We start from the raw sequence: 129909 nt of genomic DNA, 5'->3' as shown, positions 1-129909 counted from the left end.
TTATCTTATAATACATATTTACTTTACGTGAAGAGATTTTTGGGCATGTGGGATTGTCTTTTTGTAAGGTAAATTAAAATAAAAAACACGGTAGCAACATGTAATTTTTTTGACAGAAGTATCTACTTTTGTTGTTTTTGTAGAATTGACTTCACCTTATAAGTGCACCCTGAGTGGTATGTTAAATAGATATCACAAAGTATACAGAGGTGTCACTTTTGACATTTAAAAAAGTCTAAAATCAGTGCCTCGTTTCTGTAACTCTCGCATCGAGAAGTTTCTCGCATGAAACAGTGGAATTGAAGAAAAAACAATGTGAATTGAAACAAAATATCATTTCTCACATGCAAGTGTTTCTGTAAGAAAATTTTGTGAGAACTATCTGTCATTTATGTTTTTTGACTTAAGTTATTGGAAATTTGTGAGTAAAAGTGTTTCTGTAAGAAAATTTTGTGAGAAGTTTCTCACATGAACTGTCAAAAATACTCACATTTTAAAACGGTGCGGAAAGGAAATTTTTAAGTAAATAAAATTTAATTTAAACATGAATTATATGAAACAATGAAAAAGTAATGTTATATTTATAATTATTTAAGATTAAAATAAATATTGTTCACTAATTTTTAGAAAATAGGAGGAATTTCGGATATACAGAAGCAAATGCTAAAAAAGTACGTGGACACAAACTTAGAATTTGCCAAGGGCAAATTTAGTGGCATAATTTTTCGAACAATTTTCATTTAATTTCTATATTTTTTGTTTATTTATTCTTCGTTTATAAATTTGTTCGGCAATTTTTGTTTTCTTCTTTTAATTTTTATGTTTTTGACAGCTGTTTTATTGGAAATTTCCAATAAAAACGTAATTCGTGCAGCCTCTTCTCACTTTAAGTTACAGAAACACTTTTTACTCACAAATCGAGAAACGATGGAATTTTTTGTTTCACACTTCTCGATGTGAGAACTTCTCACTCAAAGTTACAGAAACGGGGTACAGCTTTTGTTTGATTTTGAAATTGTTTGGTGAGAAGAGGTATATAAAATACAGCTAAAAAAATCATTGAAATCGTTTTGTGCGAAAGAGAGGCAAATAGTTTTTTGCTCGTGACGCCTCTGTATACCCTGTGTAGATATTTCGAGACAGAAGAAGCAGAAACAACACATACACAAAATTTTTTTAATTATTTTATTTATTTATTTAACAATATTCAATAACCTAGCCTATATGCCATAAGCGGTTACAAATTTCTACTTTACAATAATTCTTCCAACACAAAATACATAATTATATAAAAAAAATTAAAACTAAATTTTTTAAAAAGATAATAAACTACATAAAATAACGATAGGACAATTAAATTGTACTGCATTGATCATAAATAAATTCCTACATAATTTGCAATCAATCAAATATAATTCAAAGAAGCAAAACAGGTTAAAATAAAGAAAAGAACATGTAGAAAGAAGTCATAAACAATCCCAAAAATTAACTCACAGAACCAATCAATATGTCATACAGCAACTATATGGCAAATAATACTCCAGACTGTAAAGGACATACATATGTATGTGTGTTTTCAGTGCCTGTGTTCTGTAACTCTCGCATCGAGAAATTTCTCGCATGAAACAAACACAAAACTCTATACACACAATATCAGTCACAATTCATCTTCCACCAAAACAGTCACAAAGTAAATTCATCCAAATCAGCAATATTGACTAAGCAATCACAACATCCTTAAACCACACAGCATTCCCCCATTTAATAGATTTCAAAATTAAGCCATAACGTAGAAGTCAGCTGCCGCCAGCCGGGTAAATACTTCATATGCGTTTCTTAATATTAAGTGTTCCGGAAGAGATTTTTTTAGTTAATTACGTTATCTACACAATATAAAATATAAAACAATATTGTGTAATATGTTAACATTTAATAGAAAAAAAAAAATCTTAAATAACATATTTGTATACATTCCAATTATGCCATTATTTAAATAAAATGATATTTGTTTACGAGATGCTTGGTATTTTCAGATTTTTTACATAAATAATTCAAAATATTAACGAAGTTTTTCTCCGTTTAACGGACATTTTTAAAAATAAAAATGTAAACATAACAAACTTTTATCAGCTACGTAAAGCAGGCGAATTAAGAAAAAATTATCAGCTGATTGAATAACACCACCTTACATGAATTTTTATAAAGAAACACACATAACATATATAAAGAAACACATACGAAGAATTTAGCCGAACAGCGGCAGCTTACTTTTACATATGGCTTAATTTTGAAATCTATTAAATGTTAACATATTAAATAATATTGTTTATATATACACTATGTAGATAAAGTGATTAACTAAAAAAAGTCTGTTCCGGAACGCTTTATATAACAAAACCCATATCAGGTATCTGCTACGGCCGGCGTCTGCTACATTATGGTCAAATATTGAAAATTACTCCGCCGGAGTAGAATTATCCATTCGCAACAAAGATTCATTCATTCGTTATATATATTTTTTCGTGAATATGTACTTTTTTATGTTTATTTTTCACAAAAAATTAAGTTTTACTTTAGGCACTCACTTAAATTTTGCAAATTAATCTGCCGAAATAGAATTTTTCGTTTGAAACAAACATTATTCAATTCAGAATATATTTTCTTCACAAATTTTAATATCTTTATCTTTATTATTAATAAAATATAAAAATTTTAAAAAAATTTTTCATGAAATGAATTCGCCGTACTTATGTTTTTTGACATCTACGTAAACCAAATGCAAAAACAAAATACATGTAAAATGTTGTTGTTGCAGAACTGCAACCACCTTATCTGAATTCGCCTTGATGTTGTTGTTGCAGAACTGCCACCACCTTATCTGAATCCGCCTTGATCGTAAGGTTCAATTCAGGGTGCACTTATAAGGTGAAGTCAATTGAACACCGTGTTTTTTTAATTTACCTTACAAAAAGACAATCCCACATGCCCAAAAATCTCTTCAAGTAAAGTAAATATGTATTATAAGGTAAAATTTATTAAAAATTATACATGAATTGAAAAATAAGGGTAAGCCCCCTTATTCGCAAACAAAATTTTTATTTTATAAACGGTATTTTGTATGGAAATTTAGTTTTATAAACCTTTAATAAAATAAAAATGTTGTTTGTGAATAAGGGGGTAGAATATTATTTATTATTTACTTATTAAAAAAGTAAATAAATTATCAATTAAAATAACAAAAAATTAATATTAAAATTGTAAGTATGTAGTAGCAAAACTACAAATTATATACATATTATTTTTTATCAGTCAATATTGGGAACTTATAATACCGTGTAGGTCTCTACTATTGTCGTATAAGAAATGTAGGATGTACACTCGACCCACTGTAACATAACAGGACACTAATACTATGACATACATTCTGAACTCATCATATTTTTATAAGAACAGAACTTTAATCTTTTGTCAAAGAGATCAGTATCAAATTGAACACGAAAGTGAAACAACAGGCGCTGCGGTGGTGGCTCTCGTGTAATTTTTATAAAAACGTTATAATTTAAGATTTAATTATAAATAAATGAATATTTGAACTTTGAATTAATTAAATTAAAGTGTTTGATTTGGTACCCCTACATTTGGGGGCTCAACCGGGATGCAGCCAAAAACAAAAAGTGATTTGTGAATTTTAGAAACTTTGAAACAAATGTAAAAACATTTTTTTTTCCTACAAAAAAAAGCGAGCAGAGGAATGAACAAAAACTAAATATAAAAAAAATTTTGAACGCAAAGTAAATGACATGAAAAAAAAAAGTTTCTTTTGTGGCTACATATCATGTCCACATTTATATAAATTAACAGTTATAATTGTTCGCTAAAACAAATAAATGAAAAATAGAAGGACAAAAAGACAAAGTGTGGGAAAAGAAAGAACCTGTTTTTAAATAATATTGAGACGGTGTAAAGGAAAAAGCATTGTATGCATCAACATACACATGTGTGGAGAAACGGTTCATAATTTTTATATGTGAAGAAAATGGACTAAAAGGAGAATCAACTATCTTAGAGTGCCGAGTGTAAAGGGATTAAAGCTAACGCAGAGAGAATTAAGCCAGTGTATATTTGAGTTGCTGAATGCTTGATGAACAGAGAGAGCTGAGTGAGGAGAAACGTTTTGCAATAAGGAATTATTAGTATACCTATGTGTGGTGTTAAGAGTGAGTGAAACCTATTGCATATAAAGTTCATACAGAGGTGAACAGTTGGTGATACTTAATAACAACTTTTGAGTTATTTTAATGAGTGTGAATAAGAGCGCAGAGTGAACGGGTGTAACGATAATTAATGTTAATTTGAAGTTATATAAAATAAATTAGAGTTTAATATTGAATTTTTAAATTTAAAGTAATATTTTTTGGCAAAAGATTTTAAATAATAATTGAAATATTTTAAGTATTCTTGAAGTTTGTATTGTTAGTGAGTAGATTACACACTTCTATTATATTTATATACATTTTGTTACCTTTATTATCGCTATATTTTATAATTTTATTTTGATCATTTTGTAAGAGAGTCCCCACTGATCGTCTAGAATGGAGTTGAGGGATATACTTGTGTTGACGGTAGAGGAATTGAGAACGAACGCAATCGAACTAGGACTGGACGCTACTGGTACAAAGACCGACCTACAAGAGAGACTTATTCGACATTTTGGTTGCCGTACTGATGCTGGGGGAAGCTCGGTGTTGGGCGAAGCGGCTTCAGGAGGGGAAGAAGAACCTAGAATATATTCGCACTTCACCCTGAGAGACGTCGAAGATTCAGTGACTAAATTTTCGGGCGAAGACTCTCACAGTGTAGAATGTTGGATTCACGAATTAGAAGACTGCGCTCATGTTCTAAAATGGAATCCGCTACAAAATTTTATCTATGCTAAGCAGTCGTGACAGGTGCGGCCAAGACCTTCATCAGAAGTCAATCCGGTGTAAGAGATTGGGGTGCCTTGAAAACCATCCTGCGTAGAGAATTTGGAGTACAACCGTCGGCAGTATCAATCCATAAAAAAATGAAGGCCAGGAAAAAGCGAACTGACGAAACACTACGTCAATATTTGTATTCATTGATGGAGATTGGTAGTACCATCAGCTTAGACCATTCGAGCATAATCGAATATTTTATAGAGGGTATCCAAGGCAGCCTGACCAGCAAAGCTATATTATATCAAGCAAAAACTCTAGATGAGTTAAAAGAGAAGCTAGATGTTTATGAGAAAATTGCATCTGCAGAAAAGTCGTCAAACTATAAAAGCGGAAAGCTAAAAGGGGACAAGCCCACTTCAGATTTACGTGGCGAAAATCGTAAATGCTATAAGTGCGGAGAAGAGGGGCACTTGGCTCGGAACTGCAAATCCACAAACATAAGGTGCTTCAAATGTAAAATGTTTGGGCATAAATCTTACGAGTGTACTTCCATTAAGACAGACAACGCGCTAAAGGATGTTAAACCAAACGTACATACCCTAACCGAGGAAGCGCTGTCAACGTCAAGAAGAATTTTTAAGGAAATAACAGTTTTAGGCAAAACCATTTCGGCGATTATTGACACCGGCAGTGATATCAGCATTTTGAGATACGATACTCTTCTATCATTGACTGATATGGCGCTCGAACCAGTCGAGAAAACTTTGAACGGTATAGGCGGAAGGAGTATTAGAACGATGGGTTGTTTAAAAGTTCGTGCCAAAATAGATGCAAATGAGCTAGATATGGTATTTCACATAGTTAGAGAAGGCGACATAGTATATTCTGCAGTTATCGGTAACGAAATTTTGGACAGAGTAGACTTGGTGATTGACTCAATGGGTGCCAAATTCAGAAATAAAATCCCTAGTGTAAATTTATTTGAGAGAGAGGTAAAGGGTGTTGCAGACAATGAGTCGTTAGACAAATCATTTCTTTTCGTAGAAGAAGTCGACGCTAACTCTAAATCGGCATTGGAAGCTAAGCCAATTGCTGAATTGGGGAAAGAATTTGAAGCCATAGTACAGTCTATGACGTTCGATACCAATAGAATTGGGTTGGAACTAGAACACTTAAATAAGATTTACGCTGAAGAGATTCGATCAACTGTAGACCGTTACAGACCACAAAAACCAACAACGTACGCTGTGGAAATGAAAATCATATTGTCCGACGACATTCCAGTGGCCAGTAGACCCCGCAGAACATCATATGCTGATCAGAAGGCCATAGAAAATCAAGTAAGTGAATGGTTGAAAGAGGGTGTCATTAAGCCAAGCTATTCCGAGTACTCTTCACCAGTAGTCTTAGTAACGAAGAAAGACGGATCGAAAAGACTTTGTTGTGACTACAGACGTTTAAACGAGAAGATCATCCAGGATAACTTTCCCATGGCTCTGGTCGATGACGTAATTCAAAGATTGCAGGAGGCTAAAGTGTTTACTACACTCGACCTAAAGAACGGATTTTTGCACGTGCCAATAGAAAAAGACTCGAGAAAATACACAGCTTTCGTTACGCCAAGTGGACAGTACGAGTTCCAATTTGTTCCCTTCGGTATAAGTAATTCGCCAGCCGTGTTTTGTCGCTACATTTCAGCCGTTTTCCGCGATCTGGTTAAAGACGGAACGATTGTCGTGTATATGGACGACATAGTTATATTATCCCGTGATGAGAAGGAAGGCATCCATAAACTGCACCGAGTTTTAGAAGTTGCATCGTCAAATGGGCTTCAATTTAAGTGGAGTAAGTGCCAATTTCTGCGCCGTAAGATCAAGTTTTTAGGATATATAATTGAAAACTCGTCCATATCGCCCTCGGAAGAAAAGATCGCAGCTATCAAGATATTCCCGATACCCAATAACGTGAAGGCTGTACAGCGATTTTTGGGGTTGACGTCTTTTTTCCGTCGCTTTATACCGGAGTATGCAATGATCGCCAAACCATTGTCTGACTTGCTTAAAAAGGGTGCAAACTTCAAGATGGGTGATGAGGAGTTACTAGCCGTACAACAATTAAAAACAGCTTTGTCGAGCGATTCGGTTTTGAAACTGTATAATCCGAAAGCCGAAACAGAGATTCATACCGATGCTAGTAAGCATGGATACGGGGCTGTGCTCCTCCAGAAAGACTCTGAAGATTCCGCGTTCCACCCGATAGAGTATATGAGCAGAAAAACAACTTCTTCAGAAGAGAAATACCATTCGTACGAGCTAGAAGTGTTAGCAATAGTCGAAGCCTTAAAGAAGTGGAGAGTATACGTGTTAGGACTAAAATTCAAAATAGTAACCGATTGTAACGCGTTTGCCATGACCATGCGGAAAGACGATGTTCCGGTTAGAGTATCAAGATGGGCCCTATTCCTTCAAGAATTTGACTACACCATTGAACACCGCTCTGGAACACGAATGAAGCACGTTGATGCCCTAAGTCGAGTTTCATGTCTTATGATTCAAGATGCACTCCAACATCGTATAAAAGAGGCTCAGCAGAACGATGATTGGATAAAAGCAGTTTGCAAAGTACTCGAAAAAAGTTCTTATGATGATTACTTCATAAAGTATGGAATTTTATACAAGGACCAAGCTAAAGAACTAATCGTCATACCCGTTAGTATGGAAAAGGAGATTATCGAGATGGCTCACCGCCAAGGACACTTTGCGAGTCGTAAGACCAAAGATTTAGTGGAGAAACAGTTTTATATTCCCAAATTAGAAGAGAAAACGGAGGCAGTGGTAAAGAGCTGTGTAGAGTGCATTATAGTTGATGCAAAGTCTGGAAAGAAAGAGGGAAGGCTTAACCCGATCGACAAATCGGACAGACCTTTCGTGACCTACCATTTGGATCACGTCGGTCCAATGGAAGCTACTCACAAAATGTATAATCATATCCTCGTTGTGGTCGATGCGTTCACAAAATTTGTCTGGTTATACCCGACCAAGAGTACTGGCAGTAAAGAAGTGGTTGAGAAGATGAAAAAACAGTCCGCCATCTTTGGTAACCCGCAACGAATAATAACCGACAGGGGTACTGCCTTCACAGCCAATGAATTTGAAGAATATTGTAGGGGCGAAGGGATACAGCATCTGCTAATCGCCACGGGAGTTCCGAGAGGTAATGGACAGGTAGAAAGAATCAACCGAATAATCGTGCCCATGTTAGCCAAAATGTGTGCCGAAAAACCAAATAATTGGTATAAATACGTTGAAAGAGTTCAGCAAGTAATAAACAACACCCCCTCGAGAAGTACTCAGAACACCCCTTTCCAGTTGATGACAGGCATTAGTATGCGAACCAAGGAAGATCCACAATTAAATCAGTTAGTACAAGAGTTTTCGATAACTGAACTACAGCAAGAAAGAGACGAAATAAGAGATGAAGCAAGAAAAAATATTTCAAAAATACAGGCTGAAAACAAGAAGACGTTTGACAGTAAGAGAGTACCAGCTACCAACTATAAAGTGGGCGTCCTCGTCGCTATTAAACGAACTCAATATGGAGTAGGAATGAAACTACGTCCGAAGTTCTTGGGTCCATATAAAATTGTGTCCAAATTAAATCACGACAGATATGAAGTCGTAAAAGTGGATGAAGGCGAAGGTTCCAAAAAATGCACTACCGTCGCCGAACACATGAAGCCGTGGAATCTAGCTTCGGGACGAAGCCAGCATCAGGACGGCCGAATGTAGGATATACACTCGACCCACTGTAACATAACAGGACACTAATACTATGACATACACTCTGAACTCATCATATTTTTATAAGAACAGAACTTTAATCTTTTGTCAAAGAGATCAGTATCAAATTGAACACGAAAGTGAAACAACAGGCGCTGCGGTGGTGGCTCTCGTGTAATTTTTATAAAAACGTTATAATTTAAGATTTAATTATAAATAAATGAATATTTGAACTTTGAATTAATTAAATTAAAGTGTTTGATTTGGTACCCCTACAGAAATATATAATGATCTTTATAGAAATGTGACCAAACCACTACCATGGAAAGTTGTTAAAAATTAAGATATCTATGATAAAATCGAGTTTTAATAATTTTATTTACAATTGTGGGATGTTTGTACTCTCAATTGATTAGTAAAAAGTTCCCTATAATTGATAAAATAGATGCATATTTAAGACAAATAGTTTGTGCAATTTTTGAGTATTTCGCATAAATTTACTACGGTTTAAAATGAATATAAAATTTATTTATTAATTTTTTGTCCTAAAAATATAATGAATCCCTAGATAGATGTACATACTTTTTCGGATTGTAGCAACTCTAAATGGTGTACTTTGACAGTTGTATCTACCTCAAATAAAAAAAATGAGTGATCAGCTGTTGAATTGACCTCACCTTATGAGTGCACCCTGGTTCAATTGACAGTTTTCATACAAACCGGCAGAATATCAAAGTATATTAATAAAGTAGCATCACTTGAACAGCTGACTATTTTTTTAAACTAGATAAATGAAGCAAGTTGTCAAAGTTTGTTTTGAAAATTGTTAACATTGTTTACGTCGCCATTTTTAAATTGTGTTTTGCTATTTGTTAAAATTTGTGAAAAGTAGAAAAAGTGAATTAAAAGTGGTTTTAAAGTAGTTTAAAAGTGTAATAATATGTATAATATATAATAATATAATTAAATAGTTAATATTTTTAACTTAAAAGTAATATTTTTTATTTATGTTTTGTTCATATTGTTGTTCCAGGAAATTTTATTTTGACACAATCTTAAATTATTCCAAAAACAAAATACATGTGGTTGTTGTAGATGTTGTTGTACAACAAGAGATTTCGCTACTTTATTAATATATACCGCGGTAGATATTCTACAAGAAATGTATGACCGAAACTAACACATACAAAATGATTTCACTAACACTCTTGCAACTTTTTTTGTATAAAATTGCTAAAAAAATAGTTAATGGATAATTCCATCAATAATGACAGTCAAATGACCGGTAAAATGACTGTTGATGTACCCAATGTGTGGTAAAGGGTTTCATTTGCATATGAAAGAATGAAACTACTACATTTGACTGTTACTGTGTTTTAGAGTTATATTTTTCGACGTTATAAATTAATTATTTCTGTAAAAGCCAAAGATAAAGAAGCGAAAAATTTAAAAATTTACAAAGACTATAAATTATTAAAAATAAAGAGAATTATTATAAACAGAATTTAAAAATAGTGCAGGAAGTGGAGCTGAAGATAAACACTTCGGAGTTTAATCAATCTATGGTAACATAATTACTTACTTTTAATTTTTATATTTTAATATTTATATGTATTTCTTACAGACAACTTATTTCCACAAATTAAAAGGAGCATCAGCGGATTTAAGATCTTGCGAGGTATGTAAAATGGTGAAATTATTGTTAATTTATGTACATGCTTATTATATTAATAAAATTAACATATATATATTTTAAAATATTAATAAATTGTGTTTTATTATAAATTAGTATAGCCGTCACATTTGACGGATATATTCATCAAATATGATTAGTCAACAATGATCGATAAATACATCATTTTTAATTTGTTAACTGTGATAGATATAACCATCAAGCATGATCAGTCAATCCTGACTAATATCTATGTCATCCATGGTTAGTAAACAACAAAAGAGTGAGGAGCTCAAATATATGTTTTAAAGTCGATAGAATTCATAAGTGCAAGGGAGAAGAAAAATCACATGTACACAAATGTTTCCATCACTTTTGTCCATTTGCCTTAAGAAACTGATAGAAACATCAGTAGAGTAGTGCCAGTCAAATGACCGATCAAATGACTGTCACTGTTCATGTAGGGCGGTTAAACGATAACCGGAGTTGGTGTTAACGGGGGTTAATAAATAAAAATTAATTAGAATTTGTCAGTCGAAAAGTCAAATATGTCCGAAAAATAGAGATCAGTCAGAATTCAGATGTGTCAATTTTGACATTTAATAAGTCTAAAAGCTGCTTTTGTCAAATTTTACAGCAAAAAAATAAGACCAAACTTTTGGTGCGAAAATCGGTATTAAAAAATTATTGAAAATCTGACATTTTTTTATTTTTTATATGTTTGTTTGTGAATGATATTAGTTTATGAATTTGATTTTTGCACAGTGTATCGACGTGTCAAATGTTTCAATTTCATTTATTACGTGCAGTTGTGTGTAAACAAATAAAGAAGTTGATTAAATTAATGCAGACGAAAAAATATTTATTTTACTTTAAATTATTATAAACAAAATGGATTTAAAAGGATTTTTTGGCGACGTAGATATAGGAAATAGTTTAAATGTAGATAATGTGCTAAATCTAATAAAAAATAATGAGGTTCGATAACTTTTATTTGCAATTTCTTAGCGAAAAAAAAAAACTAATTATTTGTAACTTAAATTAGGATGAAATCGAACTAGATCTGGAGAATCTACTAAGCAAACAGTGTCAAATAGAGTCAAAAATGCGAGGTATAACAAGAGCAATGCTGATGCTTAACGACGTAAGCAGGGATTCTAATAAATTAGATACTCAAATTGTGAGGACAGCTCAACTGGCAGAATCTGTAAGTGCAAAGGTTAGGCGACTGGATCTCGCACGAAGCCGTGTTTCTGAGTGTCAGCAACGTGTGCACGATCTTATTGATTTACAATTGTGCAGTCAAGGTGTTATGACTGCCATTGCTGATGAAGATTTTGAAATTGGTGCTGGTCATATTAATCGATTTTTGGCGATGGATTTACAACTACTTAAAAGAACTGCGGACGATGTCCAGGGGTCGGTAAGTTCTGTCAGCGAAGCTATAAGGACCCTGGAAACTGCTACTGTCGAAATGCGCGATTTGATAGTGCGTAGATTTAACGAGGCTGTAAAGAAGGATGATTTAGCATCGGTGGAAAGATTTTTTAAAATATTTCCTCTTCTTGGACGACATGAGGAAGGTATTGAAAAGTTCTCCAACTATATTTGTATAAAATTATCGATTAAAGCTCAGAAAGAACTGCGTAATTCAATGGACATAGCAAAAGCTGAAAAACGTTTACAGTTGGCATTTGCGGATACATTGACATCGCTGTTGGAGAATTTTGCACGAGTAATCGAAGTCAATCAGCCGATAGTCGAGGCATGCTATGGCGCTGGTTATTTGTTAGATATGCTACAAGTTCTACAACGTCAATGTGATACAGACGTAAAGAGCTTATTACTTGAATTCAATAAAAATCGCAAAATCGGACTTAGAACGCAACAAGTTAAAGAGGGCTGTTCTCGAAGTACTAATACTAATACAACATCGGCGGTAACTTTAGGCCATTATCGAAAACCATCGGGAGGATCTATTGATAAGCTTAATCCCAAAGATATCGATGCGATTATTGCAGAGATAACAGTTATGCATTCAAGAGCAGAACTATATTTTCGATTTATGAAGAGGCGAGTAACGGTAAGATAATCATAAAATTTTTATCATCACCCCTCTTCTGCATTTCAGTTTAGGATCTTTGGTATTCTGCATTTCGATTCGAAGCTCCGTCACTAAAATAACAGCTTACAAAAACGTAGTTACTAGAGATGAGCAATATTTTTCACGACTGTGATTAATAATTCACTGGTAGCTACTGTGACTGAAATGAATACTGAAAGATATAAGACCCAATAAAATACGTTGTTATTGTAAAAAAATTGCTTTTAACCAAAATAATCGAAAAAAATATTAATATTGTTTTGCTTTATAAGTGAAAACCGTGATCACAGTCACTGTTTTAAAGAACAGTGATTTACAAATCACGTTCACTAAGAACGACGTTCTTTAGAAATCACTGGATCGCTCATCTCTAGTAGTTACGATCGCAATACAGAATACACACAATCTTAAAACATTGAAATAAAATGAAATTGCTTCTACTTTTCCCTATGATTCCGTATTTTGTTGGAATACCAATTTTCGATCGTGGCTGAATGCGGAAACGTAATCGAAATGCAGAATAGGGGTGAATCATATTGGTTTCAAACTATATTGCATTATTTTTCCATTGCGTTGATGTTTTCAAATCTCGGATAACAAATTTGTCATAATTACGTTATCCATAAGCTATTAATACATATATCGCTCATTTACTACAATTCTGGTATAATCCAAAAAAGTCGTTTCGAGAAAATGGCTTCGAATTTTTATGACATTTAATTATTTTTTAAATATATTTTAAACGAATCAAGGGTTTTTGAAATTTAAATCAAATTCATATAGTAGACGTTAATATCATCTGAAACGCAAACGGCCCTAACTAACAAAAAATTCAAAATTATTTTATTGTTGATGTTGATGTCGACACAAAAAATTGGACTCCTCCGACCAAAATTAGCGATTTTATTTACAAAAATCAAAAGGCCCTATCTACAAAAACATTTAAATATTAAAGGTAAAAAGTCTAATTTATCCATTTTTATATAAGCCATTGTCAACTATCATAACAACTGATAGGTTTCTCTATTAAAGCTGGCTACACCATGATAAAAATATGAAGGTAGTGTCATTTCTCTCTCTCAAAAAATTTTTTGAAGTTTACTGGCAAAGAATATAAAGAAATTGGGGCTTGTCAATTGGTACGTAAAGGAGTTGTCATTCGGTACCTAACTCTAAATATGTATTGGTAGAATTTTTGTATTAGTATTGGAGCTCCAACCACTTTCACCACACTTTCCAAACATACATACTTGCATTAAATCGTACATAAAAATTTTAGGAAAAATAAATAACATTTAAATTTCTACATTCGCAGATTTTCTAATTTATTTTGCCCACATCAAGGTATATTAATTATAAGGTAGTGTTAACAGAGCAGCTGATTATTTTTTGCTAATACACTTTTGATTTTTTTTATATGTAGTTTGACAGTGTGCTGGCACTTTGAAGTGTAGGCATGCTGTCAAACTCCATATATAAAAATAAAATGAATTCGCTCCGTATTTCTGAATTCGCCGACGACACTACCTTATAATTAGGGTTCTATAGTTGAAACGAAAAGTCGACTTTTCGACTTTTTGCATTTAGTTAAAAGTCGACCTTTCGACTTTTTCCATTTTATGAAAAGTCGATTTTTTGACTTTTCGACCTTTTCCATTTATTTAAAAGTCGACTTTTCGACTTTTTCCGACTTTTTTCGACTTCTTGACTTTTTTCGACTTTTTCCGACTTTTTTCAACTTTTCGACTTTTCGATTTTTTACGACTTTTTGACTATTTTCGACTTTTTTTCGACTTTTTTCGACTATTTTTTACTTTTTTTGAGTTTTTCCGACTATTTTAGAGTTTTTGACCTCTTTTCCACTTTTTTAAAATATTCGACTATTTTTGACTTTTCGACTTTTTCCGACTTTACGACTTTTCGACTTTCTTCGACTTATCGACTTTTTTCGACTTTTCGACTTTTTTCGACTTTCCGACTTTTATTTACAAAGTCGACTTTTCGACATTTTTCATAGACGATAGTCGAGTTATCGACTTTTTTGGAACAAAATAGTCGACTTCGACTTTTTTCGACAAAAAGTCGATTGTTCGATTATTCGAAAGTCGATTTATAGAACCCTACTTATAGTTAATATATCTTGGCCCACATCAAGGTATATTAATTATAAGGTAGTGTTAACAGAGCAGCTGATTATTTTTTGCTAATACACTTGATTTTTTTATATGTAGTTTGACAGTGTGCTTGCACTTTGAAGTGTAGGCATGCTGTCAAACTCCATATATAAAAAATAAAATGAATTCGCTCCGTATTTCTGAATTCGCCGACGACACTACCTTATAATTAATATCACCCAATTTACACGATGATTTTTTTTCATGTTTGCCCAGACGTCTGTTTTCATGTTTGTCGATGATTGGTGGTGAGCGGGGTAGAGAAGAATGGGGGGTAAGAAAACAAATATGATTTGGGATTTTCATGATTGTTTTTGACATTCCTCTTTAAACTCATTCGTACTGTTGATATTATGCTCATGTAAAAAAATAATTGTCTTTTTTTACATGAAAACATTAAAATTTGCATTAAAAAAATACTATAGCGTGTAATTAAATTTTTTTAAATCAAATTAAATGGTTTTTATGTTAAAAATTTCATTTTATTTTTATTACGAATAAGTAATTAAAAAGGATTATACAATTAAACATCAAAAAAAGACATGCATAGTTGCATGTAAAAAATCACCGTATAAATGTTCATGATTTTTTGGAAGATTCTCAAAGGAGAATTGGAAAAAACAGACGTCTGAAAAGTCTTCATGTAAATTGCGCCTATATCTTGGCCCATGTCTAATCAGCAAACATTTAATAAATATATTTTTCGGACTTAAAATCTCTTTTTTTGCAAAAAAATAAGTTTATTTTAAATAATTTTTTCATTTTCAATACCAAAATATACAACTTTGTTTTGTCAATTTTAATTTCAACACACAAAAATTAATTGTCAAAAAAATTAAAAAAATATTTTTTTAGTTTGTGAAAAATAAAAATATTTCGGATTGTTAAATGCTATAAAATTGTGTAAAAAATTAAAAAAATAGTTATGTGTTTGGGAAAAAACGTCGTTCAAGTCCTATTATCCCGGTATTTTCGCGAAAAAGTTTTGAAGTATTGTGAGAGAATTGAGTTCTCACAAGTATGTTGAATTTACACAGAACTCGTCTGTGAAGAGAAGGAAATGTTATTGTTGTAAAACAATGTCATAGTCCAACTTATTATTATTCTTTGTTTAAAACAAAGAATAAACAAGAAGTGAAACGCTGTCATTTTTTTACAACAGTAACATTTCGCTCTTCTCACAGACGAGTGCTGTGTAAATCCAACACATATGTAAAAATTTTATTCTCTCTCCAAACTTCAAAACTTTTTCGCGAAAATTTGAGGATAATAGCACTTTGAAATATTTTTTATCACTTAACATTATATTTTATAATTTTTTTGCACAATTTAAACACATTTAATAGCCCGAAAATAATATATTTTTTACAAACGAAAAAAAAAAAAATATTTTTTATTTTTTGACATTGAATTTTTGTTGGTTGAAATTAAAACTAAAAAAACAATGTTGTAAACAAAGAATAATAAGAAGTTGGACTATGACATTGTTTTACAACAATAACATTTCCTTCTCTTCACAGACGAGTTCTGTGTGAATTCAACACACTTGTGAGAACTCAATTCTCTCACAATACTTCAAAACTTTTTCGCGAAAATACCGGGATAATAGGACTTGAACGACGTTTTTTCACAAACACATAACTATTTTTTATTTTTTTACACAATTTTATCGCATTTAACAATCCGAAATATTTTTATTTTTCACAAACTAAAAAAATATTTTTTAAAATTTTTTTGACAATTAATTTTTGTGTGTTGAAATTAAAATTGACAAAACAAAGTTGTATATTTTGGTATTGAAAATGAAAAAATTATTTAAAATAAACTTATTTTTTTGCAAAAAAAGAGATTTTAAGTCCGAAAAATATATTTATTAAATGTTTACTGATTAGATGTGGGCAAAATAAATTAAAAAATCTGCGAATGTAGAAATTTAAATGCTATTTATTTTTCCTAAAATTTTTATGTACGATTTTATGCAAGTATGTATGTTTGGAAAGTGTGGTGAAAGTGGTTGGAGCTCCAATACTAATACAAAAATTCTACCAATACATACTTAGAGTTAGGTACCGAATGACAACTCCTTTACGTACCAACCAAAGAATAAACAAGAAGTGAAACGCTGTCATTTTTTTACAACAATAACATTACGCTCTTCTCACAGACGAGTGCTGTGTAAATCCAACACATATGTAAAAATGTTATTCTCTCTCCAAACTTCAAAACTTTTTCGCGAAAATTTGAGGATAATAGCACTTTGAAATATTTTTTATCACTTAACATTATATTTTATATTTTTTTTTGCACAATTTAAACACATTTAACAGCCCGAAAATTATATATTTTTTACAAACGAAAAAACAAAATTTTATTTTTTGACATTGAATTTTTGTTGGTTGAAATTAAAACTAAAAAAAAACAATGTTGTAAATTTTCGTATGGTAAACGAAAAAGATATTTCAAATAAATAATTTATTTTTTTCAATATTATAGATTAAAAAACAAATAGACGTGTTTATAAAATGTTTGTAGATAAAATATGTGGAAAATATCTTAAGAAACCTTTCAAAGTATAAATTGAAATGTAATATTTTTTTTTTCAATACGATTTTTTGCAACTATGTTGACTTGAGAATTCTACTAATATATTCTTAGAGTTAGGTACCGGATGACAGTAGACTTAGGTACTTTTGACAACAGTTTCATTTCTTATTTATTCTTTGGTACCAACTGACAAGCCCCAATTTCTTTATATTCTTTGGTACCGAATGACAACTCCTTTGCGTACCAACTGACAAGCCCCAATTTCTTTATATTCTTTGGTTGTAAATTTTCGTATGGTAAACGAAAAAGATATTTCAAATAAATAATTTATTTTTTTTTTTGTTAATGCAATATTTTTACATTTTTTGTTAATGCAATATTTTTACATAGACATTTGATATGCCAGTCTTGGAGTAAATGAGCGATATGCTTATACATATATAGTTATGTATATGATTCCTTTCAAAATGATCAGCCCAATTTAAAATTTAATAAATGTAAAAAGATCAGAGTATTAGTTTTTTATTTTTATAAAGTTTGTGTTTTCGCTGAAGCCTTTTTAATAATAGATATTAGTATTTTTTACTCAATTCATCCCTAAGGCGATTTTTGTGACACGTTTTTTTTAGCTATTTTTCATATTTTACATTCTATGAAATTATATTGTTTTTTTTTTTTCATTACTATTTGTGATAAGATATCGGCCTATAATTTTCCCCTTTTATTAACTCTTATTTGGTATATAATTCTAATAACAACATAGCGTCATAATTAGCTATCAGTTCAATTTACCGGTGTTCAAAAAATTTCAACTAACGTTTTTTTATATTATTATTTCTTTAATAATATATTATTTCTTTTTTATTCTTATTTCTTTTATATTCTTATTTCTTTAAGTTACTGATATCTTTGTATATCGTCACCTGAAATGCAAAGGCGTACCAAAGAATTGGTACACCTTTGAACAATTTATGCATTGTAGGTAACGATTTATAAAATCCTTTGCAATATTGTCAATGAGGGCTGTAACAATTGATAACATTATACAAATACCTGGATTGATATTTTCAGGATTATACAGAATACAAAACCTATTATTTTTTAAAAACTTTAGCTTATACAAATCATATGTTATTTATTTTTTTAGGCTGACATTGAATCTAGTTATTTGGATAAAACATCACAGGATGGTAAATTGGAAAAAATGAATCAAGTTTTAAATAAATCTGATTTAAGCAGACAAATGCAGGAGTTGCTTGGAACTTATCTCTTATTTGAACGGTAAATTATATTATTCCTTTTTCTTAGTATATGAGCTAATAGGATTTTTAATGTTTTACAGCTACTTTATGGAGGAAAGTGTAATTAAGGCTATTGCCTTGGATACTTACGAGAGCGGTCAATTGTCTTCTTCAATGGTTGACGATGTATTCTTTATTCTAAGAAAGTCAATAAGGCGCTCTTTGTCTAGTCAATCTGTAAACGGAACATGCGCTGTTATAAACAATGCTGCAACATGTTTGGATAGTGACTTTGTCAATGCATTGCGAGCGCCTTTAAAACAGGGTTATCCCTCTGGTTATATTGATTTGGCCCAAGCCTATAATGCTATACAAAACACATTGCAGCAGGGTAGAATCCAATCGAGTGACATTGAGAAATCCAGGGTACATTTCTTAGTCCAACTAAACAATGCCGACATGTCAACAGAGTATATTGAAACTTTGTGGCAAACTATGGAACAAGAGATAAAAGGGGCCTTTCCAGCCATAACAAATGTAGAGAAACAACTAATAGATAGTTGTCTTGCAGAGCTTAAAACTGTTCGGGATACTTTAAAAGCATGTGTAGATTTTGGCATGCAGCAGTTGCGTTCAAGCGCAATCAAACCACGACTACATCCATGGGTCGATCAGTTTCTTAATTATAAACATCATTTTACAGAAGTACGCAGAACATATTTTAAAATTTGGTAGTTGTTAAATTATGTTTGTATAATTTAGGATGAATTGGCATCATACGAGGCTGGCGAAACGTTTGTTCAATTTTTGATTGTACAAATTGAAGGCTTATTAAATACTTTTAAGCAAATGTTAACTCCACGCAACACGGACGCTCTTATTAGTATTGTGGCAACAGAATTGACATTGCGTTTAGAAAGAGCGATCAAGAAATGTACATTTAATCGTGTATGTAAGATTATTTTCGTTTAGATTAAAAAAAAAAAAAAAAAAACTAAAGTAGCCATATTTAATTTTACGTAGTTGGGAGGCTTAGTACTAGATCAGGAAGTGCGAGTTTTAGGTGCCTATTTGGCCAGTGCAACCTCGTGGTCAATTCGTGATAAAATGACCCGACTCACACAAATTGCTACCATCTTGAACCTTGAAAAGGTGTCTGAGCTAAATGATTACTGGAATCCGGATAACAGTTCAGAGTTGTCTTCGTGGCGTATAACACCCAACGAAGTTCGGACAATACTGACATTACGGTAAGAATCAACATCAAAACTATTGTTGAAATTATATTTTAAGGCTTAAATTATAATTGGAATTATTTTTATAGAACCGATTTCCGCATGGAGGACATAAAGCGAATTAGATTCTAATATTTAAAGATATTAATGAACTATATAAACATTTCGTTGTTATTGCTAAAATCTGATTACAATATCATATCCATATGTACGTAATGTATTAATTTTAAGCTCATTTATTCATTATCAGATATTTCAAAATAACAATAAATAAAAATAAATATTTAAAGAGAAGTTATTCATATTCGTTAGGCTTTCTTGATGCTAAACCAGTGGTTGAAATCCAATCGTAGTAAAAGCTGAGATAATGGTGTTGTACTTGGAGCCGTTTTTAAACCAACCAACAAATTTATAAGTTGTTGTATTAAACTGCCAAATCTTAAAATAAAAATAATATTTATATCATTAAATAACATATTCTAAAAATTGTTGTAGTTTTATTTAATGATAATGCAATTAATATCATTATGTTTAATTTCGCTTAAATTTGCGAAAAATATATTACAAAAGGTTTTCGTACTTTCGTCAAATTAATAATATTTCGCATTATACACGAAATTTTCGTAAATATTACTAAAAAGGGTAGTTACGAAATTGTTTTTTAGTAAAGTTATGCATGTATTATTTTCAGTGTACATACATACTTAACAAATTTAACTTACCGTTCATCGAGTTGGTCAATTTTAGCATTTAACATTTCATCTAATTTGTGAGACTCAACTAAAGTACAGAAATCTTCGCATATATGAAAAATTTCATTGATTATTAAATAAACTGGATTATTTGAATGAAGCGATGAAGTCTGTAACATGCTTACTTTCATAGCATCCTCCTAAAATAAATAAATAAATAAAAAATTAAACTTAAAGATATCAATCTATGTAGTGTGCATAGTAAATGAAAACTTACATCAGTTAGAAGAAAGCATAATGATAATATATTAGCTTGAAATATGCTATGAGATCTTTGAATTTGTTCAAAATCTGCCTTGTTTAGTATTGTATTCAATAAAATACTAAATTGACCTAGAAATTAATAAGACGTTAAACAATATTAATGAGCAATATTATAAATATTAGAAATATACATACATACATGCATACATACAAACATATCGATCATTTACTACAAGACCGGCTTAATAATAAAAAGTCGTTCGAGAAAAATGGCTTTGAATGTTTAATAATCCTAATATATGTTATAAATCTCTTTGTAAGTCTGTTCGTTTGTTTGTTTGTTCGTCAATCACGCCTAAACGCCTAGACCGATTTTCTTGGTATAAAAGGGGGCAAATGGGTGAAAAGCGGTCAAAATTAGTAATTTTAAGCATAAATACCAATTATTGTCTTTGCTTAAGCCAAAATATATTCCATTAAGTTTTTTAAAGTATCAGAAATATGACAAAAGGGGGAAAAACGGGCAAAATTAGTACTTTTTTATTTTTATCTGTTATATATCAACTGCGCTTTTTATAGTATCGGAAATATGCATATTTTGGAAGCCCACCCAATGGGGGTAAAAAAAGGAATTCTATGTTGGTGTATAAAATGTCGTTTGTTTATTTGTTCATCAATCACGCCTAAACGGCTAGATCGATGTTTGCTGTATAAAATTTCCAAAAGACATCAAATTTTAAATATTAATATTTTAAGGAATTTAGTTTTTTTTATCTAATATTCGGGAAAACATGAGTTTTAGTTTTTACATTTACAGCAAAATAATAATAATATATATATATTGGGAATTTTATGTCAAGTGACCCAACTCAAAAAATCGATTTTGACGAAATTTTCACTAAGGTTAGTATGTACTATTGGAAAGTAGGTCAGACACAAATTTTCAGATCTATCGGTCAAGAACTGCCGGACTTAGCTTTTACTGCCGGACTTACAGGGTTTTATTCAAATGTGTGTAACTTTTCACCTATTGGTCGTAGCAATAATTGTCCAAAGGAGAATATCCAAAGTGGAAATTTCATCCAAATCGGAAGACATCGATTTTTAATGTTGGGTCACTTGACACGAAATTCCCCATATTTGAAATTTGATAAATGTATATGAAAAACTTTAGTATGACGCATGTCTTCCGTTCAAAAAATCTGAATTTTGAATTATTCCAGCCTTGTAGTAAATGAGCGAATTGTAAATTTTTTTAAATTAAAGCTTTAACCAAAAATGGTTAAAATCATAGCAAACAAGTAAGAAACTATAGTCGGTCGTAGCCATATGATACCCTACACCAATTAGGAATATTAAATGTGATTAATTTTTAATAATAAACCATTTACGTTGAATGTTGCATTGAAAAACTGATTTACTGAAAGAAGCCATAATATTTGGTGGATGGATTTATATGAGATAATTTTAAATGAGGCCCGATTACACAGGCCAACGAAATGAAGGTTTGTGAAAACTTTTAAAATCAATTGGACAATTTTTAATGTATTTTTAGGTGCTGAAACCGAATCTTATATCTGTTTTTTTTATCACCCACTATTTTCTTCCGAAATGACATCGAATATTTTGTTCATATATTACGGACATTTTATATAATTGTAAAAATATATTTAAGTTTAAAGGTTTTTTTTAATATTTGCGGTGTTATCATAAATACGGGTCTTCATTATACATATATTATTCATTTATATCGGTTGAAAACAAAATAATATTTCACTATGGTTTCAAGAGAATTTCCCAAGTTTGACCCTCACAGTTTATGGGTTAACATTATTCGATTTTACTAAAACTTCAGATGTGCCCCTCTATCAAATCAATCCTAGCCAGTTTGAATTGTAGGCGTTTTTAGTCAATATGACTTTGATCAACCTTCTGCAGTTCGTCTTTGGATAGTTCTAGACATAATATTTAATAGTAAATAAATTGCCATGGACCTTGCTAATGCAATAGAACCATTTTTATTATCCGAATTCGACACTGAAAAGGCCCAAATCGGAAGGTCCGGTTGTATGGGGGCTGGGGCAGAAATTGGGCCGATCTTTATAAAATTTATTGTCGGGATTTATATTTATTTATTTGTTTGTGCCAAATTTCATCGTGATACTATTGTTTATTGGTGAATTATGGACTTTCAAGACATTTTCTGAAGGGGACTTTGTATGGGGGCTAGGGTCAAATGAGGCCGGATCATTAGGAAATCGGCAGCATCACTAGGCTTATATAAAACTAAGTTTTGCAAATTTTTTACTAGAATATTTAACATAATTTTGAGCTCAGAAGCCCTATTCGGGAGGTCCGGTTGTATGGGGGCTAGGTGAAATAATTGACAGATTTCAACCATTTTCAATAGTGTTCGTCCTGGGCGTAAATGTGAAGTCTCATCAAATTATCTTAAAAATTGGTATACATTAAGGTGTGTAATATCAATATTTATTGGTGTTAAAAACGCATAATACCCTCCCCACTATAGTGGTGTAGGGTATAAAAATGGCTAAAGAATTACAAAAAAGGCTGAACTTTTTTTTACAAAAATCATATCAATATTAAAAAAATACTAAAAATAATAGATAATTTTCACAATGGAAGTTATTAAAATAGTTTTCTTCTGGAAAATTGATGCCACTTTTTAACTCTGTGCTTTAAAAAAACAGAGCATAATCATCTTAGAATTGTATAAAAAGTAAAATTTTTGCGATTTAGCAGGTATTTCACTAAATTTTAAATGGCCAAAAAATTAAAATAAAAATGGCTAAAGCCAAAATAAATTTTTTGATGTCTAAACGAGACTGAAATGTGCTAAATTTAGCCATAAAATAGCTTCACCTTCGTATATACATTAGACCGACTCACAAAAAAATGGTGCTTGAGTTACCCCCATCAAAACATTCGCTGTTATTTAATATGATGTTACCCAAAATATTTTGGGTTTAGTGTTGTCCGTTCGTGAGCTGTTTTCAAGAAAATATTCTATGGGGGACACGATTTTTAATGTTCAATTCAAAATTTTACACAGCTTCAAAAAATCTTTGTTTTGTTTTATAATGGTTCCCAAAATATTTTTAGTCTATCGGCGGCCGTTCGTGAGCTGGACCGGTTACACAAAAGTCCCTTTTTAGTTATTTTTTAATTTTTACAGTTTTTTCTTAAACAAAATACACAATATGTGGTATCATTTGAAAGGTTGTTTGAAGCCGCGTCTAGTGATGTGTAAAATTGTCCATAAATTTTATGTATATTAGTGAAAAACCTAACAATTTTAGATTTTTTTTGGAATATAACAATATGAGCAGGTTTTTTATGATACATCATTGGACGCGGTTTTAAAACTTCTTTCAAACGATACCCCATGTTGAATATATTGTTTCAAAAGAAAACTAAAATTTTAAAAAAATACCCTTTTTAAATTTGATCCAGCTCACGAACGGCCATCGCAAGACTTAAAATATTTTGGGAATCATCATAAAACAAAGCAAAGTAAATTTTCAGAGGGGTAACAAAAACACGTTTTTGCTTTCTATACAGAGTGAGTCGGTTCTGAATCCTTATAGATAGCGTAGAAGATTAAGCCATGTCCGGCTGTCAGTTGAAATCAATTTTCTGAAGACCCCAGATATCTTCGGAATCCTCAATAAAGCTGGCCATATACGTTGGATTTGTGTGTGCGATTTGTTGAATGCCATTTTTCCACAGACGTCGAACATATCATATTAAAATTAAATTAATGAATAGGTGTGCTCGTTCAATTCTGCAGTATAAACTTTATTATGATAACAAATATTTACTTTTTAAGATGTTAATTTTTTAACAAATTGTAGTTTTATTATGAAACAAACTTCCAAAATAGTTGAAGGCATTTGTATTTTATGTAAAAATGTAAAATATTAATTTTTAAAAATATTTTTTATTGTATTAGTAAAAAAAAAAAAATTTAACAATCTTATTGTAAAATGGGCTTGCACAAGCCCACAGACACATCAAACTGTAATTGAAAATTTAAAATTTTTTTATATTTGTGCTCACACAGCCCCATAAACGAGCAACATAATTGCTTTGATAAAAAAGTTTTGTTTTGTTTTGTTGAGCGTTGTTTTTTTTTCTATTGCTAAAGTAATGCCGAGTTAAGTAAAATTAAATAAATTGATATAAGATTAATATTTTTTAAACGCACTACGGTGAAAGGTACAATATAAGATTCGGCAAAGGCGAATATAGACTTCTTACTTATTTTTTGCTTCGTTTGTAAATAGGACCATTTGTTTTTTCTTAATATAAATACTAATTTCAGTCGGTGGAGTCCAATCGGGACTGTTGTGAGCTCCTTTTCATGGAAAATGTTTGCGGTTAAAAAGAACATTATATAGTGATCTATGATTATACCATAAACCTAATTTCTAAGAATTTACATTGTTCGTGGGGGATATTACACTATTTCACTAAAGTCTACAAACGATTTTAATTTTAGGTATTTTTCTGTTTACTAAAGGAAAATAAAAAATCTTTTACATGATTGTAAATATTATATTTTGAGAAATATAAATCATAAGAAATCGTTTTTCAATTCCAATAAATAAAATATTTTTAAAAGAAAAATCCAATTTTTTCATGTTTTGAATTTCACAAAAGTCTACAAACGATGGATTTAAATGTTTATTTAATAAATTACGTTTCGAAATGGTAATTTTTTTGGTTATATATTCTGTTTTAGTCTATTCGATATTAAATATGAACTTTTTATCTCCTAAAAGGGATAATTGACCACGAGGCATCCTGTGGACTTGTAGCTTCAAATACTTTTGTAAATTTTGAAAGTATTGGCCTCTGGATATTCAGGAGAGTGTTTTAGTATTGACCTACCAATTTGTATTTATTATTACCTTAGCATCAGAAAATTATGTTAAATGTCATTGTCCAGCACAGAGATCAGTTTGTCATTTGGATGCAGTTTTCAAATGATTTCAATTATGTTGTTTTTCAAAACATGGAAATTCATGTTCCAATACCATTTTTCATGTCACAATTTCTCACATCCAATTTTCCAACATTACTACATTGCAGGCATGGGGGGTAATGATTACACACAGTAATTCATTACATGGTCAATTACAATTACTTGTAATGTGTAATTGAGCAATAACCAATTACAATTACTTGTAATTGTAATGGAAATTTTTCCAATTACAATTACTTGTAATGTGTAATTGACCAATAACCAATTACAATTACTTGTAATTGTAATTGAAGTTTTGCCAATTACAATTACTTGTAATTGTAATTGAAATTTTCCAATTAAAATTACTTGTAATTGTAATTAAGGTATTACTAATTACATGTAATTATAAGGAACAAAATTCACAATTACAAGTAATTGTAATTGGCAAAACTTCAATTACCATTACAAGTAATTGTAATTGTCAAAACTTCAATTACAAATAATTGTAATTGGCAAAACTTCAATTACAATTAAAAGTAATTGTAAATGGTAAAGCTTCAATTACAATTACTTCAAATGTAATTGTAATTGAAAATGTAGTCATACCCCCCCAAGCCTGCTACATTGTTTGTAATTTTAATACATCATGGCCTATTTCACTTCCTAAAATTTAGTAGTCCCATTTAATATTATATATAAATAGAATTCGCCCAGCGGTCGACCAGAACCAATGCTGGAAAAATTGCATAAATATTCTAAAATAAAACCCTATTTTTGTAGTTCAAATCTGTGGTAAAAAATTAACTTTATTGATATTATCAAATTGTACAATTTGCTTTCACTAATGTTTTCTTTTAGGAAATGTGATGGGTTTTAGTAAAAGTCCCATCAGAAGTTTAAAACCTCAATTGTCAAAATGAGTTATACAACTTGTTTTACAAAAGTATTTCAACTATTTTAAAAATAAAAAATAACGAACATTTCTTCTATCGACTTATTATCCCATACATGTTTACGCTACGTTCACAATGCTGGAGTACTCTACTGTACACACCAGTAAAGAAATGTTTGCTGTTCAAAATACAGAGTGGAAATGTTCTAAATAAGTTGTCAAAATAATAAAAATATTTAAAATAAATAAAGTCTTATTTAATTATAAATAAATTTTATTTGGATGTCATTAGTAGTCCATCCATCAGGTATATGCTGTATAAATTCTCCCTTATAACACCCTACATTTATTAAATTTGAATGTCTTCTAATAGAATTTAATAGTAGATATTCTAGAGGCCTTCTATTAGCCTTCATATAGAAGCGCATAACGATATGCATTGGCCTCCAATTACACACTGATTTTGTATATGCATAATAAGACCTTAACGCCTTAATTGTTCATATATTTTTTAAGTACTTTCTGAAAGAAAACATCAATAAACTATAAATTTCAGTCTTTTGTTAATATATCCCAGCAAAATCTTTGCTTACAATGATTACCATTAAGTACTTTATTAATGACTTACTTTGTATGTAAAGTCTAAAAAAATCAAAATAAAGAAACAAACAAACATAAAACAGTTACTTTTTCTTTTTTTCCTTTTTTTGTGCACACGATATCAAATATCTATTTTTAGACAAACAGAAAATAAAATAGTATTTGTGTGTGAAAACTATTATTTGACGCACAATAAAACAGCTAAGCAGTGGTGTAGTGAGTGGAGCATCCAACTGGCAGACGGAAGGTATTGAGTTCAACCCCAGTCTTTGTCGACTTTTTATTTTTATTTTTTCATAAATATTCTATAAATAACTCTACTAAAAAAACAACTTATTTCCAACCAAATAATATTGACTTACTTTTGGAACATCTCAAACAAAAATAAGTACTTTTTCTAGTAGAATTGTAACCACTTTACTCGATGAATTCTGGTGATTTTTCTAGTGAATTTGTAAGCAAATATTTTGCTGGGATGCAAGTTTAATAGCAAGTAAAAGAATAATAAACGAAATAATAAAAATACGGTTAAACACTCTTCATCCCAAAAGTTTCAACTTTTATCTATTTTTATATAACATATAACCATCACCTATTCAACTTAGGACCAATCTTTAGGTGAAAGATTAGCGATTACATTAAAATTAATCCTCGAAAGTTGTCTTTGAGTACTCAATTAGTTAATTTTGTTTGCAAGTTTAAGCGCCCAATGGAGGTGGTTTAAACTTAAGCATGAAATGCAAAAGTGTAAACAGCTGATGTAAAAAAATAATACAATTTTTATAAATATAAACATTAAAATGTTCTATTTATTGATTAGTATATTTAGTATAATTTATGCACACCCAAAATACATTTTTTTGGTTTTAAATTTAAGTTTTCATTAATTTTCATATTAAATTTACAATTGCCTTCTTCTTTTTTTATAAAACATGCATTGTTTGATAACAAACAGTGACATTTTCTGTTGTTTTGTATGGCAACACTGCGAAGTTTAATCTTGTACTCAAAAACATCAAAGGGGGTTAATATCAGATTAAATTTATGATTAGATTAACTAATCTGATTATTAATTGGCATTTGATTGCCAACTCAAAACCCCGCTCTTACAGTTTTCACTTTACACTACTATTTCCTAATTGGTTGTTGGAATAACCCAAAAAAGAGGAATATCATCAAATCCTCGCTGTGCTAAACCTGTATATAAGCGATATACCTATCCATTTATTGCGGTGTATCATGTATCGGCACTTAAACTTTACTTATATTTTTTACAGGTTTTATTTTATTACTTACTGACACTGAATCAATTCGTTAATCTATCATTTAAATCTTCCAAATTAATCAAAACTAATAATTAGGTATCCCAATTCAGTATTTTATTTCACCGATTTTTTTCGTTAAACGTAGTCGAAAAGTATCGTCAGTGTAACGACCAATAAAAAGTTCACGTTAATAATTTTATATTTTAAAAATATGTATTTCAATACATAACTTTTGACATTCTTATATTTTACCGATATTTGTCTTTAAAATATTCTACGCTTGTTAAAAAGTTATGGAAATGAAAATTCGTTAATGTAACCGATATTTGTCATTACTTTACGATATCAATACTTAAAATTAAAAAAATTACTGAATTCCGGTACTGATGTCCTACCAATATTTTTCCAGGTCAAACACCAATCAGTACATTGTTTCGCATATCATGAGGTGTCCCCAAGCATTATTTACAGATGTTTATATATTCCCAGTTCGTTGTTTCCTCGGGAATGTCCTTCAATTGAATTATTTTGAAAAGTTTAAATAACAAAAAACCTCCAATCGAAAACTGAAGACCTAAACAATCGTAACAATATTATATCAAAATAGATCATTCGATGTGCTCTCGCTTAGAATGTAAGCCACAATATCATTAAGACAAATTAAAATTTCACTTACATAATGTGTGGAGTTCTAAGCGAAGTTAATGAGACGCCTATAAACGCTTGCAAATAAGAATGTAATGTATGTAGATTACAATCCTATTTGCATTTGTAAGTTAAAGTACCATGTCTTCCGATTTTGTTATAGAAAAAATATATATTTTTTCATAATTATTTTAAAATTATGCAAGTTTATTTAAAAATGATTATCAAATAATAAATATGTATTATAGTTAATTCAATAAAAATATAACTAAAAAAGTTTAACGAAGATAAATGAAATGAATCTTAATTTTCCTATGAAACTCTCGGCTATCTTCCTTTACAGATACTGCAAACAATCAAGAGGAAATTGTCAGTATTAAAACTAGAATATATGAAGTAAATTTACCCCAATTTTTAAATCCGTTTCTTACATTTAGATCACCATAATTATTTTAAATGTTTGCAATAAAATAACTTTTTTTAACAAAACACAACTTCACTTACAAAAGATCAACTTTAAACTGAAACAAAAAGATTCTTCTTTTCATGTAGTATACAAAAGAAAAATAAAACGGTACTTTAGTTCATTTTTTTTAAAGAAATAAAAACAAAAAACAACATGAAAAAGGCAGCTAACTCTCTGCTTAAATCGTAATCTATGTTATTATTAAAGTGCATGAACCACCACTACGCCCAGAAAACGCCACCGCATTCGCCATATTTCACTCATGGTGTATTATGGTCTTAAATGTAGACTTTGGTTGTTGCTGCATGTTTGGAGTACAGCATAAATACAAATCAAATTTGATCCTATCAAACTTCAACTAGTATCTTCCAATCATGCACATAAAGCTAAAGTGTTCCTGAGAAATCACATATCACAATGGGGGAAATTTGATGATTTCCATTGCATTTTCTTGGCGTGCAGTTGGTCCGATATTGATGTTGGATGCAGAAATGGATCCTAAATATTTTAGGAAAAAATTAAAGGATTAAGGTTCAGTTAAATAACGCTTTTTGGTCGATAACGACCGTAAGTATGCAAAAAGTGCAGAGATGAGCTGCTTGGAAGCGGGCGGGATTGCCAAGTTTGCAGTGCCCAGTATAATTTATCGATCTCAATCCAATAGAGAACATTTAAAATGATATAGAGCAACAAATAAAAGCAGAAATCCCCAAGAATTTTGCCAATTTAGGCCTTAAAGCTAAAATTTATGTCATGAAATTTCTAGTGGGTTCTGGTATATTTGTGCTAAATTTATGTCCAGATATTTTTGGGGGAAAATTTACTTTGAAAAGAAAAAAGCCTATATGCAACAAATTAGCAGAACACTAAGAGCTGGTTTTTGAGATGGTAATCAAATGTCAATTAATAATCAGATTAGTTAATCTAAAAATAAATTTAATCTTATGTTAATCCCCTTTGATGTTTTTGAGTACAAGATTAAACTTCGCAGTGTTGCCGTACAAAACAACAGAAAACGTCACTGTTTGTTATCAAAACAATGCATATTTTATAAAAAAGAAGAAAACAAATGTAAATTTAATATGAAAATTAATGAAAACTTAAATTAATTTAATTTAATAATTTATACTAATCAATAAATAGAACATTTTATTGTTTATATTTATAAAAATTGTATTAATTTTTTTGCATCAGCTGTTTACACTTTTGCATTTCGTGCTTAAGTTTAAACCACCTTCATTGGGCGCTTAAACTAATTGAGTACTCAAAAACATCTTCCGAGGATTAATTTTAATTTAATCGTTAATCTTTTACCTAAAGATTGGCCCTAAGTGACTACAAAGCTCTTAAAGAAAAGGGTCTAAGCTTTCTTTCGAATAAAAAAATACAACAAAAATGTCCATTTGGAGAAATAGTGGAAAATTTAGTGCCAAATATTGAAAAAAATTTTATTCTTGAGTTACAAAATAATTTTTTGATAGATATCCCACTCGCATCCCATTATGGGACTATAAAGCCCTTCAAGGAAATTGTATAAGCTTTCTTTTAAGCAAAAACAAAAAATTTTTTAAAAAATTAAAAATTTTGGAAAGAATGAAGAAATAGCTATCTGAACTCCTTTGGACAATTTTTGCTAGGACCAATAGGTGAAAAGTTACACTCATTTGAATAAAACCCTGTATGACCAAAATGTCCAACTTTGATCCCCTCTAAGTCCGGCAGTTCTTGACCGATAGAGACCGATTGTGTCTGGCCTACTATCCCATAGTACTAACCTTGCAAATTTTATCCAAATCGTAAGACATCGATTTTTAAAGTTGGGTCACTTTACACGAAATTCCCCATATAAATAAACTAGCTATAATCAGCTGGGTGAAAATAAGAAGATATCTTCAGATGATCTTATTAAGGATAAATATAGGATATTTGTTAGATTTATAACTTGTTACATTTTAACTTGTTCGAAATGTATAAAACGAAATCATACTTAACTTTGTAATTTTGTTCTATGTCATGCTATACGCACAGTTGGGACGAACGACGAACTTTTCGGAACGAATTTTCGTCGTCACATATAGAACACACTAAAGTATATGAAAATACACACAACCAGTGCGTATGACGAAATTCGTCGTTCGTAACGAACTGTGCGATAGATTTATTTCTATTTCATACGCAGACGAACGACGAACCGTTTTTATTTCTGGTTTTAATTTATTTATAATTTATTTTTTAAATAAAGTAAATTTTTGTTCTAAAAAGCGTTTTCTTGTATATTTATCTGTATATAAATTAAATGTATACTATTCTTACTAATATAATTATCTTTGAATGCAAAAATGAGGAAATATTTCAAAATAATTTTTTTTTATTTTCGATTAATAATATTTGGTTAGTAAATATGGTCACCCCAACCAGTATGTAAACAAAAATTATTTATTTGAGAATTAAGAAATTTGAATAATAATTTGTTTGTGATCTAAAACAAAAAAAGTGTAATTTTCCTGCAGAATATGCAGTTAAAAACAAACACAAAGAAAAGCAGAGAACTGAAAGCAAGATTCGCAGTGCGTAAAGTTTTATTGTGCTCCAATCGACGAATTTACGCAACAATTTTTTGTGCAATCGTTCGTCGTGCTAAGCGAAATTTGTCGTTCGTCCTAATTGTGCGTATACCATCAATCAGAAAATTTTCAATAAATCATAATTCATATTTTCTCTGCTAAACTAAAAGGTTATGGACCAGCAAAGCTTGTTTTCTCGGAAAATTGGCTAACATGGAGTTTTGCTATGGAAACACAATTACGATTGGAAAACCTGTGGATATATGTAGATGTTGTCTTGGAAAACTACAAACCTGAAGAAGATGAAAAAGCAAGGTGCCGTGTAATTTTAGCTTTGGATAAGTCACTTTATGTCTATGTTAGAGGTTGCGAAAAGACATGCCATGTATAGAAAGCTCTTAAGTATTTGTTCCAAAAGACATGCGAAAAGACATGCCATGATAAGAATTCAGAAAAATTCTTCGAAGATTCGAGCACAGCTTTGAAAGCTTTTAAAACAAGTTGCCGTAGTCCAAATTGCAGTCATAAGTACATCTTATGACAATAAAATATGTTCGAATATTCGAAATTAAGTTCGAAAATTCGAAGTTATTTTCGAAAAATTTTTTATGTTTTTAAATTAATCTCTGTGTCATAAAAACTAAAAAAAAATCGAAAATTCGAACTCGTGTTCGAAAATTTTTTAAAGCTGTTAAAACTAGTTCTTCTAGTCCGAATGGGCTGAAAATTGGCATGCACGATTTCACCTAATGACAATACATTAAAATGTTCGGATATTCGAAATTAATTTCGAAATTCGAACTAATATTCGAAATTTTTTAAAATCCATTGAATAATGGTAATGAAAATTTCTTTTTAAATAATTACTAATGAAATGTTCGGGACCTTACTAAAGAACCGTTTAGGTCAGGACACTTTTCAATGTCGAAATAAAGAGGATATAGATGCCAAAGTGGAAACGTTCACAAGTGCCCTGGTTGAATCGTTCGAGGACAGCTGCCCTCTGCGAGAGCGGAGATCTGCCCAGGAGATCCGGAACCTTGGGAAGACTCTTCGCAAACTATTTAACCGGGAACGGCGTAAAAAGACCGCAGTATACTGGGATGAGTATCGTAATAAACTTGATGAATATAAGAAAATCGTTCGAAAAGCCAACGAGACTCCTGGAAACTTTTCTGTGAACAGGTAGATAGCGTAAATGACGTATCGAAGATAAAAAAATTCCTATCCAAAACTCATGTCCAACCGGAATCTATGATCGATGACACGGGCAGGAGGCTTGAGGATATGGAGGAGACAATGAAACTCCTAATGGATTCTCATTTCCCACCCGGTATATCGAATAACATAGATGAACCGATATTGGAGGAAGGGGAGGGTAACACGGAAATAGTTATTACAATTGACATGGTTAAAGGGGCAATCAAGAGCTTTGCTTCCTATAAAGCTGCAGGGACGGATGGAATTTTCCCGGCACTTTTGCAGATGGAGGCGGGACTGGTTTCCGTACATCTGTCACAGATATTCACTGCATGCTTAAAATTGGCATATACCCCAGTTAAATGGCAGGATGCAAGGGTAATATTTATACCCAAACCAGGGAAACCTAGCTATGCGACACCTAAGTCCTTACGTCCTTCCTACTTAAAACCTTGGAACGGATAGTCGATAGCATGGTTAAAAGCAGCATACCATACAAAGACCTTAAATATAAGCAGCATGCTTATGTAAAGGGACGATCGGTGGAAACCGCCTTAAATGAAGTTGTCCACTACATAGGTGAATCTTTCGATAGCAAACTGTATACACTGGCAGTATGCATTGACATCGAAGGCGCTTTCAATAACGTGCACACTGATACCCTTATCCAATCCCTAGACCAGTTTTATGTTGACCGGGTGCTCCGTAACTGGATCAACTACATGCTAAGGAACAGATGGATAAGCTGCGAGATCAGGAAAAAGGTATTTCGCGGTATACCACAGGGTGGCATTTTGTCACCTTTACTCTGGGTTACCACGATTAATAGCCTTCTAAGGACCCTAACCGAGAAAGGACTTAGACCTGTCTGTTATGCAGACGATGTCGTAATACTTTTAAAGGGAAAGGATCCAAATTACTTGTGTAGAAGAGCTGAGGAGGCTCTGAATACGGCCTTGAGCTGGGCTCAACCGAGAGGCTCAACCCGGCGAAGACGGAAATCTGTCTTTTCACAAGAAAGACAAAAATTTCTACATACACTGAACCTTGCTTCCTGGGCAAGAAGATACCGGTGACAGACAAAGTTAAGTACTTAGGTGTAATACTTGACCGGAAATTAAAATGGAGACACCACATAGAGGATAGGATGAACAAGGCACATCGGTGCTGGGCGATATGTAGGAGAACCATAGGCATGAAATGAGGTCTTAGTCCTACTATGACAAATTGGCTTTATAAAAGTGTAATTAGACCAATTCTAGCTTATGCTTCAATAATCTGGTGGACTGCTTTGGACAAAAAGTGTAATATCAAACTACTACAGGGAGTTCAGCGTACATGCTGCTTGGGTATAAGTGGTGCCATGTGTACTACTTCAACCAAGGCTCTGGAAACGTTGCTAGATATTCCACCCATTGAAACATATATAAGATATGAGGCGGCGCTTACAGCCGAACGGCTCTTTACTTTATGCGAACTGGCCAAAAACGGTTATAGGACACGTCATCAATGTATACTGGACACATTGGAAGGTTATACACATTCATCGGACGTGCCTGATCGCATACCAGACACTGAATATGTCGGAAACTTTGAAACGCTAATCCCAGATAGAATGTCTTGGTCAAGCGGAACATTAGAGCAAATACCAGTAGGAATCCGTTGCTACACGGATGGCTCTAAATTAGGGGACAAAGTGGGCCTGGGGTTCTATATTGAAGACCCAGAAACAGAAATATACCACCGTTTACCTAATCATAACACAAGCTTCCAGGCAGAAGTACGAGCAATAAGTGAATGTGTAAATTGGATTAGAATAAATATGGCGCCCACAGGGCTTAATATATTTACCGACAGCCAGAAGGCAATTTGTGCGATATCAGGTGATAGAATTAAATCTAAGACCGTATTGGATTGTAAGAAAGCTTTAACTGAATACTCTCCCAGAGGTAAGGTTCACATCATATGGGTACCAGGCCACTCGGGAGTAGTCGGCAACGAAAGGGCGAATGTAATAGCTTTAAAGGGAAGGGAGCTCGATGTAGTTAAGGCCTCTTGGAATAATGAAACGGTGGGTAGAACCACAAAGATTCTATGGGGTGACCCTGATGAGAGCAAGACGAGAAATCTTCTCAAAATGAGCAAGTCTGAGGTTAGTATGATGGTACGTATTCTCAGTGGACACACAGGATTACGAGCACATCTATACAAAATTGGACGTGCGAATTCAGACGAATGTAGAGCATGTGGAGAGGACAGTGAAACTCTGGAGCACTTTCTTTGCCATTGTCAGGCATTCGTCGAAGTTAGATCCAAGTATCTTGGAAGTGATGTTATTCCGGAAATAACATTCTTAACCAACACCGATTGGAAGATTCTTAGGAATTACGTCCAGGAAACTGAGTTTCTGAACATGGAAAAATAATACATTCAGTGAACATTTTTTTTTTTTCTTGAATTGGAGCGCACAACAGGCCCGATAGTGGCCTAGGTGTATTTCTTCGGATTTGATGTAGTATACATCCTCCTATCAACCTAACCTAAGTCACTTGAAAATATTTGGATGTTATCTGTTTCACTTATACCTAAAGAAAAACGCAAAAAATGGGATTCAAAATCAAGTAATGAAATTTTTGTTGGATATGGCATTAACATTAAAGGTTACCGTATATATGATATAGAAAAAAGATAGTCGTAACATGTCGAGACGTTAAATTCGATGAAAAGAAAAAAGCTTTTTATTTATTACAGACAAAAGGAAAATAATATTATTTTTTCAGTTGTGACAACACACAAAAAGAAAACGTCCCTGTGAATTTAAATAATAATGATGATGAAGATAATAATTCCATCTTAAGTTCATTATCATTTAATTCTATTAATTAGAATGACGTGGGAGAATCTGACCAACTAGAAGCAACTAACGATTCCAATAATATTGAAGAATCTTTAGAGTCAAGTGAAACTACTGATTGTCAAATTGTGGAAACTGAAAGTTGTAATGAAGGTGCAGTGGGGGAATCCATTCCTAGAAGAAGTGAAAGACTAGCCAATAAAGAAAAAACTTCTTGGAATTGGTTAAGCTATTATGCTGAACTTTCCGAAGAAGAACCAAATAGCATTGAATAAACTCTTTCATCAAGAGAAAACCAAAAGTGGCAAGAAGCTATTAACAGCGAATTATCGTCCATAGAAGAAAACAAAACATGGATAGTAGTTCTAAAACCTGATAAATGCAATGTAATTAAGGCAAAATGGTTTTTCAAGAAGAAGAAGGAACACGACGATTCTATTCGTTACAAAGCCAGAGTTGTAGTTAAAGGTTTCACACAACGGAAAGGAATTGACTACGAAGAAACTTTTTCACCAGTTGGCTTTAGCTACACGATACAACTTAAAAATTGAACAAATGGATGCAGGTACTGTAGGGTTGCCAGCCTGGCTGGACTTGGCTGGATTGTCCAGCTTTTTTGATGCTTGTCCAGTTTCAAGCTAAAATTTAATTTGTCCAGCTAAATAGAATTTTTTTAGTACACTGCAATAACTTAGGAAATATTTTTTATGTTATCTTTGTCAAATCATGTTACCCAACACTGTTTGTACATTTGTTATACAATTAAGTTATGATTTCCCTCTTCTATCATCACTGACAACATGTCTCAACACTTGAGAAGCTGATGTCGTAATAAATATGTATTATTCCGAACGATAGTCATTTTTTCTTTCATTGTTGATGAAATTTATTTAATTTTAGTTTATTTTTATTCTACAAAACAAAATACAACGCGGCAGACGCGTTACAAACTACAGTGTGTAACTTGTTAAATGAAAACACACTATTTCAACTTTTTTTGACAGAAGCCTATAACGCGTTGCCGCGTACAAAGCGAGTTGTGTATAGAATAAGAACAAATATAAATGAAATAAATTTCACCAACAATGAAAGAAAAATATTAAAAAATAAACAAAAATTTAAAATTTTGATTTTTAAAACAGTAATAGTCTTGTAATAGTCTCTGTATAACTTGCAGCTTGTAAACCGCGAAAAGTTTGAAAAGCGTAAAACGCGTTGCCGCCTCAACGCGTGTTGTGTACTTCCACCTTAGGAAAGAAATCAAAGTTTCAATTATTTGTTTTTAGTGTTTTGTTAGCGATTGAGATTTCAGCAAAATCTTTGTTTATAAACAAAAACTTGCAAATTTTTTTAAAAAATGGCTTTCGCGTACTTTTTTGGATATTTTTTGATTGAGAATAAATTAAAAATTACTCTCTATCATTAAGTTACTGGAAAGTACGCGAAAAGACCTATTATTGCGAGCGATAGTCAATTTCTTTACGTACATCTTATGTACTTTTGATTTTTTAAATTTAAAACTTCAAAAATGGCGCTTTTTACATCTTTTGCTCTTAAAAACTAAGTTAACGAAGTAATCGGGGAAAACTAAAAATATATTCTTACTCTATGGACTATAACAAAACAGAATTGGTATATGAGAACCCCTGCATTTTTTTGTGTATCACTGTGAAATTATTTACACAAAACCAAAATTAACATTTGCTCAGTATTTTTTTGTCCAGCTTTTTAAAACCCAATGTCCAGCTTTTTGCGAATCGGAATCTGGCAACCCTAAGTTACTGCCTTTCTACAATGTGATTTGGTGGAAAATGTTTATGTTGAAGCGCCATCAGTTGTGAAAGTTCCCAATGGACATGTTTTAAAGTTGCAGAAAGCACTTTATGGATTGAAATAAGCAAGTCATGTTCGGAATAATAAATTGAATGACGCTTTACAAAAATATGGTATGAAACGTTCTAAATTTGATCCTTGCATTTATTATAGAATTGAAGGTAACAAAATTACTTTTATGGCTCTTTATGTAGATGATATGCTCCTATTTACTAATGATAATGATTTTAGTCAATTATTTAAAATTAAATTTTTAGGTGAAGCAAAACGATGTTTAGAAATGCGGATAATTAAAACTGATGAACATATAACTCTGGATCAAGAAGAATATATTCTAAACATGCTGAAAAGATATGAAATGAAAAATTGTAATCCAATATCTACAAATTTCCAAAATCCGAATGTGAATATGATACAATAAAAAATGTACCGTATCAACAAGCAATTGGTAGTTTAATATTTGCTGCTCAATGCACCGTCCTGATATAAGTCAAGCTGTAAATTTTGTAAGTAAATTTAATAAAGCTCCTTCCCGAATTCATTGGACAGCTGTTACACGTATTTTTCGATATTTGAAAGCAACTACTCATTACAAGTTAATTATTATACTAATGGCAATAATAATCTTATTTCGTATACAGATTCTGATTGGGGCAATGATTTGGAAGATCGAAGATCAGTTACTGGTTACGTTAATCTATTACAAAATGCAGCAATATCCTGGAATAGCAAACGACAGCCAACCATTGCATTATCTACAACTGAGGCCGAATATATGGCGTTATCGGTACAAGAAGTCATGTGGCTAAGATTGCTGGAAAAGGAACTTAATTTTGAATTTAACGATCAAATTCCTACTAAGGTATATTGTGACAACCAAAGTGCAATACACTTAGCCTCAAATGAAATATATCTTCCAAGAACCAAACATATTGATATAAGTCATCATTACATACGAGAAAAACGTCAAACAAATCAAGTTTCGTTTATTGGAATATCTACAAATGATCAACTTGCTGATTTTTTGACTAAACTCGTTTCCAAGGAAAAGCATTTAAATTTCTGTAAAATTTTGGTATTGTTTTAAAGTAGATTTCGAGTGGGGGTGTTAGATTTATAATTTGTTACATTTTAACTTGTTCGAAATGTATAAAACGAAATCATACTTAACTTTGTAATTTCTTCTATGTCAACCAGAAAATTTTGAAGAAATCATAATTCATATTTTCTCTGCTAAACTAAAAATATTGCTAGATTATCTTAATTTTTTCAAAAAGAAGGTACATTGATAAATTTTTATATAAAAATGCATTTTGTTAAATATTTAAAAACAACACAATTATATTTATATTATTGAAATTGTTTCTGCATTCCCGAACAATATTCTTCAGCAGACACATTATATTTCCCAAAGATTTGCATGAATTTCTTGATTAGTTTTAAGATTATAATAATAACCATTTAAAACATTTTTATTTTTAATAAATATTTTGTTTGGAGTATTGCTATAAAAACTTCCGTATGATAATTTAGAGATACAATACACTTTTTTGTTTATTGCTGAATTTTCTTTTAAATAAATAAAAATTCGATATTAAACAAATATTGCTTTGATGATTTTCATCTAAATGATAAAACGAAGCTATTGCTTTTATATCTTCTATGGACGATATCTTCCAAATGTTTTTAGGGTTATTGTTGGCTTAATGAAGGGCCGAGCCTTCAATAAAATTCTTATATTTGTCAATGGTTTATTGAAGGTGTTTTAAGCTATTTGACGTTTATGAATATGATTTTCCTGAATTTTGCTTAAAATTGTTTAATAAACGTTGGCAACCCTAACATCCAAAAGTCATTATTTCTTGTGCTCGTGGTATTTAAAAAAAAAAAAAAAAACTAAAAAAAAAAATTAAAAGTCTTTTGTTTTTGACCTGGTTTATACTGTATAAAAAAGCAACTGTAAGTTACTAGAATAATATCAAGTATGCCTGGAGAAAGACGTAAAAGTACTAATATTAATAAAAAAATATTACTAATTGAAGAAGAAGATGGGAGAATTCAATGTGATAATACTTATTATGATATTTGTACAACTCTCGACAAACGTCAATTTGATCAGCTGTTGCAAAATGAGAGCGATGAGTATATTTGTCACCATTGTAACGAAAGCGGTGGAGACCTAAAACAAGAACTAAATGCAATCAAAACACAACTTTCAAAATTAAATCAGCTGGATGAGTTACAAGCAACAATGCAATTTATGTCAACAAAATTCGACAATATACTTAAAGGCATAAATGAAAACAAAAAGAAAATAGAAGCTGTGCAAAAGGAAAACAAAAACCTAAAAAAAGAAATAGCTGATTTAAAAACATCTGTAAAAATCCTAAATGACCAAAGGGTCAAAAATGATTGTATCATTAATGGTTTGGAATGTGAGGAAGATACAGATGCTGTTGAAACATTAATGAAGTTTTTAGAAGGTTTTGATGTGAAAATAGAAGCTACAAACATAGATGAGGCATTTTTCTTGAAAAATAAAAACCCAGAAACTAGAAAAACTAATAAGCAGAAGCAAACTATGATTGTAAAATTCAACAACAAAAAAGCCAAACAGATGGTTATGTCAGTAAAACCCAAACTAAAGGAAAAAGAAGACATGTCAATATTTATCAACGACTTTTAAAGTAAAGAAACTCTCTTTTTGCTTAACCATGCTAAGAGTCTAAAAAAAATTGGATATCGCCGTGTTTATAGTTTAGCTGGTCGTATATACGCTAAACGAAGTGAATTTTCAAAACCTAAGCTTATCAAATCGTTTGAAGAAGTTGATAATATATTATTAGAAGCAACCACAAATAATACTCGAAGATCTCATCGTCGTGAGAATGCCTTTGTAGATGATGATAATAGTGATAATGATGTTAATTTTTTGTCACCTGCTTAATAAAACTTTTTATATCTTTTTAATAAGTATATTTTAATACAGAACACAAAGTAATGAATGTAAATAAATATTTTTCTTCAATTTTATCTTATAATACTTTTTTAAAAAATCTAACTAAATCTTATTTTTCTATTATATCTGTAAATGTCAGAAGCATTTCATCCATAGATAAATTTAACAAATTTAAATCTAAAATATCTTCATTACTAAAACTACCAGATATTATTTGTATTCAAGAAACATGGTTTGATAGTAAATTGATACAACTTTACGGAATTCCGGGTTATAACACAGTTCACTGTTGTAGATCTGATTCTTACGGTGGTCCATCAATATATGTTCGAGATTTTATATTATTTTCAGTTGAAATCTGTGAGAGTAAATACTTTATTGACTCTATCGTGCTCACCTTAGAAAGTCATAATGTAACTAGAAAATCTATGAAGCTATTATCTTTTTACAGATCACAAAAGTGTAATTTTGATAAATTCTTTGAATATATAGAAAACTGCCTTATGACTGTATCTCAGAGTCCTTGTATAATTGTAGGTGATTCAAATGTTGATTTCATTACTAATCCTCAGGCACATGATTTAAATGACCTTTTTCAATGTTACGATGTTAGGAACTGTCATACTCTCATTACTAGACCTAGCAGTGGGACCTCAATAGATAATGTATTTTGTAATTTTGATTTTGAAATTAAAGTTGATTCTATAGAGTGGCAGTTATCAGATCATAATCTTATGAATATTAAAATTGATTGTAAATCGAACATGACCGATTTAGTAGATGTTAGTCGTTATTATTGTGATTATAACCAAGTTAGGGAAAAATTATGTCGTACTCTGTCTGTTTCTAACTTGACTGATGATCCCAATGTTGACACTTCTTACTTAATAGAGTCAATGACAAATGCTTTTGCTACTGCAACAATACTATCTAGAACCAGGAAAGATTTAAAACTTGAATTAACACCATGGATTAATGGTAATATACTAGCTCTCATAAGTTACAAAAATAAATTATTAAAAAAAAGAAAAAAGAGGAAAGAAGATGATATTAATATTTCTATTAGGAGAATTAGTAAAATAATAAAAACGGCTATTAAGAGGTGTATGATTAATTATTATTATAATAATTTAGATAATGTTCGGAATAATCCACGAAAGTGTTGGCAATTTATAAATGAGACTTTAGGAAGAAATTCGAGATCTGATATTACTGTTAAAAATGATAATAATGTATTAATCCAGAATGATAATGACAAAGCTGAATCATTAAATAATTTTTTCTTAAAATCTGTTAAGGATTTAAATAACGGAATTGAGTACAACTCTAGAGATAACTGTAATGCTCTTCGTTCATTAAAATATAATCGTAATCAATTTGTTTTCGATCACATTAATGAAAATGAAAATTATCAATTAATTTATCATTTAGATATGAATAAAAGCCCAGGATCTGATGGCATAACGTCAAGATGTTTATACGAATGTAGGGAACTTGTGTCACCAATATTAGCAAGAATTTTCAATTCATCTGTTCGCCACTCAGTATGGCCTGATTATCTGAAAATTCACAAGATCATTCCAATCCCAAAGGAAGTTCTTGGTAATACACTTTACAAATTCCGACCTATCGCTATTTTATAAGTTATAGATAAGGTATTTGAAAAGATTTTGCACCATCAATTATCGGTATTTTTAGAGAAAGAAAACTTAATATATCCAAATCAGTACGGGTTTCGAAAGGGTTGTGGTACTGATAATGCAGTGGTAGAAGTTGTCAATCATATATGTGATGGTTTGGATAGGGGTTTCAGTACAGTAGGTGTGGTTTTTTATGATTTTTCTAAGGCCTTTGACCTTGTAAATCACTCAAAAATGGCTGAAAAACTTAAATTTTATGGTGTAAAGAACAGAGAATTGGAGTTTTTCAAAAGTTACTTGACAAATCGTAAGCAGTATGTGCAAATAAATAAATTCAAAAGTTCTTTGGGTAACGTTGAGTACGGGGTTCCTCAGGGAAGTGTGTTAGGTCCTTTATTATTTAACATTTATGTTAATGATATCAATAACTTGGATCTAAAAGGGAAAATTGTAATGTATGCAGACGATTTATGTCTAATTTACCCATACAAGGAAAATTTAGTTTTTAAAACATTTGCATAAAGGGATGCAGCACTTATTTTAGAATTTGCAAGAATAAATAAATTGGTACTGAATAACAATAAAACAAAAATCGTACGTTTTAGACCTCAACCTAATAGAAATTTAGAGGAAAGCGCATTATTTATTGATGGGAAACAGATTGTTGAAGTAGGCACAATAAAATATTTAGGAATTATTTTGCAAAATAACTTATCATGGAAAAATCATATTAAATATGTACGATCGAAAATATCTCCAGCACTTGGCATCCTGTATAAACTAAGATATAAACTTGATGAGAACACCAAATATATAATTTTTCAATCACTTATTCAAAGTCATCTTAATTACCTTACACTTGTGTATGGATTCAAGAGAAATGTTGATTTAAAAAGCTTACAGGTAATTCAAAATAAATCATTAAAGGCTGTGTTTAATCTCCCTCAACTATATCCGACATTATTGCTTTACCAATTTATGGTATTTATAAACTGCAAGTTTTGCTCTATGTTAATAAAACTATAAACAGAATTGGACACCACACAATCAATTTTTCTGGTAACCAAACTTTGTTTGACACAAGACATAATACGAATCTGAAGGTTCCTAGGTGTCGCCTAGAAATCACTAAACAAAGAATTTAATATATCGGTAGTGTGGCATATAATGATTTACCTCAGTCGGTCAAAAATTGTTCGTCCATATCGTTGTTTAAGAAAAAAGTTAAAGATTTTTATCTAAATAATCTTGAAATGCTTTTGATATAAATTTATTTATATAATATTGAAATGCTATTTATTTTTTTTTAATTTTATTATTGTTGTAATTTTGTAAAAAGTTAAGTTGTAAAAATAATTATAATTGTTTCTTGCCAACGTTGTCTCAATAAAGCCCTAGAGGCGCTGAGACCACATTTCAATATATAATTGTAAATTTGAATTCATAAATAATAAAAAAAAAAAAAACCTAAAATAAGTTTTTATAAATACAGCCGTCATAGTCTAACAGCTGAGAAATTGTTTTTGCTTTATTTAGAATTTTATCAGAAAACTAGGGGATATTTTTAAAAAATTTTGCGGCCCTCCGTAGGACCGCCACATTAAAAAAACTAAAAATAGATCGGAAAATTTAAGAATAAACAAATTTAAACCTAAATGTCTCTTAAAGCTAAAGAGGTAACACACACATGTAAACGTATTTTTTGTATACCTTCTCAAGGAGTAGTTATATTTTAAATTTAAACTTATTGCGATCATAAATGGATTTTAAGTGATTTTTTTTTTTTTAAATTTCATTCAGTCCTCGATCACCTATAACGATGTCAATCGACTCGAAAACACCTCAGCTCCAAATATGTGAAATTTCATTGCGATGTATTCAATAGTTTCAGGGATACCAAATTATTTCCAAAAACAAAAGTTTCTAAACTACAGTGTGCTGATATATATACATAAAACATCTTTTCTTGATCAAGTTTTTGAATTTGTGGGAGAGAGAGAGTGAAGAAAAGAATGCTCATTATTTTTTATTCTCTATTCCACAATCATAAACTTGCATAAGTGAAATTGCCCTGTGTAGAATGGCGTTGAAGAACAATTTAATGTAAATCAATAGTATAAATGTCTATTTAATGTACATACTTACATTCATATGTAGATAAATAAATATTTTATATACTCACTTTCAAGTACATCCACTTGTATATAATACTGCAAGTTATCGACAAAAAACATTAACTCATTGCGTAAATGCATTATTTTAATATTTTGATTCTTATTTAGTTTGGTCTCTCTTGTTTGTTGGCACCACAGCATATGCAATTCATATTGCATTTTCTTTATTAGAAGCAGAAATCGAAAAAGTATATTGTAGCGTTCCAATACCTTAGGCGAGAAAAGTAAATGTAAAGGCCAATTTATTTTATATTGTAATTGAACTAATTGCAGATAGCCAAATTCGAGTGGCTCCTCCGTATCGAACGGAGATTTCGGTATACAGAGGGAAAATTGTTCCAAATCTTCAGATACACCAACTCCATGTGCTGCCGACTACAATTAATAGATTTATTTATATAGAAAAACCGTTAATGAAGGTGAAATTAAATTAAAATTATGTATGTATATTAGACCGATTCTCAAAAAATTGTACTTGAGTTGCCTTTCTCAAAATATTCGCTGCTATGTCAGATGATGTTACCAAAAATATTTTGGGTTTAGTTTACCGTGGACAGTTTTCATTAAAATATCCTATGGGGGACACGATTTTACATGTTCAATTCAAATTTTTACTCATCTTCAAATATCTTTATTTTGTTATGATATGTTCAGACCCTTATTTTAAATTTTTTTTCTTAAACAAAATATGTTTTTGAAGCTGCGTCTAACGGTGTGCAAAACTTGCAAAATTGCGCATACAAATTTTATATTTTTTAGAATATAACAATTATGAGGAGACGATTATTTATGATTAATAGTCCATTGGATGAAGCTTTAAAATGGTACCACATATTGAATATATTATTTAAAAACAAGTTAGAGTGCTATATTCGGCTGAGCCGAATCTTAAATACCCTCCACCAGCTACTTTTATATTAATACTTTTCTAATTGATTAAATATTTGTAGAAATAAGTTTTCTCAGAAAAAATCCCAAGATTTAACAAGCTTAAATCTATTACAATTCCATGATTTATTGAACATTACAAACGCCATTTTCTTTATATTTTTATAGCGCTTAGCGATAGTTAGTAATTTGCATGTATGCATGTGTGTGAAAGATTTAAGGATTTTCAAAATACATATATATAATTTTGTTCTACACAAATTGATAATGCAACTAGTTAAATACGGTTAAAGCGCTTTTAGGGGCAGGACCTAGTATGGGAGATATGACCAATTATAGACCGATTGTAAAAAATTATTTAAGCAAAATTTCTGTTCATAAAAGCTATATTTCAGACAAATTTTGTATCTATATCGTAATTTAGTAATAAGTAATGTGTGTTTAAGTGATTTTCTGAATTCCTTGTATGGGACCGACCGCACCCATGTTATGAACCGATCGTGAAAAAATCTTGAAATATAATTTTTGTATACAAAACTAATATTTGTGCCAAAATTTGTACCAATAGAGAGATAAGAGAGGACCTTGTATATTAGCTATGACCAATTTTGTTTATAAAGACAAAATTTCAAAATTCTGTATCTATATCATTATTTGGTAATGAATATTGTGCATTTAAGTGATTTTCTGGAGGGGACCTAATATGAGAGCTATGACCAAATATGCACCGATCGTAAAACAATTTTATAGTTTAATGTATATAAGAGCAATATTTTTGCTAAATGTATGGATATCAATATTTTGTAATGAGTTATGTGCGTTTAAGTGATTTTCGGGAGGGAACCTTGTATGGGAGCAATGACCAATTATGGACCGATCAGAAAAAACTTTCACAGTAATATTTCTTTACATATGAGCATTTTATATGGATATCTTAATTTAGTAATGAGTTATGCGCGTTTAAGTGATTTTCGGGAGGGGACCTTGTATGGGAGCTATGACCAATTATGGACCGATAGAAAAAAAATTTCACAGCAATATTTCTGTGTGAGAGAGCAATACTTGTACCAAATTTTATATGGATATCTTAATTTAGTAATGAATTATTTGCGTTTAAGTTATTTTCGGGAGGGGACCTTGTATGGGAGCTATGTCCAATTATGGACCGATCCAGAAAATTTTTTCTCTGAATGAATTCTATTGACATAAGATTTTAATTTGTAAAATTTTGTAAAGATTTCGACATTGTGACGGAAGTTATTAACAAAAACCCCATTTTCCGGGAATATGTACTTTTGTATGGGAGGTATATGAAATTGTGGACCGATTCTGGCAATTTTCAGCAAGAGTCAAGCTCTTGTGTAGAAACGAATGTATGGTGATTTTCATGGAATTATCTTGATAGTTTTCGAGAAAATTACATCAGAATGTGTAAAAAATGCTTATTTTTTCGAGGTTGTTTCAAATAATAACTTTTCCCGGTGTGAACCGATTGTGCTCATTTCCAATTTTTTTTGATGCTTCGTGTTAACGTGAGAATGTTTTATACAGACAGACAGACGGATGGACAGTCGGACATTTCTAAATCGACTCAGAATTTCATAAGGTCCAAGAATATATATACTTTGTTGGGTCTCAGATGGATATTTCTTGGTGTTACACACGGAATGACAAAGTTATATATACCCTCTATCACCACTGATGGTGATGGAGGGTATAAAAAATACTAAAATTAAAAAAAAAAAAAATATTTAAAAATACCTTTTTAAAATTTTATCCAGGAACGGTAAATCATAAAATAAAGCAAGGTAAGTTTTGAGAGGGGTAACAAAACCACAATTTTGCTTTCTATACAAAGTGAGTCGGTCTAATGTATATAGATCTAGTTTTTGGGCTTATAATGAAATGATATGTTGTATAATTAGTTGTCGAATTCACAATCGATTTTGTAGCGTTGCATCATTGTATGTCATAATTGTTTAAAGTGTTACTATTTTAATGGTAGGAAGAAAAGGTTAATATGTTTTTTAATTAATTTTAAATAAAATTTTTACTTACAAAATATTCGTAAAAACTTTAACTTTTAAAACAAAAAATCTGTCTCAGAGATTTTAAAAACTGACAAAATTAAATGAATGACTGTATATGTGGTAAATGAGCAATATGTTTTTGTTTGGATATTATTTGCAAACCATATAAGATTAGGAATGAAAATATATAAACGGTTGCGATTAGGATTACACTGTATTCATAGTGCCTTTAAAAAAAATAAAAAAAAAATATTTTTCTAATGTTTGTCTTAAAATACACCAATAGTCATATACGTATAACACCGTGAAACAGCCATTTATATGTACACATAAAAAATCGATTTACATATGGACAATTTTGTATCAAGTGACCCAACTTTTAAAATCGATGTCTTCCGATTTTGATGAAATTTGCACCAAGGTTAGTACTATTAGATAATAGGCCAGAAACTTGCCAGAAAATTTCAGCTCTATCGGTCGGACTTAGAGGGGGTCAAAGTTGGACATTTTGGTCTTACAGGGTTTTTATTCAAATGAGTGTAACATTTCACCTATTGGTTAGGGTGATCAACTCGGGTTTTCAACCGGTTTTAAACCCGTTTTTTTTTTTGCTTTACCAGTGTCGGTTTTTTCTAAATATTGATTTTTTGAATGGCAAATAATCATGTTTTTTCACTTTTTAAAAACCGGGTTCGAATACTTTTATTTGCTTTGTATTCAAAGATTACTTAAATTAAATTTTAAAGCTAATAATAATACAGCCCGTCTAAATTTTATCAATCTTAAGATTGTATTCTAATTACAAAAATTAATTTGCGGCTGAAATATTATGGAAGTGTTGGAATGCCTATGAAAATTGCCTAAACAGGGACTTAGAATAACCTAGGATTACATAGTACCTTATGTTTAACAGAAGTGTCCCACTTTTTTCCTAATTTTTTCATATTAAAGAAATCATGTAAATCAGACGACTAGATCTAAAGTTAAAAACTTTTATACTGTTAAAAATCAAATTTAAACATAAACATAAATTTTCTCAAATTAAAATAGATTTTTTTATTTATAATGAAAAACCGCATAACTGGGTTTTTCTGAAAAATATAAACCGGTTTTTTCAAATGTCAACTATTCGAACTATTCGAAAACCGGTTTTTGGAAAATGTCGAATAAACGTTCACCCTAATATTGGCCCTAGCAAAAATTGTCCAAAGGAGTAAAGATAGCTATTTCTTCGATGTTTCCAAACAAATTTCAAATAAAAAAAATATATTTTTTTTTCAAATGGGAATTTTTTTGCTCAAAAGAAAGCTTACACAATACTTTAAGAGCAAACAATATTTTTTAACCTTAGAAAAAGAGTTTTTCAATATTTTGAACTAACATTAATTAACCAGAAAGCTCTTAATGGAAATGGTATAAGCTTTCTTTTGAGCAAACAAAAAATACAACAAAAACGTCCATTTTGAGAAAATAGGGAAAAATTAAGTGCCAAATATTGAAAAAATCTTGAGTTAAAAAATAATTTATAATCAACTTTGTGAGAAGGGTATATATAAGTTTGTCATTCCGTTTGCAATTTCCAAAATATAATTTTCCGACCCTATAAAGTATATATATTCTGAATCCTTATAGATAGCTGATGTTTGTTGAAATCAGTTTTTAGAGGACCCCAGATATCGGCGAGATCCGAATCTTCAATAATTCTGTTAGGCATGCTTTCGGGAAGATCGCTATTTAAAATCAGCAAAATCGGTCCATAAATAACGGAAATATGAGCAAAAATCGGAGACAACCTCCGAAAATTTCATAAAAAAGAAAATTTTTTTCATGCTTTGATAAAAAAGCAACAACAGCAACACTGCTTATTCATTGCGTTGTGTATTTTGTTTTTGTTTCTTTTTTTTAGTATTTCGTTTCATATGTTTGGATGTCTGTGTGTTTCATTGCCTTGTGTAGTCGGGAAAATTAAATAAATTTAAATTTTATAAAATTGATATGGTATATGGTGAAGGGTATATAAGATTCGGCACAGACGAATAGAGCACTCTTACTGTCTGTGGATGTCTGTGTGTTCCATTGCCTTGTGTATTTTGTTTTTGTTTTTTTTTCGTATTCATTTCGTATGTTTGGATGTCTGTTGGTTTTACTGCCTGTGTATTTTGTTTTTTGTGTGTTTATTTCGTTTAGCGTTGTTGTTGTTCGTTTTGCTATTGCTATAATAATGATAGTCGGGAAAATGAAATAAATTTAAATTTTATAAAATTGATATTTTATAAATACACTGTGGTGAAGGGTATATAAGATTCGGCACAGCCGAATGTCACTCTCCTTCCGTTATGGAACCTTAAAGGAAATTGTATAAGCAAAAAAAAACATTTTGTTAAAAATTTAAAAAAAAAAATTTTTTTGGAAACAACGACAAAATAGCTATCTGAACTCCTTTGGAAATTTTGTTAGGACCCCATCTAAGTCCGGAAGTTCTTGACCGATAGAGTTGAAAATTTGCTTCTGGCCTACTATCAAACAGTACTAACCTTGGTGCGATTTTTTAAGTTGGATCATTTGACATAAAATTGCCCATATATGTATGTATGTACGAGAAAGTAGAGAATGTACAGATGAAAACTTCGTTTTCAGTTTTTTCACATCAGGTCAGATTTCCTTTTAAATTGGTGTTTAATATATGTATATTTGTTTGCAATTTTTTATTTGTTAACAATTAACAAGATTTTTCCAAATTTTAAAAGCACACTTTTTGTTTTTTTTTCTTCCTGTAAGATTCAAACAAATAGTTTTATTATATTGCTGAGAATCTAATCTTATTTTCAATATTTATTTCTGCATAACCTTGGAAACCCAAAAGTGCATTTAAAAGGAAACCTGATCCGTTATCTAGAAACAACACATAAATCTAACTAACATTAATAAGCCCAAAAATTAGTTATTTTTTTGTTTCTGACCTCAAATGCTTTGACAAAATCACGAAGTTTATTTTCATTGTCGGCATCTTTATTTATTACATAAGTTTGGCGAATGAACTCTAAAAATAGTTCTCCACGACCAAGCAAATAAAAATCTTTAATTAGTCTGAAAATAAAGGATATAGATATTAATTATTTAGAAAATATTTATTTATATTTTCCACATTTAACTTATACACAAAAATAATATATAACTGAAATTAATTTTGTAATAAATACTATGAATCGAACAAAACTTTTTTCCCAAACCATTTTCATTCAGAATATGAAAAGTTCATAAATAGTATGACAAAGTTTTTGCTTATTTAATTAATATTTCATAAAAACTGCAATAAATATGAACCCCGACAATTTTGAAAGTGGTAACTTATGTACTGAGAGGTCTGTTTGAAATCTGCTCTGTGTAATTCGAAAAAAGGGGTTTGAGGTTAAAAATAAAAACATTAAAAACACCTGGGAATATTATATTCCCCGCGGACCAAAAAACTGGAAAAAACAAATATGGAAAATAAAAATAAAAAGATAAAAGTTACGGTGCAGGGCCTAAATAACCCAGTACCGGCGGCAAGTGTTGATCTAATCGCGAGTCACGTGTCGTCGTCATCCTGCAATCGTGAGCAAAATACTACTACGGAGGTGGGTACCTTGGCCTCCGTGGCGGACAATGCGTCAAGTGTACAGCATGCTACTGGCAAAACTATAGGGGTGAAAGAGAAGGATGTACTCGGAGAGAGCTCTAAGCTACCTCAGCCTTTAAATATAGGTGAGTGTTCCGACTCTGAATCCTCAGATGATAATAATAATACCATTATAGCAAATCCCAAAAAGGATGAAGTAGAGCAAATGGTGAAAGAGGTGAGTGATAGCATAGCTAAACTACCTATTACTAAGAAAAGACTTTCTGGAGCACAGAGGAGGAAGTTGAAAAAAATGCTTCAGGAAATCATAGTTAGTCAATCCCACGACACTCCAAAGGAAAAATCGGACTCTCTCACAAGATCTGAGGCAAAAAGGATCAGGTCTCCCGAGGAGTTGACAACTGTGAATAAACCTAAGAAGAAAAAGAGCTCCCCGTCTTCTAATACACAGTCGAAGCCAAGCCTTACTTCACTCAAAGGAATCTCAGGTGAGAATCCTGCGAGTAAGGGTGACAACGCCAAGCCAGATATTCAGAAGACGAACACGTCGCCGAAATCAACCTCGAAGGTAAGGGAATCTCAAAAGAAGCCCCGAAAAACGAGGAAGGAGAAGCTAGACGGAGGAAAAGGAAAAGAGCCGCCATCTTACGCCAAAGTTGCCAGAAGTAGGCACCGGGACGATCTCTGCAATGCAGTTTACGATGCCGGTAATCCGACAGGCAAAATTCCAATAGACCAACAGAGTAAAATAGAAGACCTGGTCAACAATAAGATAGTGGACCATGCAATCGCTTCAAAGGGCAAACAACCAATAGACAGCGAGAGCTGCGAGTTCAGCATGGGCGTGATGTTGATGAGGTTGGCATCTCACCAATGTGTTAGCACCCTAAAGAACTTGGTGGAAAGTATCCCTCCTCCCTGGCACGGCGCTAGGCTGGGACTGGCAAAGAAGAGCGATCTTCCGGTGCTCTTAAAGTCCACTGTCTACATAAAAGGATGGGGCAGTAAACTGGCTAATGAACGTATACTGGAAATTCTTGGAGGTCAAAATGCTGAGCTGGCCGTGGAAAAATGGGATATCTTTTACAGGAAAGAAGAACCTGAGGGAACTTTATTTGTAATAGGTATCGACCAGAAATCTATGGCTAGTCTTGCCAAGAATAAAGGTAGGGCTTACTTCGCCTCTAAAGCTGTCATATTCAAAATTGGGAAGGTGCCGATTGGAAGGGCTGTTACAACAAGCCTCGAAAAGGACACTAAAAAACCTAAGACCACAGCATCAGTATCCACTACTGATAACGTTGAGGAGTCAAAACCTAAAATCGAGGAATTTACCATTAACTCGCCAGAAGAAAGTGTAGTTGCCCTTTCCAAAATTGGGAAGGCGCCGATTGAAAGGGCTGTCACAACCGGCCCCGACAAGGACACTAAAACACCTAAGACAGTACCGAAAGCATCATTAGCAAGTACTGGCAATGTTGAGGAGTCAAATCCTAAAAGCGAGGAGGAAATCACTCACCCGCCAGAAGACAGAACAGCAGTGCTCTCCAGAATTGGGAATGTGTCTATTAAAAATACTGCTATTCCTATGCCTGATAAGGACACCGCAGAGCCATCAACAGTACCCACTGCATTAATAGCCACTTCAGGCTATCCGGAGGAGTCAAATCCAAAGAGCGAGGAGGTGACCACCAACTCGCTGGAAGACAGTTTAATGGATGACCATGATTGAGGTTATCCAAATAAACCTCCATCGGAGCGAGACAGCTACCAACGCTCTGATGGCTAAAATCAACACAGGTAAAATACATATAGCGTTAATCCAGGAACCTTGGACGATTCGCAACAAGGTTTCTGGATTAAATCACGTAAATTTCCAACTTTTCTACGCTGATACAGGATCTCGCCCGAGAACATGTATCTTATGTCACAAGAACTTATGTTTTCTCCTCTCAACAGGATTATCAACATCGGATGCAACGGTGCTGAAGCAAGGTCGTGGCAACATATTCCTTGCATCTATTTACCTGCCTTTCGATTCTCCGACACTACCACCAACGTCGGATCTGATGAAACTGGTTGAAGAGGCACAAAGAAAAAATAAGAAAATTGTAATAGGCTGTGATGCCAACTCGCACCATGTAGCTTGGGGTAGTACAAACACCAATCGCAGGGGACAAGCCCTCATGGATTTCCTTAATACTAAAGACTTGATAACATTGAACTTAGGTAATAAAGCTACCTTCGTCAATAGAATCAGAGAAGAAGTATTAGATATAACTATATGTTCAGAAGAGCTTATAAACGAAATTCAGGATTGGAGAGTTTCGGACGAGCACTCCTTTTCTGATCATCGGTACATAAGATTCAAAATACTAAGGCCACCACCAAAGCCGATAAAGTTTCGGAATAAGTCTAAAACTAATTGGACAATGTTCGGGACCTTACTAAAGAACCGTTAGGATATAGATGCCAAAGTGAAAACGTTCACAAGTGCCCTGGTTGAATCGTTCGAGGACAGCTGCCCTCTGCGAGAGCGGAGATCTGCCCAGGAAAAACCCTGGGTAACTGGGGAGATCCGGAACCTTGGGAAGACTCTTCGCAAACTATTTAACCGGGCACGGCGTAAAAAGACCGCAGTATACTGGGATGAGTATCGTAATAAACTTGGTGAATATAAGAACAAGTAAGAGTTTTATATTCGGCTGTGCCGAATCTTGTATACCCACCATCAAATCATTGCCAAAAAGGAATGCTTCCTTATAAATAAACTTTGATATTTAAGAATCGATGCTTTTGTTATTATTTAGGATAAATTATGGACCGATCGTTATAAAATTTTACAAAGCGATTTAGGTTTCTATAGAATAAGTTTATGTCAAATTTCATCGCTATAGCTGCTTCTTTTAGTCAGTTATGAGCGTTAATGTCATTTTCTGAGGGGGACCTTATATGGGGGATAGGGTCAATTATGGACCGATCCTTATAAAATTTTACAATGATATTAAGATTCCTATAAAATATGTATATGTCGAATTTCATCGCTATGGCTGCTTTTTTTAGTCAGTTATGAGCGTTAATGTCATTTTCTGAGAGGGACCTTATATGGGGGATAGGGTCAATTATGGACCGATCCTTATAAAATTTTACAATGATATTAAGATTCCTATAAAATATGTTTATGTCGAATTTCATTGCTATAGCTGCTTTTTTTAGTCAGTTATGAGCGTTATTGTCATTTTCTGAGGGGGACCTTATATGGGGGATAGGGTCAATTATGGACCGATCCTTATAAAATTTTACAATGATACTAAGATTCCAAAAAAATATGTTTAAGTCGAATTTCATCGCTATAGCTGCTTTTTTTAGTCAGTTATGAGCGTTAATGTCGTTTTCTGAGGGGTACCTTATATGGGGAATAGGGTCAATTATGGACCGATGCTTATAAAATTTTACAATGATATTAAGGTTCCTAAAAAATATGTATATGTCGAATTTCATCGCTATGGCTGCTTTTTTTAGTCAGTTATGAGCGTTAATGTCATTTTCTGAGGGGGACCTTATATGGGGTATAGGGTCAATTATGGACCGATCCTTATAAAATTTTACAATGATATTAAGATTCCTATAAAATATGTTTATGTCGAATTTCATTGCTATAGCTGCTTTTTTTAGTCAGTTATGACCGTTAATGTCATTTTCTGAGAGGGACCTTATATGGGGGATAGGGTCAATTATGGACCGATCCTTATAAAATTTTACAATGATACTAAGATTCCTAAAAGATATGTTTATGACGAATTTCATCGCTATAGCTGCTTCTTTTAGTCAGTTATGAGCGTTAATGTCATTTTCTGAGGGGGACCTTATATGGGGGATAGGGTCAATTATGGACCGATCCTTATAAAATTTTACAATGATATTAAGATTCCTATAAAATATGTTTGTGTCGAATTTTATCGCTATAGCTGCTTTTTTTAATCAGTTATGAGCGTTAATGTCATTTTCTGAGGAGGACCTAATATGGGGGATAGGGTCAATTATAGACCGATCCTTATAAAATTTTACAATGATATTAAGGTTCCTAAAAAATATGTATATGTCGAATTTCATCGCTATGGCTGCTTTTTTTAGTCAGTTATGAGCGTTAATGTCATTTTCTAAGAGGGACCTTATATGGGGGATAGGGTCAATTATGGACCGATCCTTATAAAATTTTACAATGATATTAAGATTCCTATAAAATATGTTTATGTCGAATTTCATTGCTATAGCTGCTTTTTTTAGTCAGTTATGAGCGTTATTGTCATTTTCTGAGGGGGACCTTATATGGGGGATAGGGTCAATTATGGACCGATCCTTATAAAATTTTACAATGATACTAAGATTCCTAAAAAATATGTTTATGACGAATTTCACCGCTATAGCTGCTTCTTTTAGTCAGTTATGAGCGTTAATGTCATTTTCTGAGGGGGACCTTATATGGGGGCTAGGCGAAATCGTGGACCGATATTGCCCATTTTCAATACCAAACAAACTGCATCAATATAAAATATTTGTGCAAAATTTCAGCTCGCTAGCTGCTTCCGTTTGGACTCTATCGTGTTTTCAACAGACGGACAGACAGACGGACGGACATGGCTAGATCGTCTTCGAATTTAATGAGGTTCCAGAATATATATACTTTTATGGGTCTTAGATGAATATTTCGATGTGTTACAAACGGAATGACAAAAACAATATACCCCCCATCTTTTTTGATGGTGGGTATAAAAACGTTCGAAAAGCCAAACGAGACTCCTGAAAACTTTTCTGTGAACATGTAGATAGAGTAAATGACGTATCGAAGAAGAAAAATTCCTATCCAAAACTCATGTCCAACCGGAATCTATGAACGATGACACGGACAGGAGGCTTGAGGATATGGAGGAGACAATGAAACTCCTAATGGATTCTCATTTCCCACCCGGTATATCGAATAACATAGATGAACCGATATTGGAGGAAGGGGAGGGTAACACGGAAATAGTTATTACATCTGACATGGTTAAAGGGGCAATCAAGAGCTTTGCTCCCTATAAAGCTGCAGGGCCGGATGGCACTTTTGAAGATGGAGGCGGGACTGGTTTCCGTACATCTGTCACAGATATTCACTGCATGCTTAAAATTGGCATATACCCCAGTTAAATGGCAAGATGCAAGGGTAATATTTATACCCAAACCAGGGAAACCTAGCTATGCGACACCTAAGTCCTATCGACCGATAAATCTTACGTCCTTCCTACTTAAAACCTTGGAACGGATAGTCGATAGCATGGTTAAAAGTGTATCTAAAGTATACCATACAAAGACCTTAAATATAAGCAGCATGCTTATGTAAAGGGACGATCGGTGGAAACCGCTTTAAACGAAGTCGTCCATTACATAGGTGAATCTTTCGATAGCAAACTGTTTACACTGGCGGTATGCATTGACATCGAAGGCGCTTTCAATAACGTGCACACTGATACCCTTATCCAATCCCTAGACCAGTTTTATGTTGACCGAGTGCTCCGTAACTGGATCAACTACATGCTAAGGAACAGATGGATAAGCTGCGAGATGTACGATATAACTATCAGGAAAAAGGTATTTCGCGGTATACCACAGGGTGGCATTTTGTCAATTTTACTATGGGTTACCACGATTAATAGCGATGATGACGATGTCGTAATACTTATAAAGGGAAAGGATCCAAATTACTTGTGTAGAAGAGCTGAGGAGGCTCTGAATACGGCCTTGAGCTGGGCTCAACCGAGAGGCCTCAATGTTAACCCGGCGAAGACGGAAATCTGACTTTTCACAAGAAAGACAAAAATTTCTACATATACTGAACCTTGCTTCTTGGGCAAGAAGATACCGGTGACAGACAAAGTTAAGTACTTAGGTGTAATACTTGACCGGAAATTAAAATGGAGACACCACATAGAGGATAGGATCAACAAGGCACATCGGTGCTGGGCGATATGTAGGAGAACCATAGGCATGAAATGGGGTCTTAGTCCTACTATGACAAATTGGCTTTATAAAAGTGTAATTAGACCAATTCTAGCTTATGCTTCAATAATCTGGTGGACTGCTTTAGACAAAAAGTGCAATATGAAACTACTACAGGGAGTTCAGCGTACATGCTGCTTGGGTATAAGTGGGTCCATGTGTACTACTTCAACCAAGGCTCTGGAAACGTTGCTAGATATTCCACCCATTGAAACATATATAAGATATGAGGCGGCGCTTACAGCCGAACGGCTCTTTACTTTAGGCGAACTGGCCAAAAACGGTTATAGGACACGTCATCAATGTATACTGGACACATTGGAAGGTTATACACATTCATCGGACGTGCCTGATCGCATACCAGACACAGAATATGTCGGAAACTTTGAAACGCTAATCCTACATAAATTTGTTGGTCAAGCGGAACTTTGGAGCAAATACCAGTAGGAATCCGTTGCTACACTGATGGCTCTAAATTAGGGGACAAAGTGGGCCTGGGGTTCTATATTGAAGACCCAGAAACAGAAATATACCACCGTTTACCTAATCATAACACAAACTTCCAGGCAGAAGTACGAGCAATAACGGAATGTGTAAATTGGATTAGAATAAATATGGCGCCCACAGGGCTTAATATATTTACCGACAGCCAGAAGGCAATTAGGGCGATATCAGGTGATAGAATTAAATCCAAGACCGTATTGGATTGTAAGAAAGCTTTAACTGAATACTCTCCCAGAGGTAAGGTTCACATCATATGGGTACCAGGCCACTCGGGAGTAGTCGACAACGAAAGGGCGAATGTAATAGCTTTAAAGGGAAGGGAGCTCGATGTAGTTAACCTGACAAACGCAAAACCATTCGACGCAACAAAAGCTGAATTAAAAATATGGATGAGAGAATCCCATAAGGCCTCTTGGAATAATGAAACGGTGGGGAGAACCACAAAGATTCTATGGGGTGACCCTGATGAGCGCAAGACGAGAAATCTTCTCAAAATGAGCAAGTCTGAGGTTAGTATGATGGTACGTATTCTGAGTGGACACACAGGATTACGAGCACATCTATACAAAATTGGACATGCGGATTCAGACGAATGTAGAGCATGTGGAGAGGACAGTGAAACTCTGGAGCACTTTCTTTGCCATTATCAGGTATTCGTCGAAGTTAAATCCAAGTATCTTGGAAGTGATGTTATTCCGGAAATAACATTCTTAACCAACACCGATTGGAAGATTCTTAGGAATTACGTCCAGGAAACTGAGTTTCTGAACATGGAAAAAAAAACATTCAGTGAACAATTTTTTTTTTTTTCATGAATTGGAGCGCACAACAGGCCCGATAGTGGCCTAGGTGTATTTCTTCGGATTTGATGTAGTATACATCCTCCTATCAACCTAACCTAACCTAAATCATTTAAATTGTTAGCTAACAACCTGTGGTATACCGCGAAATACCTTTTTCCTGATAGTTATATCGTACATCTCCCAGCTTATCCATCTGTTCCTTAGCATGATCCAGTTAGGGAGCACCCGGTCAACATAAAACTGGTCTAGGGATTGGATAAGAGTATCAGTGTGTACGTTATTGAAGGCGCCTTCGATGTCAATGCATACCGCCAGTGTATATAGTTTGCTATCAAAGGATGCACCTATGTAGTGGACAACTTCGTTTAAAGCCGTTTCCACCGATCGTCCCTTTACATAAGCATGCTGCTTAAATTTTAGGTCTTTGTCGGGTGTACTGCTTTTAACCATACTATCGACTATCCGTTGTAAGGTTTTAAGTAGGAAGGACGTAAAACTTATCGGTCGATAAGACTTAGGTGTCGAATGGCTAGCTTTCCCTGGTTTAGGTATAAATATTACTCTTGCATCCTGCCATTTAATGGGGGTATATGTGAATTTCAAGCATGCAGTGAATATCAAAGCCAGATGTACGGAAACCAGTCCCGCCTCCATCAGTAAGAGTGCCGGAAAAATGCCATCCGGCCCTGCAGCTTTATATGGAGCGAAGCTCTTGATTGCCCCTTTAACCATATCAGATGTAATTACAATTTCCGTGTTAGCCTCCCCTTCCTCCAATATCGTTCATCTATGTTATTTGATATACCGGGTGGGAAATGAGAGTCCATTAGGAGTTTCATTGTCTCCTTCATATCCTCCAGCCTCCTGCCCGTATCATCGATCATAGATTCCGGTTGGACATGAGTTTTGGATAGGATTTTTTTATCTTCGATACGTCATTTACGCTGTCTACCTGTTCACAGAAAACTTTCCAGGAGTCTCGTTTGGCTTTACGAACAATTTTCTTATATTCACCAACTTTGCTACGGTATACTGCGGTCTTTTTACGCCGTGCTCGGTTAAATAGTTTGCGAAGAGTCTTCCCAAGGTTCCGGATCTTCCCGGTTACCCAGGGTTTCTCCTGGGCAGATATTCGCTCTCGCAGAGGTCAACTGTTCTCGAACAATTTAACCAAGGCACTTGTGAGCATTTCTACTTTGGCGTCTATGTCTTCTTTATTTCGACATTGAAAAGTGTCCTGACATAAACGGTTCTTTAGTAAGGAACCGAACATTGTAAAATTAGTTCTAGACTTATTCCGAAACTTTATCGGTGTTGGTGGCGGCCGTAGTATTTTGAATCTTATGTACCGATGGTCAGAAAAGGAGTGCTCGTCCGAAACTCTGCAATCCAGAATTTCGTTTATAAGCTCTTCTGAACATATAGTTATATCTAATACTTCTTCTCTGATTCTATTGAAAAGTTGGAAATTTACGTGATTTAATCCAGAAACCTTGTTGCGAAGCGTCCAAGGTTCCTGGATTAAAGCTATCTGTATCTTACCTGTGTTCATTTTAGCCATCCGATGGAGGTTTATTTGGACAACCTCAATCATTGTCATCCATTTAAACTGTCTTCCAGCGAGTTAGTGATCACATCCCAGCTCGTTGGATTTGAGTCCTCCGGGTAACTTAAAGTGGCTATTGATGCAGTGTGTACCATTGATGGCACTGCGGTGTCCTTATCAGGCATAGCAAGAGTAGCTTTTTAATCGACACTTTCCCAATTTTGGACAGCACTGCTGTTCTGTTTTCTGGCGAGTGAGTGATATCCTCCTCGCTTTTAGGATTTGACTCCTCAAAATTACCAGTACTTGCTAATGATGCTTTGGGTACCGTCTTAGGTGTTTTAGTGTCCTTATCGGGCCGGTTTTGACATCCCTTTCAATCGGCGCCTCCCCAATTTTGGAAAGGGCAGTTGCACTTTCTTTTGGCGAGTTAGTGGTAGCTTCTTTACTTTTAGGATTTTACTCCTTAGCGTTATCAGTAGTTGCTACTGATGCTGTGGTCTTAGGTATTTTAGTGTCCTTTTCGAGGATTGTTGTAACAGGCCTTCCAATCGGTACCTTCCCAATTTTGAATATGACAGCTTTAGAGGCGAAGTAAGCCCTACCTTTATTCTTGGCAAGACTAGCCATAGATTTCTGGTCGATACCTATTACAAATAAAGTTCCTTCCTGTAAAAGACATCCCATATTTCCACGGCCAGCTCAGCATTTTGACCACCAATAATTTCCAGTACACGTTCAATAGCCAGTTTACTGCCCTATTTTTTTATGTAGACAGTGGACCTTAAGAGCACCGGAAGCTCGCTCTTTTTTGTCAGTCCCACCTTAGCGCCGGGAGGAGGGATACTTTCCACCAAGTTCTTTAGGGTGCTAACACATTGGCGAGATGCCAACCTCATCAACATCACGCCCATGCTGAACTCGCAGCTCACGCTCTCTATTGGTTCTTTGCCCTTTGAAGCGATTGCATGGTCCACTATCTTATTGTTCACCAGATCTTCTACCTTACCCTGTTGGTCTATTGGAATTTTGCCTGTCGGATTACCGGCATCGTAATCTGCATAGCAGAGATCGTCCCGGTGTCTTCTTCTGGCAATTTTGGCGTAAAATGGCGGCTCTTTTCCTTTTCCACTGTCTAGCCTCTATTTTCGGGGCATCTTTTGAGATACCCGTACCCGGTTGATTTCGCCAACGTGATCGTCTTCGGAATATCTATCTTGGCGTTGTCACCCTTACTCGCAGGATTCGCACTTGAGGTTCCTTTGAGTGAAGTATGGCTTGGCTTCGACTGTGTATTATTTATTTATTTATTTTACAATACAAAGCCCATAAGGCCAAAATATAAATATGTATTGCTTAGCTATAATTAACCTAAGTATTTACAATAGGAAAGTACAATTCAAAAAACATAATAGGCTCCCCAGCCATAAACCAAAAAAAAAAAAGATAAAATAATGCATAAAGGCAAATATAAAAGTAAAAAGTGAATAAGTTCAATAAGAAGTAATATTTATCTACTAATAAACAAATGACAATGCTTTAGACAAAGAATTAAGATGTTAAAAAATTAAAATAGATCAAATGAACGTTGCAAAATAGTTCAACAGCTTAAGACGAAACACATTGTTAGAATGAGAAAAAATTCTCAGTTCATGAGGCAGACAATTCCAACATCGTGCAATTCTCACAATAAATGACCTCTCAAAACTAAATAAATATTCTCGGAATATACAATTGAGGATTTCTAGAAGATCGAAGAAAAGTAAACTTGTTAAATAAAGAAGACGGAAAACCATTCCTCATAACATTGTAGAACAAATTTAGATTTCGATATTTCACAAAGTTATTAAAAGAACAACCAAGAAACTGATGATATGTGATTTTGACGCTTAACATTGTAAACAAATCTAACAATCATATTAACAGTACTTTTCAATTTAGCAAACACATTCACAGACACACCAGAAATAACCTCAAGGCAATAAATAACCTGAGGCATCAGAAGACCATGAGCAAGTGTAAATCTAACATGAAGCGGTAAGTAAATATTAGTAGAAAATATTCTTCGAAGAATACCACATACTTTTCTAAATATACAGTCAACATGATTACCAAAAGACAGGTTATTGTCAAGAATCACACCCAAACACCTAATCATACTAACATTATCAATCAAGACATTACCAAGATAAAAGTTCATATCAGATAAAGATTCAATAGCAAACACTATGACCTTAGATTTAGCAGGATTAATAAGAAGTGAATTATTTACAGTCCACTCTTAAACACAGCCAAGACTACAATTAACATTATTAACAAACGACTACAAATTAGTACTATCACCTTTAAACAATAGGAAAACATCATCAGCATACAAAAATTGAACTGACATTTAAGTTTACTAATCAACGTAGAATGACAAACAGAGTTAAAGGCTTTAGATAAATCCAGAGATACTAAAACACTAAATTTGTTATTATTAATATTATTTCTAATTGAATCAGTAAGAGAAAGTAACAATGCAGTTGTACTGAAACCACGACGGAAAGCAAATTGAGATTCATAAATCCTCGATCTTATAGAAAATAGTATCTGATCATTAACCAGATTTTCAACAACTTTAGATAAAGCGGGCAAAATAGAGATATGTCTTAGGTCATCAACGTTATTCATAGTTTTCGATTTTGGAATGGGTACAACACGCGCAGTCTTCCAAGAGACCGGGAATTCAGACGTCATAAAAATATGATTAATAAGATTCAGTAAAAGGCTAGAAACATGTGGAAAAATTTGTTTTAGAAATCTTATCGGAATGAAGTCAGGAGACGGGGAGCTCTTTTTCTTCTTAAGTTTATTCTCAGTTGTCAACTCTCAGTTCATGAGGCTCTATTTCATTCTTTTTGGGATTTGCTATTATGGTGTTATTATCAGCTAAGCATTCAGAGTCGGAACCTTCACCTTTATTTAAAGGCTGAGGTAGCATAGAGCCCCTATGTTTTTGCCAATGGCATGCTGTCCACTTGACATATTGTCCGCCACGGAGGCCAAGGTACCCACCTTCGTAGTAGTCTTTTGCTCACGATCGCAGGATGACGATGACACAGATCAACATTTCCGCCGGTTCTGAGTTATTTAGGCCTTGCACTGTAACTTTTATATTATCTTTATTTTCCATATTTGTCTTTTCCCAGTTTCTGTCCCAGATGGTGGACAGTCTGCCCTCCCTCAGCTTAAGTGAAACTATAACTGGGAGATGATAGATTGTCCATCACCACCACTATCCACTACCCGGGGACAAGCTCGATAGGAAAAACTGGAAAAACTCCCCCGAGTTTTATTATATATATCAGCGTGCAATAGTCATTTTCACACACGAAAAAATCTATGTGTACAGGAAACTGTGGACCATTAGTATTAACTAAGTGTACTCAGTTTTTCATAATCAGCTCTTATGCCCCTGTAAAATGACCTTAAAATTTAAAGGACTACGATTTCAAAAGAGGGAATTCCAAATTTATGTAAAAAATTTGGTATTTACATTATCATCAAATCAAACTGAGAACCTTTGCTTCAAAATAATATTATTTATTTCAATTAATCAGGATTAAAAAAGAAACGGAAACAAAATTTTTTTTCACAAAAAAGTAGTTAAATATTTTTTTTTGAAAATGAGGCCTATTTTAAATTTATTTATTTTTTCGATTTTTTGTCTAAATGAGTCAAAAAAATAATACAGATAGAATGTACAGATTCCCAGCTTTCATTTCATATCAATATTAGCATCATACAGAACATATAAATATTTAAAATATCCGTTTGAAATTGTAAGTCCTTTAAACTTTGAATTCCTTTTGTAAGGACATAAGAGCTGATTATAAAAATCGAAATACGCAGAATTGCTATAAATGGAATCTAGTTTCACATGCATATCAATAACGATATTCATGAAAAATTTGGAAAAAAGTCCATTATCTACTAAACTGGTTTCATGTTCAGTGAATAGTAATCGTTTATTAGCGAATTTTGTATAATATAAAAACAGAAATTGATATGTTGAAAAACAAAATCTAAAAGCGGAAAACATCAGCAAACATAGTTAAACTTATATTATTCATAAAATCCAGCCAATTACGCGAACATTTTATCGATTTTAATCTAAAAATCCAAAGAAAATTTCAAACATTTTTAACAAAAAGCATGATAAAAATTCAATAAAAATTTAAATAAATGTTCAAAAAATAAAAATGCATTTGAAGAAAAATGAGCAACCAAAACTATAAACTTCCTGTTAAGTCCTATATCAAAATAATTGTCTGTTGCTGTCCGTATCAAGAACGATTGCAATTAGTGCTCCACCCGGTCCAAGTGAAAAAATTTAACATTCATGAAACCTTTGATATGGACACCATTATTATTCGAGGAAATGAGTGACATCATTTGGATTGCAAAATATAAAAGGCCTTAGGGACAGATCTTGATGTGAAGGTTACCAAGATACTTATAGGACTTAAATGCATTCCATGGATTCTGATAGGCATTCTAACGGGTAGGAATTAGAGAGATCGAGAATATAATTTGCCACTGTCCGAGGACACAGAATATTAGTTTGAAATAGCTGGTGAAGAGGTTCCATAACAAACTGGAAGAAGTTGCGGGATTTAACCCCCGGAGGGACTAGCTTTTATCATTCGATTGGAAGATTAGGATTATCTCACGTTTCTTTAATTAGGGAATTGGCTCGATAAATCTTCTGGGCTGATACGCCATGAGAATGGACCACTTTCAATTCATCAATCCTTTCTATCTATTTTATTTCTTTCTTGTTTTCTTTTAGTGTTCTTGTTTCTCCGTCTTTGGATCTTCAGCCTCTTTGAAGGGAATCACCTTATGGTCTCAGAGTGGATGTTGTCCTTTTTATGGCACATAATCCTTCTTAACTTAAACCTAATGACTTAATTACATTGCTTCAAAACCCTTTCAAATGATAACATACATTGCATACAATTTAAATAACAAACCAAACCAATATCTTTGTAATTCGGCACATCTCAACAACAGTTACCTCTGGACCTAAATTATTTAAGTAGCAACATAAATTCCACAATCACAACACAAATTTCTTGAAAACTATTTTTCCCTTTTTGCATACATGGCAACGACGTTCTATTTATTTACAAAATACGAATTTCAAAAAATACCAGCAAACTTCAAAACGTTTTTTTAAGAGAGAGGAATGACACTACCTTCATATTTTTATCATGACAAAAAGGAAAAAAATGTAACTTAAATTTGAAATATTTTAAGTTAAGGCTTCTAGATTTTGTTTGAAAAAATAAATATGAAAACAAAAATCATACCCTTTAGAAATTTATTCTTAAATATTATTAACTTTAGTTAATGAAGGCAGTTCATAATATTTATGCTGAAACATTTTTCTGTGTACGTGCAAACACTTATTGTAACCTTTTACGAGGTAATATTTCAATATAAATAATTTGAGATTTACGTCTATCCCTAACATGACACGCTTATGTAAATTTCATAAAACCATCTTCATCTTAAAAACTAGAAGACTCATACCACTTTTAAAATATATGGTTCATATGTATAAACAAAACAGAGCTGTAAATGAATCATTCATTTTTAATTAATACGTGAATTATTCTTTCTTTTTACACAAAAATGAATTGAATTTAGTTTGAGTCAATTCCAATGAATTTGGGAAAAATGAATTGCAATGAACACGTTTCCAATTCAAATAAATTTGTAGAATGAATTACAATTCTAGATTTTGTTTGAAAAAATAAATATGAAAACAAAAATCATACCCTTTAGAAATTTATTCTTAAATATTATTAACTTTAGTTAATGAAGGCAGTTCATAATATTTATGCTGAAACATTTTTCTGTGTACGTGCAAACACTTATTGTAACCTTTTACGAGGTAATATTTCAATATAAATAATTTGAGATTTACGTCTATCCCTAACATGACACGCTTATGTAAATTTCATAAAACCATCTTCATCTTAAAAACTAGAAGACTCATACCACTTTTAAAATATATGGTTCATATGTATAAACAAAACAGAGCTGTAAATGAATCATTCATTTTTAATTAATACGTGAATTATTCTTTCTTTTTACACAAAAATGAATTGAATTTAGTTTGAGTCAATTCCAATGAATTTGGGAAAAATGAATTGCAATGAACACGTTTCCAATTCAAATAAATTTGTAGAATGAATTACAATTCGTCAAAGCGAATTGCAATTCATTTCCAACTCATTTGAACTGGAAATGAATGACAATTAATTTTTAGCAAATTCAAATTTTAATTTTCTCAGTTGGCTCATTGGTTGTCAGTTGAAAACTTTATATACGTTTGTGCAAAATCGTGTTTTTTAAGTAATGACACTCTTTAAGTAAATGAGCGATATGTATATATGTATGTACATGTTTAGCATATTCTAGATCAGCTCATTTTCTATTTAATTCATTTGAATTTTCATTTTTTTAATTCATTTGAAAGAATTCAATATCAATTCAATTCACTTAAGCAAATTCGATTGAATTGGAAACGAATTGCAATTAATTTTATAAATTCCTAATTCGTTTGAATTGATTCCAATTTCATTCAATTCTTTTTTGTTGTGAACATAATTAATTCAAAATTTTGGTAATTCGAACTAAACTGAAAATTAATGATTCAATTACAGCTCTGATACAAAATATATTTAAAATAAAAGATTTATTTTTGTTGTCTGAAAAAGGTTTGAAAAAAAGTATAGTTCAATATATTAATACGTTGTTGTTAGTACAGATAATTTCTTGTTACTACAAGGATCAGCAAATATATACATTAGGGATATAACTAATTTGGCGAAATTTTTGGCATACCACCACGAGATGGCCAATGTTGTATAATTATTGAAAACAATTTTTTTATGTCATTTGAAATCAAAAACATCACCCCAATTTCTAATATAAACCAAGTTTTTTTAAATTTTTTAATTTTAAGATTAAAATATTTATATATGGGCATTTCTACCTAGAAGTATATTTTTGTCACATCGCGACTCATCATTGCCTATATCTCTGATTTTTCGCAAATATACTATTTTACATCCCCAAATCAAAAAGTCCATAAAAAGTTATTTGTTGATAATATTTGTTTTGACCCTATCTCCGATTCTTATGGACTGATTTTACTGGTTTTAAACGACTAAATTCTTAAAAGCATATTTAAATTAATTATCTATGATTTGGATTCCGAAGACATATGGAGCCTTCAACTTTTTAACCAACCGCGAAAAAATAATAATGTAGTTTCTCATAGTTTTTAATACTCTATTCGACTATGATATGCCAACTTGCATATTTGTAAAGAACGCAATAGTTATATTCCTAATATATATATGTACATAAGAACAACATAATTACTCATTTTACGAAATATACATATATGTACATATACTTACTTTAATTGTTGGACTAGGTCTGCTTGGTTAACTGCAATTTCAGAAAGTCGAGAAGTCACATAGTTTTTTATTTCATCTATAACTCGATCATAGTGTGAAATATTCAATTCCGAATCATTTTGTAAAGCTTGTATTTTTGCAAAATAAATATGCTCCGTTTCATTCCATAGCGATTGCTCTCGACAAACGAAATTACTTTCACTTTTATTCCATATTTGAGCGTTTTTGTTTAATTTATTAGCATCTACTTTAAATATAAGAACGGTTTGACCAATAAACAGAACTTTTTCCGCCCAACTGGATGACAAATAATGTGGAAGTAATTCATAACATATCTCATATCGCCAAATATCGGTATAGTTGCTGGCTACTTCCTATGTTATTAAAAAAATAGAATATTTTATTGATCATTGCAATAAATTTTATGGTTCATTTTGTCATGAGTCATGGCTAAAAAAGTTTCCAGTAAAACAGCTTTCAATTTTTGATGTTATTTTATTATTCTTCAAATAAATTATACAAAATTTATTGGCTTGGAAGATCACAAAAAATTACGTTTTTGTTCGAATAATTTAATAAAATATAAATAAAATTATTTATTATTTAACTGAAAAACACAAAGATAGTTAGAATTTATTGAAAAAAATTAAGCAAATAAAAATATTTTTTTTTTATATTTTTTGTTTTTACTTAAGATTTTATATTATCTATGGATTTGTTTCATTTAACCTTTAGCTGTTTTGATATGTCTATCAAAATATTTGAAATATTTTTGTTTCGGAATATTTATTTACCGGAAAATTATGAAACGCCGAAAGGTTATTATTTTCCAAAAAGACTATTTATGTTTTATATTTGTGAGAGCAAAACAATAAATTACATTGTGTGCTTCGCTAATCGATGATAAATTAAAACATATTTAATTTAAAAATGTTTCTTCTTTTAGATTCTCATTTACTCATGTATGATTAAAGTAATGTTCCTTGGACCAACATTAGAAAATATGTCAAAAAAGCACCAGAACAATGTGTCAATCAGGACCCTACTTGTATGATTTTATCTCAAAGTTATAGAAAATTCAAAAATACCTGTTGCCAAATGGCTCATCATTTATTAAATTTTTAATTTTATTTAATTTCATTAATGTTCTTTGTGCGTAAGGATTTTTTATATTTTATTAGTGAATGACCTGAATATACAATTTCCTAATGAAATTTATTGTACTACTTGTTTGAAGAGCAAATGTACAACAAAACCATTCTCCAGTTCTAAGAACAAGGCAACAGAATTACTGGAGATAATTCATACGGGCATTTGTGGTCCAGTAAATATAAATGTGGCGCTCGCTACATATTAAGCGGCAACTGACAGTACCTCATACACAACAGAAAGGGGTAGCTAAACGTTTTAATAGGACATTGGTTGAAATGGCCAGAGCAATGCTTGTATATTCTGATGTTGATGTGTCATTGTGGGCAGAAGCTGTGAACATCCCCGCTTATTTAAATCGATCGCCGACATAAGCATTAAACAATTGTACACCATATGAAGTTTGGTGCAATAAGAGGCCGAGCGTCCGACATGTACAATTTTTTAGTTCCTTGGCCATTGTATTGGATAAAACACATCATCATAAGTTCCATCCAAAAAGAAAGCAATACATCATAGTTGGTTATTCCGAAACATCGAAGGCATATCGCTACAGGAAAAATAATCATAAGTCGAGATGTTTACTTTATTGAGAATGATTTTGTAAAGAAATATGTATGAACCTGAACAGCGAAGTAAATCTGTTGACACGAATGTCGAGAGTTTAACGTGAATACTTGCCATGACGGCCTAATTTCACGGTGGTCTTTTTCATCCACTGGGTAACTAGACACGGTCTACCACTCGCCCCTGAATTCTTCAATGAAGAACTCAGGTAGCAATTTTTCTACATGGCTTAGCCGGTCCACGTACAAGCACTTTGTTGAAGAACTCGACCTATCTAATCTCTTGCCATAGTAGCACCGTTGCGGAATGACAGACAGCAGACCAATATTCCCCTGCAGTCAGACTGGGTCCATATATCTTTTTGTCAACAGTACTAGTTCAAATGTCTCCAATCTTTCATTTCTGTGTCAATATAAAAAATACAGAGACCAAAGATGTGGTGTATATCTAGTGGCATTGTCAACAAACATGTCAATATTTCTTAAGAAAATGTCTGTATTAAAACTGAATGGACTCGCGATATAGAAATGTACTAGTAAATTCCTGGTTCTAATGTCACCATATGTATCCATGAGAAGTACCTAGTCAATACCAAGTCAATAGTCATAATGTTACTAGAGGATTTTCAATGACACGCACATGTTAAATGTCAATAGCACTCAGCCTTGTATAGGGTATAATTCGACACTAGTACTACTGACAAAGTCAATAGCGATTCAGCACATTTTTAATATTGACATTTTCTACAGGGTCCATATATTGGAGATTAGTAGTGATTTCCCGATCTTTCACCAATTTTCGCATCAGTTCATTCACATGATCATAAAGATCGCTCTACGGGATGACAGGCAACCATTGAATACTAACCTGACAATTCCCCAGCATATATCGGCGTCCCACTACGCGACCGGTAAGAAATACCGATCGGGTTTAGGAATCTAGCACATGCTGCTTTGTACACAGACCTGTTCGAAGAGAGAATTATCCAACCCATTAGGTATAGGATATATCAGTCCTTAAACCAACATTCTCTCCAGATTATATGGTGCTCGGGTTAGACCCCATGCCAAATCATTCCAAGGCGAAGCCGAGGATACATTTAACATCATCAGTTTATAGCAGAGACTGAAAATAACTGGGCCACATAACCAAAGTGAATGAATTGTGATTTATTTTTGTTTTTTAAAATAAATCACTCAGAATAACAGTTATAAAATGATTTTTACTTAAATGAATTAGTATAACCTTTACTACTTTTGTTTTGTTACTTATGTTTTTGGCTGAGCAATTGGTTTTTGTATTCCTTTTTTCTCTTGCTTATATGAGAGTGGGAGAGTATATTGTTTTTAACAACAAACCAAGCAATAATCAAAATATAACTACATTTTAAAATAAACTTATAATAAAGAATTTTCTACAACACTTCATAAGGATACTTATGATAGGTTTATTTTAATGAAAATTATGAATACTTTTAAAACAAGTAAGAGTGCTATATTCGGCTGTGCCGAATCTTATAGACCCTTCACCACAGTGTATTTAAAAAAATTCAATTCTATAAAATTTTAATTTATTTCATTTTCCCGTTTATACAACGCTTAACGAAATAAACACACACAAAAACAAAATACATAAGGAAGTAAAACCAACAGATATCCAAACATACGAAACGAAATACACAAAAAAACAAAAACAAAATACACAACGCAATGAAACCAACAGACATCCAAACATACGAAACTGAACACACCAAAAAACAAAAACAATATACACAAGGCAATGAAACATACGAAACGAAAAACTCATAAAAAAAGCAAAAACAAAATACTCAACGCAATGAAACCAACAGACATCCAAACATACGAAACTGAATGCACCAAGAAACAAAAACAATATACACAAGGCAATGAAACACACATCCATCCAAACATATGAAACGAATACTCAATGAATAAGCAGTGTTGTTGTTGCTTATATCAAAGCATGAAAAAAATAGTCTTTTTTATGAAATTTTCAGAAGTTGTCTCGGATTTTTGCTCATATCTCCGGTATTTATGGACCAATTTTGCTGATTTTAAATAGCGATCTTCTCGAAAGCATGTCTAACAGAATTATTGAAGATTTGGATCTCGCCGATATCTGGGGTCCTCTAAAAACTGATTTCAACAAACACACAGACGGACAGACAGACAGACGGACATAGCTTAATCAACTCCGCTACCTATAAGGATCCTGAATATATATACTTTATGGGGTCGGAAAATTATATTATAGAAATTACAAACGGAGTGACAAACTTATATATACCCTTCTCACGAAGGTGAAGGGTATAATAATGGTAAAAAAACGCTTCGTATAGCAACAATAATTGCAATAATACTTGCTGTACACTTAGTTATGATAACAAGTTTTACAAATGTGATTGTAAAAAACTAATGATCGCAATAGTTTTGTAATTGTTTTCGTATAAGATATCCCGTTATTTTATTGCGTGTTTTTCTTATTATTATTCTTCCTCATTTCAGTCTTCTTGTTTAGTTTGGCAAAGGCAGTGTTTTTAAGTGTTTAAGAGTGTAATTTTATAAAATAAAGTACTATAAAATTTGTGTTTAAAAAAGGTAATTTAATTAATATATAAAAAATGCCACATAATAAAACAATGTGCTTTTTTTATTTTATAGATGCCGCTTTTTGTATAGGATTGAGGGAGGACGTGTTCATAAAAAGTATAATTGAAAAATATCAATAAAGTAATGAAAAATAAAAAATATGTATGAAACAAAAAAATTATTGTTTTAATTGAATTAATAAGCTTATAAAAATGTTACGAAAATAAGCTTACTCAATTATGTTTCAAAAACTAGTTTTCAGTAAGCTTATTTCATAATTGCGCTTCTAAGCATGTTGTAAACTGCAACTAGGAATATTATCACAAAGGTTCAATTTTCTTGATAAAATAATTGTTAACAAGCCTTTTACAATAATTATCATAATAGTTTTGTAAACCTAACGCTTATGGTAGTAAATTTGTTATAAACGAATTTTAAAGCCTTTTGGTTTGTTGGGTTGTTTACTATGATTTTTGAAGATAGTATGTGTGTATGTATGTCCTAATCGTGTATTTACATTTGCGATTTATTGTTTCGCTTTTAAAAATAAAAATCATAAGCAGACCTTTTAAAAAATGTTTACAAAATTCAATTGTAGCGAGTTATTTTGTTTTTCTTTTCGGTTTCTCTCAACCACTTATCAAAAAAATCTAACATAAAGGTTTCTCTCAGAGATAAACTGCAAAAACACAATTATAAATGGTGATCACAGCAATTAACCTTATAAAACCAGTTCGTGCGAAAATGTTAACCAGGAAAACCGTAAAAACAGTATAATACAATAAACCTGATATGTGCCGAAAATATTAAAGTTCTTGCAACAGTGAACGAAACTTTATCGGATGAGTACTCTCAATATTGGTTAAGTGCGATGGGAGTTATCGGAGTTGCCACATGATCAGAAGGTTATAGAATGTAAGAGGGTATATGCCATAAAGAAGAACAAGGATGGCCTATCGAACGTTCTAAGTCCAGATTAGTTGCTAAGGACTATGCACAAACATATGGCATAAACTATACCGAGAATGGTAATTGCCCATGCAGCGGAATATGAGCTCCATGTACCTATATATATATCCACGGCGTATCTTAATAGTGATTTGACCGATGAAGTACAGTGGTAAAAAAAATTATAGCAACGACTTTATTTTGTGGTGAAAACTAAATTTTCTCAAAAACTACCCGTTAGAATTTGTATCTTAAATAAAAGGTATTTAGGACTTCTTTGCTATGATATATGGAGTTTTTAAGTTTTTTTGCTTCATCGTATTTTATTGGAATTTAAAAAATTTGGCATAGGAAAAAATAATAGAAACGATTCACAGTATTACACTGTAATTTGTAATTATAAATGAAATTCTTAATATAAAAATATACTTTTTACTTTAATTTTTATGTAAACATTTGTTTTTTTCGAAGCTTGATTGACCATATGGATCCTGAAATCAGAGGAAAGAAATGACTTCTAATGGTTAAATTATCTAAAAAATTAGTTTTGGTGGTTGAAAAGGGGCTTAAATATCAAAGTATATTGATGGACTTGTGAAATAATGCTAATATAAGTTAAATTTAACACAAAAAGTTTACAAAATCTAAAAAAAAAACAAGTAAGAGTGCTATATTCGGCTGTGCCGAATCTTATATACCCTTCACCATAGTGTATTTTAAAATTAATTTTCCTGACTATATTATTATTATAGCAATAGCAAAACATAATGAACAACAACAACGCTAAACGATATAAACACACAAAAAACAAAATACACAAGGCAGTAAAACCACCAGACATCCAAACATACGAAACGAAATATAGATAAAAACAAAATACAACGCAATGAAACCAACAGACATTCAAACATACGAAATTCAATACACCAAGAAAACAAAAACAATATACACAAGGCAATGAAACACACAGCCATCCAAACATACGAAACGAAATACTCAAAACTGAAAAACAAAATACAAAGGCAAACTTATATATACCCTTCTCACGAAGATGAAGGGTATAATAAAAATTCAGTTTGAATTGTAGGTAGTTTACTGTAACGTAAGTTTAGATAAAATGCACCCTATCATATTAAAACATCAGAAAGAATATTCTTTAAAATATTTTTCATAAAATAAACGTATTAGATTTTAGAAAAGGTAATGAATTAAAAAATATTCCTCATTTAAAAACAATCTGTTTTATTTTTTGCAATAGATCGTGTTGAGTCTATATAATACACTGAAAATAATCCATGCTTAACTTTACGAAAAAAAATTTCGTAACTACTTTTTTCGTAATATATACGACAATTTCGTGTATAATACGAAATATTGTTTAATCAACCCCTTTCTAATTTTACGAAAGTACGAAAATCTGTCGTAATATCCTTTTTTGTATATATTAAGAAACTTTGTTTTCTTTTACAAAAATAATTTCGTTAAGGCATGTAATATTTAACGAAAGTAAATAAGTAACAAAAATATTTAGTAATATACAAGAATTATTTTTGATTTCACAAAAAAAAATTATTTCGTTACGATTTTTTTTTTTATTTTCGTAATTTTAAGCGAGTTAAATTAAACGTAATTTTAAATTTATTTTTATATGTTTTTGTTTTAAAAACATAAAAAATTAGTTTTTTTAATTCGCAATCTTTTTCTAAATTTACAATAATTAATTTAAAAGAACTAACATATTTATGAAATGAACAAATTTTTTTTTCTAAAATTATATAAAATTATTTTGCATTTTACTAAAATATTTCGTACAATTTCGTATATACAGTGTCTCTCATAATTATTCGAAATTGGGTAAACTATAAAAAGAAACCAAATATAATAATATATTTTGTGTGCAAATTAAATAAATTAATTTGTTATATTGTCTAGATAGTCCTTATGTTTGATATCACGCTTTTTAAATCTTGAAAATTTTGCATTGACTTAAATTAATTGTGCTTTTTAAAAAAAAAGTCCATGAAATTGCCTTACAAAAGTATACGAATTTTTCCTGTATTTCATATTTGATCATATTATACGCAACACAAATTTTAGAATCAAATGGTTTTTATGCGTAATATTGTTTTAAGGGGTTACTATCCACGGAAAGGATATATTTTTGGCCCATTTGGTCCACAATTTTGGGGAATTTGTACCCTGTTTTCATGTAATATCATTAAAATAGCGATTTTTGGCCATAATTGTAAATTTTTATCCTTTTTTCCAGAGATAAAACAAAAATTTGATATTGGGACTTAAAAGACCCCTTGGGGTATCTAAAAATAATATTTTTTGTTACAAGAATCTGTATTTAAACGTTCCAAGATAAATTATTCGGATCATTTTTCTGTCGCTAATTCAATATATTGGAACTTAAGTCCATTTTTATAATACTAGGATCAACTATTTTCCGGGAAAGTTTTCTGGTATATATTCTTTTAGATATCAGCTTTTATATATTTTAAGTTTTCAATGTGTTGTATAAGTGTACAACTCCAAAACATGCCTCGAAGAAGCACCATTCAAAATAGTAAAATCATTATTTTTATATACCAATGGTCTCCATGCTGCATGGCACGATATCATTATGATTACATCAAAAATGTTGATATGTGTTTAAATATTATTTACTATGATCAAATTAAAACCAAAATTTAGGACTTACAGTGTTATTGTAACGGGCAACATAAGCGTGAAAGTTACGAGTAGTAAAAACTGGAATCTACTATATAGGATGACGTTTTGTTAAGGCATGTTTTGGGGTTGTATACCGCTATAATATATTGAAAATTTAAAATACATTAGTGCCAATATGTACATGAATATACACTAGACAACTTTGTCGGAAAATATCGTCCCTAGATGTACGAAAAGGGACTTATGATCCAGATAATTAAATTAGAAACTGAAAAACGATACCAAAAATACATCTTGGAACTTTTAAGTACAGATCCTTATAACAAAAAATATTATTTTTAGATACCCTATGGGTTCTATTAAATTCCAATATTGAATTTTGGTTTTATCTCTGGAAAAAGGGTGAAAACATTACAAATATAGCCAAAAATCGCCATTTTAATGATATTACATGAAAAGAGGGTACAAATCCCCCAAAATTGTGGACCAAATGGGTCAAAAATATATCCATGCGGTTGATAGTAACCCCTTAAAACAATATTAAGCATAAAACCGTGCGATTCTAAAATTTGTGTATCGTATAATATGATCAAATATGAAATACAGGAAAAATTCGCATACTTTTGTGAAGTAGTTTTATGGACTTTTTTTTAAAAAAACACAACTAATTTAAGTAAATGTAAAGTTTTCAAGTTTTAAGAGGCGTGATATCAAAACTAAGGACTATCTAGACAATATAACAAATTAATTTATTTATTTTCCACACAAAATATATTATTAAATTTGGTTTCTTTTCATAGTTTACCTAAATTCGAATACTTATGAGAGACACTGTATGTATTATGAAAGAATTTCGTGGTGCGAAACCACGAAGCATTTCGTACAATGTACAACATTTTTTGTGTATATTAGGCATGGATTATTTTCAGTGTAGTCAGAAATGGGGTAGTGCACTAATTTTTAACTATAACTAATAATTAGTGGTAGTTCAAAATTATTCACTACTTTTATTAAGTTGAATTGAAAAATATAAGCCTCACTCAACAATAGTGATAGTGATATTTAACATTTTTAACTAAAAATATTTTAAAAATAGTTAAAATATTTGCTTTTACAGCCTTAGTAAAATATTTTTTTCTACACTAAATTATTAGTTCAAAAAATATTCCTGCACTATTTTTTGTTCAACAGAAAAATGTTTCACTCATTTGAAAGTTTAAGTTAACAGGTCAGTCTAAAAAATGGTTTAAGTCAACCAAAAACTCATTGGACGAATATTATTAATGAGTAAAACGTTCATTATTTACAAAATTTCCAAGCTATTGCCTAAAAAACATCCAGTAACCACATCATTTTGGCAACGCAGCTGAAGTGACAATCGAGATACAAAATTGAACAATTAATTTATTACTCCAAGGAGAGTTCACCATTCCGCTAAAGAAAAAAATCGTTATACTAGAGCAGAAGGCAAAAGTTTTGGAATTTAGGTGTTTCAACCATTTCTTTTTAAAGCATGAGATGTTGTTGGGGTAACTGCATATGTAGGGTCCATCATAGTGTCATCGCTAAAAAAATCTGTATTTTCCATTTTAATAGATGTATCTTTTAAAAAATTTCATCATTTATTGTCTTACAAATTCTTTAATTTTCATAAAAAAAATGCAAAGAAAATTATTAAAGCCTTTTGTTAGTGACTGTTCAAATTTTGAACTATTTGAGTGTAGTGCTTTTTTCTACACTACCACTCAATTGAGTTATAGTTAAAAAAAAACATTATCACTAAAAAATATTAGTGCTAAAAATATAAGCTTCACTACCACTAAGCTCCCGAAAATTAGTGAAAAATATATTTTTTGAAATAATATTTAGTGATAGTTAAATATTGATTTAACTAATAATTTAGTGCACTACCCCCATCTCTGATACTAGTATTAATTCCCAAACAGTACACTGAAAATAATCCATGCCTAATATACACGAAAAATGTTGTACATTCTACGAAATGCTTCGTGGTTTCGCACCACGAAATTCTTTCGTAATATATGCGACATTGTACGAAATATTTTAGTAAAATGCAAAATAATTTTATATAATTTTAGAAAACAAAAATTTATTCATTTTACGATTTTTTTAAAGACATAAATATTTTAGTTCTTTTAAAATAATTATTGTAAATTTAGAAAAAGATTGCGAATTAAAAAAAAAAACAAATTTGTTATGTTTTTAAAAAAACAATTACGTTTAATTTAACTCCCTTAAAATTACGAAAATAAAAAAAAAAAAAAATCGTAACAAAATAATTTTTTTTGTGAAATCAAACATAATTCTTGTATATTACTAAATAATCTTGTTACGAAAAAAATTCTTTACTTTCGTTAAATAAAGAAAACAAAGTTTCTTAATATATACGAAAAAAGATATTACGACAGGTTTTCGTACTTTCGTAAAATTAGAAAAGGGGTTGATTAAACAATATTTCGCATTATACACGAAATTTTCGTATATATTACGAAAAAAGTAGTTACGAAATTTTTTTTCGTAAAGTTAAGCATGGATTATTTTCAGTGTACTGTACCTAAATTTAAAATTAATTTTCGAAATTTTTACATTTCTTGAAATTTTAGTTTTAAATTCAACTTATTTTATCTGTCCATCAAGATACTTTTATATTTAAGCCCCTTTTTAACCACCAAGAACGGCTTGAGTTGCCAAAATGTGAAATATTGCTCAAAATCTGAAAAGGTATCTGTAGTTGATAAAGGTCCCGCTAAACATTTAATTAGCATTGAAATTGGGGTAGATGGCGCCACTGGTCAAACTACAATTCATCAGAATAAATATATTAGAGAATTTCTACATGAATACAAAATGGAGGAGTGCCGTCCAGTATATACTCCGTTGAAACTCAAATTCCAATTTATAAGTGAAAATGATAACTGCCAGAAGGTCGACCCAATGGGAATCTAAGAAGCAATCTACAGTGGCCTTGAGTAGCACAGAGGCTGAATATATGGTGCTATCGTCAGCAGCAAAGGAAGCCGTATTCTTGAAGAAACTCCTGAGTGTACAAATCCATTGCCCAAGGATGATTCTAATATATGGAGACAACCTTGGCGCTATACATTTAGTTAAGAATCCTATTTATCATATTAGAAGTAAACATATATGTACATAGATATAAAGTATCATCCTATTAGAAATGTATTTTCTAAAGGATTAATTGATTTACAATATTGTAGTTGTAATTCTAATATTTTTGATGTATTGACAAAGAATTCATCTAAAGATAATGTTATTAAATTAGTAGAAGTATTAGGCTTTGTAAATTTAGTAATTTATTTATAATTTTTATTTAAAATATATGTGTGTTAAGGAGGAGTGTTACGATATTGGATTTTGAATACAACCCTGCTCTACAACACCAATATTTTATCTTTGATATATTGTTAGGTTAGGTTGATAGGAGAATGTATAGTATATCAAATCCGAAGAAATACACCTAGGTCACTATCCGACCTGTTGTGCGCTCCTTTTCATTAAAAAAAAAATTGTTCACTGAGTATATTATTTATCAATGTTCAGAAAGTCAGTTTCCTGGACGTAATTGCTAAGAATTTTCCAATCAGTGTTAGTCAGGAATGTTATTTCCGGAATAACATCACTTCCAAGATACTTGGATCAAACTTCGACGAATGCTTGACAGTGGCAAAGAAAGTGCTCCAGAGTTTCACTGTCCTCTCCACATGCTCTACATTCGTCTGAATCCGTACGGCCAATTTTGTATAGATGTGCTCGTAATCCTGTGTGTCAACTCAGAATACGTACCATCATAATAACTTCAGACTTCCTCATTTTGAGGAGATTTCTCGTCTTGTTCTCATCAGGGTCACCCCATAGAATCTTTGTGGTTCTACCCACAGTTTCATTATTCCAAGCGGCCTTATGGGATTCTCTCACCCATATTTTTAATTCAGCTTTTATTGCGTCGAAAGGTTTTGCGTTCGTCAGGTTAACGACCTCTAGCTCCCTTCCCTTTAAAGCTATTACATTCGCCCTTTAGTTGCCGATTACTCCCGAGTGGCCTGTAAACCTTACCTCTGGGAGAGTATTCAGTTAAAGCTTTCTTACAAACCAATACGGTCTTAGATTTAACTCTACCACCTGATATTGCCCTAATTGCCTTCTGGCTGTCGGTGAATATATTAAGGGCCGTGGACGCTATATTTGTTCTAATCCAATTTACACATTCCGTTATTGCTCGGACTTCTGCCTGGAAGCTTGTGTTATTATTAGGTAAACGGTGGTATATTTCTGTTTCTGGGTCTTCAATATAGAACCCCAGGCCCACTTTATCCCCCAGTTTACAGCCATCCGTATAACAACGGATTCCTACTGGTATTTGCTCTAGTTTTCCGCTTGACCAAGACATTCTATCTGGGATCAGCGTTTCAAAGTTTCCGTCATATACTGTGTGTGGTATGCGATCAGTCACGTCCGATGATTGTGTATAACCTTCCAATGTGCCCAGTATACATTGATGACGTGTCCTATAACCGCTTATGGCCAGATCGCCTAAAGTAAAGAGACTTTCGGCTGTAAGCGCCGAATATCTAGCAACGTTTCCAGAGCTTTGGTTGAAGTAGTATACATGGCACCACTTATACCCAAGCAGCATGTACGCTGAACTCCCTGTAGTAGTTTGATAATACACTTTTTGTGTCCACCAGATTATTGAAGCATAAGCTAAAGACAGATTTCAGTCTTCGCCGGGTTAACATTGAGGCCTCTCAAGGCCGTTTTCAGAGCCTCCTCAGCTCTTCTACACAAATAATTTGGATCCTTTCCTTTAAAAGTATTACGACATCGTCTGCATAGCAGACAGGACTAAGTCCTTTCTCAGTTAAGGTCCTTAGGAGGTTATTAATCGTAGTAACCCAGAGTAAAGGTGACAAAATTCCACCATGTGATATATAGCGAAATACCTTATTCTAATAGTAATATCGTACATCTCGCAGCTTATCCATCTGTTCCTTAGCATGTAGTTGATCCAGTTACGGAGCACCCGGTCAACATAAAACTGGTGTAGGGATTGGATAAGAGTATTGAAAGCGCCTTCGATGTCAATGCATACCGCCAGTGTATATAGCTTGCTATCGAAGGATTCACCTATGTCGAGAGCAACATCTTCCGGCATTGCTGCTCCGCATCTTTTTGGTCCGTGCCGGAATTGAATTAAATCCCGGGCAATGGTTCTGCACCGTTTGCCAGAACCGACTTGAAGTTCAAGGTATTGCAGTTAGATCGGGAGAAACCGACATAGAGCTCTATAATGACTATATTCCGCCAGTAGCCAGCTGTCCAGCAGGCTACCGTCCCGATATCAGGACTTTATTAGACGGCGATATGCGTCTTGTCCATGCCGATGTTAAAACACCTTTGCGAGCGGGGAGTTGAGTACCTGACTACGGTTTTCAACAAGTCAGTGAGCAGCCTCGTAATACCCGAAGCCTGGAAAAAGGGTAGAGTCATTCCCATCTTAAAACCTGGGAAAGACGCGACGAAGGGATAATCATACAGGCCGATATCCCTCCTATCACCAGTCGCGAAGACTCTAGAGGCGCTTCTCCCCCAGATGTCCAGCTACCTAACACCAGCTCGTCACCGGCATGGTTTCCAAAACAGCACAGCACCACAACAGCATTAACCGCCATTGCCACTCAGATCTCACAAGGCGTAAATCAGCAGAGGCCCTATGAAAAGACGGCTGCCAAAACGCCGCCATAAGGACTGTAACGGGCTGCTTACAGCCAACCCTACTACACTCCGTCCAATGGCTTTATGGACGCATCCAGTTGAAATAGCCCAATTTAAGCCTGGACATTGATGTAGAACCCCCCAACTAGATTATTGTATAGATTTAGCTGTTATAACAACTTCGTTTAAAGCGGTTTCGATCGACCCTTTACATAAGCATGCTGCTTAAATTTTAGGTCTTTGTTGGGTATACTGCTTTTAACCACAATATCGACTATCCGTTCCAAGTTTTTAAGTAGGAAGGACGTAAGATTTATTGGTCGATAGGACTTAGGTGTGGCATAGCTAGGTTTCCCTGGCTTAGGTATAAATATTACCCTTGCATCCTGCCATTTAATAGGGGTATATGTGAATTTCAAGCATGCAGTGAATATCTGAGACAGATGTACAGAAATCAGTCCCGCCTCCATCTGTAGGAGTGCCGGGAAAATGCCATCCGGCCCTGCAGTTTATAGGGAGCGCAGCTCTTGATTGACCCTTTAACCATATCAGATGTAATTACAATTTCCGTGTTAGCCTCCCCTTCCTCCAATATCAGTTCATCTATGCTATTTGATACACGGGGCGGGAAATGAGAGTCAATTAGGAGTTTCATTGTCTCCTTCATATCCTTCAGCCTCCTGCCCGTGTCATCGACCATAGATTCCGGTTGGACATGCGTTTTGGATAGGATTTTTTTTATCTTCGATACGTCATTTACGCTATCTACCTGTTCACAGAAAAGTTTCCAGGAGTCTCGTTTGGCTTTACGAACAATTTTCTTAAATTCACCAAGTTTACTACGTACTCATCCCAGTATACTGCGGTCTTTTTACGCCGTGCCCGGTTAAATAGTGTGCGAAGTGTCTAACCAAGGTCCTCGAACGAACGATTCAACCAGGGCACTTGTGTGCATTTCAAGCTTGGCTTCTATGTCCTCTTTATTTCGACATTGAAAAGTGTCCTGACATAAACCGTTCTTTAGTAAGGAACTGAACATTGTCCAATTAGTTTTAGACTTATTCCGAAACTTTAACGGCTTTGTATTTTGAATCTTATGTACCGATGGTCAGAAAAGGAATTTCGTTTATAAGCTCTTCTGAACATATAATTATATCTAATACTTCTTCTCTGCTTCTATTGAAGAAGGTAACTTTATTACCTAAGTTCGATGTGATCAAGTCTTTAGTATTAAGGAAATCCATGAGGGCTTGTCCTCTCTGATTAGTGTTTGTACTACCCTAAGCTACATGGTGGGAGTTGGCATCACAACCTATTACAATTTTCTTATTTTTCCTCTTCAACCAGTTTCATCAGCTCCGACTGGTGGTAGTGTCGGATAATCGAAAGGCAGGTAAACAAATGCAAGGAATATGTTGCCACGACCTTACTTCAGCACCTTGCATCCGATGTGTATAATCCTGTTGAGAGGAGAAAACATAATTTCTTGTGACATAAGATACATGTTCTCGGTCGAGACCCTGTATCAGCGTAGAAAAGTTGAAAATTTACGTGATTTAATCCAGAAACCTTGTTGTTAATCGTCCAAGGTTCCTGGATTAAAGTTATATGTATCTTACTTGTGTTAATTTTAGACATCAGAGCGTTGGTAGCCGTCTCGCTCCGATGGATGTTGTCATCCATTTAACTGTCTTCCAGCGAGTTATTGATCACCTCCCCGCTCGTTGGGTTTGACTCCTCCGGGTAACCTGAAGTGGCTATTGATGCAGTGGGTACTATTGATGGCACTGCGGTGTCCTTATCAGGCATAGGAAGAGTAGTCTTTTCAGTAGTTTTTAATCGACACTTTCCCAATTTTGGACAGCACTGCTGTTCCGTCTTCTGGCGAGTGAGTGAGTTCCTCCTCGCTTTTAGGATATGACTCCTCAAAATTACCAGTACTTGCTAATAATGGTTTGGGTACCGTCTTAGGTGTTTTAGTTTCCTTATTGGGGCCGGTTTTGACAGCCCTTCTGCACCTTCTTTTGGCGAGTTAGTGGTAACTTCCTGGCATTTAGGATTTGACTCCCATTTTTCCACGGCCAACTCAGCATTTTGGCCACCATGAATTTCCAGTATACGGTCATTAGCCAGTTTACTGCCCCATCCTTTTATGTAGACAGTGGACTTCAAGAGCAACGGAAGCTCACTCTTCTTTGCCAGTCCCAGCTTAGCGCCGTCCCAGGGAGGAGGGGTACTTTCCACTAGGTACTTTTGGGTTCAAACCTCATCAGCATCACGCCCATGCTGAACTTGCAGCTCACGCCCTCTATTGGTTGTTTGCCCTTTGAAGCGATTGCGTGGTCCACTATCTTACTGTTGACCAGACCTTGTATTATACTCTGTTGGTCTATGGAATTTTGCCTGTCGGATTACCGGCATCGTAAACTGCACAGCAGAGATCGTCCCGGTGTCTTCTTCTGGCAACTTCGGCGTAAGATGGCGGCTCTTTTCCTTTTCCACTGTCTAGTCTCTCTTTCCTCGCTTTTCGGAACTTCTTTTGAGATAGCCGTACCTTCGAGGTTGATTTCGCCGACGTCGTCTTCGGTCGTCTTCGGAATATCTATCTTGGCGTTGTCACCCTTACTCGCAAGATTCTGACTTGAGGTTCCTTTGAGTGAAGTATGGCGTGGCTTCGACTGTGTATTAGAAGACGGGAAGCTCTTTTTCTTCTTACGTTTGTTCTCAGTTGTCAACTCCTCCTCTTTGCCTCAGATCTTGTGAGAGAGTCAGATTTTTCCTTTGGAGTGTCGTTGGATTGACTAACTATGATTTCCTGAAGCATCTTTTTCAACTTTTTCCTCTGTGCTCCAGATAGTCTTTTCTTAGTAATAGGTAGTTTAGCTATGCTATCACTCACCTGTTTCACCATTTGCTCCACTTCATCCTTTTTGGGATTTGCTATAATGGTGTTGTTATTATCATCTGAGGACTCAGAGACGGAGTCCTCACCTATATTTAAAGGCTGAGGTTGCTTATAGCTCTCTCCGAGACATCCTTCTCTTTCACCCCTATGTTTTTGCCAATGGCATGCTGTACACTTGACGCATTGTCCGCCACGGAGGCCAAGGTACCCACCTCCGTAGTAGCATTTTGCTCACGATTGCAGGATGACGACGACAGGTGACTCGCGAGTAAGTCATCACTTGCCGCCGGTACTGGGTTATTTAGGCCCTGCATCGTAACTTTTATCTTTTTATTTTCCATGTTTGTTTTTTCCAGTTTTTTGGTCCGCGGGGAATATAATATTCCAAGGTGGTGGACAATCTGCCCTCCCTCAGCTTAAGTGACTTTAAAGCTGGGAGAGGACCGATGGTCCATCACCACCCTCTATCTGCCACCCGGGGACGTGCTCGGTAGGAAAAACTTGAAAACTCCCCCGAGTATATATTGTTTGTTCACCCTTTATTTGATGTTCTTTCTTACTTTTAATCTTTTTTATCTAATGCATTGAACACATTGAAGACTGCAGATTACCAACTGCAATCTGTCAAAAATAAAATACACATGTTTATATGAAGACGATTCTTTTGACGACAGCACAGCTACATGACCACTCGACTGCTTTTGTCGCTGCAGTCGAATTAAGCCAATTTCTATTTTTGTCAACCACAAAACAGAAACAGTGTTGCTAATATAATAAAAAATGTAAGTGCTTAAAAAATATATATTTTTTTTTACTTTATTGAGAGAAGTTCTGATAACCATATTGGAATTAATTAATAATAGGTACGTAAATTATTACAACATATATATTTTTACTCAAAATAATAGTTTAAATCTTAATTACTTTGAAATTTTATACGGTTATTTTTTTATTAAAGTAAAAACAAAAAACGATAAAGTGACACCACTGAATTATAAATTCATATCAACAAGAGACAGCTGTTTATATTTTTCAATTCTTTTATTCTTTTGGTTAACTGCATTTGGTATTTTATTGCATTTTCCTATTTTTGTTTTTATTAATTTTAGTTTTGAATTTCAAGAAAAAATGGATGTAGTCGAAATATTTATCAAAATGTCAAACTTTAGGGTCAGCATTTGTGTTCGTGTAGACGTGTAGCCTGCTGTCTTCAATGTGTTCAATGCATAACTGTTATTTTATTCTTTGGACAAAACTATATCAAAGATTTTAATATGACACATATTTTGTAGTAATCAATTTAAAAACGGATTGTGCCAATCTTGTAGTAAATTTGTGATATTTTCTTCTAACTGCACATTTTTTAACATACCGACATCGATGTTGCAGCATTTTTTCCGCTACCTGCGCTTGTTCCTCTTTCACTTCCTAGGGTACTATTACAATGGTTCTCAGCACATTGAATAAAAAATTCTCCATACGAATCAACGATTTTGGCGTACAATATCCAATGAGTAAGTTGCTTAAGAAACACCACATTCACGGAAGATTGAATTCTAAAATTATTTCATTAATTATTAGTTCAGATAATGTTTAGTATAAAATTTTCTCTTTTGTATATTAGTCAGTTACAGCACAGTTAGAGCTGTAAATCTGGCAAATTCTTGACAACACAACAATTATATGTAAATGTAGAAGCAACCAAAACCGAAAATCCAAAACTTTGTTTTAATTGGTCAATTAATTTTAAAGATAACGACGCACAGTGGTATAGAAAAAAATAGACGGAAATAATTCTGTAACTTTTAAACGGTTAGTCCGATTTGAATGAAATGTTACATGTGGAGAGACGAGATGTTATCGAGTTTAGGTTCTGAAATTGGACCTCATGGCCTAAAGTAAGACACCTCGAGTATGTACAATTTATAAAACAATCCTATTTCTTCGTTTGTAGTTCGATTTCAAAATATTTTTATATGTGAAATCTGCTGATATACTTTTCAGAAATTCATAAATTTTTTTATCAATTCAAAAATTAATGTAAACCTTTTTAAAAAATGTGGCCAAAACAGTTTTTTGTTGAATTTTACGAATACAAAAATGTTAAAATTTAAATAAAATGTCTATTTAAGAATATTTTTTAACGAAAAATTAAAGTTATATAGTCTTTTTCCTAGAGAATGTAAAACTAAAAAGAAATTGTGAAATTTGTTATCACAAATCCCTCAATTCCCAAAAAAGTTTTGAAAAATTCCAAAAATGTGATTTTTTAGTTTTTATTTTAAATTTTATATGCATACAACTTTTGACTCAGTTCCGCTTTTTATATAATTATTTTTTTTATTAAAAAAACATTTGTTGTTAATTGAACAAAAAATGGAGAAAAATTAGGAAATATTTGGACCCACAGTTACCAAAAATCTGACCAAGGTTGGGTAAAAAAAGTTGAAAATTTAATTTTCAAATGCGAATATCTCTTAAGCTTTAAGAGATAATTTATAATTTATAGATTTCATATATAAACTTTTGAAACCGGACCACAAACGAAGAAATAGGATCGTTTTAAAAATTGTACATATCCGAGGTGTGTTACTTTGGAGGCCTATGAGGTCCAAGTTCAGAACTTAAACTCGACAACACCTCCTCTCACCACATGTAATGTCATTTAAATCGGGCTAACCAATTAGAAGTTACAGAATTATTTCCCTCTATTTTTCTAAAGCACTGTGCGACGATTAAGAATAAGAATTGTTAAATTTTGGTTGATTCATACTTTAGTATATAATTAAGAAGACCGTGTTATTATTTTTCGAATCAAAATACATAATATGTATAACTAACCGTTTAACAGCTTTATTGATGCGATCATCACCATGCAGCGAATTTTGATGCAAATATTGTATAATAGCACAGCCATGCAGTTTTTGTATTCGGATTCCACGTATTAACTTGCTTAAATACAATGCTAACGGTTCATATTCCTGCAATTTCTGATATATAAACATTAAAGATTGGCAAGGATTTTGCAGGAATCTGCTCTCGAGTTCTGTTATATCATTTAAGTAATCGTCCAATACGCTTTCAATTCCATTTGCAAATGCCTTTAAATAAAGGCCACTTTGTAAAGGTTCTACATAAAACAAAATTATAATTTTAAAATTACTAAAAAAAATTTTAAATATTTTTTTTTTACTTTTTTATTCTCTCATTTATATCGCTTAAAGTTAATTTATAAAAAAGTTTAAAATATTTTTTTATAGTCCTTTGAACTTAAGTTGTAAGTTTTCATTACTGGGATGTTACATGATTTCCATTCAAGTTTTTTTGTCATACCTATACAGTCATACCTTTTTAAAATTGAAACACCCATGCTTTCCAATTTCTCTTTCCATCTAATGTTTAAATTTTTAGTGGTTCTTTTGAAAAATAATAATCGCTCGACTTAAATTTATGTATTGTTTTATTAGAACTGACTAGAGAATAAGTTTTTTATAAAATTTACGAAAAAGTATAATATAATTGACGAATTAATTTTATAACAAGTAAGAAGTCTATATTCGCCTTTGCCGAATCTTATATACCCTTCACCATATTGTGTTTAAAAAATATTAATTTTATAAAATGTCAATTTATTTCATATTCCCGACACTGTCATAACTTAAGCAAAACAAGAGAAACAACAACAATGCTAAACGAAATAAAAAACAGAAAAAACAAAATACACAACGTAATGAAACCACAGCCATCCAAACATTCGAAACAATATACACAAAAAAACAAAAACAAAATACACAAGGCGATGAAACCACAGACATCCAAACATATGAAACGAAATACATACACAAAAAAACAAAAACAAAATACACATCGCAATAAAACTAACCTTTTATACAATAAGCAGTGTTGTTGTTGCTTTTTTGATGAAATTTTCAGAGGTTGTCTCGGATTTTTGCTCATATCTCCGTTATTTATGGACCGATTTTGCTGATTTTCAATAGGAAACTTCTCGAAAGTATGTCCAACAGAATTATTGAAGATTTGGATCCTGAAGATATCTGGGGTCTTCAGAAAATTGATTTCAACAAACACACAGACAGACGGACAGACAGACAGACGGACATAGCTTAATCGACTCCGCTATCTATAAGGACTCGGAATATATATACTTTATAGGGTCGGAAAATTATATTGTAGAAATTACAAACGGAATGACAAACTTATATATACCCTTCTCACGAAGGTGAAGGGTATAAAAAGAAAAAAATCGTACGGATAACAATTTGTTATAAAAAAGCAGACAAACTTTCTCAAAAAGTTCTTGGTAATGCAAGCAATATGCAACTGCGGCAAAAGAAGACAACCATAGTATTATCGACCGATTTTGTAGAAATAAGGAGATTGAAAAATTCTTAATATACGTTCTTTATTAAAACTTTTAATCCAAGTATTATTTGATTTTTTTTGATCAAGTTACCTTTGTAAATCACATCAGTTATTATGTATGTTTAATGTCAATTATATTAATTTGTTGTTAATCTGATTAAAATTAGTAAGCTGAAAAAAGTGCGTACGAAAATTTTTAAATATTTTCAACAAAACCCAACTTGGTCCTACAAAAACTTGGCCAAGCATTCAAAGGTCTGCCGTCAAACTGTTTCCCATGTTCTTAATCAGTACCGGAAGAACTTGTCTGTTGATAGAAAATCTGGTTCAGGTAGAAGGAATGGTCCACATTATGTTTCTAAAGCCAAAAAAATAGAAAGCATTTTCAGACTATATGGTACGAAAAGTTAAAGCTAATGCAGGTTTAAAAACATACAAGGCTCAAAAAGTTCCTGACAGGAACGCTGCTAAAAATTTAGAGGCCAAAAACAGAGCACGGAAGTTAAAGACAAGTTTTATAAAAAATAAAAAAAAAATATTCTTGCTGGATAATGAATGACGAAACGTATGTTCTGCTAGATTTTTTGCAACTTCATGGTCAAAAATTTTATGTTGCTGATGCTCGAGGGAATGTTGATGAAAAGTTTGCCATACCAAAAAGTTTTTGGTATGGCAAGCAATATGCAATTACGGCAAAAGAAGCCAATCATTTGTTACAACGGGATCTATAAATACCGAAATTTACATCAAGGAATGTTTAAAAAACAGGCTGCTTCCATTCATAAGACTTCATGTGGTAGATTTTAAACGGAGATGGACTACTAGTCCAAGCAAAGTGACAGAAAGTACTACTTATAAAAACGTTAATGGGAGGTTTTCCGAAAAAGGTTCAAAATTTCATCACTATAGTGATTAAAACTATTTTTTTGTAAATTGTAATAACAATTTCAATCAAATAAAAAAATTAAAACTGTTGTTAAGAATTTTTCGATCTCACTCCTTAGTTGGGCCTTTAAAATGAAACAAGTAGAAAAGTATAGTCGGGCATGGCCGACCATATGATACCCTACACCACTGTGTATGTTAAAAATAACGAAGCATTTAAGTTGTTTACATTAATTCCGAAATATTTTAACAATTGAAAAAAGTGATTTTCTAAAAGAGAGGTTACATGGGGGCAGGGGTAAATATGGGCCTATCCTTATAATTTTTGGTACATGGCCTTACGTTTACATTAGAGTTATGTATGCTGGATTTCATCGTAATACTAGTGTTTATTATTGAATTATTGACCATCAAGTAATTTTCTGAAGGTGACTTTGTATGGTGGCTAGGTCAAATAAAGTCCGATAATTACGAAAATCGGTAGTATTATTAAGACGTATATAGAACTAAGTTTTGCCGATTTTTGAAGAGATACTACAATATTTAATATAATTATGAACTCAAAAGCCCTTTCCGGGGGGTAGGGTTGTATGGGGGGTAGGTGAAATAATGGACCGATTTCAACCATTTTCAATAGGAATGTGGTTTATTTTTGACATCCAAATATAAAATTTTTAGTGCTTCTAAAAATAAGATTAGATGTAGTTCAAAGTTGTCAAAATTGAACAACATCCCTCCAATGACGCGCTAATGTAAAATTCATAGGTTTTTCACCAAAATTGGAAGTACTTCAAGTATGTTATTTGTGATGAAATTCTACTCCATGTAATCGCATTTTAAGATGTGAATAAGATGGCGTTTGTAAACTATGACTTACATTATTTTTTGCTGGGTATTTCACCAAAATTGGAAGTACTTCAAGTATGGGGTACGACGCATAATAAGAGAGATATTCTCTAAAATTTTTTGTAACATTTGACCTCCAATATCTCGCTTAGCGTACACGATATTTTCCGTGATTTTTAATCCCTTACCCAGCAAAAAAAGTGTGGAAAAAGATGTAGAATTTTCATCACAACTAGTAACCCGAAGTGCTTCAAATTCGGGTGTAAAACCTATGAATTATACATTAGCGTGTCATTGGAGGGATGTTGTTCATTTTTGGCAACTTTGAACTACATCTAATTTTATTTTTAGAAGCAGTAAAAATCCGATATTTGGATGTCAAAAATAAAACACATTCTCTTAATGACACGCTTATGTAAATTTCACTACTCTTTCACCATATCTTGATGTACTTCAAATATGTTATTTGTAATGACTTTTCCACATCTCTTTCCTCACTTTTAACTGGGGTTTCATTTGTAAGGAAATATTTGGTTTATAAAAGTGAAAAATGTGTAATCGCATTTTAAGATGTGATTAAGATGTAGTTTGTAAAGTATGACATCAATTATTTTTTGCTGGGAGCTAGTAACCCGAAGTGCTTCAAATTCGGGTGTAAAACCTATGAATTTTACATTAGCGTGTCATTGGAGGGATGTTGTTCATTTTTGACAACTTTGAACTACATCTAATCTTATCTTTAGAAGCTGTAAAAACCCGATATTTGTATGTCAAAAATAAACCACATTCTTTCAAGGAACGCTTAAGTAAATTTCATAGGTTTTTCATCAAAATTTTAAGTACTTCGAATATGATGTTTGTAGTGACTTTTCTACATCTCTTTTCTCACTTTTGACTGGGTTTTCATTTGTAAGGAGATATTTGGTTTATAAAAGTGAAAAATATATAATTGCATTTATAGATGTGATTAAGATGTAGTTTGTAAAGTGTGACATCAATTATTTTTTGCTGGGTACATATGTATGTGTATTGTTTGATTACATTTTGTAAGATATTTCATCCTCTGATGAACAGTGGCGTGTTATTTATGAGTTTTTCCTAACCGTAACTTTAAATTTGGAAATTCTGCAGTGAAACTAAAACAATAGATGCAAAAATTATTACAAATAAATTAAAAAGTGAAAACCCAAACAAAAAGTGGTTAACAGAAGGAATATAAATATTCTTTGATAATTTGGAGGAGGCTCCAAGTATAGAAGTAAATTTTTTTAACAAATAAGTGTTTTTTACAAACCTTATTGTTACAAAAAAAATAATGTTAGTTGAGGCCGTATACAGAAATGAAAAGTTAGGTATCTACAGACCACTTATAAGTAGGCGAAAGTCTTACATTCAGTCCAAGTTAAAAAATCAAACAAAAACTTTCATTAATTGTTGACTTCTATCAGCTTAAAAATAAGATTAGATGTAGTTCAAATTTGTCAAAATTGAACACTATCCCTCCAATGATACGCTAATGTAAAATTCATAGGTTTGTCACCAAAATTGGAAGTACTTCAAGTATGTTATTTGCCTTCACGAAGGGTAGTCATCTTGTCGCAATGTGAAGGCTTAAGTGCAATGAATCCTATGGGCCATGCCGACGGAGTCAGCTCTGCCCAAGCTGACTGGCTCCAAGGGGTCACCCTTGTCAGACGGGTCATAGGACGAGCGCGAAACTAAGAACTACCCCAACTGGCAGATGTCTGTTTCCCATATTGGGCGGTTTGCCAGTACCCGCTCTATCGATTGTTTTTCCTATCACTGAGATAGGGCAATCGATAGAGCAGTCCGATTGAATCCCTAAAGGATTCAGGTTCGGGGCTTGACAATATCCGGAGACCCTATTCCCACAGCGGCCACAGAGCTGTGGTGAATCGAATGTTACTGGCATCCGAGTTAGTCAGGTGGTAGCACCGGGCCTGTCTAATTCGCAAGCTACTGGAGCAACGAAGGCGCAAACTGTCGTCCTTAATAGGCCTTTCAGTGAGGTTGCCAAGAATCCTCTGGTAAGGGCTATTATCGACAGGAGCAATAGTGACGGGGCCATCTCTCAAGCTAAATGGGGGGTCATCCGTCAACGAATGCTCGGGGTGTACTGGAAAATCCTTAAGGAAAATCCAGGACCCGCCCCCCAAAATGATGACGCTGGTTGGTTCCAGGAGGTTCTTACGCTGTCGGATAGCGCAAAATACTTAGGTGTTATTCTCGATAGAAAATTGTCTTGGAGCTTCAATATCATCTCCAGATCTTCCAAAGCCATTACGGCGTTATACGTTGGTAGAAAAGCTATTGACCTGCATTGGGGTATCAACCCAGGTAATGTGAATTGGCTATATGAGGCGGTGATTAAGCCGATAATGATGTATGGTGTAATTGTCTGGTGGTATGCACTTGACAAAACATCTAACAGAAATATTCTCACAAAAGTTATGAGACAATCTGCTCTCTTATAACAGGTGTACTTAGAACTACGCCCAGTAAAGCGTTGTTTGCCATGCTGAACTGGCTGCCTGTGGATCTTCTTGCTAAACAACTGGCAATGAATACTGCAGCCAGACTAAGTATTACAAATAGATGGAAATACGGTTCCAGAGGTCATGCAAATATTGTAGATCTTCTACCAAACCTACATCATGCTATTGACTACCAAATTCCGGAACTGTGTATTTTGAGAAACTTCCGGTATAGTTTAATCTGTGATTATAATGAATTAGCACCTGAAGGTGTTTAATGTGTATACAGATTTCTCTAAAACAACAAAAGGTGTCGGCGGTGGCATATTCATTGAAGAATTCGGGACGAAAATCTCTTTCCGACTTAACGACGAATGTACTATTTTACAGGCTGAAATCTCAGCTATAAAAAAGGCATCTAATTGGCTTAGGTACTATCGGATATCCAACAGAGATATCAGAATTTATACTGGTAGTCAAGCTGCTATCAAATCCCTGATAGGTGTGTATTCTACATCAAAACTTGTCCAAGAATGCCGGGCGTCTCTAAACGAGATGGCGAGACATTCAAGAATTACCCTCGTTTGGGTCAAAGGACACGGGGACATAATTGGCAATACTACTGCTGACATTTTGGCAAAAGCCGGCACGAGGATGACCATGCTGGATATAGACCAGTTCTGTGGTGTCCCCTTAGCGCACAGTGGTATAGGAAAAAAAAAAGAGGGAAATAATTCGGTAACTTCTAAACGGTTAATCCGATTTTAATGAAATTTGGTATGCACAAAGAGGAGATGTTGTCGAGTTTAGGTTTTGAATTTGGACCTTATAGGCCAACCAGGGGCCCGGCGGGGGGTCCTCAAATTAGGACACCTCGGCTATGTTAAATTTTTAAAACGATCCTATTTCTTCATTTGAGTTCCGATTTAAAAAAAATTTCGTATATAGAATCTCCTCATCGAGCACTATAAAAAATGTCGTCGCAGTAAATTATCTCTTATAGTTTAGGAGATATTCGCATTTGAATATTAAAATTTTAAAATTTTTACCGTCCTTACTTTAGTTTTTTTGATAATAGCAGGTCCAAATATTTCCGATTTTCGCCATTTTTTTTTTTTATTTGCTTAACAACAAGTTTATATACCAAGCAGTGAAAGAATTATGTAAAAATCATGACTGAGTCCAAAGTTATAGGCATTTAAATTTAAAAAATTAAAAAAAGGCGATTTTTTGTCATTTTTTTGGGAAAAAAGTATCTTTTTCTTTTTAAGTTATCTAAAAAGTTTCTAAGAAGATGTATATAGAATTTATACTTTTTGGAAAGCTGACTTTACATAAAATACGATAAATGAAACAAAACCTAAAAATTTTTGATACCGAGTGGACCAGGTCCATCCAAAAAAACCCTATTTTTTATGGAAAATTAAATTTTGAGCAAAAATTCTCAAATCGCATAGTCGATATCAAATTATAGTGACCTGTTTTATATGACCCAATAAGTTCTTAATCATTTTGTAACGGGTTTCGATAACCCCGCCCCTGGTATGGATATAATAGGCAAAAAACCAAAAAATCCCATTTTTGGGATTTTTTAAAACTTTTTTGGGAATTCCGGGATTTCTAATAAGAAAATTCGAAATTTTTATTTAATTTTGGATTTTGAGTAAAAAAATCTACCTAACTGTAAAATTTCATCAAAAAATATTCATAAATAAAATTTTTATTGCAATTTGAAAAATTTGTATCTTCGCAAAAACTGAATAAAAAACATTTTTTAATTTTTTTTAAAAAAAGTATTCCGCGAATTTTTTAATTTTCAAAAATTATATACAGTTTTGAAAAATAGACAAAATTACCTTTCCATTGATATATAACATGCCTACCTAATGTTTTTTAAGTGACAAATTAATTAGGGAAAACTCAACATCTTTTAGAAAATTTACCTAGCACTATTATTTTCATCCATATATGTAACAAATTTAAGAGTTAACCTTATGGATGAAAATAATAGTGCTAGGCAAATTTTCTAAAAGATGTTGAGTTTTCCCTAATTAATTTGTCACTTAAAAAACATTAGGTAGGCATGTTATATATCAATGGAAAGGTAATTTTGTCTATTTTTCAAAACTGTATATAATTTTTGAAAATTAAAAAATTCGCGGAATACTTTTTTTAAAAAAAATTAAAAAATGTTTTTTATTCAGTTTTTGCGAAGATACAAATTTTTCTAATTGCAATAAAAATTTTATTTATGAATATTTTTTGATGAAATTTTACAGTTAGGTAGATTTTTTTACTTAAAATCCAAAATTAAATCAAAATTTCGAATTTTCTTATTAGAAATCCCGGAATTCCCAAAAAAGTTTTAAAAAATCCCAAAAATGGGATTTTTTAGTTTTTTGCCTATTATATCCATACCAGGGGCGGGGTTATCGAAACCCGTTACAAAATGATTAAGAACATATTGGGTCATATAAAACAGGTCACTATAATTTGATATCGACTATGCGATTTGAGAATTTTTGCTCAAAATTTAATTTTCCATAAAAAATAGGGTTTTTTTGGATGGACCTGGTCCCCTCGGTATCAAAAATTTTTAGGTTTTGTTTCATTTATCGTACTTTATGTAAAGTCAGCTTTCCAAAAAGTATAAATTCTATATACATCTTCTTAGAAACTTTTTAGATAACTTAAAAAGAAAAAGATACTTTTTTCCCAAAAAAATGACAAAAAATCGCCTTTTTTTAATTTTTTAAATTAAAATGCCTATAACTTTGGACTCAGTCATGATTTTTACATAATTCTTTCACTGCTTGATATATAAACTTGTTGTTAAGCGAATAAAACAAAATGGCGAAAATCGGGAATATTTGGACCTGCTATTATCAAAAAAAACTAAAGTAAGGACGGTAAAAATTTTAAAATTTTAATTTTCAAATGCGAATATCTCCTAAACTATAAGAGATAATTTACTGCTATGACAACATTTTTTATAGTGCTCGATGAGGAGATTCTATATACGAAATTTTTTTTAAATCGGAACTCAAATGAAGAAATAGGATCGTTTTAAAAATTTAACATAGCCGAGGTGTCCTAATTTGATGACCCCCCGCCGGGCCCCTGGTTGGCCTATAAGGTCCAAATTCAAAACCTAAACTCGACAACACCTCCTCTTTGTGCACACCAAATTTCATTAAAATCGGATTAACCGTTTAGAAGTTACCGAATTATTTCCCTCTTTTTTTTTTTCCTATACCACTGTGTAGCGGTCATCAAGAAACAAATACTTGATTATTGCTTTAGTTCAGCTCAGGAACGGTGGTCTCAGGAGCACACTTGCTCGATCGCTAGGTTACTGTGGCCTCGTATGGATCCCCATAAAACATCCTACATTTTAGGGCTTAACAGAATATATCTGAGCGCTCTGTTATCAGTTCTTACCGGTCATTCAAAGTTCGGAAACCATGCTAGACGTATTGGTATTCCATATAATGACTTTTGTAGGAGCTGTCAAAATGAAGAAGAGGAGGAAACAATTACTCATCTTCTGTGTAACTGCCCGGCCCTGGAATCGCTCCGTCATCAGGCGCTGGGTTCGTCTCACTTTTCTGATCTATCTGATCTGTCAGCTGTTCAACCTGAGTGTATACTAGCATTCTTGAAATTGTCGAAGTGGGTGTATAACTAAATACACACTAGGATTTTTCTTGAAATACAGTCTTGATCTCATCGTTTTCTATATTCACTATTCTATATACATATACAGATACAGATATATATCTTTCACTACTATCTCTATCACTATTTTTCCCTTCCAAATGTTTTCCCTTATCTTTTCTCTTCACAGACGTTACAAAGGGACCTGATAAGACCCAAGTAAAGACTTACTCGTGTCAGTAAGCAGTCTGCAAAACCTAACCTAGTGAAAATTCTACTTCTTTTTCCACACTTTTTTTTGCTGGGATGGGTTAAGATTTGTTAGTACTATTATTACAGTGTTTTTGTTAATATTGGATTATTGCTTAGCATTTTTCAATATGATGTAAGAGGGGAGGTGGTCTTGTATTAATGGGGTGTGGTGGGATCGCTGTAGTTGTATTTGTTTTATTTTCGGGCAATGTTGATAATATTTTATTTGTATTATAATGCTGAGGGAGTTCATATCTTTTGATGTGTGGGAATATCTTTAATGTTTGATTAATTCTCAGATTGTTTATAGTGAGTGTCTTGGTCCTTGGGAGCGATATTTTTGATATTATTTTTGCAATCGGATAAACCATTTTTATAGTTTTACCCCCGTATTCATAAAGATATTAATCGTTTATTTTAGGTTTATTACACACATTTTCCATACAAATTTCCTACAATAAACCATCAACAACTTTATTATGCGTTTAAAAATATGGGGGTTAACCTTTTCTCTTTTGTTCTTTTCTTTGTTCATATACGTGGATTCTTTGCTTTGTTTTCAAGAAATTTATTGGGAATATTTAATATTTTGTCTGGAGTTTTTCAACTGTTTTTTTTTTCTGTTGTGCGAATTTTATTTTATTTATTTAGTTGTGTTATGGTTGTATATTCATAAAATTGTTAGTGAGTTGTCGTTGTGTTTTATTTGACATATTAGTGACTGAATGAATTGTTGGTCTTACGCATTTTGTTGAGGCGTCAAAAATATGATAATTTGGAGTTTAATTTGCGTATAGTGTGCTAACATTGATTTGGTAAATGGAATGAATAGGTTTATTTTTCTTGAATTTATTTATCTTTTCTCTTGAATTCTTGTTGTATTTTGTAATTGTTGTTGTACTTACTTCTGATTTTTTGTGACTTAGTTTTGTATGTTGGGAATTCATTCCTATTATCATGTTCTTGTACTTTCATCTTTTTAGAGATTGGGGATCACGCTTCTATCTTTTAAATCGGTCGAATATTTGCATGACAGGCATGCAGTATCTTGACTTCGGTTGAAATTGTTTTTCTTGGCCGATTTTTGATGAGCTTCCTTGATTTAAGGAATCGCTATCTTTTGGTATTTTGTGTTATTATTTGGTAGGATTTAAATTTTGGTTGTACTACTTTCAATAATTTTTCTTTTTTACAAATTATTTTCCAATTCTTTTTATTAGCTATACCCAGTGTACTTTGCTACCCTAAAAGCAATATAAATAAAAGAACCCACTTAATGATAGTGAAGATTCTAACTATAATAGTTTTCCAGATATACAATTTTTTACATATGGGAGATGCCACGTAAATTATTGTGAGTTCGCCAATTTTTGCGAACGTTAGTTAAGGTTTTAATGTAATCTATCTAATAGTTTCATAGATATACGAAATTTTGTATTTAATTCCTATGGGAGGTGCCAAGCCCCCCAAAAAGTCCGCCCGTTATTCTCTTCTGCTAGTCCGCCCACTTTTTGTCCTAAATAATCATATTGACACTAAAGTGGCTCTGACAAAATTTGAGGACTCTAACTGTTATATTATCTCAGATATACTGATTTAATATTTTCTCTCCCACTTGAAATTTCAAAATAAGCCTATACCTCTTCCAGACATACAGGAAGTACCGTGAAAAATTCAAGAAAAATGGTTCACTGAAAAATGAACATGAAAAAACAAAATTTCAATGATGGTTAAAATCGATTAGTCCCTACGGGAATCTCTACTTTTGTTACACTACCTCACGCACTATGTACTAACTGCCTATATCTCAGGACTATACCAAATGAGTTGATTTTTTTTGATCATTTCTGTTTTGATTATATCTGTTTTGATCATATCTTCGACACTTATACTCCAAATTTACTGGTTTACTGGTTAGGTAAATTCTTAAAAGCCTATCTAATAGAAAATGGTTAGGTAATTTCTTAAAAGCCTATCTAATAGAAAAAATCTAAGATTTGGATTCGGAAGATATATGGGACATCCAAAAAACTTATTTTAATAAACAGACGGACAGACATTTGGTGCGTGAACTTCTTTAACAATCGCGAAAAACTGAATATTAAAATTATTTTTTCTTTTTCAGAAGTTTTAAGAACTTCTTCTGTCCAATTTTTTGGAAATTTAAAATAAAGTACTACTGTTTAATATTTACAAAAATAACACGTTGTGACAAAATTACAAAAAATCAATACACTCATCGCGAGACCTAGTGAAGTTGGTAGGTCTAGTAGAGTAGATTACAGAACCATTTTTAGAATCTTCAATATACCCTAAAAATCGGAAGATATTGGAAAAAAACGGCTTTTGTTGACTAGACAGACCAAAAAATTATATCTCAAAATTTTCTTAACCGATTTAATATTTTTCAACTGTTTTGGAAAGAGTTTCCTTTGTACTTTTCAAAAAGTACACACACTTTTTTTTATTTTTTAAGGAAGTGTGTAAAATATTTAGATCTAAATACAAATTTTTATATATTTTTCAATTTTTTTACGATTCACGATAATATTTGACCCACACTTTATTAGAAAACATATTTTTAAAATATTTTTTTTTTATTTTAGCCCATATTTTTGTGAATAAAATAAGATATGAAACGTTGAAATCAGATAAAAACAGACAGAAAAAGATTTTTTTTCGTAAAAACTAAAATTATGTATTGGAATACATCAATTCGTTTTTCAAAAGATACAATTACAACAAGCTAAGTATGTATATCGATAAAATCGTCCTATGTGAAACTCTCTTAAATGAACAATGTAGCTTCTATCTCCCAGGTTATCGCATATCCTCATATGAAATCCAAAAGGCTCTAAGTTACAAAAGAATCAAAATCGAATGATGCACCCTATTAAAATACATGTTCCTGTTAAATTTTACACTCCTACAATCAAAATACACGTCGCTATCTTCGAAATTCTAAAAGATTATGTTCTTAATATACCTTTAAATTCATGAAAATTTTTAAATTCTCTTGAGTTTTTAACTTTGAAATTGAAAATGGCACTTTTAGCAAAACCTTGCGATTTATAGATTTTTTTTTAACAGCTTTAGAATTTTTTCAAAAAAAAATTCCAATTTCCGAAAATCTTTATGAAAACAAAGAAGCCTTATGCTTTCATGTTTCGGCCTATTTGATCAACAAAAACCGATTTTAATTTAGTTAAAAATGTAGAAACTTACTATTTTTTAATGTAATTTACGCAATTTTGGGGTTCAGAAAAAAAACACATTCTCAAGGGCATAAGTTTCATATCTCCGCAATTAAAACAAAAACCGCAAATTTTTCTTCAAATACTAATTTATCAATAAAAAATGAGCTTAACTTGAGAAAATATTGAACATTTTTTAATTATTTGTCATTTTAAAAGGTTTTTGCTTCTCCTGAAAAATTTGTTCAATGTAACTTAGGGCTTTTTGGATTTCATATGACGATATACAGAAGGAATAGGGCTACCTCAGGAGGAGTTGATATTGCAGTTAAAAATTAATTTAAAACACAAATCTGTCTAAATTATCAAACTTCTGGAGTTGAAAATGTATCAGTTGAGAAGGAGTGAGATCGAAAAATTCCTAACATACATATTATGTTAATAAAAATGAAACCACTAAACTTACAGTTTTATTTTTTTTATTTGATTGAGATTATTATTACAATTTACAAAAAAAAATATTTTTATAATTTTAATCACTAGTGATGAAATTTTGAACCTTTTTCGGAAACCCTTCCATTAACGCTTTTGTAGTGCTTTCTATCACTATGCTCGAACAGGTAGTCCATCTCCGTTTAAAATCTACCACACTTTTGGACACCTTTTTTGTGCTCTTCAATTCTTATTTAACAAGAGCCCCATATCTCTCCACTGGCCTTAGCTCCAGTTTGGTGGATTTGCTTCTCTTGGTACAAATACCACATTATAGTTCTTGTACCACTCAAGGGCTTGTTTACCATAGTGACAGGATGTCAAGTTAGACAAAAAATAAGAGGACACATTATGAAGTCTTATGAATGGAAACAACCTTTTTTGTCAACATTCCATGATGTAAATTTCGGTATTTGTAGAGTCCGTTGTAACAAACTATTGGCTTCTTTTTCCGTAATTGCATACCCATACCAAGAACTTTTTGGTCAATTTTGTCTGCTTTTGGGTTCTAAACTTTTCCTCAACATTCCCTCGAGCATCAGCAACATAAAACTTTTGACCATGAAGTTGCAAAAAATCTGCCAGAACATACGTTTCGTCCATTATTCAGCAAGAATATTTTTTTATAAAACTTGAATTTAATTACCGTGCTCTGTTTTTGGCCTCTAAATTTTTAGCAGCGTTTCTGTCAGGAACTTTTTGAGCCTTGTATGTTTTTAAACCTGCATTAGCTTTAACTTTTCGTACCATATAGTCTGAAAATGCTTTAAATTTTTTTGGCTTTAGAAACATAATGTGGACCATTCCTTCTATCTGAACCAGATTTTCTATCAACAATTCGGTACTGATTAAGAACATGGGAAACAGTTTGACGGCAGACCTTTGAATGCCTGGCCAAGTTTTTGTAGGACCAAGTTGGGTTTTGTTGAAAATATTTAAAAATTTTCGTACGCACTTTTTTCAGCTTACTCATTTTAATCAGATTAACAACAAATTAATATAATTGACATTAAACATACATAATAACTGACATGATTTACAAAGGTAACTTGATCAGAAAAAAAATCAAATAATACTTGGGTTAAAAGTTTTAATGAAAAACTTGTGAATTTTCCGAAAAAGTGCTAGATTGTTTTGAAAAAAATGTTAGAAAGTGCTAAAAATAAAATACATATGTATGTCCGTACATAATTTTAATGGGAAACTTATTTGGTTATGTCATATTTATATATAAATTGATTATGTCTTATAAATTTAAATTTTTTCATGTACAAAATTATAAAACTCGCGATTAACTCGTTTTGACTCGAATCGCGAGCGAGTTCTATTTTACGCTCTTTAAATTTTCAACTCTTATCGCGAGTTTAAAAATTAAACTCACGATGAATTATTTAAATCGCTCGAATTAAGCTCGTTCGCGAGCGAATTGAATTCGATCGCTATCTGTACCCTGATTTTAATACAGAACAAAATGTTTATAATAACTTTATCCCAAAAAGCTCCCCTAGAATTTTTCTAAAATAGCTTTATTTTTTGTATTTTTTAACTGCATAAATAATGTTTTTACCCAATGTTTTTACGTACCAAATCCACTTATTATGGGATGATTTTAATAAGGAATTAGAAATGCTTATTTAATAAATTTTTTTGAATTTTGGTTGTGAATATTTTTGAAATTGAGTTTACATTTATAATGATATTTTTAATTAAAAGTCTAAAGGGAAGACACAAATGAAATCCTTTGTAAAGAATATTACAATTCAAAAAATTTTTGGAAATTTATGTATATTTGTCCAATTTACAACTGGTCTTTGTATTTTGTATCATTTATTAAAATACAGAATTCCGATATCTGCTTGTGAACAGCCAATTGTATTGTAAAAAGCCATGTTGTAAAAAAGAAAGAAAAACATCTTCAATATTTATAAAAATACAATTAAATTGAAAAACTAAATTAATTAAAGCACAGATATGAATTATTTTTCATTTTATTTCACTTTAAAGCACTTTCTTAAATGTTTACTTTATGAAATTATTCTTCTTCTGTTTTATCTTCTTTAAAATTGGACATTCACATGAGAATGATAGTTTGACATTGAATACGAAATAAATAAACATATGAAAAACAAACGTAAAGTTATGCGAGCTTTTTTAATTGAAATTACCAACAAAATTTATACACAATTGTAAACTAATACAAAAATACACACGATACGTAGATACACGAGGCTTGTGAATTGGACAATTGAATATAAGATTTTAGTTTAGCTTTTTGCCATTTTCCATAGGAAGTGGCCCTTTTAAAATGTAACTTAAGCTCATCAAATACGAACCAATATTTCTACAGATAACCAGCAAACATTAATTTTTATGTTGTACATAATTAATTAATAATTAATTTTTAACCATATTTTTACAGAAGAACAATTAAAATTGGCATACAAGAATATGTACAAAAAATGCTAAAATGTGCTATATAAAAGAGCCAAAAAACATTTGAAAAATGCTAAAAAAGGTGCTAGGTGCTAGATTACATTTTTGGGTGCTAAATGAGTTTAAATATATGCAAAATCGAGCACTAAAAGTGCTAAATTGGCAACACTGGTGGGGATTTAAACTCGAAGCATTTAAGCTGGAAAAGTCCTGTTGCAACCGATTTTGCTCTATGGAGCAAAACTTGTAAAACACATGTCAAAAAGATTGAAGTAGTCCAAAAATAAAGATTTAAGTGTTGCTAGATTTGGACATCAAACCATTAAGGACATAATACACACTCAGAGTATCGCATTTTTAAATAAATGCAGGATCTCTGATTATGAACTGATTAAAAACCTATCCATGGATACTTAGAAGTTTACTTAGTTAACTTTAAAAAAAAATAGGAAAGATTGAAGAAATAGCTATCTAAAATCCTTTGGACAGTTTTTGCTAGGACCAATAGGTGAAAAGTTACACTCAATTGAATAAAATCCTGTATGACCAAAATGTCCAACTTTGACCCCCTATAAGTCCGGCAGTTCTGGACCGATAGCGCTGAAAATTTGTGTCTGGCCTAATATCCCTTGGTGCAGATTTCATAAAAATCGGAAGACATCGATTTTTAAAGTTGGATCACTAGACATGAAATGACCCATATAGATACATATATATTCTATATGGGTCATTTCCACCTTTCAGAAAAATAGTATCACTTTTTGTCGCATAGTGTAATTGGTCGAAAGAAGAAATTAAAAAAACTTAATATCTATGATATAAGTAGTTAAAGTGCGTGACGTGACAGAAATAGCTTTTTATGTGTACTTTCTTCTGTTATTCTCTTATTATAGTTTTTTTGACTTGGGACATTTTTATTTACATTTAACTTAAATAGGCATTGGAAAAAATAATAGAAACAAATTATTATAATGCATTGGGTAGCCAGCAAAAAAATTTTGAAGCTATTCAAGAAGAAGGGATACTTTCACGATTTCTTTTGTACGTATTCAATATAATGCGTTTTAAATACATTCCTATATTCTAATAAATTTGTCATAAGTGAACGCATGAGAAATTGCATCCAATTCACTCATGTAACTGTAATATAGGAATTGTAACATTTTACTGTAATTTGGTATTCTCTTAGGATTTAAAGGAAACGTGAATTTTAAACCAATAAATATTAAAAATAACTTAATTCTATTAGGTTTTTGTATATAATATTTGTTAAAATTAGTAATATCAAGTTCATTTTTAAATCTTAATACGAAAAGGAAAAAACCAAGTTGACTGACTATTTAACGGATTTGAAAATATAATGGGTATTTTAATGCATTTTAAAATCAGTCATTAATGTTTTATTTTGTTATCATACATAATTTTTATTAATATCACGCTTAAAAATTAATTTAAATCGTAAAAATTAATAATTAACAATAATGCATTTTAAAATAAATATAGTGAATGTTCATTGATTATAAGCTCTCATTTTAATGACGAATTATTTTTCCATATACAAACCCATGCTCGCCAATGACACGCTAATATTAAAATCATGCATGTTTCACCTAAATATGAACCAGTTCATTATCAGTTAAACCCATGCATTTACTACTTTTTTTGCTGGGTATGTAATAAAAAATTTAAAAAATATTTTTTTATTTCTTTTGAAGAATTTTAATTAGAAATGTATTTCTGAAAATTGTTAAAAGTATTAAAATCACCTATAAAACAATTTTTTGAAATGATTTAGATTCGAATTTTACACATTTTGGCCAATTTTACACTACATAACAATTCAAACACTTTAGAACGAACAAACATAGACTTAAATATAAAGGTATAAGTTAAATTTAATACAAAAAGTCGAATATGTACCGCTAATTCTTGACAAATCAAAATGTCGTAGGGGACTGGACATTGGAAATTTATATCAATATAGAAACTATTTTTTATGGTATAAAATCCTACAAACAAAATTTAATCATTCTTTTTTTATAAAAAGGCTTATTATATTCCTTAAAAAATATAATCAAACGAAAACTATATAAATATTGGTTTTCATAATTATTTTTAATTTTTATACCTATAATAGAATAAATCGTTTCTAATAGGGAATGGTAAATCGACTTCGATTATGACCATTAATCAATTATTGCTGTAAAAAATCGATTATTTTGCGATCGATTCTACACTACCAATGTTATACTGAAATCGATTTTCTGCATCGATTAATCGAAAATTTTGCTCCTCAAAATAAAAAGCATAATGTTTCAAATTTTTAATTACCAAATTTTCTCAGGGGAGTTTTCCAGTTTTTTCCTACCGAGCGCGTCCCCGGGTGGCAGAAAGGGGGTGGTGATGGACCATCTGTCCTCTCCCAGCTTTAATTTGACTTAAGCTGAGGGAGGGCAGATTTTCCACCACCTGGGAATATTATATTCCCCGCGGACCAAAAAACTGGAAAAAACAAATATGGAAAATAAAAATAAAAAGATAAAAGTTACGGTGCAGGGCCTAAATAACCCAGTACCGGCGGCAAGTGTTGATCTACTCGCGAGTCACGTGTCGTCGTCATCCTGCAATCGTGAGCAAAATACTACTACGGAGGTGGGTACCTTGGCCTCCGTTGCGGACAATGCGTCAAGTGTACAGCATGCCACTGGCAAAAATATAGGGGTGAAAGAGAAGGATGTACTCGGAGAGAGCACTAAGCTACCTCAGCCTTTAAATATAGGTGAGGGTTCCGACTCTGAATCCTTAGATGATAATAATAATACCATTATAGCAAATTCCAAAAAGGAGGAAGTAGAGCAAATGGTGAAAGAGGTGAGTGATAGCATAGCTAAACTACCTATTACTAAGAAAAGATTTTCTGGAGCACAGAGGAGGAAGTTGAAAAAGATGCTTCAGGAAATCATAGTTAGTCAATCCCACGACACTCCAAAGGAAAAATTGGACTCTCTCACAAGATCTGAGGCAAAAAGGATCAGGTCTCCCGAGGAGTTGACAACTGAGAATAAACCTAAGAAGAAAAAGAGCTCCCCGTCTTCTAATACACAGTCGAAGCCAAGACATACTTCACTCAAAGGAATCTCAAGTGAGAATCCTGCGAGTAAGGGTGACAACGCCAAGCCAGATATTCCGAAGACGAACACTTCGGCGAAATCAACCTCGAAGGTAAGGGAATCTCAAAAGAAGCCCCGAAAAACGAGGAAGGAGAAGCTAGACGGAGGAAAAGGAAAAGAGCCGCCATCTTACGCCAAAGTTGCCAGAAGTAGGCACCGGGACGATCTCTGCAATGCAGTTTACGATGCCGGTAATCCGACAGGCAAAATTCCAATAGACCAACAGAGTAAAATAGAAGACCTGGTCAACAATAAGATAGTGGACCATGCAATCGCTTCAAAGGGCAAACAACCAATAGACAGTGAGAGCTGCGGGTTCAGCATGGGCGTGATGTTGATGAGGTTGGCATCTCACCAATGTGTTAGCACCCTAAAGAACTTGGTGGAAAGTATCCCTCCTCCCTGGGACGGCGCTAGGCTGGGACTGGCAAAGAAGAGCGAGCTTCCGGTGCTCTTAAAGTCCACTGTGTACATAAAAGGATGGGGCAGTAAACTGGCTAATGAACATATACTGGAAATTCTTGGTGGTCAAAATGCTGAGTTGGCCGTGGAAAAATGGGATGTCTTTTACAGGAAAGAAGAACCTGAGGGAACTTTATTTGTAATAGGTATCGACCAGAAATCCATGGCTAGTCTTGCCAAGAATAAAGGTAGGGCTTACTTCGTCTCTAAAGCTGTCATATTCAAAATTGGGAAGGTGCCGATTGGAAGGGCTGTTACAACAAGCCTCGAAAAGGACACTAAAAAACCTAAGACCACAGCATCAGTATCCACTACTGATAACGTTGAGGAGTCAAAACCTAAAATCGAGGAATTTACCATTAACTCGCCAGAAGAAAGTGTAGTTGCCCTTTCCAAAATTGGGAAGGCGCCGATTGAAAGGGCTGTCAAAACCGGCCCCGACAAGGACACTAAAACACCTAAGACTGTACCCAAAGCATCATTAGCAAGTACTGGCAATGATGAGGAGTCAAATCCTAAAAGCGAGGAGGAAATCACTCACCCGCCAGAAGACAGAACAGCAGTGCTCTCTAGAATTGGGAATGTGTCTATTAAAAATACTGCTATTCCTATGACTGATAAGGACACCGCAGAGCCATCAACAGTACCCACTGCATTAATAGCCACTTCAGGCTATCCGGAGGAGTCAAATCCAAAGAGCGAGGAGGTGACCACCAACTCGCTGGAAGACAGTTTAATGGATGACCATGATTGAGGTTATCCAAATAAACCTCCATCGGAGCGAGACAGCTACCAACGCTCTGATGGCTAAAATTAACACATGTAAAATACATATAGCTTTAATCCAGGAACCTTGGACGATTCGCAACAAGGTTTCTGGATTAAATCACGTAAATTTCCAACTTTTCTACGCTGATACAGGATCTCGCCCGAGCACTCCTTTTCTGATCATCGGTACATAAGATTCAAAATACTAAGCCCACCACCAAAGCCGATAAAGTTTCGGAATAAGTCTAAAACTAATTGGACAATGTTCGGGACCTTACTAAAGAACCGTTTAGGTCAGAACACTTTTCAATGTCGAAATAAAGAGGATATAGATGCCAAAGTGGAAACGTTCACAAGTGCCCTGGTTGAATCGTTTGAGGACAGCTGCAGTCTGCGAGAGCGGAGATCTGCCCAGGAAAAATCCTGGGTAACTGGGGAGATCCGGAACCTTGGGAAGACTCTTCGCAAACTATTTAATCGGGCACGGCGTAAAAAGACCGCAGTATACTGGGATGAGTATCGTAATAAACTTCGTGAATATAAGAAAATCGTTCGAAAAGCCGAATGAGACTCCTGGAAACTTTTCTGTGAACAGGTAGATAGCGTAAATGACGTATCGAAGATAAAAAAATTCCTATCCAAAACTCATGTCCAAGCAGAATCTATGATCGATGACACGGGCAGGAGGCTTGAGGATATGGAGGAGACAATGAAACTCCTAATGGATTCTCATTTCCTACCCGGTATATCGAATAACATAGATGAACCGATATTGGAGGAAGGGGAGGGTAACACGGAAATAGTTATTACAACTGACATGGTTAAAGGGGCAATCAAGAGCTTTGCTCCCTTTAAAGCTGCAGGGCCGGATGGAATTTTCCCGGCACTTTTGCAGATGGAGGCGGGACTGGTTTCCGTACACCTGTCACAGATATTCACTGCATGCTTAAAATTGGCATATACCCCAGTTAAATGGCAAGATGCAAGGGTAATATTTATACCCAAATCCTATAGACCGATAAGTTTTACGTCCTTCCTACTTAAAACCTTGGAACGGATAGTCGATAGTATGATTAAAAGCAGCATACCATACAAAGACCTTAAATATAAGCAGCATGCTTATGTAAAGGGACGATCGGTGGAAACCGCTTTAAACGAAGTTGTCCACTACATAGGTGAATATTTCGATAGCAAACTGTATACACTGGCGGTATGCATTGACATCGAAGGCGCTTTCAATAACGTGCACACTGATACCCTTATCCAATCCCTAGACCAGTTTTATGTTGACCGGGTGCTCCGTAACTGGATCAACTACATGCTAAGGAACAGATGGATAAGCTGCGAGATGTACGATATAACTATCAGGAAAAAGGTATTTCGCGGTATACCACAGGGTGGCATTTTGTCACCTTTACTCTGGGTTACCACGATTAATAGCGTCCTTAGGACCCTAACCGAGAAAGGACTTAGACCTGTTTGCTATGCAGACGATGTCATAATACTTTTAAAGGGAAAGGATCCAAATTACTTGTGTAGAAGAGCTGAGGAGGCTCTGAATACGGCCTTGAGCTGGGCTCAACCGAGAGGCATCAATGTTAACCCGGCAAAAACGGAAATCTGTCTTTTCACAAGAAAGACAAAAATTTCTACATATACTGAACCTTGCTTCCTGGGCAAGAAGATACCGGTGACAGACAAAGTTAAGTACTTAGGTGTAATACTTGACCGGAAATTAAAATGGAGACACCACATAAAGGATAGGATCAACAAGGCACATCGGTGCTGGGCGATATGTAGGAGAACCATAGGCAAGAAATGGGGTCTTAGTCCTACTATGACAAATTGGCTTTAGAAAAGTGTAATTAGACCAATTCTAGCTTATGCTTCAATAATCTGGTGGACTGCTTTGGACAAAAAGTGTAATATCAAACTACTACAGGGAGTTCAGCGTACATGCTGCTTGGGTATAAGTGGTGCCATGTGTACTACTTCAACCAAGGCTCTGGAAATGTTGCTGGATATTCCACCCATAGAAACATATATAAGATATGAGGCGGCGCTTACAGCCGAACGGCTCTTTACTTTAGGCGAACTGGCCAAAAACGGTTATAGGACACGTCATCAATGTATACTGGACACATTCGAAGGTTATGCACATTCATCGGACGTGCATGATCGCATACCAGACACAGAATACATATGTCGGAAACTTTGAAACGCTAATCCCAGATAGAATGTCTTGGTCAAGCGGAACTTTGGAGCAAATACCAGTAGGAATCCGTTGCTACACGGATGACTCTAAATTAGGGGACAAAGTTGGCCTGGGGTTCTATATTGAAGACCCAGAAACAGAAATATACCACCGTTTACCTAATCATAACACAAGCTTCCAGGCAGAAGTACGAGCAATAACGGAATGTGTAAATTGGATTAGAATAAATATGGCGCCCACAGGGCTTAATATATTTTCCGACAGCCAGAAGACAATTAGGGCGATATCAGATGATAGAATTAAATCTAAGACCGTATTGGATTGTAAGAAAGCTTTAACTGAATACTCTCCCAGAGGTAAGGTTCACATCATATGGGTACCAGGCCACTCGGGAGTAGCCGGCAACGAAAGGGCGAATGTAATAGCTTTAAAGGGAAGGGAGCTCGATGTAGTTAACCTGACAAACGCAAAACCATTCGACGCAACAAAGGCTGAATTAAAAATATGGATGAGAGAATCCCACAAGGCCTCTTGGAATAATGAAACGGTGGGTAGAACCACAAAGATTCTATGGGGTGACCCTGATGAGCGCAAGACGAGAAATCTCCTCAAAATGAGCAAGTCTGAGGTTAGTATGACGGTACGTATTCTGAGTGAACACACAGGATTACGTGCACACCTATACAAAATTGGACGTGCGGATTCAGACGAATGTAGAGCATGTGGAGAGGACAGTGAAACTCTGGAGCACTTTCTTTGCCATTGTCAGACATTCGTCGAAGTTAGATCCAAGTATCTTGGAAGTGATGTTATTCCGGAAATAACATTCTTAACCAACACCGATTGGAAGATTCTTACGAATAACGTCCAGGAAACTGAGTTTCTGAGCATGGAAAAATAATAATTCAGTGAACAATTTTTTTTTTTTCATGAATTGGAGCGCACAACAGGCCCGATAGTGGCCTAGGTGTATTTCTTCGGATTTGATGTAGTATACATCCTCCTATCAACCTAACCTAACCTAATTACCAAATTTTACACAAATTATTTTTCTATAACTCTCTTAAATATTGTGAAAATCGGTCCACATTTGTCGGCAGTCTCTATAAAAAGCACAACAACCTATAGGTATAACGATACAATTCTACACAAACAAGTTTTATGTGAACCATGGCATAGCTCTGCCATAATGTGAACCTACATACATATGCATTTCTCTAATAAATTTCATGGAAAAATCGTGTTGTTACCCCTCTTAAAATTTACTTTGCTCTGTTTTACAGTATAGCGATAACCATTCGTAAGCTGGACCAATTTTAAAAAAAGGTATTTTCTAATTATTTTTTTAAATTTTAGTATATGGGCAATTTCGTGGGATAACAATAACACGATTTTAGTTTCAATGAAATTTTTTAGTGATATATGTAAGTAGGTTCACATCATGGCAGAGTTTCGCCACGACCCCCTCTAAGACCGGCAGTTCTTGACCGATAGAGCTGAAAATTTCTGTTTGGCTACTTTACAATAGTACTAACCTTGGTTGGGTCACTTGACACGAAATTGCCCATATATATTTTTGATACAATATATATGGGTTATCATTTGTAAGGCCGCATCCAATGGTGAAAAATCGTAAATAACGGCCTCCTTACAATTGTCATATTCCAAACAAAATATGTATATAATTGTAAGGTTTTTATAAAAATTAAAAAAAAAATGCACAACATTATCAAGTTTTGTACACTGCACTATGATTCAGACGACGACTTTCTTTGGCCAAAACTATTTTTTTATGTCGCTTTTTAACAAATTTTTCAATGTAGTATTGTAGGCCATAATGCGGAGCTATAGAAAATGTATTTTTATTTCATCAACATTAAATTACTCTTTAATAACAAGCCACTAAAGTTGCTTTTTTCATAAAATGTAATTTCGAATACAGATTTTTTCAGATTATTTTTTCCACTTTCAGCGAAAAAAAAACACAAATTAAAAAATTAATGTTGGATATAAAAGATAAAAGGAAGTACATACTTTAATAACACAAGTTTACAAATTAATATTTTTTGTTTGCTCATGGAATGAAACATATATTTTGGAAAAGGGCTATGTCCGGTGGTTAATTAACAATTTTTATTTTTTTCCTATACGTCGAAATTTTGAGATAAAGTGGTTTTTATTAAGCATCCTTCTCCAGTAGTGCTGGAAAAATATTTGAAAATGAGAATTGTTTTTTTGGGTGCTTCCTCCTGTTTTGGGAACCTAACAACCAACTCAGAAAAAAATTCAATAATACAAAATTTAGGACTTTCTTAACCCATTTTTTTACCACTTTTTTTGTTTTTTACCCGATTTTTAGTAATTGTTTTGTTAGATTTTTTTAAAAAATTAAAAAAAAAATAATTTCGAAAAAATTATTGACATTTTATTCCATACTTACAAACTGTATTTATCCAACATAATTCATTTCTTACATTCTCATTTATACTTTTTCTAAAAAAATCTTAAAAGTGTGAGTGATAAAAATGGCATATATTCACCAAAATTTAAGATTATTGCAACGTAATTTTTAATATTTTCCTGACAGGAATCGATTCACACGAGCACACAAGTAATATGATCTGTCAAAATTTTGTGTAGAAGAGAACGGGTGGGATCGTCTAAACGCAATATGTAATGAAACCATCACACATTGAGAGAAAATACGGATGGAAAATTTGACAGTCGTATGGCAAGTCGCATTAGATCAGGGATGTATTTTTATGCAAACACATACAAAAAAAGTGAAACAGCTGTTCCATCTTACTTTGTTATTATTTTATACCAATCGTGTAAACACAAAAAATATAAATCATACGACTTTTATTCTCTTTTTTGTCATACGGATGGAATTTCATTTTATTTTTTCATTAAACTTGTCGTACGTAAAGTGTGACCGTGTGAAGGGCCCTTAAGGAAGACAAGTAAAATTGTTTATATAAAAAAATAACTACAACTCTAAATATCCAATTTTTTCCTCCTAATAATAATTCAAAAATTCTACGTCCTAGATTTTTTTATTATTTTTTCTGGACTTAGACGGCCAAAATAAAAAAAATTTATATAGGTTTTATATCATGAGCAAAATCGTTGTAAACTAGTATAAACTAGTATAATAAAGCTGACCCAAAAAGAATGTGGGGGTACGTAAAACATGGATGTTTGGTATAACTTCTTAAATATTTGCGATCACCAACTTCATATAAGCTTCTAAAAAAAGTCCGACATAATAACTCCATATTTTAAATTTCTGTTAAAACTTAAATTTCTTAACTATGTAAATTGGCATATTTTTCTGTCATTGTACTTAAATTTTAAGCAAAATAGTATATCGAGGGACTATATTCAATAGTCGCTATCTGTCATTTTTATGAAAATGAGATTTTGATGGCAAAATATTCAGCAAACTATCGCGCATCAGTGATATAAATTTCAAAGAAAAAAATATTTTTTGGCAATTTTATAGCATTTTTTAAATTTCTCTATCTTAAAAAAAGAAAAATTCTGAATGCAAAACTCTCTATCTTATCCAAAAATTGCTTCAAACTCGATCCCTTTGGATAATTTTCTGTTGCAAAACAAGTCTTCTTAATAATTTGGACATGCTGAACACGAATCCGTCAAAATATTTAAAATCGGTCTAATAGTTTTTGAGATATCGCTCATTATGATACTAATTAAATCAATTTTATTGTCGTGTTTAACCATATAACATTGATTTTGGACCAAAACATTATAATCTGTTGCTTTTTCAACAATTTGGTTTCTTTTCCTCCATTAAATTGTATAAAATATAATATTTATTGATTTTAATTCAAATAAAAATTTTATGTTTCCATGAAAAACTCTCTATCTGTTGGTTGAATGAACATTTTCGTAGAAAAATAAGCTCTATCTGATATAAATTTGTGAATAATTTTGTAAATAATGCAAAAATTAAAATTCTTTTTATATAATGGTTTAAAATATGGTCGTAAAAATATATTGTGAAAGAAAAAATTAAAAAATCTTCACGAACTAGCGAAATAAACAGTTTTTTTGCTCTCCTGAAAATTTGTATTATTTTAGATAGAGACTATTGAATATAGTCCCTCGATATCTATTACACCATAAAAATATTTTTTGGACACATTTTTAGTTTTGGCCAAAAAAGTGGTCATCTGAACCATAGTGCACTGTTAAACACGGATTCAAAAAACCTTTTAAATGATAAATGTTAAAAAATTAAAATATATCTAAAAAGAATAAAAGAATGGTTTTTCAACCTGGGTGAATTTTCCTTCTAAATATGTAAACTGTTCAGCTTACGAAGGGACAACAGTAAACCCCATAACAATAGATATTTTAAGAAGGGTAATTAAAGCACCTTTTTTGGGGTGCATCTAATATTTTAATTAGATTTCGAACGAATATAACATTTTTAACTGTTTTTAATTAAAAACTGGAAACATTTTTATATAAAAAATTTTTAAAAATAGTCATAATCGATTATTGGGCCCGATTAATCGACTTAAAAATGGAAACTAAAATAGTTTATCGAAAAATTCGAAAATCGATTATTGGCTTTTCATACCATTCACTAATTCGAACCTAGGCTTATTGTTCGTTAGTTCGCCGTCGTACTCACAACACCACTGCTTAGTTATTTTATTGTATTTTGCTCCTTATTTGCAGATATTTGTATTAAGTACCCCTTACTTGTCGTGATCGTGGTAAGTACTTGCCTCCAGTGTCATCGACATGTTAAAATAATAACTTAAAATACTATTATGCAAGTAAATTATAGCAATTTAACAACTTATTTTTCGATGTAAGCTTTTCGTGAGATTGCTTTAAATTTCTGTGAAATATTTCAAATGAACTTTAAAAGTAGAGACCAAATTTTCATCTTCATTGGTTGTTGTTGTTGTTGTAGCAGCGACACCTGAAATTACACGTATATATATTTAAACATTATTCCCTACACTTCTTCTTCTTCGCTCTGGTTATCCAACTCCGTTAGATCTAAACCCAGTAGACGAGCCGCATCCAACGGCTGAGTCCAAAGGGATTCAGGTTCCAACTGAGTTGGATTTGCCCTGCAGTTAAAAAGGTGTTGAACATTGTGTGGGCCTGTTCCACACGCAGGACAAAGATCTTGAATGGTGTCGTTTATTCTCGACCAGTACGAGTTTAAACGGGTACACCATCCGGATCTAAGTTGTGCCAATACCACTCTAGTACGACGTGGTAGGTTTCGTTCCTCGTTTGCAACGGGTGGGGGACGACCTCCCAGTATTATACTATCGCGGTGGGAATTGATGGAGTCTTCCACCGCCTGTTGATGGATAGTATTCAAAGCTGTCCTGTATGAGCTTTCGTCCTCTATATCATCTAGGTGTTCTTGGATGTCACTCTCATACATACGAAGATCTTTCCTGACATGCCTCGGGCGGGGTTCTAACTCCGTTAAATGGTGGTTAGGGTGGCCCCTCCGATGACATCCCAGTAGGAACTGCTTTGACAGCATGATGTTATGTTCCTTAACTGAAAGCATCTTCGTTTCGTCATGCAGATGTTCTTCGCATGTCATTTGAATGCAGCCTGTCACCGTTCTTAGGGCTGCGTTTTGACAGCTTTGAAGCTTCTTCCATTGCGTGTCGCTAACTCTAGGTGTCCACACTGGCGCTGCGTAGTTTACCACTGACCGGCCAATCGTTTGATAGGTAGTCAACAAGGTTTCTTTATCCATTCCCCAAGTGCAGCCGGCTAGAGACTTGAGTACCTTGTTTCTACTTCGCATCTTGTTGCAGATTGCAGTGGTGTGCGCTGAGGACATAAGGAGGCTATCGAATGTGACACCAAGTATTTTGGGGTGATTTACCGTCGGAATTTTTTCGCCATCGACTGTCACATAAAGTTCTAGCCCTACTTCCTTAGTCCAGGTGGTGAAGAGAGTTGCTGAGGATTTCGTAGGCGATATTTTTAAATTTCTAAATGGAAGAAGCTGGAAAGATCACATAGGTAACTGTTTATCAAGCCGCAAAGGTCATCAATACTATTGCCCGTGGCCAATATCGAGCAGTCATCGGCGTTTAGACATGTAGAAATTAAACAGGATCGGCGAAAGAACTCCACCTTGGGGTACTCCGTGTTTAATTCTACGAGATTTAGATCTCTGGTTCCTAAACTCCACAAATGACTGTCGACCACACATGTAGTTCACTAGCCATCTCTTGGTGTTGTCAGAGAGACCAGATGTTAAAATGTCTCTGAAGAGAATGGCGTGATTGACCGTATCAAACGCTTTTGATAGGTCGAGTGCCACGAGGACCGTTCGTTGACGTGGTCGAGCCTGATTAAGGCCGCGGCAAACTTGTATGGTGATGGCGGTTAAAGCTGTTGTTGTACTGTGCTTTAGGCGGAATCCATGTTGATGATCTGCAGGATGTAGGTGTTGTTGTAATTCCGGGAGGAGTAGTGCCTCAAGCGTCTTGGCAATTGGTGACAGGAGGGAGATAGGCCTGTAAGATTCTCCCTGGTTTGCACTTTTCCCTGGCTTCAGCAAGGGAACAACCCTGCCCAATTTCCAGACCTCGGGTATTATAAGGGTTGACATCGACAAATTGAGGACTTTTGTAAGGTACTCAACTCCCGGTTCATCCAAATTTTTCAGCATCAACATGGATATACCGTCTGGGCCAATAGCTTTCGATGACTTAGCATCTCTGATGACCTTCGTAACCTCGCTCGTAGTAAAAACATATGGTCTGTCACTGACTCGAAGATCGTGTACCTTCCTTACGATGCTTCTTTTCGCCTTGTCTCTGTCGGGGTGCTCTATAAATTGACGTGCAAAGTAGTTCGAGCAGCGCTTGGGGTCGGATATGGTATTTCCATTGAAGGATATCGCGACCCTATCCTCATGTTTGGCTGGATTCGACAGAGATCTGACAGTAGACCATAGTTTGCTGGCTCCGGAGGTTAAGTTACAGGTTTTTAGGTGATTTACCCACTTTTCCCGCTTGTAGTCGTTAACCAACGTTCCCACGACAATCGGTTCTTCGCACCGGAACGACTCAGAGTTCAACGAACAACGACCAAGGATTGTCAATCCAGCCACACACCGACTTTACACGTATCTTCATTGGTTGTGCAACTTGCTTGATTGCATCGGAAAAAAATTGAAGTCAGACCCTAAGGTACCTAAGCTGTTATTAGTTTTTTTATCGTCTCCCGTTTAAGTTCAATTTATGGTTAGACTTGTTTTGATAACCTATGTAAATATTATTTTTTGCAATATTAATTGCGAAGTTATTTACAACTTTGTTGGAAGGTTCTAACGAGTAAACCGTTAATGGTGCCTAAATATTGTTTGTAACCAATTTGGGTTTTGTAAATTAAATACACATTTTTCTGATCGTCAACATAATCACACTTCTACGTGGTATAAGATAAATAAATATCTAAATATCTACGTTTCATTAAAATTTAAAAATACATTTTGTTTTATTTCATAAAATCTTGGGAAAATGTGGTGGAGCTGAACATCTCCTGTTTCTCAAATGGTTTAACCCTTATTCGACACAATGCTTCATATTTGCAAACGATTACTACATTCATTTAAAAGCATTATACATTCGCAATATTATTTAAGGAGCTAATTGAATATCAATATGAAACTACTCGCATCTTCTAAACTTACCATCTGTGTCGATAATTGTAGCATTAATATTTATACTTTGATTTGTTCCATATATTTTCGAAAATTTCGCGATTTCCCGCAATAGATTTATAATTGCAACAATATCCTCCAACAATTTTTTTTCGCAAGGATGAAAAAAAGCACTCACAGCATCAGAGACCTAAAAAAGTGTATAAATTTAATATTTTTAAATACAATTACTTGGATTTATAGGTATTACCAAAAACTCCTCAATTGGCAACTGCTTTGAGTGTAAATTGAGGCAAGACAAAACTATATCATGTATCATTGTTAAAATAAAAACTATCCCATTCACTGTAAAATTGAAAGAGGCGGCAAATTTGTTTTATTGAAATAACTTTTATTTTAATATCTTAATGTGGTGAAGTTGACAGTCAAAGATTACTAAAAAATAGACCTAGGCGAATTCACATAAGGTGGTTTACTCAATCAGCTGATAAATTTTTTCATATTACAACCAAGGCGAATTCATATAAGGTGGTGTTATTCAATCAGATGATAATTTTTTTCTTAATTCGCCTGGTTTAGGTAGCTGTCAAAGTTTGTTATTGTTTACATTTTTATATTTAAAAATTTCCGTTAAACGGAGAAAAACTTCGTTAATATTTTGAATTATTTATGTAAAAAATCTGAAAATACCAAGCATCTCGTAAACAAATATCATTTTATTTAAATAATGGCATAATTGGTTTGTATACATACCATATATATATATTTTTTTCTATTAAATGTTAACATATTACACAATATTGTTTTATTTTTTATATTAAAATTGTGTAGATAACGTGATTAACTAAAAAAAACTCTCCTCGGGAACACTTAATATTAAGAAACGCATATGAAGTATTTACCCGGCTGGCGGCAGCTGACTTCTACGTTATTTCTTAATTTTGAAATCTATTAAATGTTAACAAATTAAACAATATTGTTCTATATATACACTATGTATATAACAAAACCCATATGAAAAAAAATTACTCCGCCGGAGTATAATTATCCATTCGTAACAAATATTCATTCATTCGTAATATAATATTTTCATGAATATGTACTTTTTATGTTTATTTTTCACAAAAAATTAAGTTTTATTTAACTTCAGGCACTCACTTAAATTTTGCAAATTAATCTGCCGGAATAGAATTTTTCGTTTGAAACAAACATTATTCAATTCAGAATATATTTTCCTCACAAATTTTAATATCTTTATCTTTATTTTTTAATAAAATATAAACATTTTACAAAAATTTTTCATCAAATTAATTCGCCGTACTTATGGTTTTTGACATCTACGTAAACCAAATAAAAACAAAATAATGTAAAATGTTGTTGTTGCAGAACTGCCACCACCTTATTGGAATTCGCCTTGATTACAACTGTGCCTGTGTTCTGTAACTCTCGCATCGAGAAATTTCTCGCATGAAACAGTGAAATTGAAGAGAAAACACTGTGAATTGAAACAAAATATCATTTCTCACATGAATGTTTCTGTAATTTATTTTTGTGAGAACTATCTATCATTTAAGTTTTTTGACGTAGGATATTGGAAGTTTGTGAGTAAAAATGTTTCTGTAAGAAAATTTTGTGAGAAGTTTCTCACATGAACTGTCAAAAAAACTCACATTTTAAAACGGTGCGGAAAGGAAAATTTTATGAAAAAAAGTTTAATTTAAACATGTATTGTAAGAAATAAAGAAAATAAATTGAGATTAAAATTAATATTATTAACTAATTTTTAGAAAATAGGAATAATTTCCAATATACAGAAGCTAAAGCTAATTTGTTAATATTTAACATATTTCAAAATTAAGCCATAACATAGAAGTCAGCTGTCGCCAGACGGGTAAATTCTTCATAAGTGTTTCTTTCAAGGCGAATTCAGATAAGGTGGTGTTATTCAATCAGATGATAATTTTTTTCTTAATTCGCCTGGTTTAGGTAGCTGTCAAAGTTTGTTATTGTTTACATTTTTATATTTAAAAATTTCCGTTAAACGGAGAAAAACTTCGTTAATATTTTGAATTATTTATGTAAATAATCTAAAAATACCAAGCATCTCGTAAACAAATATCATTTTATTTAAATAATGGCATAATTAGTATGTATACAAATATGTTATTTAGGAAAAATATTTTTTTCTATTAAATGTTAACATATTAAACAATATTGTTTAATATTTTATATTAACATTGTGTAGATAACGTGATTAACTAAAAAAAATCTCTTCCGGAACACTTTATATAAAGAAACACATATGAAGAATTTAGCCGAACAGCGGCTGCTTACATTTACATATTGCTTAATTTTGAAATCTATTAAATGTTAACAAATTAAACAATATTGTTTTATATATACACTATGTAGATAAAGAGATTAACTAAAAAAAGTCTGTTCCAGAACGCTTTATATAACAAAACCCATATGAAGTATTTACCCGTCCGGCGGCTGCTACATTATGGCCAAATATTGAAAATTACTCCGCCGGAGTAGAATTATCCATTCGCAACAAATATTCATTCATTCGTAATATAATATTTTCATGAATATGTACTTTTTATGTTTATTTTTCACAAAAAATTAAGTTTTACTAAACTTCAGGAACTCAATTAAAAATTTTTCAAATTAATCTGCCGGAATAGAATTTTTCGTTTGAAACAAACATTATACAATGCAGAATATATTTTCCTCACAAATCTTAATATCTTTATTTTTTAATAAAATATAAACATTTTACAAAAAAATTTCATCAAATTAAAATGGTTTTTGACATCTACGTAAACCAAATGCAAAAACAAAATACATGTAAAATGTTGTTGTTGCAGAACTGCCACCACCTTATCTGAATTCGCCTTGTGTTTCTTTATATAAAGTACTAGCCAAGGCGAATTCTGATAAGGTGGTGGCAGTTCTGCAACAACAACATTTTACATGTATTTTGTTTTTGCATTTGGTTTACGTAGATGTCAAAAACCATAAGTACGGCGAATTCATTTCATGAAAAATTTTTGTAAAATTTTTATATTTTATTAAAAATAAAGATAAAGATAAAGATATTAAAATTTGTGAAGAAAATATATTCTGAATTGAATAATGTTTATTTCAAACGAAAAATTCTATTCCGGTAGATTAATTTGCAAAATTTAAGTGAGTGCCTAAAGTCAAAGCTCTAAAAGAATTCATTCCCTAATTCTTTTTTTGAAATTGAGTTATATTTTAAAGAATTAACAATTCTTCAAACTCATTCCCTTTGATTTAATTCCTAGAATTAATTCTTAAAGCTTTCGATGTAGTTGAATTAATTCTCTAATGAATTAATTCCTATAGAATGTTATATTCCTTCTGAATGAATTAATTTTGTTTGCATTCAATCTGTTACAAATTGAATTAAAATAAATTTCAACAAATCCTATTGATTTTTATTGTGTTTTTTAAAAAATAACGTATTTCTTTATTTAAATTTAGATATACAGCAATGAAAAAATAACAATCGAATAATTTCAATTTAAAACATAAACTTCAAAAAGTAAACAAAAATCATAAGTTACTACAAACGTTTAAGAATCAAATTTAAACAAGTAGTATTAAACATAACATTTATCTCTTCCTTTAGGAATTGTCAGGTGAAAATAAAACTCTTGGTTTTGGAATCCTTTTTGATCGTCGTAGATGCTGATCACTTGGTAAATGTGAATTCTCTATATTTAACTGTTCACTGGTTTCTTCTCGTCGCGCTTGCGCTGTTTTGTAATGTGGTGTTTGAGGGTGGTTTTGATTTTGACCAGCTTGTGGTGTTTCAAATTCATCATCTGTGTCCTTTTCCCGAACAGGAGAGCGGACAACATTATCTTCATTTACTGGATCTCTTGCATTATTAGGAGAACTTGAATTTATTTCAGGATGCTGAAGATTAGGAGCGGGATGTCTGGGGACTAAAACATTATCATTCATATTTTCTGGATATATAATACTCCTATAAGACCTGTTTTCCTCAGATCTTCTGTTTCCATAACTCAGGTTTCCATTTACCACATCCTTTTGTACACCTTGAGTAGCACCACGAATTTGATCAATATGTCTTCGTACATACTTATTTTCATAAAGAATTTCGTAATGAATATCGCCTAAACGCCTATTTATTTTACCTGGTATCCATTTGCTTTCCTTTTGATTACCGGATAAAAAATATATATTGTCACCCACTTGAAACTCTCTAAATTGCTCATGTTGTTTCAAAAATTGTTTATTTGTTATTTTAGAAGAAACATTTTCTGGATGTACTAAATCAAGCGGGTGCGAATTTGACGGCCTAGAAAAAGTTGTGCTGGAGATACTCCAGTTGTTGAATGAGGTGCATTCTTATACTGCCTTAAAAACTCGTTGAGATTTTGTTGTAATGTTTGTTTTGATGTACACATAGCTTTTAATGCGTTTTTTACTGTTTGAACGCTACGTTCAGCTTGGCCGTTAGTAGAGGGATGATAAGGTGCAGTGTATTTATGATATCTGACTCCCACAGCCGTCAAGTATTTGTTAAACTCTTCTGATGAGAAATTTGTACCATTATCGGATACTACCATCGCTGGAACACCGTAATTTGCAAAAACTTCATCGACTAATGCAATTGTTGCCTCAGCTGTTATAGATTTAGTTATTTTCACATCCAGCCATTTGCTATAAGCATCTGTAATAATTAGTAACATCATACCCTCGAAAGGGCCAGCATAATCTATATGCACTCGTTCCCAAGGACCTTTGGGATATTCCCAGTGATGATCTGTATACTTCTTAGGTTTATTTGCTACTCTTGCACAATCGTTGCAGTCTTTTGCCACTGCTTCAATATCTGCATCGATTTTTGGCCAATACACAAAGGAACGAGCAATACCTTTCATTTTTACCATCCCTAAATGAGCTGCGTGTAGATTTTGAAGAATGTCTTTTCGAAACTTTTGTGGAATTACAACTCTGTGTTCGAATATTAAGCAATTACCTGAGAGTCTATAATTCGATTCTGGTGCAGTATAACCATATTTTGCCAACGAATGTCCTTTCTCTAATATTGAAACTATTTTTCCAAGTACTGAATCTTTACGGGTTTCATTGGCAATTTTTTCAGCTGTAACGGGTAACTGGTTAATTTGTCGGAAAATAAAAGTATCAAACTCGTCGTATTCAGTAATTACATAATTTTCGTTGCATTGTGACTTTACTGAATTATCTGAAACAATACGTGTCATGTAATCTGCATTAATATTCTCTTTGGATGGTTTATATATTATCTCGAAGTCAAAGTTACTTAAAAAATCGGCATAGTTTGCCATACGAGAAATACAAAGAACTGGAAGCGATTTACTAGGGTGCAAAATCTGAGTAAGTGGCTTGTGATCGGTTATTAATGTCCAATGCCGTGCATATAAATATTTAAAGAATTTTTGAACGGCCCATACTATGGCCAAAGCCTCTTTATCTATTTGAGAGTAACGTTGTTCTGTCACACTCATTGTTCAACTTGCGTATGCTATAGGTCGTTCTTCGCCATTAGGTAAACGGTGAGACAATACCGCGCCCAAGCCAGTTTTACTAGCATCCGTTGCCAACAATAATGGTAGTTTTGGATCATATGATATTAAAACTTGTGGAGATACTAAAATTTTCTTAATATCGTTGTAAGCAGCATCCGCGATTAAATTCCATGAAAATACCTTTGATTTTAGAATATCTCGTAATGGCCTCTCACGGGTTGCTAGATCCGGAATAAAGGCACTATAGTATGAGGCTTTACCTAGAAATAGCTGCAAGTCTTCTAAGGAGTTTGGTTTCGGTGCGTTCAATACAGATTCAATATGCTTATTTGACTTATGTATACCCTTGGCATCAATTAAATGCCCTAAAAATTCCACTGACGTTGCTGCAAAAACACACTTCGATTTGTTTAATTTAAGACCACACTGTCTAATTCGGGCCAAAGTCAAATCTAAAATTTGTTGTAATTCATTAAAATCTTTTGCAAATAATAGTATATCATCGAAGAAATTAAGACAATTAGGTAATCCTTTTAAAACTTCTTCCATTTTTCGCTGCCAAATTGCTGGAATATTTGCAGCCCCATAGACTGCACGAGTGGGTTGTATAAGGCCATGAGTAATAGTATTTAAGGTAAGAACATGTCCAAACTCTTCATCTATTGGCAAATGCGTATATGCGTCGGTAACATCTAGATGAGCAAACATTGTAGCACCCTTAATTCTGTTGAATAAATCTTCTGGTTTTGGAATAGGATGCTCATCGATAATCATTTGAGGGTTGACCGTAGGTTTATAGTTTCCAGTAATACGTATAGCTCCATTTTTTTTAGTTACTACATGGGTCGTGGAAGCCCATTCTGAGAATTCGACTTTTTTATAATAACCGGCAGCAATTTTAGCATCAATTTCCTTGGCATATGCTTCTCTTAAAGCTAAAGGAACTTCTCTTGGTCTAGCGAATATGGGTCTAGCATTCGGCTTCATATGAATCTTTATAGGAGGACATTTAAGCTTTCCAGCTGAACTTCCAAATACATCATCAAATTTATCTACAATTTGTTGTAGTTGATTTTTTTCAATAGAATTTAATATCGATACATCGGAAGTAATAGTATTTAAACTAAAGCTATCGTTTGGAGAGTTATTATTTGGCGGTGTAGATGCGAATAGATCTGAAAAATTAATATCATGTGCAAAATGACTTATCCATTCACGGCCGCACAAAGTGTCTAAATCATCTTCTACAACATATAAATTCAAGACACGAGAAGTTTTTCCCAAAGTCACATTTACTACAACTCTGCCAATACAATTTATTGAGTGACCTGTATAGCTAGCAAATTTTCTGTCAGATTTATGTAAAGTGTAATAGGGTTTGATAGCACGTAAGCGTTTCTTGCTAATTATACTACAAGGAGCACCAGTATCAAGCTCCATTTCCAATTTCCTACCATCGATACTCACAAATATCATTTTCTTTTCATACGGTTTTGAAAATTTAATTTTATTTATAAAACGCAATTGCTCAACAGAATCGTTTTCTTCGTCCTGTTCCATCGTTACTTGACCAGTTTTACTTTTACATACCTTAGAAATATGGCCGATCTTACCACAAGCGAAGCATTTCGCACTCTTAAATTTACAGTTGTTTCTCGTGTGATTCCCATTACACCCGTAACATTTACCTTTATTTGGAAATACAGCATCAGATTTACTATTTTTATTTTTGGTTTTAACTGGAGCAAAACCTAACTTGAACGTCTGTTCCGGTTGCGAAGGCTCATTGCTGGAGTTAACTTCTTTTGTTGCATGATGAGTTAGTTCTCTAGCATAAGCTATCTCGTATGCTTCACTAAAGCTCTGTGGTTGTTTTGCAATCAGTTCATCACAAATAGTTGCAGATTCTAGCCCCATTAAAAGCTGCTCAATTAGCATCCTGTCTAAAAATTGGCCGTACTCGCAGAAAACTGCTCCATTTTTCAATCGAAGACTAAATTTTGCTACTGATTCTCCCGGTTCTTGTTTCATTTGTCTAAATTTCACGCTTTCTGCATATTTATTTTTCTTTCCATCGAAATGACGAATCAGAATGTCTTTGATTTCAGCATAATTTAATTCTCCTGGCGATCTCGGACTTGTTAAAATTTTTAAAGCTGTATTCAGTTGTGTGCCCATATGCACACGTGCGTAATTTGCATACTCAGTTTCTGCAACTCTCGACAACTGCAACGCCCAGTCGAACCTAGTAAAATAATCAGAAACTGATCCTCCATCTTCTTGTTTATATTCGACCATTGAAAATTGTGGTGGTTTTGAATTCAATTCTGCAGAAGATGAAGGCGACGAAAAACCCATGGATGCAGTCTGCGCCACATCTGCAACTGCAGAGCGAATTGCTCCTGCCAGTAATTCCATAACATTCGATAGTTGCTCTTGGGACATACTCATTATATCCCACTTCTGACACCAATATTGTGTTTTTTAAAAAATAACGTATTTCTTTATTTAAATTTAGATATACAGCAATGAAAAAATAACAATCGAATAATTTCAATTTAAAACATAAACTTCAAAAAGTAAACAAAAATCATAAGTTACTACAAACGTTTAAGAATCAAATTTAAACAAGTAGTATTAAACATAACAATTTTTAAATTCCCTCTGAATGATATAAATTTTGTTTGAATTCAATCTATTACAAATTGAATTTAAAAATGTTTCAACCATTCAATTTGAAATAGATTGAATGAAAGTTTTGTTTCATAATTCAAAAGCATTCTGTATATTAAAAATTGAATTAAATTTGTTTTCTTTCATTCAATTTGTAATAGAAGAAATTAAACAAATATGAATGATCATTCAATTGAATTCATTCCTATAAAGAATGAATTTTCTTAGGAATTAATTCAGTGGAATATAAAGCCAAGAAATTCAGCTTTTGAATTTAAATTCAAAGAATGATTTTAAAGAATGGTACATTCAAAAATGTAAAGCCGAATTAAAAATATAGGGGAATTAATTCCAAATAGAATTCATTCTTTCCGAGCTTTGCCTAAAGTTAAGTAAAACTTAATTTTTGTGAAAAATAAACATAAAAAGTACATATTCACGAAAAAATATATATAACGAATGAATGAATCTTTGTTGGGAATAGATAATTCTACTCTGGCGGAGTAATTTCCAATATTTGGCCATAATGTAGCAGCCGCCGGCCGGGTAAATACCTCATATGGGTTTTGTTATATAAAGCGTTCCGGAAGACACTTTTTTTAGTTAATCACTTTATCTACATAGTGTATATATAAAACAATATTGTTTAATTTGTTAACATTTAATAGATTTCAAAATTAAGCCATATTAAAAAGTAAACTGCCGTTGTTCTGCTAAATTCTTCATATGTGTTTCTTTATATAAAGTGTTCCGGAAGAGATTTTTTTTTATTTAATCACGTTATCTAAACAACGTTAATATAAAATATAAAACAATATTGTTTAATATGTTAACATTTAATAGAAAAAAATTTTCCTAAATAACATATTTGTATACATACCAATTATGCCATTATTTAAATAAAATCATATTTGTTTACGAGATGCTTGGTATTTTTAGATTTTTTACATAAATAATTCAAAATATTAACGAAATTTTTCTCCGTTTAACGGACATTTTTAAATATAAAAATGTAAACAATAACATACTTTGACAGCTACGTAAACCAGGCGAATTAAGAAAAAAATTATCAGCTGATTAAATAACACCACCTTATCTGAATTCGCCTTGGTACTAGCCATGGAGAAACTAATAAGGTCATTTCAACAGCTGATTGTTTTTGTCCTTGGAAAATTAGCCCGAAGCTGTCAAACTCCATATAAAAAAATACTTTCTCAAACCCGACACTGTCATACTACATATATAAAAAATTTCATGATTCGCCGCAAAATGAAATGACTTCACCTTATAGTCTATTCGTCTTGGTACTAGCCAAAGTATAACAAGTAGTCCGACTCTCACGTACACGAAATTCGCCTCCACATTTACGGGTGCTGTGTGAATTCAACACCTTGGTGAGAAATATTATTGTGTCAAAATACTTCAAATCTCTACTTACATTTTCGAATTAATAGCGGGTTCTACGCGATATTTCACCTATCCACATAAAAAGTAAAATTTTTTAAAATACTTTTACGAAATTTTTTCTTTAAAATTCCGTTTATTTTGAGCAAAATTAAAATTTTATTTTTTATTTATTATTGACATTTATTTTTTGTTGTGGTAGAATTTTAATTTAGAAGCAGAGTTACATTTTTTTGTATTGAAAATTCAAACAAATAAAATTTTATGAATTTTTATAAAACTCTGTATGTCTGGTGAAAATTTTAAATGCTCAAATACATGTACATTTTTGTTACTAATACAAATTTAGAGTTAGGTACTTTTTCACTAACACATGCTTAGAGTTAGGTACTGCTGTCAAAGAGTCGGACTACTTGTTATACTTTGGTACTAGCTATACCTTGTGTGATTTGCTACCCTAAAAGTAATATAAATACAAATCTCTTTATCTTTCATATTTTTATTTCATGGGAGAAAACACTATCATTATTAAGGCAAGCATTTTCATGCACTAAAAAATGAAGAAAATGCGCTTATAATATGCTCAATAAATTGGGGAAATATGCACTAAAAATGTGAAAAATATGCACCGAAAAATATTTACTAATGAAATTTAAATAAAATTGCAGTTGTTATCACTAATTTTTCTTTTATCGTATTTAAGTAAGATATTTAGAACTTAAGTTTTTGACAAAAAGTATATATGTAAGTAGGTTCTTGATGACAGAGCTACCGCTTTATGTACCAATTTAACGGAATCACGATCTCGAGAATGACAATATGTAATTATAAAGCCTAGAGAACATCTTTAAATAGTATATATGTATTTATATTTTCTGAAAGTTGAAAGCTTACTTACATTTGCGAATTAAGACAAGAAAGTATAGTCGGACATAGCCGACCATATGACACCCTTCACCAATTACGAGTATATTTAAAATATGTTGAGCTTTTCTTTAATTATATTTAAACAATTTTTTTATGTAAAATTGATTTTCTGAAAGAATGTTTATATTGTTATATAGCGAGGGTCAAAAATAGTCCGATCCTCATAAAATTTAGTGAATGGATGTATTTTAGTATAAATTATATTTATTCGGAATGTTTTCATGTGAGTTATGACCGTTAAAGGTATTTTCTGAAGGATATTTTGTATGGGGCTAGGGTGAGAGGGATGTGAGTGCCAAATTTCGTCAAGTTATCGGTTTATATGGACACACAGATGAACAGTCTCAGTGATTCTGAGTCGATACTTTAAGGTGGGACCAATATTTATGGAAGTTACAACCATCAGCACAAGCGCATAATACCCTCCCCATTGTAGTGATATATAGGTTTTTAAAAAATAACTAACATGTCTGTTATGTAAATCTATTCGTTTTCAAAACCAAAAAGCTTTTAAAACCGAAAAAAATCGTAAATTCGTTCAGAAAAATAAAGCAATTATATTAAATTACAATTGTAATAAAAAAAGCAAAAAATAATTATCTAATTTATTAGAATAAAATTAAATTCGATTTACTTTCGACTAGGTTTGTGTACTCGGGTTTAGAACGAGAAAAATTATGAGAACTCGTTTTTAAACGAGAAATTTACTCGGATTCGGTTTACAGAACAGACAGGAATAACTCTGTAAAATTTAATATCATTCCCAATAAGCAAAAACCTTTGAAATGATGTAAATATATGTATATTTGAAAACATATTTAAATATCACACATTGCCTTTGAGAACAAATTTAAAATTTTTTGTTTTCAAATGGAAAATTAGTGCCATCTCAAACAAAAAGGCAGTTAGAAATCAAACCTATTTTTCAAATATATTTCAAATTTAAAAAAAAACTCTAGTGATAAGCTTGAAACTGAAAAATTTTTCAAACGTATTTCAAATATTTTTTATTAGTATTTTCATATATTCTTCAATTATATCTCCGATTATTAGCGTTATTTTGCTCCCATGCTGTAGAAAAAATTTTGTGTTTTTATTTTTTCTAAAATAATTTATTTTTTTGAAAGAAAATTTTCTAAGTTCAATTGAAACAGAACTTTGAAAATTTTATAAATATCACACATTATATTTTATTAAACGTTTTTTGAAATTATCATGTTTATTTTTTATTTGAAAACAATTTGAAAAATACATTATTTAGATACAAAAAATTTACCTACCTACCTCACAGATTTGAATCAATGTTTATTGGGTAGTTTCACAGATAGTATTCTTTGTTAGAATTTTATGATATTTATTTCAAATATGTATGTAAATATGAAATTTATTGTAAAAATATTTAATAAAAACGAAACAAAACATAATTTGTATTAGAAAAATTAAAAAATATGCAATAAAAATTTTTGAAATATGCAAAATATATGAAATTTAAAGCAAAATATGCAATTTATGCATTTATAACAAAAAATGCAAAAATATGCAACAACGAATCGATGCCATTTTGTAGTAAATTCTTTGATTCGAAAAGAAAAATAGTCAAAAGTTATTTTGAGTTACTGACTACAAACATGCATTTGCATAGAAATCCTTGCCCTGATCATTATACACATTTTTCACTTTATATGAAACTTATTACGACCATTATTTATGATACGTCCATTAATTTTCATAAATGTTGATATGGATGTATGAATTCCCCATATAAAATTTTAGTATTCTAGCTTTTATAGATTCCCATAGTATATTAGTATGCAACGATCGTTATTGCTAGTTCAACTATTTTTCAAAACGCTTTTTTTGTTTTTACGTTTCAAAATGCTTAAAGTGTTTCTGTAAGAAAATTTTGTGAGAAGTTTCTCACATGAACTATCAAAAAAAAACTCACATTTTAAAACGGTGCGGAAAGGAAAATTAATTAAAAGAAAAAGTAATGTTATATTTATAATTAATTAAGATTAAAATAAATATTGTTCACTAATTTTTAGAAAATAGGAGGAATTTCGGATATACAGAAGAAAATGCTAAAAAAGTACGTGAGCGTAAACTTAGAATTTGCCAAGGGCGAATTTAGTGGGATAATTTTCATTTAATTTCTATATTTTTTCT

At 32.5% G+C, this 129909-nt stretch overlaps 3 protein-coding genes across 4 annotated transcripts; 1 reads left to right on the top strand and 2 right to left on the bottom strand.

Moving 5' to 3' along the window:
• Window positions 1–11068: 11068 nt before the first annotated feature.
• LOC119605419 (conserved oligomeric Golgi complex subunit 4) lies at window positions 11069–20103 on the top strand. 2 transcript variants are annotated; one of them, XR_005231585.1, is made up of 8 exons: window positions 11069–11348; window positions 11416–12453; window positions 18340–18473; window positions 18535–19138; window positions 19196–19381; window positions 19457–19683; window positions 19758–19876; window positions 19981–20103. XR_005231585.1 is itself a non-coding variant. In XM_037958520.1 (7 exons), the coding sequence occupies exons 1-7, from the start codon at window positions 11262–11264 to the stop codon at window positions 19798–19800; spliced, it is 2319 nt and encodes a 772-aa protein (XP_037814448.1). In that variant the 5' UTR covers window positions 11070–11261; the 3' UTR covers window positions 19801–19962. The 2 variants fall into 2 exon arrangements, 1 of the variants encoding a protein (XP_037814448.1); XM_037958520.1 differs by lacking the exon at window positions 19981–20103 and having other exon boundaries at window positions 11070–11348; window positions 19758–19962.
• On the bottom strand, window positions 19889–117604 carry LOC119605420 (gamma-tubulin complex component 4 homolog). The gene is made up of 10 exons (XM_037958522.1): window positions 117420–117604; window positions 117200–117359; window positions 87066–87354; window positions 85597–85780; window positions 67614–67987; window positions 50585–50711; window positions 44715–45081; window positions 20638–20753; window positions 20391–20560; window positions 19889–20106 (listed from the first exon to the last, which is right to left on the bottom strand). Exons 1-10 carry the CDS (start codon window positions 117486–117488, stop codon window positions 19977–19979), a joined length of 1986 nt encoding a protein of 661 aa, XP_037814450.1. The 5' UTR covers window positions 117489–117604; the 3' UTR covers window positions 19889–19976.
• A 3890-nt stretch (window positions 117605–121494) lies between these two features.
• On the bottom strand, window positions 121495–122718 carry LOC119605422 (uncharacterized protein K02A2.6-like). The gene has a single exon (XM_037958524.1). It carries the CDS (start codon window positions 122716–122718, stop codon window positions 121495–121497), a length of 1224 nt encoding a protein of 407 aa, XP_037814452.1.
• Window positions 122719–129909: the final 7191 nt, after the last annotated feature.

Source organism: Lucilia sericata, unplaced genomic scaffold (assembly GCF_015586225.1).
Source record: "Lucilia sericata isolate MDLA Ls3-8-SP2 unplaced genomic scaffold, ASM1558622v1 Contig000483F_arrow, whole genome shotgun sequence".
In the NCBI taxonomy this organism is placed as follows: Eukaryota; Metazoa; Arthropoda; class Insecta; order Diptera; family Calliphoridae; genus Lucilia; species Lucilia sericata.
This window is presented reverse-complemented; position numbering and strand designations above follow the sequence as displayed.

Bases quoted from the DNA above. Each gene is read 5' to 3' on its own strand.
- LOC119605420 (XM_037958522.1), bottom strand. From the start codon at position 117,488: ATGATACATGATATAGTTTTGTCTTGCCTCAATTTACACTCAAAGCAG. The intron at 67,988-85,596 runs GTATGTTAAAAA...TTAATAACATAG, and splicing joins ATGCTGCAACATCGATGTCG to GAAGTAGCCAGCAACTATAC. The intron at 20,561-20,637 runs GTAAGTTTTCAT...TATTTATTTTAG, and splicing joins TATGCTTTCTTCTAACTGAT to GAGGATGCTATGAAAGTAAG.
- LOC119605422 (XM_037958524.1), bottom strand. From the start codon at position 122,718: ATGAGTGTGACAGAACAACGTTACTCTCAAATAGATAAAGAGGCTTTG.
- LOC119605419 (XM_037958520.1), top strand. From the start codon at position 11,262: ATGGATTTAAAAGGATTTTTTGGCGACGTAGATATAGGAAATAGTTTA. The intron at 11,349-11,415 runs GTTCGATAACTT...AACTTAAATTAG, and splicing joins ATCTAATAAAAAATAATGAG to GATGAAATCGAACTAGATCT. The intron at 12,454-18,339 runs GTAAGATAATCA...TTATTTTTTTAG, and splicing joins TTATGAAGAGGCGAGTAACG to GCTGACATTGAATCTAGTTA.